This window comes from Pelecanus crispus, chromosome 6 (assembly GCF_030463565.1).
Source record: "Pelecanus crispus isolate bPelCri1 chromosome 6, bPelCri1.pri, whole genome shotgun sequence".
Lineage (NCBI taxonomy): Eukaryota > Metazoa > Chordata > Aves > Pelecaniformes > Pelecanidae > Pelecanus > Pelecanus crispus.
In genome coordinates this window covers 65,599,320-65,721,215 of record NC_134648.1, presented here as the reverse complement: position 1 = coordinate 65,721,215, position 121,896 = coordinate 65,599,320, and the positions used below count along the sequence as shown (strand labels likewise).

The following is a 121,896-nucleotide window of genomic DNA, read 5'->3' as shown; positions in this document are numbered from 1 at the left end:
AATGGAGAACTCTCCTTTCCACATGCATATATTGCAGGACCCTGAGCAATGCCAGGGAGAGAGCTCACAGGAGAGATGTCTGCAGGATTTGCTGCAGGAGAGGGGATGGGGACGGGGATGGTGCTGGCTCACAGCCTCCCTCATGCACCCATCAGCCTTCGTGTCAGCTTGGCCTCTCCCATCCTCCCCAGAAGCACAGCATGTTCACTCCACAGCACAGGCTGGTGGACAAATATCCAGCTGCTTTTATGGGGTTTTACTGTTACGCTGGTCTCTGCATTGAGGGATGAGCCTGTTCCTGGGGTGCTCCAGCCCTGCACAAAGGCTGCAGATCTGGTGATCAGGCTCTGCAAGATTGTGATGTTGGCAAAGTGCAATTTTACCCCAGGACATCTGCTTGAGCTGTGACAGGCACTGGTACTGGGGACAGAGCCAGGTCCAGCCGCAACACAAGTGAGAGCAGGACTGGCAATGTCCCCTGCTTTGCTTACCCTTTCCTGAGGGTCTCCAGGAGGGACGTCAAAGCCTGACGGATCCATTGATCCCATTGTACCCCCTCTTGGGAGTAAATAAATATTTTTGGACATGAAGCCCCACAAGCTCCTGCCGACCTGGCACCCTGCAACCCCTGGCCATTGGGCACCAAAGCAGCAGTGCTGCCAGTGGGGCTGGGAGCCTGGTGTCTCATGTTGAGCCGTGTCTGCCCTACTTGCTGAGCTGAGTTTTGCGTGCAATGCTGTGTCTGCACCAGGTCATCGCCCCAAGCTCTTGACTCATCTTTTCCAAGCCGGGGCACGATGCCAAGGATAACAGGTTGAGTGCGGGAGATAACACCTGATGCTCCTCGCGCCGACGGGACTCCCAGTCGCCCCAGCCTTCAGCAATGGGGAAAGCTGCCTGGCTGGAGCAGAGGGACCACAGCAAAAGCCGGCTCAGGTTTGGTGCCACCAACCTGGGTGGCCCCATGGGGCAACTGCTCTGGGACCCCCATGCCTGGCAGCTCCCCTGGCACTGGCAGGTCTGGGCAGGTTTGGCCCATCCAGCACACCCTCCTCATGGCTTTAACTGGAGGGAGGTGCCAGGATTTGGGGCACAGAAGCCATTTTTTCCAGTGAAAACCCAGACAGCCAAAATGGGTAGATGTGGCACTTCGGGACATGGTTTAGTCCAGTCTACCCTTGACTGGTTTAGTGTGGACTTGGTAGTGTAGGTTAATGGTTGGACTGGATGATCTTAAAGGTCTTTTCCAACCTAAACAATTCTATGATTCTATGATTCTATGAGCTCCTGGTGACATGGGCTCACACAGTACAGCCATGCCAGTCCAGCATAGTGCCCACCCCAATCCCCTTTCCTCTGGGGTGTCAAACGTTCATGTTCTCAAGCCATAGATGCTGCTATTTCAGCCCCGAGGAAGGGTTTGCAGGCTGGGAAGCTTGCACATTACTAGGCTTTTCTTCCCCTCAAATATCTTGGTTGAATAAAAAGCTATGCCCTGTCCTTGCTCACATCTCCCACTGCCACCCCATCCCCGTCCTGGGGACTGTTCTGTGTCACACACTGGTGTGGCCCAGGAAACCTGCAATCTGCCGTCAACCAGAATTTCAGGTCCTTGTCAGGCTGTAGGGTTTGGCTGGGTTGTTCACATCAATTTATGGATGCACCCCACAGCACCCCTGTGCTGGGGACACAGGGATTTATGAAAGGAAGAGCAGCTGAAGCCATTCCCCTTTTGCTTGGGTCCTTTCACTACACAGCCCGGTGCTGCTTTCGCATGGCATCACCAGCCCACCTGACCGCCAGGTGCTGCGATGGTAGCCATGCTCTTCACCACCACCCCACACTCCCCGCCAGCCCAAATCTGACCAATGCTGGGTCAGAAATACACTCTGTGATAGGAAACACTGGCCATGGGATATAAATAGGAGAGAGCTACTGTGTCTGCCAGCCCCAACTGTCACGGAGGTATGCTAAGACTAATGCAACTGAAGGACAAACTCAAACAACTTTGGACACTTTGGGACATGGTTTAGTAGGCATGGTGGTGTTGGGTTGATGGTTGGACTGATGATCTTAGAGGTCTTTTCCAACCTTAATGATTCCTAGTTTTACTTTCATTAAAAACTGATCCAGGCACCACACCAGGAAACATGAAATTAATTATTACTGTACCCTTAATTGGTTTAGTGGTGGACTTGGTAGTGTTAGGTTCATGGTTGGACTTGATGATCTTAAAGGTCTTTTCCAACCTAAATGATTCAATGATTCTAACTTCATTCCTCAAAACAGCCAAAACCACACAAGAGAAACCAATGAGAAACAGGGGCAAACCAAAAATCAATCAACACCCTGATAACATTTAACACGTAACAGGTTAGAGATGTCACTTGGGGTATTGTTACTACACATCAACACACACAGGAATGATGATCTGAAGTGCGTGCACACGCTCATTCACAAGGGGAAACTCTCTCTTGTAGGTACCCTGAAGATGTAATCGCTCACCTCGGGGGAAGGGGCAAGGGCTCACTCAAAGATATGTCCAGAAGGAACCCCCCACCAAAAGGAGGTGGAGGGCACTCAATTCTGGGAAGTTTCCTCAGGTGGTGTCCCAACCCAAGGGGGAGAGGTTTTGAAGAGACCACTCAAAGGGGGTCCCTGGCAGCGCCCCATTTATACCCTGGGTCGGATATGAGCTGTGGTCATAATTGGTCATGATCTAGAAGCTTCTCTGAGGCAAGGCGCCTCATTGGCTGTGGGCCCTGTCTGTTGACCAAGGGGCCCCAACTCTCCTGCTGCCCCTGCTGAGGGGTGTGTGTGCCTGAGGGCACGGTGGAGCACAAAAGGTGTGAAAAGCTGGTGATCGCCATGTTAAAAGCCCCGATCTTCATGAGGAAGGGGGGGCCGAGTGTACCTGTCATACCGACGCTGGGTGGGATCGCACCAAAGGAAGCCCCAACAAGCCCAGGGATGTGTTAGATGCCCCATCTGTGCTGGCTCGGTGCTGGCTTACTGGTTATACTGGAGAAAGCCCTGGTGGAAGGGGGAAGCGTACAGGTCTGAACATGATGCATGTGCTCCCGTTGCTACAGACAGCAGGGTCTGGGGACGCTGGGTGCTGCAAAGGTCACTCAATGCAAAGAACATCGGAAAAAGAAGAAAAATAACAGCCCAGATTGAAAGGTGTGCGGGAAAGGCAGCGGTGAGCGTGAATAGGCCCAGAGGGGTTTGGGCTAGAAAACATCTCCGGTGTGTCTAGATAGGCTTGCTAGAGGCACACGGGCCAGCCCAGCCAGCACCCGCTTGGCTCCGTCAGCAGGAGAAAGGGAGACGATCGGATCCTGTGACGCAAACCGTCGGCTGCCTCAATGCAGGCTCCCAGAAAAGCCGGTCACCAAGGTGGGAACAGGCATTAGCAACAAGGCAGGGGGCACAAATGAATGGGGTCACTAAGTGGGAGGTGTTTCAGAGCCCTCGAGTGGGCAACCATGAGGATGCTGTGAAGCAGCAGGGTGGAAAAAACCCTGACTGCCTAAAATCCAGCACGCAGCAAAGCTGTGAGGTGGGGTTACCAGCCAACCCCAGCAGTGACTGCAAATACACAGAAAAACAGCAACCCATGGAGGGCCTTTTCAACACCTATCTCAATCTCCAAATATCCCACTTTTTTCCCCCGCAAAAAATAACTCGTGGCTCTGCCATGTACACTCACCGAAATCATTTTTCTTTATTGCATATTGCCGTCTTAGAAAATGTACAGTCTCATAACATTACACAGCATTTCCCGCTAGCTAAGACTACTAACATCCTTGCACCTAGCAGACTACCTTGGTCACTATGAAGCTAATAAGGTCCAAGACATATACTTCAGTTTACAAATTATTATGGATTTTTTTTTCCTTTTTGGCATTATTAAAAAAAAAAAAATTCATCTTTAAAATACACACCCAAGAGAAAAGAGTGGCTACTTACACCAGCACCAATCTAAAAGTAGTTTTCAACAATGGCACATGGAATTACCTGCACACAGCCTTTGTATTTATTTATAGAGATATAATTTTTTTTCTTTTTTTTTTTTTTTTTTGAAAGAAAACAAAGAAATGGCAAACTCAGCCTGATAACAAGGCTGTTGTAAAACAATAATAATAAAAAAAAACCAACCGGGTTTGGAAGGGCAAGAGGAAATCTGTCAGGAAAGGTCCTGATGTGGCACTGGGGTCCCGGAGGCAGGAGCTGGGGGTAGGTGCTGGCGGCTGAGCCGTGCACCCAGGGACCCCAGGAGGCGATCGCCCTTTCTGACTCCCACCGCCTTTCGAATTAAACGTGTGTGACCAACCATTCCTTAAACCATCAGAGGCCAGACTTTTTTTTTTAACTTTTTTTCTTCTTTTTTTTTATATTTTAAATTCCCCCCAAAGTCCATTCCCTCAATTTTATCAGCCCCATTTTTTCAGCCATAAATAAAAAATATAAATAGAGGCACTTTAGTTAAGGAATAGTATTATCATTACCTTTTGTCTTTATTTCCCCCTCCTTCTTAGAGCAAAGTGCTTAACTCCACCTTTGAACATAATCTGCAGGTTTTGCAGCTGCTTGGATATGAGGTGCTGGACTTTTTTTTGCACTTACCTGCTTTATTTATTACTGCTTCAAATGCTACTCAGAAAGTTTCTTTTTTTCTTTTCTTTTTCTTTTTTTTTTTTTTAATCTACAGTGCGTCAAAAGTTGCAATGAAGAAAAGAACAAAATGGTAAAACCACAGTTCTTGACAACTCTGGTTAGAGAGAGATTTCACAGCTTTCACTCAGCACGCAGACCCTGCGGCCTTCAGGTGCTTAGAACCATATTTTTTTATACAAATTAGTTTAAACAGCACTTTTGCTATACAGTACATATAGTTAACTGTCATCCCATACCCCACCAGTAATACCGATTATCTGACAAAAAAAACCCCAACCCTATTTCAAATAGTGTTAATATCTAGTGCAACAGGGACAAACTCATCTCTCCACAGGAAAAAGAACAAACAAACAAAAAAAAAAGATCACAAAAGTATTGGTGGTATAAAAAGGTTTTGTTTTGTTTTCTTAAAAAACACACCACAAATAAATAAAAGTAAAAAGTAACAGTCCTCTATATACTCAGCATAATTTAAGAATAGAAATGTTAATATGTTAATGGTCGTTACTTTTTATTCTCCAATTCTTAATTTTCTAAACCTTTAAATTATTACTCCCTGAGAGCTTTGAATTATTTTTATTTTTTTTGTTTTTTTTTTTTTGGACTGACATTTGACAGGTAGTTCTGCTTACAAATTTGCAATGACAACGAACAGCAAACCAGTCGAAAAAGGACCTGGCTAAGAGATGAGCGTTTCTTGGCATCGCTGCTTCTGTGTGTCCGATAAAGAAAAGAGAAAAGGTGGGTGAAAGCCGGCGGGCTTTGCACCAGCCCCTTTGTGTATCAGAGACCTTCGGTTCTGACCCACCGTTACAGAGGATACAGTTTGTCCCATTGAACAGAAAGCAAGAACAAAAATTACAACGCAAAAGTTTATGCTCTTCGTCTCCTCCGAGAACCGACCTTTCCCACTGTCTTGGGCCAGAAAATGTTATGAAAGTATAAATACATCTGTGTGGCGTTAGAGCGATAAGCACTTTGGGGTAAACTTTTTCCTTTAGCAAGGTGGCAGTAAGAGGAAAAAGAGCGTTTCCCAAGGACGACGGGAAGAGCATTGCCAGGAGCACCCGCGGCGCCGAGCTCGGGAACCAGTGCGAAAGCACGGATCTGCGAGTTTTTTTGAATAATCACAATGAGAAAAAAACCAACGGATTAAAGTTCAGTCAACTTTGTTTTTTTCTTTTCTTCTTTAAACCGCTCAGCTTGTGCGCAAGGCGTCCCCCACAAACGGCCTGGGGGGTCCAAGCAGGAGAGTGGCAGGCAGAGGCTTCCCATTGCCTTTGGGGACCACGGGGACCGCCGGCGTCTCTGGGTTGGGTCCTCTCTTGCTCCGCGGACATGGCATTGTGCTTGTGCATGGGGAGAACTACTTTTCGGAGTTGGTTGGAGGGGAGGAGGCTGCACTGGCACCCATCAAGGTGGGCTGCCCATGCACCTCCATCCACACCCCCGACCTGACTATATACACAGTATATACACACACACACACTCGCCCGCAGGGAGAAAGAGCGTGCCACTTTTTTCGCTTTGAATTGCAAGGCAGTATAATGGGAATACACCCCCCCCCCCAGCCACTTCAAAAAGACTAACCCACGTTTTTTTGTTGGGTTTTGTTGTTGTTTGTTTTTCAGAAGTTGAGCTTGGTGACGGGCCTCTCGCGGCTGCTGTCGGCCAGCTGATTTGCGATGCGCTTGCGGTTGCGCTTGAGTTTGGAGAGGTCCTTGTCGAAGACTTCGCCTGAGCGCAGGGCCGAGACAAGGTCATCAAACTCGCCGCCTTCCTCCCCACTCTCCTTTGCCTTCCTCGCCTTGCGCTCCCGCTCCCGCTGCTCCTTCAGCTACGTGCCATAGCGGAGGGGGAAAGAAGACATCTCACCCTCATGCAGGTGGTTGTGGGGGTGCCCAACACATGTGGTGACCCCCAAACCCATAAAACAAGAGCGGTTTCCCCACCCCAGTGCTTAGCATGTGAGAGCTGGTCAGGGTTATTGATACAACCCATGGGCTGAGGTCCACAGCCCCATGGCTGCTGCTGGTGGGTCACAGCAGCTCACAGGCAGCACCAGCTCTGCTGCATGTTTTAGCTCCAAGATCTCACTAACCCAAGGTCATTAGTTAATTAAGCAATCAACAGTGAAAAGCAGGTGGGTCTAAGAGTGCAGAAGCTCCTTGCCCAGCCTTCAGCGCTCCTTGTGCTACCATGTCCAAGGGCAGCTGCTGGGGACAATACGGCATGGTTGCCATCCCTAGGTGTCCCGGGGTTGCTGCTAGACTCGCTGGTGCCCACTCACCTGTGCCTCCATGCGTGCCCGGCGCTCTTCCTCCTCCTTCCTCCTCCTCATGTTCTCATTCTCCTGCTTGGCTTCGGTCACGGCTTGAAGGAACTGGTCAAAGATGCCAAAGAACTCATCGGGCTGCATTTTGTCCGTGTCTTCTCCAAAATGCTTCACAGCCTTAGAAAACTGGGAGAGAGAAGACAGGGGTCTGTCAGTCTCAGAGATACCCACTACACTGGTGAAACCCTCCATGGGAAGCCTTTGACCTGATGGAGCGGAGAAACGCTTCCAGCAGCCATGGCTGAGAGCAGGGCTTTGCTTCACCAAGCCTTGACTTAAACATGAAATAAATCATCTGATGCTTTACCTGCTGTCCTGTAAGAACTGAACTGGATTGCTCCTGAGCCCCCTCTCCTAAAACAACCCCCACACAACCCTTCTTGCCTCTGGCTCTGCCAATCCTCCTCCCACCCCAGCTCGACTTTATTAACTAAGCAGCAGTAAAAACAAGGAAGCAAAATATTGTGGGACTGAAGACCGAAGACATAAAACTAATAGTAAACACGGCAGGGGAAGGGAAACTCGCACTTTTAAGTTTTTCTTTGAAGTATTTTTGGGGCATTATTTATCATTGCCACATGCTCTGCTATTGAAACCAAATGTGTTGGTGAAACTTCTAAAAGATGTTTCTGCCCAGGCTCAGGCACAGCCCTGGGTAGGGAAATAGGGAGTTTTCCGGCCTTTTGTGCTGTTTGCACACCATTAATGTAAGGGAGTCGAATGAGGCCATAGCAAGGGTCAGGACAGGACATCCACGATCTGCCAATGCATCCTGGTCCCCAAGGAGCCCACAAGTCATCCTTGGGGCTGACATCCTTTGTTGTCACTTTCAGCTTGAAGGAGACTCTTTGTGCACAGAAAGTTTGTTAAAATTGTGATGGCGCATTCTGGAGATAAGCACGCTTAAAAGAAAAGGAAAACAAAATCAAAGCACAGATTTATTAGTTGCTTTGATTTTGCAGGGTAGACCAAGAGGAACGTTTTTAAAGCCTGCCTATATGATTTAGTTTTATTTGCAGGGTGCCCCAGGCTCTTCAAAAGACATGTAGGGCATTTTTATTTCTTTGTTTACTTAAGAGACTTAGCACTTCAAGATGCAGGGAGGAATCTGAGAGGTGCCACTATATAAGTCAAAATAATTGAGGTTATTCTTGTTGATTTTCATCAAGATACTGGATTCTCTGCCATGTTACGGGAGATTCTGGTGGGGGGAAAGGCTGAAAATGTTATCCTTGCAGGATATAAAGTTTATAAAAGAATGATGTTTCTGCTTTCCTAAGAGAAAGCAGTTAACACAGTTTGAATCTGCCTGTCCTATCCAATATCCTTGGGAACAGCTGCGCATTGCTTCAGAGTGGACTTTGAAAGGCTCTAGGGACCACAACCAGACCTTCTCCTCCATATCCAGCCAAATCAGCAGAAGATGATACAGTTTGCAGTGTTTGTCACCGTCTCCACAGTCCTAACTCGCTGCAGGCAAGATCTGCTAGGTTACTGTCAACAGTTTAAAAGGGTGGCCTGCGTTAGCTATGGCCTCAGGAAGGTAATGTTCAGTCATAATGCCCAAACATGGGTGGATGGTCTGAAGAACAGTGCCAACTGGACACTGGTACAACCAGGGAGAAGGAGGTGGTGACACATGGTAACTTCTGTCTTTGGAGGTAGCTCATGCAGTGGGACAAAGATGGGACCTCTAAAAAGGCCGATGCTGGACCATCTCCCTGCCACTTCAACCAAGATGAAGGCCAGGCCAGGGAGGAGACACTGGAGGACTGTTCTTGGAGGAAATGGAAACCAGCTGTGTGCTCCTTTGCTGAAAGAGGGGGAAGGAAAAGGTGCTTGGGAATCACAGATGTCAGCCAATGGCCACCTCTTTGCTGTGATTTAAACCAGCCTGGAAGGGAGAAAAGGACAACATGGCAAGAGGTCATTGCACGTGGCTGCAAAGCACTCACCAAAGCATTACTCTGGGGAAGGTGAAGCTTTTTTATTGTTTAGCTTCTCTAACCAGGTCTGAAGTTGGCCTCAATTCATGTCACTGAGCTCCTCTCCCTCTTCTTTGGAGAGAAGAGCTGGGCAGGTCCAGAATGAAGTTACGCATTGGGTGTTATTTTGCCCTATAGAAGTGGGGTCACTCGGGCAGCCTGGGTTGTCTCTGATATCAATCTCTGGGTGACCTCATGTCCAGCCTGAAGACCTGGTTGCATTTTTTCCTCTTCTTCCATCAGCACCAGACAGAACAGTCTGCTTTCTTGCCACCTTCAGCCTTCATTGGCCAAGATGCCCCAGCTGCCACACTCCTAACTCTAAGGCCACCAAAACTGAGATATTTCCATTTTAAGACACGGAAGGCAAAGCAAACCCTCTAGGCTTGAGTGAAAGCTCTTCACCAAGACTCAGAACCTCACAAACGACCTATCATCTCCTCCCCTGATGGACACAACTCTCCCATGGCTAGCCCCTGCCTTGCACTTCCAAAAGATAGACAGGTATCTCATGGCTTTCTACAGCATATCTTGCATCCCAGAAGCAGGCTGTTGGCCTGACTGCAATCCCCTGGCATGTTGGGTTGTGGAGCAGGAAAAAGGCCCTGGGGACAGTCAGGGATGTACCACTCACCCACTCCAAACAAAGCATGAAGAGCAGCCCAGCACCTTTCTCATGTCAGGGTCTCAGCAGGACACCCGCATGATCTCACAGGGGAGGTATCTGAGATGTTAACACACAGCATGTGCTCTAGGAAGGTAAGGACCATCCATCCCTTGTTGGCTGGAGGAAAGACTGAAATGCTACCCAGATCTCAAGGACATTGGTGGCCTTACCAGCTCTTTCGCTTCCATCAGAAGGTCTTCCACATCCGAGAAGCTGAAGCTGGCTAATGTGATGAACTGGCTGACGACAGACACAAACTTATCACCTGTTTGCTGAACCTGAGACTTCTGGAAGTCCAGCTCCTTTGGGGAAAAAAAAAAAATCAAATCTGGTCAGGCCCTGGCTGATGAGGGACACAAATACCATTGGCCTCCAGTAGTGCTGTTGGGTGTGTGCCTGCATCAGTGCCACGGGTACTGACTGCACCGCCACCCGCTGCTCCCTCCTGCCATGTGTGAGACCATGGATTACCCCGTTTTACACTATCATGCCTGCAGTATGCTTTTAAGGCCAAATCCTGCAGGAGAGATCGTGGAAACAGCATAATTTAGCAAGACAGCGAGTCCTTTGGGGTACCTCCACCATTTCATCATCACTCCAGCCGGGCTCAGAAGCGCTCCTCAGCCCGAGCCCCAGCCCTCTGCAGTTTTACAGCCAAAGAGAGACCCCTCAGCACATCACAGGTCCTCCACAGGCATCATCACTAAACTCACTCAGCCTCCCTTGGTGTATTAGATATAAACCATGCACGTGCCTAATCACATACAGTAACTTTGGTGCCAAAACAGCCCTAAGAGGACAGGCGCATGTGCAGGGCAGGAAGGAAAGACAAACAGATCTCCAGGATGTGAGATAAAAGCAGCTTTGCTGGGAGCTCCCTTGCCTGCCTCCCTAAGGAGGGATGCCATGGTGCTCAGAGCAAGGCTGGACTATATTTGATTTAAATAATACTTACAGTCTCCACCGCTCTCAGGCCGCTCCTCAGAGTGTTTATTTCTTTCTCCAGCTCGGTCATGCTGTTGGAAATGGCAGGATGTTAATTTTCAGCCTTCCCCAGCAAATCCTACAGCTCTCTGACCAACTTGACCATGTTTTTCCACTGAAGAGACCCCAGCACTGCACACATTGCCTCCTGTTTGCAGACCAGCATGTTTCAAGCAGCAAATTGGGCTGACAGCCTCTAAGCCAGGACAGCCACCCATCTCAAAGTGGCTGCAGTTGCTTGTTTTAAAGCAAAGCACTTTTCTGTATTTTTAATCAAGGGGACCGTGCAGGCTTAGCAAGCTCAGCAGCCTCCAGACCTCTCCAAGCTAAAGGAGAGGTCAGGAGAGGGTTTTGTTGGGCACAGATTTCTCTTCCCTTCTTGAGGGCCAGCAGAAGATAGGCTTGACCCATTGCACAACAGACAATTTTTCAGGAAACCATGGTTAGGTGAACGCCATGCAAAGCATCCTCCCGAGCAGCAAGGCCTTCATAAAGGGAGACAACCCAAATATAGAGAAATAAAAATAAATCATCATGTCTGGCACTGACTGTGTTTACATAAGGCTCAAGCCCCTGATGAGCGTCAAGTTCAAGTGCTTATGGGTTTTTACCACTACATCTGAGTGGAAGCTTTCTCACAAAGACTTGATGACCACAGGCTTGACATCTTTCCAGGGGTGTCTGTCCTAGGGCTGGGGTCCCTGGAAACGCTGACGTCGGGTCATGGGGCAAGCGTTCCTGGCAGGTTTAGTCTGGGAAAATGCAGTTTTGGGAGCCCTGTGCTCCAGCAGTTCATTACTAGTGGTGGGATTGACAGAGGCGGCAATTTTGCTTCACAGCTGCAGGGCTGGGGGGGATTTAGGGCTTTCCACAGCTTTAGAAACTTTTTGGTTTCACTCTAGATTGGACCAAACCCAAATATTACATATGGTGGCCAGTTTAGAGCAAAATGATAAAGTTTAGGGGGGAAAATCCCCCCTCTCTGCAGACGTTTTCTTTCCCATACGTGTATCTGTACAACAGCTGCAGATACATAAGCATGAGAAAGCCGGAGCCTCCACCGGTGAGGAGCATGCCCTGCTCAACCATGTTCTCAGCCAATGTCTACGAGTGCAGCTGCCACAGACTCCTCTTCGCCTGCCAAGATTTGTCCTGTCACTTTGTTTAATCCCTATGGCTGACAATTATTTTACATTTTAAATGCGAGGATGCTTGCTTTGCACATTACAGATCTTCCACGGGGAAGCCACTATTGCTACAAGAGCACTTTGAAACTTGAAAGACCCTTGAGCCGCCATAAACTCCATGTATATTTGCCATCCCCCCTCTAAAAAGGTGTAGTTTCAAGCCCTTTCATGTCCACAGCTAACAGAAACACGTGCTGACTGCAGGAACACATGATCTTCACTGCTCAGGTCCCTGAAGCAGCAAAGCCTGTAAGCTCCCATTGAACTTTAAAACTGAAACAGCCTCATTGATTTCAGCGGGACTTCAGCACATACTTGAGGGCTTTGCAGCGCTACAGATTCCTCCTGCACTTAAAAGTTCAGCGTGTGTTTAAGGGCTTTGCTCAGTGGGGGCCTCTGCCAGCAAAGAGACAGCGGCAGCCTGCTCTGAACAGGTCACCAGGAGGCAGGCAGGGTTTAAAGGCTTGTTGCAAACACCAGAAGCTCCACGTTGGTGGCGAAATGAGGACCAACCAGGACCTGGAGGCAGGTGAGCCCCTTGCACTGCTGCCTGGTCCTGCCAGTGCTGCAGGCAAAGCCTCCCCGCCACACGCAGATAAACAGCTGCCCTTTATCTGCAGCCACACCGCAACCGCTTCCTCCCGGATTACTTAACGTACCATTAGAAATTAATTAAATGCTTCTGCGGTGAGATAACAACAGGAAACGGCTGCTCCAAGCAGCTCCCCTCCCTCGCGGTCGGAGGCTCGCAGCCCTTTGCTGCAAGGGCTGAGATTTAAAGCCACCAGGTGATGTTTGTTCCTGCCTTCCGGGCTGCTCTTGGGCCAGCGTGGCCACAGCGCAGGGCCCAGCCCAGCAGCCAGGATCTGGCCCGGAGCATGAGCAGGGAAGGGTATGTGGAAAGGCAGCCTGAAGTGAGGGGAGAGGAGCTCCCAGCGCTCCCTAAGCGCCACCTAAATCCCTGCTTACTTGACTTTGGCTGCCTGCGGGATGTCTCGCAGCTCCTCATGCAGGCGGAGGACTTTGGGATATTTCTTTTCAACGATAGTGATGAGATAGTGCAGAAGGGTGATGTTCCTAGGAGAGAGGAGAGGTGAGGTCAGCGTGGCGGCACCATGGGGAGCCGAGAGCTCAGTCGAAAACCTTGGTTAAATCCCAACCCTGGTAATGAATTATTTTTGGATCTCTGCAAGGGTGCTGCTCACTGCCTGTCTGGGGACATGGGATGAGTCTGTCCCATGCACAGCCACAGCACAGAGCAGCCTGGTCCCTGCAAGCAAGGGCCCTCCACAGGAGGGACCTAGGGGTGGTGACTTGAGCATCACCGCTCCCATCCTCCATTGTCTTTACTGATGGATGAGACCAGGCAGGTTTGAGACCTGACCGAGCTCCTCTCTCTGTGCACAGAGCTCAGTGGGGTAGAGTGAACCAGGTGATGGCTGCGGCAGCTTGGGGGAGCTGCAGAGGGGTTCCCATGGAGAGGAACCCCTGGGACCCCTCCTCCGGCCACTGTGCCACAGCACGATGACTCTTGGCTTCTCAAAGGGGGAAAAAAGCATTTGGAGGATGATGCTCCCAATCAGCCTTGGCTGCCGTTCAGCCAGCCCAGGAAGGAAAGCCTCCATCGATCCCCATGCTGATCTGCAGCTCAGCTTCCCTTGAAATCTGTCCTGCTCCAAAAATGGATGCTTGCATCATTGGATGTGCCAGATGGGGCGGCAGGAGGGAGGGGACCGCTCCCACCTACCCACGTCCCAGAGGCAACACTAACGATCCCTCCATTCCCCCAGCATCCTGGGGGCCATGGATGCTATCAAGGATGAGAGCAGGGGCTGCTCACTTGTCAATGCTGGACTTGGTGTCTGCGATCTTGTTGAGGCTGGAGATCTTAAATCCAAAGGCGTTGCCCCTCTGGCCTTTGTTCATGTAGTTCCCGAAGGCCAGGACCACCTCCAGCAGCTGCTGGAGGCTGCTGCTCTGCAGCACTGCCTTGGAGCCGGCGCGGATGGCTGAAAGCAGAGAGGGGTGGGACGTTACCCCCTGCCACAGCAGCTCACCAGACCCCTTTCCTTGCAGCAACCCCTTTGGTGCCCCCATGGCCAAAGAGTGACCACCAGCTCCTCCCTTCCCCTGCATCACTGCAACCTCCATGCGGACCAAGCTCGCCCTGGCATGGAGGGATGCTCTTCCTACGAACACTCCCCGTGCCAGCACAGAGCCCCTTAGCGACCTTAGCAGGTCTGGTCACTTGCCTTCCACCTTGGGTTTGACTTCTGCAACTCTCTCTGCAAACTTCTTCTTGAAGTAGAGGGACTGCAGCCTTTGCTGATAATGGTTTATCCTGGAAAAAAACCAGAGGTGCAGGTTGAGCTTCGCTTGCTCCAGGCAGAGCTTAGTTGCTCTGTTGCTTGCAGCTGTGCTTACAAAGCACGCTTAAGGCACGGTGATTAAAAAATAATGACCGCATTTCTCCCTGAAACTATGCTGGGATGGGAAAAAATGACAACTGAAGCTACAGCTGTCCTGGAGTGGATCCAGGTGGGGTCTTAAGCACATGCTTAAGCCTATCCTTAACTCAGCAGGTTCAACAAGTGCATTTTTACACCCTATTGCTATGAACAGTTCATTTATGACGACTCCTTAGCAAAGATGCTGATAAAGTCTGGGCTCCTGATGGCTTTGTGATGAGCTGTGGCTGGACGCAGGCACACCACCTACTAACACTAACAAAACTGGACCTTCAGATCCTCAAAATGATGGCCTGGGCTGGAAAGCCACCAACACAGCCCAATCCAGCCCTTTCCTGGGCAAGTTAGGGACGGCTCTGCTCATGTCAGTTGTATTTAGGCTAAACAAGATCTCACTTGTACGCAAATGGCAGCCTGATTTAAGTCATTTGGACCAAGGACCCACGGGAGATGTGCTCACAGACAAGGCCATGGGCTACGCTGTCGTTGTACTAATCAGAGGTGACAAAGACATCACACTTAGTTACAGACCACAGGGCAAATTAAAAAGCCACGCCAGAGATCAAGGGAAATATTTGCATTAGCACATTGTGCTTTCTAAAAGATGAAGGCACAGGAGCAACACTTGGGCAAGAGACTGAAGAAGAAAGGTGACCTGCAATAAGAAAGCTAATTCTGAGCATCTTCCAGCCCTGAGGGCTCAGGTCTGAACTTCACAGCTCCGTCCTGCCTGCCTTTGACACTCAGCAACTACACGGTGCATTGCCCCGGTGTTCATCGGTGCATTTCTCAGGGAGGACAGGAGTGTTTCTATTTTTGATCTCCCAGTATGATCCCAGATTGTAAAACTCACTAACTTTGCAAACAAGTGACTTGCTTGAAGTTCAGCTAAGAAATTCAAAGAGCTCAATGCTCAGTTGGATTTAAATAAGGAGCTTCAAGATTTTAAACCAGCACCTCTAGAGGATGTGCATGCAAAAGATAAGGTTATTCATCCTTGAAGACTTCTAAGCCTCAAATGATTGCTACCAGGAGCAGGAAGAAATGACATTTCCTTTCAGTCTCATATATTCTCAGGAGCCCCAGGGATGAGTCATTCCTGAGGTGAGGAGTGGGACTCATCTACACAGCAGGGCAAAATTTACATACATCAGTCTTGAGTATTCATTAGGATATGTTTGTGTGAAGGGGAAAGGAGCATCGTGTTATCATTCAAACAGCACTTCCCACCTGGGCCACAGTGGAGATGATGCAGTGGATGCAGTGTTTTGCAGAGTTGTGCCAGACTGAGCTTCTCTCCCCCGAACGAGAGGGGAAATGTGTCAGGACATGACCTGGGAAGCCAACACCTCTCTCCAGAGGATCCATCTTCCCATCCCACCCCCCTGCTCTGTCCAGCTGCTGCTTGTCTGGGATGCACAACCCTGATTTTAGGAGCACAGCATGACGAGCAATCTTTATGAGTGGGAGCACCTTGCTTGCCCTCCCGTCCATTTGGTCCACTCATTTCTTGATGTGAAAACCAGTAAGCAGGGCTTATTTCCCAACCAGGCTCCACGAAACAGCCACCTCGTGACCAACCTGTGCAGCCACTGGCCAAAACACATGTCCCCTGTGCCACCGACCTGCTCATTTCGAAGAGGAACCGGTCAGCCTTGGCCATGCGGTCCAGCTCGTGCTTATGCTCTTCCAGCAGGTCAATATCACCCTTTTCAGGAACAAACTTCAGGAGCTAAACAAAGGAAAGCACACTGGTGGACATGAGGTTCATGTACACTTTTTCAGGAGCAAAATGGTGATTTAGTCGCTTGAATCTACTGCCTTGCAGTATGTACAGAAAGTGACCCGAAGGCACCTATGAAGTGTTACCGCTGTCCCTGCCACCTCCCTCCTCTTACCCTATCACATTAGTATCCCTTGCTTCTGCCCTGCCATCACTATGCTTTTACAACAGATATACTTCATCTGCTCCAAGGAGGTTTCGACATCAACTCTGCCAGAGATCTGAGAGACTCTCATTTGCTGCAACTCTACCTATCTGCAGATGGAAATTTTGTGCAATGAATCCTCCCATGTCTCTGCTGAAAGTGCAATTACCAGCTCAGCTTTAAGGATAGGTGAATAAAATGCTTCCCAAGGGATTCAGAGGGGTGAAAAATGGGATTCCCTTTTTGAGGACTGCACAAACGCTGAACAGGCTTGCAAAAATAACCCCCCACTGAGCATGAACTTCAAGCCACAGCCACAAAGTGGGCAACTGGCCCAGCCTCGGGGTCCCAGTGCAGACCTGGGTACAGGCATGACACGTGGAGGCCATGCTGCTCCCAGTGCTGATGCTACAGCCGAGCTGCTTTCCTGTTGCTCTAGCCCACTTGGGTGGTTTTTCAACATGCGGTTGGTAAATAATTTTGGGCCCCAATACACTTCTTAAAGCTGCAGTTTGGTCCTGAGCTCCTTACACAGTGTGGTCTCAGCATGAGGCAACCATGGAAGAGCACAAGACATGATGCCCACCTGCTCCAGCATGTCTTTTGGGAGGTCCTCCTGCTCGTCCATTGTCAAAATCGCTCGTTTGATCTCCTCGTTCGAGAGTTTCAGTCTGGGAGGTGGAGGGGAAGGAGAGTTATTCCCAGCCCAGCAATCGGGCAAGGTTCAGGAGCATTTCCTTACACACCCATGCACCATGAACACTTAACTCCTGTCCAGCAGCAGCATCACAAATAACACTGTACAGTGTATTATGAAGAAGGATGTGCGAGAAACCTGGTAGGACCGTGCCCTGCCAAGGCACAGCACAGAGCAGCCCTGGCCCTGCTGCGAACGGGGGTCAAACCCCACCAGCCAATTCCCTCTCCCCGCACCGCAGCTGCCAGCCCCTATTTTATAGTATTTTGTATAAGTATTGTTAAGTAGTACATTATATGTGTATTAAAAATACATAACTTTTATATGTAACTCTTGCCCATAGCAATGCTACTCCTGCAGTGCCAGCATCTCTGAGGGCCATGGAGCCAGCGGGGGTCATGCTCCCCATTGGCAGCACAGCCCAGCCCAGGCTCAGGAGTGCAGCTTCTGTGCTGCTTCTGAACCCATTGACACAACCCCTAAGGAAAATTCGGCCAATTTCTGCAGCTTTTCTTGGATTTGAACGTTGCCTCCCCCACCTCTCCCAGCTGCTTTTGGTTGGAGTCTCTCTCTAGGAAGAAAGAGAAAGGAATCCAAAATTTGGGGAAACGGATGCTCAGCATCCCAGGAAACCCATCAGGTATTTTTTTGGAGGGGTGGGGATTCAATGTGCTTCGAAGTGTAATGGGTTGGAAACCAGCCCCGCCTCTACCTTTTTCTTCCTCCACGTAACAGGAATTGAAGATGTAGCCTCAAACTGGAGATTTCTAAAAACACAGACCATTGTATCACAGCAAGCAACAACGGGCTGGTCTTCACCCAGCAGCCTGCATGGAGCTGAGGCAACAGATAGATAGAAAGATGCCCTCAGCTCTTCCTGGGCTAGAGCAGCTGTTAATTACAGTTTAATACATCTGTAGCACTCCCCGTGACCGGTCCCTGCAATGACTTTGACTGCAAAACCACACATATTTTTATTAAAGGTTTTTGCATTGTAGTTGATAGAATAATCTAAATGCAAAAGAGGGAAAGCCCAGAAACTCCTGCAACTCTGTCTGTCAATACTGTATCCCGTGCCCAGCTTGCAGTGATGGTTAAAGCCATTGCAGTAGATACAGTTTAAAAAAAAAAAATCCCCTGTTCTTGCATGTAGGGAAAAGTCACACAGTTGAGAAGACCCATTCATGGGCTTTAAGGAAACCCATCACCCCAGTCTCAGTGATCAGCGCTGCCAAAGGATGCTGAAACACTGGATGTGGCTCAAAGGAATGAGCTGAAACCAGAAACACATCCTACGGCAGGATGTGAGACCTTGTGCCAACCCGATCAGCAGATCAAAAAGAAGATCAAGAGCTGACATGATCACTCCAAGTAATCAAACGAGGAGGGTATTTTTCATCCTGGCATCTCTTCAGAGAGCAGACTGAGACCATGGAGCTGGCTTTTGGAAGATGAAGCTGAAGCTGGAAGGGTGCTGATCTCTAAGACCAGGGTAGCAAGGGCTTGGTTTAGCTTGAAATCTTTTGCTCAAACTTGAAGTGAAGGATTAGCTTCATCAAGGCTGCTGGATCTTACAGACCTGGCAAGTAAATATTTGTTCCTTATGAGCCCATGTTTCTCATCCTGTACCTGGTCCTCTCCCACCTTCTTCTTGAGGGACCCCTCCAAGAGAGGGTCTGTTAAATGAGGAGTGAGTTAAAATCTCACCTCAGTCAGGGGAAGAAGCACAAAGGTTGCACTGAGCAGCGGCCAGGACAATTGCTAGGGCTGCCATACAAGGAGCAAACCCAAGATCCATAGAAAATGTCCTCTCTGCTACTTGCAGTGACGAGCAGCCATGTCCTGGGGACACCCTACCTATGCCATACGAGGGCAGTGGCTGGGATGGACATGACCTGAGGTGGGATATGAAGCTGCAGAAAGAACTCCTTTTACACCCAAGTAATCACATGAGAGCTCAGACCGCCAACAAATGTCACATAGGTCCTCACCCCGGTGAAAAGCAGACACTGGCTGGGTTTGGACATTTGGGGGATCCCTGGAAGGCAAAACTACTGGAAGAAGGGGGCGGCTAGGCAGCTACCCTTCATCCGAAGCCAAAGCAAACACCTAAAGCACACACTTTCCACTGTGACCGTCTCCAGGAGGGTGGTGAAAGATGAGGGTGACTTTTGTAAGCCCTGCTCATTAAAAGCAAAGTCAATAGCAGAATATATTTAAAAAACAAAAAAAAGAGGCTGAAAAAACTTTTCTCAGGAATCATCAAAACCCAGTGCCAAGAACAAGAGCCTGCCGCGGCATCGGCAGAGAGCAAGCACGAGGCGCCAGAAGAAAACAGCTTCTCAGACAATTTGATGGGAAAGGGGCCAGTGAAAGCTAGAAGCTTATCTATAACCACAATAATTATCATTGTTGGCAGCAGCTGTCGAACGCGAGCTGTCTGAGAGGAATGGGGTCACAGGACTTGCTGTCACAGGGATTTAAAGCCAGCAGCCTGCCGATGCAAAGTGACAGCTCGCCAGCCTGACAAGCGCGGGGCTATTTTGTGTGGCTTTTGTAGAATCCCGCAGAGGACGTAATAAGTGTGAAGGGGAAAAACGAATTCCACCGGGAAAGGGACGCGCCCTCTTGAAAAGCCACATTGATTTGAGAAAAATGCTCCACGCCGCCTTGCCGGAGAGAGGAATCAAACAAGCCATTCACCGCCAGCACAGGCAGAAAGCGATGGAGCAAGGGCTTGATTTGCATCTTGCAGAACGCAGCACTAAAAATACACACACGTACACAGGGAGCAAAAGCAAGGACTTGGTGGGTTCATGGAGGAAGACCTGATAATGCACTGACATCGCCAAAGCATTCTCAAAAAAAAAAGAAGAAAAAAGCAAGCGTTAAAAATATTCTGTGCTGCATTACAAGCTGGAGGAAAATCCAGTGATCTCACTGTGCAGTAATTTCTCCCAAAGCAAGGGAAACAGGCAAAAAAATAAATCTACAGAGAGAGATAAAGTATCTCGCTGGCTGTAATCTTTCCACGCTGCAAGCCAGACAATGCCTGGTGAGCTTACAAATGTCTGGGCTAAATCAGGGGCCATGCTTGCAGGTCCTTTCACATGTGAAAGTGCTCATCCCTGTGGTGGCCGCGCGAGTGAGGCAGGAGAGCAGCAGCCTGGCTGCAGTGAGCTACCATGTGAGACCAGTCCCTTTGCAACACCGGGACCAGGGACCTGCTGCTCTGCCCAGCTCAGGGAGGGGCAGCTGGGGCGGGCAGAGGCGAAAGGGTTTGCCCAAGGTCACACCAAGTCTGCTGGAGATGCAGGGGCTGGATCTGAACCCACCAGCAGGATGCTTGGGCTTCATCCTGACACTGCCCTTCCTTTTAAGCCGCTTGGCATCAAGAGTAAATCGCCCAAAAGGACTTTGGGAGAGAAACTTGACTGTGGTCCCTTGCAGAAATGGGGGAAGGAGCAGATTTGGCTGCTGCTGCAGTGCTAAGAGAAATGCCTTGCTTGGCTGGCCCCTCTGCCCGCGTGTCCCTGGGAGTACCATGGGACAAACCCCAAAGCACCTCCAAGGCAGCGGCTGGTACAAGCCACTGTTTCTGCAGAGCCACTCGTCCCCGCAGGGCCCCAGTGCTGTGGGACATGCCTGGGAAAAGACGTGTGAGTCCTGGGGACCACCCTGCAGGGCAGGTCTGATCCTGCTTCTCCCCTAGGAAATGACCCAAAGGGGAGGGCAGACAGACAGTGGCCTCTGTCGTGCCCCATTTGTGGGATTAATTACTGGCGACTTGTTTCCAGCCATCGCTTTCTTGGAAGAGAAAGATTTGCTGTGAGATGAAATTAAGACCTTTACTCAATAAGACATGCAAGACGCCTTTGAAGTTAAGTGCTGGGTAGCTCCCCTTCCCACCAAAGGGGCTATTTGCGTGCTTAACTTTCAATTATACACTTAAACCTCTAGCTGAATTACACCTAAACCCACGCTGACTACGCTCAGCCTAAGTATGCCGGGGAGCAGCCCAGCCAGTGCCCCAAATCCAATCGCTTTACTTGCTAATAGCTGGCTACCATAGATGTACTCATTTGCCTGCTGCTTTAAACTCCGCTTTCATCATCATCCTTTTTATTTGGACTGCTAGAAGTATGAAAATCCCCAGAAGCAACCCAGAGCAGAGACAGCCATAAACACAGCAATTTTACCACAGAATGCTGCAGCACATGGCTTGCTGCACTCATTGCTCCCGCTGCCCGTGGACCACCTCTGGGAGAGCTTGAAGATGCACCAGGGACTGAGTTACCCACCCAGAGGGTTTTTTTTTTTTGCAGACATCAGCCTCTGCATGCTTTTAGGGAAGGAAACCAGCCAGGCTGGCTAGGCAGGGCACCGGCTCTGCTGACCCACGGTCCAGGAAAGCACAGAATTTGGGCACTGCGGCTGCAAGCCCAACCTGCCAGCGATGCTGCTCCATCCCAGCTGGACCTGAGTGGCACAAAAGCTTCTCTGCTTCCAGGCAGCAGAGCGAATATTTCTGAATGGAGCTATATTTTACTGCTGTTGTGTGGGTTTGTTTTTTTTTTTTTTCTGGGTGAGTCAGAAACAAGTGGCATTTTCTGCTGCTGTTTGGGATTTTTTTTTCAAGTAGCTACACTGATGGTTGATCCTTTCAGACCACCACAGCCTGGCTTCTCCTTTCTCAGAAGTCAGTCTTGTTGGTGTAGTTTATCTTGCCAAAAAGGCCTTTTTGTCCTCTTGGCAGCAATCTGAGGATTGGATTAAATTGCTGGTAGCAGTGCTGAGCCTGCCTGACGAGGGGCGTGCGGGAGGCTGTCATCCCAGTGGGGCTGGAAGAGGGGGACATCCCTTTCCCGAAATCCAGGGCACCTGTGTAGGCAGCCAGGCCCCGGCTGAATTACGCTGCTGCTCCCTGCACCCTGCCAATACCCAGCACTTTCCCCAGCCTCACAGAGACCCCCTTCAGCTGCCACCAATGAGCAAACAAAACCCAGGCTGAGGAAGATAAGAGGTGAAATCAACCCTCCTCCCACCCCCTATAAGGGCTCACCGCGTACCCCAGCCCCTCTGGGACTTTCCAGGGACACCCAATTGCCATGTACCCGGTTAATCGCATCTCCCCCCCGCGCCATGCTGCCAAGGACAGTGTAAGGCTACAGCTGGGTCAGGTGTTGCCGCTGGCTCTCCTCCCATGCTGGCTCCTGTCATTAAACCCCCCTGGGGATACAGAGCACCCCCCCAGCCCAGGGCAGGTTATCAAGCAACCCCCCACTCCCCGGAGGGCGAGAAGGCGTTAACTGTACCTGGAGAGGAGGATATTGCAATTCTGAGCTCTCCGGCCATCTATGACCGAAAGCTCCTTGACTTTATGCCGGGAACTCAAGGTATCATCGATAGCATCTTCTTTCTACAAAAAAACAGGGAGACAAAAAAAAAGCCTGGAGAAAAGCCATGGAGAAGCAAAGACATTTAGTACTCTCAGCACATAGCAGCACGATACACAGCGGACCCCCATTAATCAGGAGTGTCACCACGGGTTACGGGTAAAACCCATCGCCTGTAACTGAAACACAGTAAGTCGTTTCATAAACCACAGCTGGCTTTGAAGCCACTGGTTAGAAATGTAAATATTTTCTCAGACAGGGAAGATTTAAGAATCTGCAAACACACAGGCGCTGCTGAATAAATAAAGCCGGGCTTTCTTAGCATACATATTTGTGATACTTCATTAAATCCTCGCATGAAATATTTCATTACGGGCTGCTGCACACACTCAGCATCACTCTTGTTCTTCACCCCTGCTCTGAACATCTGCAGTCACCCTTCACGCATCAGTCCTCCTGAGCAAGCTAACCAATACAAGCTACCACACTTGCAAATGTAACCTGCAGCATTTGCTGCTCTTTCAGGAAAATTCTCCCCAAACAAGGGATTTGGAAAGCAGGAATCAGTGTGGTATAAGCACCAACATCTCCTAAGCAGCTTAAATACATTACCTTCAAATGAGGAACAACATACCAAATTGCAGTTGCGGGCGAATGGGCAGAGCTACATAACGGCAGTCTTGCAGGGTTGCCCAAGGGGTTCATGTTGCCCCCCGGTTTTAATTCACCGTATCGCATGTTTTAGTAAGGTTAATCAATTAAAAGCTGGCTATTCAATCCTTCTGGAAGGGACACAACCTGGAGCTGCAAGGTCCCATGTGCTACAGATCTGCCCTAAACATTTATAAGCGTGGGAGACCTGGCACACAGCCACTGCATGGGTTGAGAGTGAACACAGAAGTTCCCATTTTTTACTCTTTTTCTTCTTTGAAGGAAAACCAGCTATGAGAAGCGGGAAGCTGCCGGGACAGGTGGCATAGAGCGAAGGCAGTGGCAGGTGAAAGAACATGAGCCCCAAGTCACCTACCACCAGCTGCCCCTCTCGTCTACCTTGCCTGCTCTGACCTCGATGAAACAAGAGAGCTTCAACCCATAGGTATGAGTTTATTTATTTCCATCTTTTGAAAAGTGAAAATGTTCAGGGGTAGGAGCTTCTCTGTGCTAAGGTGCATCTGAAAATTCAACCCCTGGACTCAGAGGCTGGCTTTGAGGTCTGGCCAGACAGCAGAGAGGGCAGCTTTGTACTTACCAGCCTTCCTGGCATCAACTTTCAAGTTGCTCCTCCTGGTGATTTTTGTACCTCTCTGATTGAACCCCCACTTTGCTGCACGTTAACCCCTGCAGCACTGCACATGTCCCTCGCGTCCCCAGCCACATGCTCGCCCTGCCCTCACCGCTCGCAGGCAATGGGCTCCTGCCAATGCTCGCTTACCTGTCTGGAGTTACCGTTCACAAAGAAGTCCTACGGCCATAGCAGAAGCATGGAAAAAGGCAGTAAAAACACATGCAGTTCAGTGATCTCAGCGAAACCAAAAGGAATCGAAGCACAGTCAAGGGGAGGTGCTTGGCAGCACAGGGAGGAACTTGGGGTCTGCCAGCGCCGAAATTGGGGGGATGCACATGAAAATGTGGTGAGGATTAAAGGATGCGCAGAAGGGGAGGGATGATGGGAGAGGGAGGGGCAGCTTCATGAATGGATCAGGCCACGGTGCTGGTGTGCAAGGAGGTGAGGAAGGGACATGGGATGAGGTGGGAGGATGCTGGCCAAGCCCTGCCACCGCTCTGCGTGAGAGTCAGCAAGTGCTGGCCCAAAGGCACAGCACATCTCAGCCCACCGTGCCGGGGAAGAAAATTGCTAGTTTTTGTGAATCCGAGAGACTGAAATGCCAATGTGACTGCCAGGAAAAACAGGGCTTTCAAGTGGAAATAACGAGAGGCTCATCCCAGAGCAAATCTGGCCACAGCAAAACTTTACCATTTGCCCTGGCAACACGTTTCCCCTTGATTTCTCCTCCGACAGGGACAACCCCCCTGCTCCAGGGCTTGGCAGCCTGGTCAAATGCCACCCCAACACCTCACTGGTGCCACGCTCCTCTGAAGACCTGGTTGTCCCGCTGGGCTCCCCCCACCAGACTGGAAGCACATGTGGCAAAGCCAGCACCACACACGTGCGTGCACACACATACACACACGAGGGCTTTCCCTCCTCATTCCCTGGGCTACTTTTTTTTTTTTTTTTGTGCTTGGCTCAAGAGACCATCCAGCAGCTCTGTGATGGGGTGGGAGGTTTCAAAAGTGCATAAATGGTTTGTTTTCATTTTTTTTTTAGTAAAAAGAGAAGGCAGGCAGTGAGTGGAGGAGGTAGGTGGGTCCAAATGCAGCTGGTTTACAAGGACGCTTCCCTCCAGCCCCTCTGTGCCAAGGTGGCCAATGGCCCATGTGCCTCATTTGAGCTGGTCATCTCCAAACACAGCCCATCACTGCTGCCTTTTTAAAGGCAACCTTTTACGCAGGTTTTCCCCTGACCGGCTGCTGAGGCTGGGTCAGCCCAGGACCCACACATGGCTCTGGGCAGGAGGATGGGAAAGGGCTCCGTTAGATGCCACCAAACACCTGGCCTGGGGAACCAGCACCTGCCTGGGGCTGAGCTGTGTTGATCACAAGTCCCATGGCTAAAAACCAATGCGTCGGGCTTTCCTCAAGCTCACAGAAAATGTTGTGTCCATGAAGCAGAACAAGACATGCCAGGAGGCAATGGAACTTCAGCCAAGCAAAGGAGCAACTGACCCTTTCTTTGGCAGAAGGATGGGCACCCATGGGGTGCAGTGTGGGCACCCTGGAGCGGTGCTGCACTAAGCGGTTCCCTGAAGCAGCGTCGCACTCATCTGTGTAGAAACATGCGTCCAAGAGCTGCCATGACCCTCCCTAGAAGCAGAGCTCTGGCAATGCCACCACAATGGGGGCTTTGCAAGGCAAGGGGGGACCTACAGACCCTGAATAAGGACACCCAAGCTGCCACTGCTCTACTTCAGGGACATTAGATGAAAAACCATACAATTCAGCTGGACGTGAGGCTGTTGCAAAGGCAGAATTAACACCGTGGATCAGTCAAAGTTGTAAAGGATCGGTGTTTCATAAAGTAACCTTCCCAGCAGGCTCCTCCGTGCCCGACCCCTGTTGCCCCTGGCCCCTGTGCAGGTCACTCTCGCTTGCATGGAGGAGTTGGATGCTTTTCTTCTTTCATCCTTTTTTGGGAGATGAATTCTTTCCCAGCTCACTGCTAAGCCTGTGGTTCAACAATACATATTTTTTCCACTTGGGCCTGGCTCTTTTACATCACTCACCACTGCAGGACTTGCCAGGACTGCCCTGGCTGTGTCACTGCCGCTTGTCAGCATCTCTCCCAGCCTCGTCCCCTTGAAGGCTCTCAAAACATCTCTGATGAAGGTGCAGATCCCTGTATAGCAAGCACATCTAAGCCCTGATGGCCCTAGACTTGCTTTTCTCCATCATTGCATGCACGTCCTTAAGCAGCTACCCCCAGTCCTGCTGGGTCCTCATACCACAGCCCGAAATGCAGAGCTCCTGCAGGTTTTTCTGTTTTATCTATCAAGATTGGTAAACACTGGTATCACACACAGCTGCGGGGCTGAGCCCTCTGCCAGGGACAGGGACATCTGCAGAGCTTCGGCAGGGAGGATGGGGATGATATGGACTCTCCTGACAGCAAGGGACAGGGATGCTCCCAGGCTGAGCCCCAGGAAGCCCAGAGGGCTCCTGTCCTCCCTGCACGGAAAGGGCCTTTCCCGAGGGCTGCAGAGCTCACTTTATAGCCTGCATTTACATCCCAGCCTGTGACGTGGGAAAACCATTTAAAGAGATGCTTAAAATTAAGTACATCATTAAGTCTCGGGTCTGTGCACTACTTAGGGATTCTGAGGCACTATGGCAGTAAAAATAGCCAAGTCCTATCAACAGCAGCCCCGCCACAGCTATTCGTGGGGGGTATGAGAGCTCCCTGCACCATGCGCACCTCTGCATGCTGCCCCCAAACCCTCCTGGGACATTTCGGCCACAGCGATGTACTGCCTGGCCACGTGATTTCGGAACCCCGGTTTGCTCAGGGCATAGGCAGGCAGCCCCCCATGTCCCACGTTGTGTCTGAGAACAAGTGAGAGGTGCAATCACCAAGGAAGTGATTATTGGCCAGGGGCTCAAGACGGGGAGCAGGGAAGAAAAATCCCTGCTCCTCCGCTGCTTGTTCAGAACGGAAACCAACTTTTGCTACAGCTCAAAACTGCTGCAAATTATTAAGGCATTAGTTCATCCTCCTTCCCTGCAGGGACAGGCCATTCGCATGGAGCTCCCCCAGCCCCACACCGTATGTGAAGTGCCCCGTGGTGTGTGTGTTATCTCAAGAAGTGTGTCTAACTCTGCGTGCTGGTGTGTGCACAGCAGCTGTCTGCAGAGCCGTGCTGCCAGCAACGCTGGGGCATGCAGCCAGGCACCCCCTCTCCATGCTGGGACTGCAAGTGGGGACACCCTAGGGACTCGGAGGTGAGCAATCATGTGCCCTCAGGTCCAGGGGGATGTATCCCATCACTCGACTCGCACAAAACGGTGCTACCATGAAGCCTGGGTGAGCCACAAGGAACTTGTGCATCATGCTCCCAGGGTGGCTCCAGCCCCAGCAGCATCTCACGGATGGGATTTCACCTCCTCTTTCCCAATCTCCCTTCCAGACACTCTCACAGCATCTTCTGCCAGTCCCATCCCAGTCCCTGGCTCACACGTTCAGCTCCCTTTTGGTCCTCATTCCATCTGGGGTGAAAGCCCATGTCACAGCTCTCCTTGCAGCATCTCCCCCTTCTTGCTGGCCCTGAACCTAACCAGATGCTTCACCCAGCAGGACCTCGGCCAAGCCAAATTATTTTTAACTCCTGCCTGGCAATAATCTGCAGCACACCGGGTGACTCACGGACTCAGGCAGGCAAGCCAGAGGGCAAACCATCCCACTGACACACCAGGTTTCTATTCTTGCTTCCCTTCCATTTCCATCTCATCTTCAGATGTGCCCTTCAGTAGGCACAAGTCAAGCTCCAAAGACACTGGGCAAAAGAGCCAGCACCATGGTCACCTATTCCTGAAACACATTGGGGCAGCACATACCTCTCTGGTGCATTACTCTTGATATTTGCCCTGCTCTAATCTGCCCTGATCTTTCCCTCAATTAGCTTCTGGAAGAGATTAAACTCTCACGTTGCCTAAGGAGCTTATGCGTCAGGTCCACTCCTTCCCAGCACCGTCCCTCTGCCTGAGACTGGCAAGAGTGGGACAAGCTGTTCTCTCCTCCCAGCAATGCATCCAGACGTTCAGCAAGTGAACACGACTTTTTCGGCCTCTCTCCTTGCTTTTTCTCCTGCCTTCTTGAAAAACTCATTGCTTTTGCCCATCGTGGTCCTGCCTGAGGTAAAATAAGTGTCTAATTTTCTTCGTGTGCTTTGATGCCTTCCAAACTGGGGCCATATTGCTTGAGCAGGAGATTAAAAAGCAGAGACTTTTGCCTGCAGTGTCATTACTTTGGTTTGGGATTTGCTTTTTTGTTCAAAGCTCACATTTTGCTCTGGGCTCACTACAAAAATAAAAGAAGAGATCCACCCATGGTAGATGTGGGCAAAACTTAGTCCTTCTTGGCCAGAGAGGGATAGAAATTTTCCACCCAATACAGACACACAAAGCAGTTGCTGTTAAGAGTGATCCAAAAATATTACCCAACCGTGGCCACATCTGGGGGCTATTTTCATACATTCCCTGTCTCTTATTTTTTTGTTTTTTGGTGATCCCTCTTCATGACACACGTGGTCAGGTGCATGGGCAGGGGCGAAATCAGGCATACCGAGCCATGAACGGCCACTTCAATGCAAAGGCACCGGCATGCAGATGAGAGGATAAAGCAGATCGAATCCATCTGGCAAACACAGCATTGGTATGAAATAATGACGGGAGACATGTTTTGAGACCACAAGTGAAACCGCGTGATCTTGTAACAGCGGCGCCTTGCCCAGATGTCCACATGCGCCCCAGGCCAGCCGTTACCTGCTGTCTTTGGTAGGCGGAGAACGTCCTTTCCAGGTCTTCGAGGTCCAGGATTTTGAACACTTTTGCGTCATCTATGTCGGTCCACACAGTGCCTGCCAGTTTGTTCTGCAAGACAGCGGGAGCATTGCAGGTTGGAAGTCCCCTGCCCACCTGCCCTTACATCACTGGGCAGCTGTCTGGCACCTCCAGTTTCACTGCCTGAATTATTGCCCGGCTTACCTCTGGCAGCTTGGACCAGTTGAAGGACTTGAGGGCATTCGTCGGCTGTGGGATGCTTTTCTTCTTGAAGGCCAAGCCCAGTGGTGCTCCGGGGGGAGGCATCACCCCATCCAGGGGTGGGGGGCCGGGAGGGGGTGGGGGACCGCCTGGAGGGGGTGGTGGTGGGGGAGGCGGTGGGGGACATCCCCCTGGGGGTGGCGGTGGTGGTGGAGGGGGAAGAAGGGATCCGGGAGCTGGAGAAGGTAAAGGGCCACCAGGAGCTCCTGGTGGCAAGGGAGGTCCTCCGGGGCCGGCAGCACAGATCGCCCTCTGGGAGAGAAAGAGGAGGGGGGACCGGTCATACAGAGCCGGGGGATACCACTCAAGAAACACCCCCATCCCGATTTTTAATTTTTTGGCCAAAATTTAACCAGCACAGGAAGCACTCAAAGGCTTCAGCACTCCTGACTGAGGTCTGATGCAGCTGGGGAGGCAAAATCACCCCATCACCAGGGACGGACATGTTGGTGGTCCCCGCAACAAGCACCTTTCTCAGCCCCCTGGGCAGCTCAGTCTCCAGAAATCACCCCACGGTGTTTGCGGGGGGTTTGGGACTGGGCCACAATGGGGAGGAGGTTTGGGGCCTCACCCTGCTCATCTCGTGGAGCTGTGCTGTGAGATCCGCCACCTGCTGCTTGACCTGCTTGTGCTCGCTGGACTCCTTCTCCAGCTTCTCCTTCATCTTGTTCAGTGTCTGCATCATTTCTTCCTTCTCCTGGGCCTTGGCATCGCACTCCCGCTCCTTCTTCTCCAGCTTCTGCTGAAGCTCGCTGTGCTCTGAAACAGCCCCACGAGACCACTTTTGGGTGACAAACACTCCCTTTTGGCAAATGGCAGCGCGTGGGGGACTAAGCCTCATGCTGCCCTGTGGAGAAGCTGCGCAGTTAAGAAAAGGGAGCATGTGCTGTGCCTTAATACCCTGGCCAGGGCTTCCCCATGAAAAAATGAATCTCTCTTTTGCCTGTTTCCCTTGTGAGCCCCATGGCATGATATTGTCTCAGCCAATCAATAAAGCCTGCAGAGTCATCCAGCTAAATACATGTGTACATTATCTGTTTAGTTTACTGTGCATGCCAAGGTTGAAGTTAACGCTGTATCTCTCTCCATTACTCACCTTTTCGCATTTTTTCTGCTTGCTCTTTCCACTGTTTCACTTCATTTTCATTGACTAACCTAAAAAGAAAAGACAAGTGGTACAATGAGACAATCCTACCACAGTAAACAAGTGGCCATCACCAGCAAGAAACACAACTGAACAAGCCTGGGCAGTGGGATTTAAGGCTCCCAAACTGGTATTTCCAACACCTCCACTCTGCCTCCCCCCGGCAGGGTTTTGCAGGCTGGGATGCAGTGCTGTCTCAACAGCCCCGGGGATGCTGGCTTGTCCAACCAAGGAGCAGAAACATCACTGGGTGACAGCAGGTTGTGAATAAGGAACAGTGACAGCAGCAGTCAGGGGAAATAGCTCACCAAGGACACAGAGCTTGAGCTTAATACACCTGCACATAGTGCTCAAGAGGTCAAAGTGATGCCAGCCTGGCAGGGATAACCCCTAGCCCTGGCCCTCTCGTCTGCTGGAGCAGGAGGCAGCAAAGCTGTGGTGGCTCGTGCCAGTGCTGCTCAGCACCCAGCCCCGGAAAGGCAGGTGAGCACTTACATTCGGACGACGTTTTTAATATTGAAGTTTTCCAAGGGAGTGGCATCGGGGTCCTGCCCTTTGTCACTCTGGATGACGATTTGCTGCACGATCCTGTCGAGCAGCAGCCAGTACTGGACAGTGTTGCCACTTCTTTTATCTGAAGGGGAAGAAGGGGAGAGACTGAGGGGAGCAGCAGGGAGGTCGCTGCTGTCCCTGGGGAGGAGATGTGGGCTGCCAAGCCCCCAGCAGCTGTGGGTTTCCTCGCCTCCCCCAGGACTCACAAGGCATTTGGAGACAGTGGTGCAGGATAGACATAAAGTGCGGGTACGCCTCAGTGTGTGTTAGCCTTTTCCTCGTCAGCTCAAACATCTGAGTCGCACTTTTGGTGTCGATGTGGACCTGTGGACAGGAGCGAAGCGAGGTCAGGCCATTGGACTGGCAATGGCACCACCTGTTTCCCGAGTCTCAGCTCCAAACCCCAGGAGCCATGCTCACCCCACGCCTGATGGACAGACAAGCCCCACTGCCCTGCAAGGGGCAAAGAGTTCTGGTTGGCAGCCAGGAATGAAGCAGGCTGTTGGATGGAGGCTGCAACAGAACAGGGCAAGAGGAGACAGATTTCCAACCTCCAAATTTTATCCAAAAGACCGCACTTCATCCCAGGCCATGTAGGTGCTTTTAAAAGGAACCGTGACATCGAGTGCCAGTGTCTGCATCAGCAACGTTCGTACTCACCAGCTCAAATCTTTTGGCAAACTCCAGTTCATCTTCATTTCTAAGCATTTCGAAAAAATCTAAGTGCCTGAAGAAAGAAAGGGGGGAAAAAAAGACTGTTAAAAGTAGAAATGAAGGTGACAATTAATAAATCGCAGGCAGCCAGTCTGGCAGACCTTCCAGAGCAGCCCACTAGCCGGCAGCAGCCCAGAGACAAGCAAGACTTGAAACATCAACTGGATATTCAGTCTTGAGCTCCCAGTCATTACAGCCTTTCCAAGGAGTCTTTTGGGACAAGAAGAGGAGGAGGAGGGCTGGCAGCATCCCCCAGGCCCACAATGGCACACCCTTCCTGGCTCAACCCTATACTGGAGTACAGCAAAACAGCGCCGGGCTTTTTCCTCTCCCTCTCTGGTGACAGCAAAGAATTTCCTCAAGAGAGGCCAGATTGATAGTCTAGACCCACATGTCTTCCCCAAAGGCCAAGCCTGGAAACCAGAAAGCAAGGGCACAAGGCAAGGGCAAAAATAACTGCCAGGCTGTGAGTTATTACTCACCGGTCAAGGGTTGAATTTTCATGCTCTCGTAGTTTATCAATGACTGGCTGGATCCCAAGCATGAGAAATTCATATCTCAGGTGGAGTCTGAAATCCAGGCTTTCCTGCAGGGGACAGTTGTGGGGTCAACACAGCAAGGTGCATGTCCTTGGAAACTGAAATCAAACTACTGAAATCAAAACACCCGAACCCACCAAAACACCTCCCTCTCCAAGAGCCCCAGCGCTCACCACGCCTGCCCCTTGGCTCAGGACTGCGTTGATGAAGGACATGATGGCTGTCTTGAGACTCACTTCATCCCGATACCGCCCTGTGCTCTTGTCCAAGTCATTGATCAGCGTCTGCCAAACATGCAACATCAGTTAAATGTCCAGTGACAGCCCCAATGCTGCACAAATGGCCAGGGGATGCATGCAGGAACAAGTCCTTGTGGTGCTCCTACAGCCCCCATAGCAGCCCTCTGGTGATGGATCATCAGCTGCTGCCTGCTGTAATGCAAGCCCACCCCAGCACCCGTTTTGGCTAACATCAGCCTATCCAGATGTGCTAGAGCCTTACAGAGCTGCAATCCCAGTGACCCTGCACAAGCAGGCATTTTTTGGGGGGGGGGAGCCTGCTGCCTTAAATAACTGGTTCCTCACTCTTTGCTCAGCTGCACACCTCATCAGACATGGTTCTGGAGTAATTCCCAGAGTATCTAAGTTGCACATGGCCATAATAAATCATTTGCAAGTGGCATTTACATATCCAGGAGGAGGAAGGGGCAAGAATACTGAATTTCGGGAGCCGAGGGGCGAGTCAAGACCCACCTACCTGAAAACGAGTCCGTTCGCTGGCATATTTCTGGTAGTGCAGCATTGCCTCCAGTACCTTTTTGTGGCCGCCAGGAACCAGGCACACAGCGCCCATGATTTCCAGCACTGCCACCTTCGTCTTAATATTCTCCGTGCTCAGACTCTGAGCGATTACATTAATACTCTCCGAATGGGCCAGGACATGAGCCCGACCCAGGGAGTTGTTCATTAGTGCTTTTATACATCCAATGAGCGAGGTATGTATTCGAGACTCTGCTGTCTCATAGTCCATGCTTTTGAGAAAGTTCAGAATACACGACAAGCCATCCAGGTCGATGAACCGGGTTACAAACCTGCCAGAAAGAGGCTTTTTAGCTTTAAAACCAAATGCTGAAGGACCCTTTTAACCTCACACAGGTTGTTTGTCTGTTGTTGTAAACCCAGAACCTTCTTATCTATTTTTTCCTGGACTTTGGATAGCAGAAAGCCTGCAGACTTAGAGCACAGGGACAAGGTTGTGAAAATCTTAGCAATTTAATCTGTGCCTGGTAGCACAGGCAACCAGGCATCATCTGCACAAGGTTTCCCAGAGCTAGGAAATTTGGAAGAGGACCAGCTAACCCAGTCATAAGCACAAGCCCCAAGGTGGAGGTTAGGAGTTTGCAGCCATGCTGCAGCAAAACCTTCCCAATCCCCAACCTGAGTCTTAAATCCCACTCACTTGGGACAGTTTTGCACAGGTCTGGAAGAAGCTCCCAAGCCCTGGAGTCACCTCCTTGTCAGCTGCAGGCACCCCAACACTAGCTGAGCCCATGATGCCTGTCAGACTTTCTGCCTCCTGCTACCTCTCCTGCCTCACCACCCACATCCTTCTCCTCCCTTAGGCACATCTCACACATTTTAAGGGTTTTCTGATTTTTATGATGACTTATAATGCCGCTAAATAGAAAGCAGACAGCAAACGCACAGCAGTCCCCCAGGCAGATTCACTAGAGCAGCCAGACATAACACTGCACGCTGCTCACACATTTTAAGACCTCCCTGCCCGATGCCATCCAGGCTGGGTGTATTCTGGTTTGGCAAAAGGCACGGGCTCGGAAAGCAAATGAGCCAAGAACATCCCAGCACTGGGATGATTTTAATTTGAAACAAGCCATGCTGATGCGCAGCAACAAAAGGCTTGGGGAAAACTGATTTCTCTGCTTCAAAGCCTGCTCTTCTTTCAGCCGAAGTCAATAGGAAATTTGACGTTCACTTCCCTGGGAGCAAAAGCAGGTCCAACAGGTAAAATTTTCTATAGACCCTGCTGGAACCTTCTGACTTGCAGTGAGACAGACTTGTAAACCACCTTTAAGGACTTTGCAAAGTTTCCTGGCTGGGTACCAGCCCTGCTCCCAGGGCACTGCAGGGAGCCAGCACCCAATAGGTCCAGGTTTCACAGAAATTGGGTGCTCACCCTCAACCCGGGGAATTTCTTACCAAGTACCATCACCAGAACCATTGCAAAAGAGAAATGGAAGAGGGGAATGTATTTGCAAGTAATAGCAAATTTTTTTTCTTCCATAACCAGACCAGGTCATGCATTTCTTAATGAAACATTTTCCTATCAGAAAATGTTGACCTGAGTCATCTTAAAGGTTTTGCAGATGTGTGCATGCAGACTCCAGAGAAACCGAGTTTAGGAAAAACTACAGACATTCAGAAAGAGTCCCACCCTTTCTTTATCCTCCCCATCAAAACCTCCTAGCAACATTTTTATTTTTTGCATTTCATTAGAGCCTGAAGATTCATGTGATTTTATTCCTTTAAAAAGTGCAAGAGAAATTGAAGTTGAAACAAAGGGCCTGGTTGACCAACAAAAATAGGATTTTTTTTTAAAAAATCAATCTGGAAGGAATTTTTACATTCTGTTCCAGTAAGAACAAAAGCAAATTTGAAAAAAAAAAAAAAAGAAGTCACCTGATTTGCCTGAACAGATGTGACGGTCCCGGTGGCTCTCGGCCACTAAAAGGACCGGGGAAAAGGAACAAAATGACAAGAGGTGAATCGAAAAAAGCAAGTAGCATTTCAGGGTCCTTGCCTCCCTCATCCTGCACAGCCCCCATTTATATTTCTATTTAACGCCCTGCTCCACCAGAGAACTCAAATCCAAAGCCATGACTGCAGTGATAAAGCCAGGAAACAGAAGGGAATTGCCTCATTGGTTTTGTCCGCAGTGCAGTCTTCAAACTCTCAATTGTTTTATTTCTCTCCTCCTCATCTTCTTTTTCCAAGGCTATCAGTGATTTTCTCTGTGAAAGGAGAAAGGCAGATGTGAGAGGGGAAGTTTCCCTGCGAAGCTTGTGCCCGAGGAGTGGGAGCGCCTGCCGCCTCACCATGCCAAGCCATGGGGACAGAGCTGGGACCCTAAACCGACTGGAAGTCTCAAAGTCCAGATCCTTATGGCAATTGCAGGACTCTGGAAAAGGGGCAGTTTGAAAAAACCCCCATGGTCTGCAAAGAGACGGCCTGGGCTGGGGCCAGCAGGATGAACGTGTCGCTTTAGGCTGACAACGCTGCCTGCAAGCACCTAGACAACTTGCTAGCACATGTAAAATTAGGCTGCGAGTGTTTGGGGCATCACAAGTCAGCAACACCCCAACCCACATCAGCTTTGGAGCGGTGTTGCTGACAGCCTTGCATCTCCCCAGCCACTTGGGTTTTGTTTCAAAGCAGCGGGAAACAAACATCGGCCGGTGCTGAGTGAGGCCACAGGAACCCAGTGCCCCCTTCCCCAAAACGGTCCTCACCGCCAGCAAGCTCTGGCAAGACGCCAGGCTTCATTGCCCTGAGATGACTGGGACAGCTGGATCGCCACCTTGAGAGGACACACTTAGTATTGTCCTGGGTGATCATTAAGTTCCAGAGTTAATGCCCTGCAGGTAGGAGTGGTGTCATCCCAAACTGCTGACCTGCAACTCATCCAGACAAGCCCATGTTGGAGAATGCTCACGACTGTCCCCCTGCAACCCTCGGACTCAGAGCAGTGAGAGGGAAAGGCTGCAATTCAGGAGAGGAGCATCCCAATTCATGGGCTCTGGATGTAAATCCTGGCATGTCCCCTACAGCCCACAACCCTCCAGGAAACACACCTTGTAAAAGAAAGAGGTAAATAAGTACATCACAGTATCCCACAAGAAAGTGTCCAGCTGAACCCTGCTCAGACATGCTGCAGGTGACATTCAGGTGACATGAATCTTGATGTGTTTCCAGAGGACAACCCCAGGGCTGGAGGGGGCTGTGAGGATGCAGGGGGCTAAGCCAACGCTAACTGGGGGTCCACAGAGGGAAGGTGCTAAACTGGGGCAGGGGAGAAAGAGGGGTCCTTTAGCCTCCAACATCCTGCATCTCAACAGGTACCCCTGTGCCCCTGCAGAGGAGGTGGGGGGCTCAGGGGACGCCCCGCAGCCTGGAGGGGAGAGGATGCTGCATCCACGCTTGGGGTCAGCCAGGTGGATCCTGCCAACCCTGTTGCTCCCAGGTTTCCCAGTGCAACCCACCAGTGTGCATGTGGGCTGGGGACAGTGGCTGTGTGCATGGGATGCCCTTGGCATCTCCCACACCGGATTTCGCTAGCGGGCTGGTGCTGGGGGCTGGGACCCTGCATCCTGCAGCTCTACCTGGGTAGCACAGCTGCCTGCAGCCCCAGGCAGGCACAGGGTACGGCTTGCTCACCCCAATTCATGCAACCAAGGCAACAGCTAAGGCAGCATCCCGGGTGCTTCGTGCACTACCCAATGGCACTGGGCTGTCAGAGGTGTCAAGGTGAGCCCTGCCAGCACTGGCTGAGGCTAAGCCAAAGGAGAGAGAAAGGGTCCCAGCAGATATAAAGAGCTGCGCTGACCCCTGCATTTAACCCAGCTCCTCTTCTGCAGCATGTCAGGGAGATCAAAGCCACCCCCCAGGCATCTGACAGGCTTTGATCACAAGCTCTGCTCAGGCTCAGGGCTTCGTCCAGCTGGCAGCCCGTGGCCAGTCCCGGGTGTCCCTGCTTTCCTGAAGCACGCTCCCTCCTGGCTCGCAGACCCTTGCTCGCCCCTCTGTCCGTATTCCCCCACCCAGCCCTACCTTCCCTGTCACCATGTCCCTGTGACAGCAGGGCAAAGGGGGAAAAAAAAAAAAAGAAAAACGATGCTTTTCTTTTTTGTTTTCCATGCTGCTCCCACCCCTAGTGCAGTGGCCATGAACCTTGGCACCTTCAGCCTCTGAAAGCAGGACTGAGGATGGAGGGGCTCTGAACTGTGCACCCTTGCAGTAAATACAACTGTGTTTCCTACAGAAAACAGCACTATTTCTGTCTTGCTTGGCACGATGTCAACAAGAAAGTATTTCATAAAATTGCATCTAAACACGCACGTCCCTTGTGGGACGGACAACCCGCAGCGTTGTGTTTCACCGTGGCTGCCCAGCACAGAAGGGTGTCTCGGGAGCAAGGTGGTAGCAGGCATCCCTGAAAAAGCACAGGAGCTATTGGCTTCAAAGGAACCACAGCAGCTTGATGCCCCAGCAGCATTGCACAATCGGACAGGGTCTTTAAAAACCAGCCTGGTGGCTTTATATGGAAAGCTCCTGTTCGCCATCCATCTCACAGCCTCCCAGCCCGGGGCAAGATGAAATGCCCTTCCTGCCATAGAAAATGCCTCTGTTTTCCAGCTGGACCTGTTAGTCTAAGGGAGGATATCCTTAAATCCTTACATCAAGGGTTTCTGAATGGCTGGGACAAATCACAAACTACTGCCAACTCCAAATTATCGAGAGGTCTGCAGACCCAAAAGGCTGAAAAACAGCCAGGTCACAACTTTGTGGCTACAACACTCATTGCCCTCTCGGGTGTGATGCTGGCCATGCTGCAGACTGTCACTGCTGTGCTGCTGCCCCATGTGGGGTTCACAAGCGCCAAAGCACTGGGGAAATACTTACAGCAGCCATTGAATTCAGCTGATCGATATAAAACTCCGGCCAGCTGGTGGCTCCTTTATTTTCTTCCTGGTCCTGGATGGGGAGTGGAAAAAGTGAAATAAAGACAGCAGATCAGTAGAAATAGCATAGACATCCCCTGCCTTTCATGACCAACCACCTCTGAGGTGCCCTTGAGCTCTTGCATTACTTCATATCAAAATAAGCTTGAACTTCTACATTCTGAGCTCACCATCAACAGCTCCAGCTATGGGAACATTACCTGATTTATTGAACTAGCATACTTTATATACAATCTATGTTACACCATCTGCCTGTGACCAAACTCTGCCCCAATGATACTGCATCAGTCTTGTGGTTATCAGCTTCAGAGAAACTGCACTGAAATTTTACATCCAGATTTCTCTTCTACCAACTCTACAGTGCCCCTGAAGTTTTGGCTGCACAGCCTTGATGAATGTGCTTTGCGGGGGGGGAAAGTCTCTTACTAGTAATGAAGAGTGAATAAATGTGACATGACCTGGGCTCCACTCTTGGAGCAGGACCATGACTTACCAACATCCTAAGAGAGACTCCAGGCACAACAGACAACTCCTCTGGGGACTTTATTAGCTGTTAGGAGGGAACATGCACTTGGCAATGTTCCCTGTTAAAACATGTCACCCCTGGGCCCATGATCTGTGACACTGAATCATGCAGAGCCTCATTTGGTCATCCTGGTCTACAATGCCCTGCATCTGGCGGGACTCACAAGGGGTTTTCAGGTTCTACCATGTTCTTGTAGGACATGACTGAAGGACCTCTGAGCCCAGCTTAGATAAATAACGCTGCATGTCCCCAGGGACTGCTTGGAGCAAGTAGGCAGCTTTTGAGGGAATACTTAAAAATCAATTTTTCCCCACTGTATTTTCCTAAAAACTTGTATCAAAAGAAGAAAAAGGATTCACAGCAGAAATGCCACACAGGTCTAGGCTGGAGTCAACTGATACTATGCAAATCCCAGACATCTTCCCTCAGTAACCATCTTCAGTTCACAGCCCGACTCGCTGCATGGCTTTGCCCCCTCCCTAACTTTAAGAGATGCTCGCAAAGGTCATCCTACACCACTGCCTGTGACGGTGGGAGCTGGACAACCTACTCTTCTGCCCCCACGTCCGTGCATGCAGACAACTACTGATCCCCCGGCTGATTTCTGCAAGCCCAAGGAGCAGAGTCCCAAATATTTACTGCAGTTCAAGAGGCATATGTGGGAAATGTTTGTGCATCCAAACTTCCCAAGCTGCAGCTTGCTAAGTTGAGAATACAAGGAGTCAGCAATATGTAATTTCAACGGGACTCAGTTCCCCCACAGGCAGTGCAGCCTGTCCCTGCAGAGCTGACCCTTCACTGTGCCTGGCTCTGGGATGGGGACAAAAGAAGTTTGAGAGCAACATGGGACCTGGTAACCCCTGCCCTCTGCTTTAATACTTTGGGTTGTTCTCCCCTCCTCCTCCTGCCAAGAACCGAGGTTTTGAACTAAACACTTGATTCACGTGCCCTTCACATTTCATTTTTTTTTAGGCAAGCAGGAATCAGCAGAGAGTGAGAATTTCTCTGAAATGTTAGAAAAACAACAAAAAAATCTGTCCTACCCATACTAGTGCCAAACCTAATAAACCTGAAGGAGGTCCCACTGCCTGCCTCTGCATGGACCATTCATAGTCATGCTCTGGCAATTATTTTTTGCCAGCAACAAATAAAACCATCTCCATCCTGTCCAAATAGTGCTTTAAAAAAGAGAAATGCTCATCTGCTAGCTGAGTGTGGAACACCCAGCCTGATGGGGAGAGACAGGGATGCCTTTGGTCTTTTCACAGCCAGGAAAAATAGGATGCACTGGCTTCTCTCTGCTTTCCCCTCTCCCGAAAACTCGCCTCCAGCAAAGGCAAGAGGATGGAGAGGCAGAGACCTCTCGCCGTCAGCTGGCAAACGGACTTGGTGAAACAATCCTCTCCAAACAACCAGGGACTGTCTGGCTGCCCATCCTGACACATTTCTGGCCATGTCTGGGACCACGTGCAGGGACTGTCACCTGCCACCATTGAGTCTGTCCACCCGAAGCCATGGCAAGGGGGAGGCTTCCACTGTGGTGGGGGAAACCCAATGCCTTCCCCAGGGGCTGGGAAGAGGACACCCATTTGCAGCTGTCTGGTTGATCAGAGGTTCCCACCGCTGGATTGTGCAGAAAAGCACCTGCTGTGCCTGCAGGAATCCCAACAGCTGGCATGTTCACTCACACGCAGACTGCTGAAAGACATCCAGGTTGTCAGAAAGATGCTCAAGAGCATGGAGAATGTGTCAGTGGGCTTGAGAAACAGAGGTGTAATTTATATTTATGAGTTGAATGGAAAGGCATAAATTATACCACCACCTTTTGCAGAGGAAGATCTTCTGCTTCTCCTGAGTGGGGTGGGAAAAGTAGACCATCATCTTTTGCAAAGTATTTGTCACCCCACGGAAACACACATTATTTCTGCAACCTGTGGGTTAGAGATGTCAGTTTAACCCAGGCGGAACCACCAGCCCCTGGGAGCAAGATGGGAGCAGGACACCGGGGAACTGCCCATGGCCAACCACCACAGGGATGCAGGGATGTGAGGTCAGGCTGCACCTGATGGCAGGTTCAATCTGCAGAGCATCACTTGCGTTATTTTCCTGCAACCAAAGGCAGTTTCTTGGTGCTAGCCTTATTCAGTGCCACCCACCCATCCTGCTGGATGACCCCATGGTCCCTCAGTGGTGCTGAGCAGCTGGGGTGAGGCTCAGGCCACCTTCCTGCTTGGTGACAAACCTGTCTGCCACAGGCAGCCAGTTCTTTCTGGTTTCTCAGCTCACATCCCACGCCTTCCTGAAGGACACTCCCATCTGCTCCTGTGTGCAAAAGCACACCCCTCCCTGGTACACACAGCCCTACACAGCATGCTGTCTATATGCACCAGAAACAAGAGAGAGCATGTACACGTGGCGGAGGCACTGAAGAAGAAGGGATGGATGCTGAGGAGCTGCAAACCCCGTGCACGTCTGCCAAGACACCCTTCCGAGCCATCCTACGCTCTGCTGCAGGAAGGCTCTGCACAAACCCTGCAAAGCATGCCGGCAAAGATTGTTATTTTCCCAGCCTTCCTGCCCTGCTTTAAGTACCCAGCACTGTTTTGCTGGCATGCAAACAGTGTCCTGGCGGATGGCAGAGCTGTGGCACCCACATGCGCCTTGAACATGGTCCAAAAAGGGACCAGCTTCTGTAACCTGGAGACATCACTGGAGGTCCTCCCCATCACCCTGGGGTACCATCAGCACATCTTATAAGGAGCATCCCTCTCCCACCAGTGCTCCCACCAGCAACACCAGCTGGGAAGGGTGGTGAGGTCCCCACCATTGCACAACACCAAGAGATGATGGGCTGTACCCAACCAGGAGATTTGGGCAGGAAGGAAGACCCATACCGAGGAATGGGGCGGGAAGGCAGCGGGGCCAGCTCATCCCGTATCTTAGGGCCTATCCATATGGTGCAAACACCTGCGAGGTGGGCAGGGATCTGGACCTGCTGCTCATTTAGGGCTGAAAGGAAGCAGTAGAGCAAAAAAAAGAAAGGTCTCCGGGGGGTGGAGGGGAGGCTGAACAACAAAATTGGCTAAACTGCTCATTTATAATTAACATGCTGCATTATAAATATTTCCCTTTGCTCCGCTCCCTCAGGCTCTTGCATTTCCTCCCTGAAACCCCCAATTTAGAGAGTGCTCTCAATTAAGTGCAGCAGAACCTCATTAATTCAGATGAGCAGCCGGGCAGGCTCATTGGAAAGCAGCTTCCCAGGCAAAGGGGGGCTGCACAATAAAGCAGGCAAAGATCAGGGCATGGGCTTCCCTCAGCTCACTGCAGGACATTGCTCAGTGGTAATTACTGTGGCTAATGGTCTACAACACACTGATAAGTGTCCTTTAGTGCATTCGGCAGTGGTAAAGAAATCTCCCAACAAAGCAATGAGCCCGGAGGGAAGTGACTCACAAGGCTTTGCTCAGAGCCAGAAAGAGGGAGGAACCTCTCCAGGCATCCCGGTTTAAAAGGGTGAATTTGTAAGATGGTTTCCCAGCACCCAGGGTGGGTGTTGGGGATGTGAGTTTTGCAGCCTGCCTTTGACTAGGGATGCCCAGACACAGAGCTGAGCACCACCAACATCAGCTCTCCAGGATGCTCCATTGTATCCTGCCCAGCTGGCACTAGGGAAACAAGCATCTCTTCTTCTCTGGGCTGTGTTTAGGTCTTTGCTCTCAAGAAGCATAGAAGCGAGGGCTGATCCAAACCCTGCTGACAGCCTGATGCTGTGCTGCTGCTTACTATGAGCTGCTCTTTTAGAGGCAGGCTGATGGCCATAATTGCATGGTGCAGGGATGGGTATCCCTTCTAATCTGTAACATTTGCATCAACATCCCCCACTGTCCTCCGGGAAGTGGCCCCGGCTGCCACCACACACATGCTCTGCTGCAAAAATTAGGAAATGTCAGTTGTGCAGCCCAGGGCAATCTTTGCCCCGTCCCCCTCTTTGTTCCCACCCGCTCCCCCCAACACCCACTTCTTTCTTCTAGGGACCTAGCAAAAATACAAATCACATCAGCTGTGGCCCTGGCGTCACTGTGCCCTCTCCTGGCCTCCACTGCCCCTTCGCCCCCAGGCTCTGTGCAGGGCTGATGGATGCTGCTACTCAGCTGGTTTGCACCACGGTGCCAGTGGCAGGGGGGGTCATGGTGTGAACCCGATGAACAAACTCCATCCCCTCCACTGGCGCCAGGTGCCGTGGGGAAAGCAGCACCCAGCCAAGATGCCTCATTAGCGGGAACTTTTGCAAGGTCCCCGATCTGCCAGCTCGAGCCATCCCTTTGCTCTTCCCGGGGAGATTTCACGCTCCCCAGCCCTGCCACATCTTGGTTACAAGCCTGACACTTCCACAGCCTGCGTGCCACCCCCTCGGGGTGGTGGCAGCTCCCACAGCCTCAAGTACCCTTGCTCTTCCCAGAGACCCTCCTCAGGACACCGGGCAGCAGCACAGAGGAGGTGGTGGCTCAGCCAGTGGTGGCACAAAAGCAGTTTGCAGGCTGGTCTTGGCTGCGCTTGGGCACTATTATTTACACTGGGAAGGTGCATCTCCATGAGCGCCTGCCCCTCTGACCTGCAGGAACTCAGCTGCTGGGAGCAACGCACCCTCCTGCTCGCAGTGTGTCACCATGGCAGCAGGGAGAAAGATGCCTGTGAAGCTCCTCTCTGCTTTGTTACAGCCGCTTTGCTTCCAGATCAAGCTTCTGGCAATGCCTTTCAGGTGCCCAGCCTGTGGATGATGTCTGTCTGATCCAGCAGCCTCCTTCCTGCACCCCGCAGCCTGTGGTGGTGGTGATGGACCTGGAGCTGCTCTGTGATAACTGGGCCCCAGAGGGCAGCTGGCCGGGTTCCCCAGCTGCCTGATGTCCAATACACCAGGTTAATCCTTCAAGGTGAAACCAAGTGAGAAGGAAAGGGCTGGCTTGCAGCAGCCAGCTCCAAGCAAACCCCAGAGAGCCCTTTAGTGACAATGCTCATGACTTTGATGGTTTGCCTCCCTCTTGGCACCACCTGCAAGGCTGGTCTGCCCCAGGGGAACTTCACACCAGGAAAGTCACAAAGGGGTTAAAAAAAAAAATCCTCTTCAGTTGGCACCTGCTGCAAAACCAGAAGCAACCCCCTTCATTTTTATGCATCCTCCTGATTGCGTTTTTATTTTGCACAGTGTTCCCCGCCCCTCCCTGCTGCTCTGTAATGGCAGAGCAAGGGAAAGCCGGCAGCAGCTGGCAGCCCACCACATTTCGGCAACCCTCCCTCCCCGCCTGCTGCGGATGATCCACCTGGATGCTGTTTGCAAGGTCAAAAAAGCAGACAGTGGTGTGGATGGGTTTTAAAGCTGATGGGTCTGCAGCCTGTATGGGAAGTTTAAATCGAGCTCAGCTCTGCTGATACAGCCGAGCCTTTGCCAGGTGTGTGGTGGCAGAGGTTTTGGCCCACCGTAGCCCTCCGAGTCTTCCTCATCCCTCCAGCCACTTGGCTCCCCCAGGTATCCCTGCAACAAAGACTAAATGATGCAACTACAGCCATTTCCCTGCGCCTCGCCAAAGGCTCATGGAGCGATGCCGTGAAGGGCTGTAATTTCATCCGATTCTCTCTGAGTTGGGATCTCGGGGTCCAAAGTATCCCATCCCAGACCACTCTGGTTTTCCATATGCTAACACTTCCTATACCCTCTCTTCTACAAATACACACATGCCCTCGTACACTTTTCCCAGGGTTTAAAAATTATGCTCCCCATAAGCAAATATAGCATGACCAGATGCCTTTCGTAGTCAGCTGGTTCATTGTTTGAAAAGCTTCGCTTCAAAATCCAAAAAGATTGCTAACAGATGCATTTTTTGGCTGAAGAGGGAGAAAAACCTCGCTTAAACAAAAGTGTGTTGTGATTGGAACTAAAAAGGGAATTACCTTTAAAGATAAAAACTATAAACATTTCCTATTGAAAAATACCCCCAGCCATGCAAACAGCCTGTTTCTCTTGGTCAGCCCAAGAAAATGACACCCGAGATGGTATTTCAACCTGCTGCTGCAATAACCACAGGTATATCTGGATGCTCAGGGGCCATGAAACATTTCTCATCAGTCCCAGGTGACGCAGGAGCACAACAAAACACCAAGCTATTTTTTCCTCCTTCCCTTGCATGCCATTTTTGCCAGCTTTTGCTCTTAGTTCTGCTACTGCAGCTTTTTATTTGACGTGTTTTTAAAATAATTGATGTTTTTTAAATGAAGGAAATAGATGGAAACACAAGCCCTGTGAATGAGCCGCAGGACTGATCTACAACTGGAAGAGCGAGCTGGAAAGCGAAGCTCTCTGGAGGGAGTGGGTGGAAGGAGTAGTTAGAGAGGAAAGAGGCCGTCTGGCTGGGAAAAACAGTATTATTGGAGAGCCACCACTCATTTCCCTATTTATCACATTTTTTCCCACTCTCCCTGCAAACACACCATTGCTGCCTTCTCCTAATGCAAAGGGATCCTGGTTTTATATCTGATGTCTGAGGAAATTTTAGATGTAAGCTTTGGTTGCCAGGGACAGCTCAACACTGCCGAGAGCTACACACCCAGCGCTAGCGATGCCAATGGGTTTTCAACACGAGCTTAAAGAGAGCAGCATCGCTCGGCACCCCTGCAGGTCATTTTTCCCCTACCCTGGCTTTACAGATGCTCAGAGAGCTCAGCCAAATCGAAAGGGAGGTGGGCAGACTCAGACCCTGCATTTGCTGAGCTGGTTTTCACTACCAGTCCTTTCCACCTGGTTATTTATGCTGAGCTTCTGCCTGAACACCCTTATCCACCCATATTTTGAGGCTCATAAAAACTCCCTGGTGAGTTGCTTTAATAGCTTGATGTTGCGTACATCGGCTGGCAGGAGCCAAACCTCCTGTAATTAAGAGGTGCTGCAGAATAAGTGCAAAGTGTTAATTATTAACTCCCTTTGGAGCATGGCCTCCTGAGAAAGGCCATCCTGAGTCACTCTCTTCCACTGAAGCAAACCTGCAGCCAAAGAAACGGTAAGGCTGGAAACCCTCCTGCTTCCTCCCTGCGCTTCCGAGCAATATCCTCTCCTGAAGCGCGGGGCCAGCAGGGAGTGAAATATTTCGGGATGAGGTATGAAACGAGTCATCGTCCAGAAATACCACTTCTAAAAGCAGATTTCATCCTGCTGTTAATGTATCTCCACCTTTGCATTTTCCTGCTTTATTATAGCTGTAGAGGGGGCTGACAACTTCAAAGAATGTCTCTCCAATAATCTTTAAATCTCTCTCCTGACCCAAGCGCTGCACGGCTGCTGGATTTAATGCAGACTTCAGTTCCTGCTCGGGTCACTCCTGACAGACTCACCAGCCCCCATCACAAAATGGTTTTTATCCCTCTGCCCCCACCCAGAGCATCACAGGGTGATGCAGGTGTGATGGAGCCATGGGGAGTTCATCTACTGCATCCCCCCTGCTCCGAGCAGGGTCAGGGCTGGGATCAGAGCCAGCGTCTCCATGGATGGAGAATCAGGGAGGACAAAACCTCCACCCTGCCAAGCCGGTACTGTGGGCTAGGATAAAAACAGCTGCTTGTGGGGCAAAGCAACCAGGATATGGAGCTGCAGGGCAGGGGGAAATATTCCAGGGAAGGAAATATGATGCTTTCCCTTATTTCCTCTTGACGAGCACTGCCGAGGCCAGGTGCTGCCAAGTCCCTTGCCAGGACAACCCAGCACAACAATGTCTCATTTTGGTCACCATTTACCAAATCTTACCTATCATGGGAATATATAAAATGTGCAACAACCGGGATTTGCTCTGCAGAGCTGAGTATGACTGGCGATGCTGACGGCAAAGCAGAAGTGCCAGAGATGGCACATGGTAGTGGGGAACGTGCTGAAAGGACAGATATTCAATGCTTTCTGTGCTGCACACACCTTTGCTGTCAATGGAGGCAGGGGAAAGCCCTGGTTGCCCAGGCTACGGCCACAGCGTGAGATATTTTGAAGCCTGGCAAAGCTGATTTTCAAGGAAACCCCGAGAGAAGGCTGGTCAACATTTCTGTCCTGCCTTGCGCTGGTCTTCTGAGGGGGACCTTGTTGCAACTGGTCTCAAACTGGACTTTCAGACTCAAAGTCTGACTGAAGTCGTCTGACTCTCAGCAGCTTGTTTCCAACTGGAGCCAAAATTGGCAGCAGAGGAAAGAGCAAAAACTGCTCAGGGGACAATTTTGGATCCTTGGTAAGTCAGGCAGCTGCCTGTGACTGATGCCGACCTGTGCCAGCCCCCTGGGACCGACCAGGTGAAACTGGGTGTTACCAGCATCTCAAGTCATGACTTGCTATTAAACACAGGCAGGTCAAAGGGTTTGGGCACATCCTGCACTTCCCAAATCGCCACTGCTCAGCCTGCAGCCGAGGCAGGAATATAGGACCCCTGCCCTGTCTCCAGTTCCACTGCTCTGCCCAAAACCCAGCCATTGCTCTCAACTGGAGAAGCCCAGCCCCTCTCCTCGATGGCAGGCTACACTGTAGGAGATTCGTCCTCATAAAAACATAGGTACACGAGTAAGATTTACCATGAGCCGCTCGGATAGCCACCGATGTTTCTGCTGCCTACTGGTCCTCATCACATAGGAGCAGGACTGCCTAGAGTGTGCTATGCATAGAGACATGTTCTCCAGCCCATGTGTTTCCTCGTTTCCTCCACTGCTGAACCCTCCGTTGATATGGTCTCACTCATTTTTAATTAAAAAGCAGGAGAAAAGCATTCATCTCCACCAGCACATCTCCTTCAGAGCAAGCAGTGGCACGTATGCTCTGCAGCTCACCGAGACGATGTCATGAGTAGGGAAGGAATGGCCGAGAGCAGCCAGAGGAACGAGGACTAGGGCAGACTGGCAGCCAGGATCTGGCCTTGGATGGGCACCTGCTCCAAGGACTTCTGAGGATGCCACGGGCCACTTCCGCGGCTCCTTCCTTCAACACCCCTCAGGAGCAGGGAGTTTCTCAGCATGGTTTTTAAAAAAGTGTGAGTGCAAGGAGGTGCTGGAATCGGAAACAGGCACCATCAGCCCCATCTAAACCCTTCCCCGGGAGATTAGATAGCACGTAATCTCCACTCACAATAATAATTACAGCTTTGCTTGATTTAAGTCTCTGTTGTCTCCCCTTATCCAGACACACCGGAGCATGGCTCTGCTTATCCGACAGGCAGTGACGAGCAAGCATCTCCTGCCCGTTTTCTTGTTGATTCAGACCAGTGCTTGTAATTTGTTAACATCTCTTCTCTGCTCTGATTTAAATCTCGGGCATGGCAGGCCTCTGTCTAACAATAATACAGGGATTTCAGGGGTATTTATGAGAGGCTTAAAACTTAATCCTACATGAGCAAGGTAAGCCTGCTCTTGGCCTAAAACACGGCTGGAAAATCTGGTGCCATTGCTACAGCAGGAGAAAAGAGGCATTAAAGGCAGCGAGTGCCCTTTGAGCGGGCCCAGGAGACCGCCAGCACTGCCAAGCCAACTCCTGCAGTCAGGCTAGGGGACGCAGTGGCAAATCTGGGAACAGAATCACAGAATCATAGAATAGTTTGTGTTGGAAGGGACCTTTTGAGCAGGGGCATCTTCAACTAGATCTGGTTGCTCAGAGCCCCATCCAACCTGACCTTGAAGGTTTCCAGGGATGGGGCATCCACCACCTCTCTGGTCAACCTGTGCCAGTGTTTCACCACCCTCATTGTAAAAAATGTCTTCCTTATATCCAGTCTGAATCTGCCCTCTTTTAGTTTAAAACCATTACCCCTTGTCCTATTGCAACAGGCCCTACTGAAAAGTATGTCCCCATGCTTGCCAATGTGACGCCCATCTACAAGAAGGGCCGGAAGGATGACCTGGGGAACTACAGGCCTGTCAGCCTGACCTTGGTGCCAGGACAGATTATGGAGAGGTTCATATTGAGTGAACTCAACAGGCAAGTGCAGATCAACCAGGGGATCAGGCCCAGCCAACATGGGTTCAGGAAAGGCAGGTCCTGCTTGACCAACCTGATCTCCTTTTATTACCTGGTGACCCGCCTGGTGGATGAAGGAAAGGCTGTGGATGTCATCTACCTGGACTTTAGCACTTTGACACAGTCTCCCATAGCATTCTCCTTGGGAAGCTAGCAGCCCATGGCTTGGACGGGCATACTCTTCGCTGGGTAAAAAAAATGGTTGGGTGGCCGAGCCCAGAGAGTAGTGGTGAATGGAGTTAAGCCCAGCTGGCGGCTGGTCGTGAGCGGTGTTCCCCAGGGCTCCGTTTTGGGGCCAGTCTTGTTCAATATCTTTATCAACAATCTGGATGAGGGGATTGAGTGCACCCTCAGTAACTTTGCAGATGACACCAAACTGGGTGGGAGTGTCAACCTGCTGGAGGGTACGATGGCCCTGCAGAGGGATGTGGACACACTGGACCGACAGGCCAAGGCCAACTGTATGAGATTCAACAAGGCCAAGTGCCGGGTTCTGCACTTCAGTCACAACAACCCCATGCAACGTTACAGGCTTGGGGAAGAGTGGCTGGAAAGCTGCCTGGAGGAAAAGGACCTGGGGGTGTTGGTCAACAGCCGGCTGAACATGAGCCAGCAGTGTGCCCAGGTGGCCAAGAAGGCCAACAGCATCCTGGCTTGTATCAGGAATAGTGTGGCCAGCAGGAGCAGGGAGGTGATTGTCCCCCTGTACTCGGCGCTGGTGAGGCCGCACCTGGAATCCTGTGTCCAGTTTTGGGCCCCTCAATACAAGAAGGACATTGAAGTGCTGCAGCGTGTTCAGAGAAGGGCAACAAAGCTGGTCAAGGGTCTGGAGCACAGGCCTTATGAGGAGCGGCTGAGGGAACTGGGACTGTTTAGCCTAGAGAAGAGGAGGCTGAGGGGAGACCTTATCGCTCTCTACAACTACCTGAAAGGAGGTTGTAGTGAGGTGGGTGTTTGTCTCTTCTCCCATGTAGTTAGCGATAGGACGAGAGGAAATGGGCTCAAGCTGTGCCAGGGGAGGTTTAGGTTGGATATTAGGAAAAATTTTTTCACAGAAAGGGTGGTCAAGCATTGGAACAGGCTGCCCAGAGAGGTGGTGGAGTCACCATCCCTGGAAGCGTTCAAAAAATGGGTAGACATGGCACTTTGGGACATGGTTTAGTCTAGTCTACCCTTGATTGGTTTAGTGTGGACTTGGTAGTGTAGGTTAATGGTTGGACTGGATGATCTTAATGGTCAAATACAAATGAACCTCAATTCTTGACCTCTATCTAAAGGGTGACACAACCAAGCTCAGATGTCAGCCTATCTTGGTATTCGGAAGATGCCTGTGCATGTTTTCAGCTTAAGAAACACGGCCATGAAGGCAGCAACACAAAGCAGACATGTCATGCTGGGAGCTTGGCAGGCAGATCAGCAACTCGCATCAACCCTCATTGCTTATCAGCAGTATCTCAGTTACACCCATGAGCCTAGAGCCCTTCATCACCCCAGGGGTGACAGGGGTGACAGAGCTTCACCCTAAAAGCAAGCTCTGCACCCCCAGGCCAAATCTCTCGCAGGCTGTGCTGCGGGGGCACGGCTTCCCCAGTGGCACTTTCCATTTGTACGGTCCTCTGGGAAGAGCCAGTGGGAGGACAAAAATGATGCCCAAGCCTATTTCATGGCAGCAAACTGGAAACCCAGGGGAAGAGGAGGCTTTCGGGCAGGCTGTAATCGGGCCCCCAGACATCAGCAGAGAAGAGTGGGGCCACGAGAGATGGTGACCAGAGCAGCCCCTTGCCGCCACAATGCCAACCTCAGTGGCCATGGGGCTCCATGTGGCCCTGCTTGTGCTGGCAGGGACAAGCATGGGGTAGGGAACACCCATACCAGTTGTGGGGACACCTCCTCCAGCCTGAATGGGCTCGGGAGGAAGGGCTCTGCATTTTGGAGACTGAAGACCTTGCCTCCCCAGGGCCACCCTGGGAAACAGATGCATTTCTGCGACACCCCAAATACCACCCGGCATCCCAAGAGAGCTGTGTCCCTCCCCACATCTCCTCCCCGCCCTGCACGGGAGGGAAGGGGCTGAGCCCTCAGCCGCAGCGCGGATGGGTCTCTTACTTTCTTCTTGCTGCAGTAGATCTGCCACTTCTTCTCCGCTGGTAGCGCGAACATGGCCTCTCTATGCTTGTCCGTGAGGTCAAGTTCATCCTGGAAAGGGGAAAAAAAACCCACAAAACATGCAACATGAGTACACAAATGGATGATGGCACAGACACAACCCCCCAGATAAGTGGTGTAAATCAATGTGGGCCACACCACAGCGCAGCGGTGGTCCTTCAGCATTGCTCCATGACTATCGATTTGTCAGGGCAATGATGCTAATTCTCATCCTGCTGTTGCTGACCTCCCCGTGACTCCTGGGCTACAGCTGGCTGCCGGGAGGACAGGGCTGCAAACCCCTCTGTCTCGTTCCTCCTGGACATTGCCTTCGTTGCTTTTAAAGGCAGCAAGCATTTTAGAAAGGACACCCATGAAGCCGGTACAGCTGCCTGCAAGATAGCCTCGCACAGAGGATTGAGAGCTCTGGATGATAGAACACATCTGAGATACGTACAGCAAAGAAAAATTCAAATAGGACACTTCTTTTTTACCACCCCTGATAACTGCTTCACCACTAAGCACCCCGAATGGTCCAGCCCATTTCCATCCCCAACACCCTCATATCATCAAAAATTGGGAGTGTTTTTTGGCTTTTGGTTTGTTTTCCTATAATTAAAAATAGAAAGCACTTTTTCTAATATCTACAGTTCATAAAGAGGTACATCCTCTCCATCAAAACTGGACTACATATTGCCTGGCAGAGATAAAGCTGTTTACTGACTGAAACCTTTATTGGTTTATCTGATTTTCTTTTAAAGGACACATCCATTTTTGACTTGGAGGCTTGGTTAGTAGCATGCCCTCTGCCAGGATGCCCAAGTATTATCAAAGCCTCGTTGCTTCCTGGTGCTAGATGTAGATCAAAGCTTTTATCAGAGAACTAACTAAATAAAACATTCAGGCAGGGCTGGGAGGCTCATCGCTAAAGCCAACATTGACCTTCCAACCATGGATGTCTGTTAAAATCACCACCACTGATGACAACCCTCGTGCTGGAGGGGTGTTGGTGCAGTGGCGGGAGCACTGTAGGTGCTGTAGAAGATCACAGGAGAGCCCTGCCATGGCCTCCAGCCAACTCATCCCACCCAGCCAGCAGATTTAATTAAGAGGATCCCCATTAAAAATTAAAAAAATAAGAAACCATATGGAGACCCATTAAAGTTTCCCTGCCTGAATAACAACACTTATCAACTAAAGCCCCTGGTACCCCAATCAAAGGTAAAAGCCCCATTTGGCGAAGGCTGAACAAGACGCCTATGGGGAAAGATGGGTCCCTGCATCAGCAAGCCCACAGGCCAAGAAATTCAGCTGACCTAAGTAAAACTCATATTGCACCCAGCAGCCAAGGAAGGGAGCCTTCCCTTATCTTGTAAGCCAAACCCAAGGGCCCTCCAGCACAACACACAGCGACGGAGGGCTGTGGGTGGTCCTGAACATCTCGGAGAAGCTTATACATCCACTTCAGGTATTAATTTCACTTCCCGATGAAATTACTCCTCGAAAGGAAAGGCATCATGCAGCTTCTTCTGTTAGGTATGCATGAAGGAGCTTTGCCTCTTCCTTGTTTTCCCCCCATATTGACTCACTCTTCAAACCACCGTGCTGCACAGAGCTGACATTGGTGGAGCTCTGGAAGCAGACTTGCAAGACACCCTTAAAACAGAAATAAATGTGCTGCCGCGACAGAGGCTTGGAAAAAGTGAGGACTGAGAAAGCCTGAGCCCTATCTGTGACACCTCTTGTCCCCCTGTGCCCAGGGAGGAGAACCTGGCTCAGAGACTCCTCCAATGAGCACTGCTTTCAAACTTCCCCATGTCCCTACAATTTGTGAGGTCAGGGATTCATATCCAGCAACCAATCTCCTTCCCAGCCTTGGGCAAGTCTTGGCAGCCTTCCCACGTCTCATGCATGTGAAAAACAGAAATTGCACTGGATGTCCTTCTTCCTTTGTGTCTCCTCAGGCTACAAGCCCATCAGACACCCAAGCTCTGCTTCAGCCCCAATTCTGCAGTTCTAAAGGTGGCCTGACAGAGGGACTCGGCTGAAATTCAGCTCCTTGGAAAAGTACATTTGGGAGTGTGGGAGAGGACGAGGGTCTCCTGATAGTTATTTACCTCTGCAAGGAGGGTTTGAGTCAGTACAGGAAAATGCTGCCACTGCGACCCTGCGTCCCTGCCACAGGAATCTAGGATTTAGGCATGAAAGCACCAGCCACCCACATCTGTACTTAGGTTCTTAGAAAAATATTTACTGAAACTTTCAAAATACTCATACCCTAAAAATACAACTTGTGCAAATGCGAAGATTTATTAACCAAGACAAAAAAATCTAAACTGAGCTGAAACCTAAGCAGGAGCAAGAAGGAATAAAGCAGAAGAACATATTAGGTGCTGGTACATGACAACGTGCAAACACATCCAAAAAAGGTGCAGAAACGCTTCTGAGCCCCACACAGCATGTTTCATTGTGCTCCGGCTCTAATATGTTTAGTCATCGCAGCCCTGCATCACTCAGCAACACCTACCTAATGATATCTTGCAGGATGCTTGGGAGAGGTGTTTAAATAAATACTACGTGGCACCCAGTAAATATGAAAATCCTCATAATCAAACAGCGACTAATGACTGTTTTTCTGAGCTGTAACAGCAACTTAACCGTGAAGAGTCAGGTCTTTGCTGGTTTTATGTACACGTGGATTCCTTCACTCACCTCCAGCCCCTTGTTTATGCTCACTGATGGGTATCTCAGTACTCCTTGGCCCCAAGCAGGCTGCTTATAAACTGCCCTTCAGACTCCAAGAGATCAAGAGGGGACAGGAACATCAGCCATTTTCCAATGGCTCACAGACCACTGTAAAAACACAGCTCAGAGCCTTTTGCAAGTGCACTGTGGAGTTGTAATGCAGCAGAGAAGCTGTGCACAACCTCAAACCCATATGCGCCTTCAATTAATCATCACAAGCTTGATAATTAGGTGATTCTAACTGGCAATTAATTTTATAGGCCATTTGCAAACCATGCACTACAGCGTGCGATGTTGGCGGCTGTTGAAGAGTGAGAAGATAACCAGCGAGTCAGTGTCCCTCACCCCTCACTTCAGCCTCACCTTTCACAGCTCTGTCCCTTCCACCTGGCTGCCTCCCATGGCTGGATCTGCCAACTTCACTATTTTAAATATTTTTTTGGAATCAGGTTAAAGGCACGTAAAATAACAGCCTCATTTTGCTACCAAAAGGAAGTCTCTGCCCAGAGTGTTTTTACTGGAAAGAGATATGCTCCTATTAAATATTTATCCCATACAGTTAAACTATTCACCTTTAGATCAGGAAACATGTTTCAACATTAAATCCTCATTTGAATATGATTTAAAAAAAACCTCATAGGGGAGATTTGATTCTTAGCATGTATTTGTTATTTCTAGGAGGTAAAATACTTCCGTGTGGCTTCCTTTGCTGATGGCTCTCTCCTGAAGCCAAGCAAACCTCCTCCTCTCCCCGAGCACAGCATGAGCTCCAGTGAAGGCGATCGCATGCCATTCTCCTAAAGCTACCTTTGAAACATATGGCTTGGCTCAGCTCAGCACGCTGTGAGTAGGATCCCATGGGCCAAACAAGTTTTCATCTCTCCCTACACCTTTGCTTGGAGGAGCTCAGGGGGACATGTTCCCATGGTCCCTACCTCCCCAAGCTGGCAGTCAGGTGGTATGAGGAGCCCAGGCCAGCGGAGGTCTTCTGGTCCAACCCCCTGATCAAGCAGGGCCACCTAGAGCCATTGCCCAGGACAACGTCCAGACAGCTTTTGAGTATCTCCAAAGAGGGAGACTCTACCACCTCTCTGGTTTGCAGTCAAGGCAGTCTCCAACCACATTCTGAAGGCAAAGCCAGATCAAGCAGAAAAGCGAGGCACTGCCACTGGATGAAATGTTTGACCCTCCCAGCAGCAAAGGCATAATAAAGTCCAGCCCCAGGCTGTTGCAGGGACGCTCACGCCACAACGGTGCAGTCCTTCAGTGCAAGCTCCTGTCCCTGCTGCTTCATCCATGCCATGGTGGATGTTTTAATGAGCATCTTCCATGGGCTGAGAGCCATGAGCTTTAATGGATACAATGGCAGGAAGGCAGCAGGATGCTGCAAATCTCTGACCTCAGAAACAAGCTCCAGGATGGGCTCTCGGAGCTGGATGAGCCCACGTGTTGCCCACCCATGGCTGCAACACCCCAGCATGACCATCACTGGTTCTTCCCCTAAAGCCCACAGGTCCCGCAGGCCACCAAAAAAATTCTGCAAGAAGTAGCTGGGGAGTAGAGATTAAGTAAGGCATGATTCCCTTTACAGGGGTCTGCACCTCCAGAATATCTTCAGAGGGAGTAGGAAAAAAGGTGAAAAACTTATCAGTCTAATGCACCTTTCTGGCTGACAAATTGTGTAACTGTAATACATGGAGATGACAGGGGAAAATAAGAAGGTTATCCAATGTCATAATTGAAATAAAAATTAATTAAAATTTGCTGGCTTGTTCTGGGTTTATATATACATACCTATGTGTGCATATATATATATGTATATACACACACACACACATATACAGAAAGACATCACTGGATCAATAAATGACCAACATAATAAAGAGCAAGTGAATTTACTCCTGATGGATGGATGCACAGAGTTTAGAAACTTCTGTAAGGACACCAGTGAGACTACAGCATGTAAAGGCAAGATCTCCTGCATCCTCAAACAAAGCATGAGAGATCCAAGATTGCTCGAAAAAGGGAAAGAAAAAAAAAACAGAAAGAAAGAAACAAGCAGGGACTTTTTGGCAATGTTTGGCATTAACTGGTACAGCATGGGAATTAAAAAATAAATAAATAATGGCCCGTTGAAGCCTGCACCAGTTTCCTTTCTCAGGGGTTATATCGCTTTTTCACTCTCTTCCAGGCATTCTTCTCCAAGTTCATCAATTTGATTTATCCCAGAACGCTGCAGTGTCAAGGGAAACAGCAATCAGCATTTTTCCCCCTGTACCTCATCTAATCTTCTTCCGCTGCGCGAAGGCGCTGCCCGCAGGGCCAGCTGAGCGGCTGCCTGCCCGCACTGCCAGCCCTGACTGCGATCTGCACCGGCGTGCGATAAACCTCCACCTCAGAATCGATCTAACTTAACTCCTTATTTTCTTTTTAAGCTGTTTGCCTAAAGAAACAGACTAATTAATCAATGACTGTTACAGTGCAAACAACAACTGCCTTCATATGCATCCTGCAATGCAGGAGGAGCTCCTCTTTCTGCAATATTTATTTAGGTGATTACAATTCTCAACGTACGCAGATTTATCTTAGGGTTTTTTTTTTTCAATAGGAAGGTAGTGAATGAAGCATTTTATTTTTAGTACTAGTAATAAAAACACCTCCTCCCTAGCACGTGTCTTTTCAGCCATAGGATCCTGAGAACTTAAAAACAATCTCCCAGACAAATTGGTCCCAGCCAATATTATCACTATATATTTGTAATTTACCCATGACAACCTGCAGCTGGAATCGCAGAACATGAAAAAATGCAACTATTTAAATTTATTAATGAATAAGCATAATGGATAGAAGATTTTTATTAATTTTGCCTTTATCATGTAGTGAATTTTTTTAATAAAGGAAATTGCCCACAGCAAGGGAATTAGCAGCAGCAACATGGAATAATGTGTAAGCACTTTGAAGCGCTTACACCTAACTGACTTCTTCCCCCACTGAATTTTCAGTCCCAGACCGGAAGAGGAAAGACCCCAATCCACCCTGCTCTGCAGTCTTCAGTTATTGACCTGAACGCATTGGACAGACGTAAATAAAATATATATTCCTTTCTTCTTCTGCAGGCAAGATTATGGCCATCAGTAGCTAATTTAGCTCCTCAGCAAACTCTAGCTGCAGCTGGTTCACATTCCCACCAGTTCAAACACCTGCAGCAGACAGCACGTACTGCTTTAATATTGTTTCATTTAATTTATTATTTTAATAGGCTAAAGGTTTTAAATACTACTCCAATACTAATGTCTTTTAAAAGAGGAGTATCTACTTAGGTTTCTCAATCTTTTTTGTTGTAACATATATCTATAACCACATATATACATTTTTTTTATTTATTGAGCTCGGCCTTCTGTGACTTTTTCACCGACATCGTCTGGAAAACCTTTCTCCCATTTTAATTAACACAGGGTAATTTTACAGCCTGAGTTATTGATCTACACAGTTCTACCCCAAAGAGCACTCTCAGATCTAGAAGCCCTGCAGGTGGATTACCAGCGTGCTTTTTCCATGCAATTGTACATAAACCCTGAAAACAAAAAAATAAGATTTATCGGTCTATTATTTACTACTGTGATTGCTAAAATGGATTAAATTCAAGTCAACCACAGCTAGGCATGACTGCCCTTTGGTGGGTGCACCTTGTACCATAATAAAGCACAGAGCTGCAAATAAGTAAGAAAGTGGTTTCGGATGTGGATTTCCCACCTATTTATGGACCCAAAGAAGCAGCTCCCTTTTCATTCAGTTTTCAGATGCCACCTTCGGTGCTGGTATCCCTGATTGCTACTGAAGTTGGAAGTCAAACCAATGGGTCAAGTGTGGCTTCAATTGTCCCCTGCCTGATGCAGATGCTCACTTAGGAAAGCTGTGCATGGTTGGTCCGGGGCTAAACTGCTCCAAGGTTTCCCCAGCTAAGGCCCTAGGAAGGGCACTGAAAAGGGGCTTGATGAGAATTAGTGGCTGCAAAGCCCCACACCAACTTGATCCTGAAAGCCTCCCAAGATTTACTGCTCTCTGCGTGGGACCCTAAGGATGTGGCTGAGGGGAGCAGAAGCCAGCTACAGTCTGATGCTGATGGTGACTTAAGATGGAAGCGGGCTCCTTGCACACCTGTGGCTTGCGTGGGGCAAGTTGTCCTCATTTCCCTACAACCATGGCTTTGGTCACAGCCAGCATCCTAAGGTCATTTTTAAGAACTCGGGCAAGTGCAAAGCAGAGAGTCGCCCTGCAAGGAGGCAATTTCTGACCAAGGTTTGACATCCAGCAAGATGCCTAGCACAAGCAGGCATCAGATGCGCTTATAGATGTTAGGTGTTTGTTGGGGAAGGGAAGCTGATCCCCATAAATAACAGTATTGATTTGAACACTGGAGTTGATGGGAATTAGGACCACTGGGTGCTCAGACGGGATCCTGCCTGTAGGGCTACAGAAAGCCTTGGCTGCCAAAAGCTAACCCTGGTGATGCTCACATGCCGAGGAAAGCCCCAACTCTGTCGGCAACAGATACTACAGCAGTACGAACAGCTTTCATTTGCATCTGCCAACAAATATGAGGCAGGCACGGGCTATTCCCAGCAGGAACGCTTCCTGCTGAGGTTGGTGATGAAGCACAACCCACGTGCTGCTCAATCCTGCCTGTAAGTCCAGCAACACCACCCAACCACCGAGCAATCAGGAAGAAGAAGACCACTGCTGGAGCAGATGCCCCATCCAATGAGGCCAGTACCTTCCATGGTGACCTGTGCCAGAAACACTTGGAGCCGGTGCAAGCCAAAAACCTAAATGACCCAATTAAGGTCACCGACGCGTTACTGAATGAGCTGCCCAGGCATCTCCAGGGATGTGGCCTCCTCTTTTACAAGTGCAAAGTGGAAAGCATTTAGCAGGTAGACCATATAATTTTTCCACTTCAGCTCTGTACTCCTGCTGGAAACAAAGGAGTTTCTTATGTGCTCTCTGCCTTCAGCTGGGGTTCACATTGTGCTATAACACGGGTCCTTTGTAAATACAGGTCGGGAACAGCATGGTTTTTGGGCAAGCCCCCCACTAGTTTGTAGCTGTAACAGATATTGCAATTACACGAATGCTTCAGCTGAAATATAGCATTCCTTGGTGGATTACTTCATTCAGGTCTGTGGAACGTATGTAGGGAGAAAATCCTTATTTTCTCGCCAAATAGGTGTGCGACTTCTGTATCAGATGCTTACCTATCAAAATATAAGTTTAAGATATTATCTGTGAGGGAGTAACGCCACGAGGTGATGAAAACAAGTGCTGTGAGCAGCGGGCTGGGACGAGACCATGGCAGGTCCAGGCTGTTTGCATCTAACGAGCAGAACCTGGGCAGCCTGGTAAAAGTATTCACACGGTTCCCTGCAGGGCGAATTTAAAAGCAGACCTTACTGAATCACTTGGTTTCCTTCCTTAAAAGTGATTCATAAGCTCAACAGAGCTTGATCTTGGGAAATGGTAGTGGGACAGGGTCAGGAGCCCTGTGCTGAGTGACTGGCCCTGGACAGACTCTGCAGAAAGGGGTGTTTTGCCCAGGACACAAGGGCTATTGCAATCGTATTTTTTCTGAGTACCAATTGCATGCTTTTCTTTGCAGACATAGGGGAAAATGGCTTCAGCCACCATTCAGTGGTTCCCAAAACCCTGAAGTCCTTAATGCTGCAAAGACCAGGCAGCAAAAAATTACAGTTGACCTGCAAGCATGAAATGCAAAGCTTGGCTTTGCAGCTGATCCCTCAGCTGTTACTTAAAAGCCGTGTTGTTTTGCAAGGCCCCAAACCTCATACTTTCTCCTTATCGGATTAGAAACCGGGGGAAAAGCACATTACTTAAGTTCCTAGGTAAAACTGGATATTGCTAGCAATGAGTTCCCAACCCGGTGCTGCTATTAACACATAACAGCATTCACACTGACCGCACCACCGCCTTCTCCTTCACCTTCTCCGGGTTGTCCTCCGCTCCCCATTCGAGCAGCATATAAAATAGCAATCATCCCGGCACGCTGAGAGGGGGGGGAAGGCATGGTGCTGCGGGACAGTTATGCATGGAGCATCTTACCCAAGCACCCCACATCGTGAGGCACAGACTGATTGCCCACCATGAAGCATTTCAAAGGCGACACAGAATTAATCTCTGTGACGGGGGATGCTATCTTCTAACAGATAGCATCCAAAGAGCGGCTCTGATGAAATGCATTAGTTGTCCCAAGTACAACGAAACCAAATGCTGTGATAAATCTTGTAAGCTGCCAGAGACCTTTTCTTTGTTCCCCAGGCTCCTGAGTTTCCACTACTTCATAAAGCAGCAGGGAGGGATGGAGCAGCCTTCCACATCACGGGAGGGGAAGGCATAAAGCCCAGCAATTTGGAGACCGTGTGTGAATACCTCCCCTCCAGCAGATCCCAGTGAAGGCAGTCACTAACACCGTTCAACGTCAGCGGGCAAGGGTCTGCACCCATCCTGAGCCCAGCAAGCTGGCGACACAGCACAGCCACCAGCCACCCACCTCCCGGCATCACCTCCGCAGGTCCCTAAGACCTGCTGGCTGCTGGAGTCTGGCTGGAAGGACCTGGGGAAGTTACCTGCTCTGGTTTCATAGGCTAAAAATGGGTGCTGCACATCACGGGTGGGAAGCAGGGCTAGACAGTGGCTGCTCTAATTCATTCCACATCACTAACAAGTTGGAGGTGAAAAGTCTGAGAAGCCCCACAGGTACTAGTAACTGGAATTTCCTCAAAGCCCAAGTATTTGGGAGGACAAGCCTTGAGGGTTGGCTGGGGCCCTTCCCTCCGCTGGCGGAGATGCAGGCTGGGAGCGAGGTGTGGGACCAGGGAGAGGCAGCACCTTGTGCTTCAGGGGCAAGCAAAGCCACGCCAGACCCGGCAGCTCCTCTGAGCATCCGGGCAGTCTGAAGAGTTGCTGGAGCATCGCTCTCGTACTGCCGGGACAGAGACACTGCTGCGACCTACCCCACCGGGAAGAGAGCCCAGTGAGGGGTCCCGGGTTGTGCCGGGGCTCCCGCTGCCCTCTCCGGACCAAGCCATTCAATCCCCCCGTGTCTCCACCCCTCTGCCTGGTGCACGTCCCATGGAGCCGATGCAAACCACCATACACGGAGCGTTTCATTACAAACCTCAGAGTGACAAGGAGTGTTAAGCAGATATAAAGGACATCAGTCATTTACCCATCTGGTGGAAAGTCTAGTTGCTGGCAGAAAATAGAGAGGATTGTTACGGCAAGATCTACCATATGGCACCATTATGTGGAGCTTTGCAAGTGCTTTCTCTGAGTGTGCAAGCAAGATTTCAGCCTTTGAAGAAACGCCGTATTGTTAGCCTGGATACGCAGGAGCCTTCTGAAAGAAGCTGTGGCAGATGGCACAGCTTTGTTCTCTTGGTTCGCAGGCAGCTCGCACAGCCCCAGATATTCCCCCTTGCCGGGGCTGAGCAGCCTCACGGCACAGCGATCCTCCTGATGTGTCCTACGGGAGGACTGATGGCTCCTGAAACTCCTTAAATCTGATGGATGTTGCCTGGCGGGTACCACACTGCTGCACGAGCCCCAGGAAGCAAGCACCGCTGACCAAGACCAGTGGGATGCACCGGTGTCGATGCAAGGAGAGCTGCACGAAATTGCAAAGCCTTGTCCCAGCCAAGGGAGCTGAAAATTAGTAAATCTTCCTGAAATACCCCGCTTTTGTTTGTGCCTCCCTGCCAGCACCTGCTCCTCCCTGGGTGGCTGAGCCTGGCCAGAGCCCCGGCAGGACAGCGGACAAAGGAAAGCCTTTCAGACGGGGCTGGTGCCCGCTTGAGCGACATCCCAACAATACCCCGATGAAAACCCATTCAGCCCAGGCAGGGGAAAAGGAAGGGAAAAGGAAAAGGTCCCTCCGGGAGGAAGAAGTGATCAGTCATTGACCACAGCAACAACATCTGCATCTGCCCTGAGCCAGGGAAAAGCCCCTGCCTGCTGCGCACCGCTGGCTGGGACAGAGAGAATTGTCCCTGCCGCCCGGGATGGACATGGGGTATTTCTTACAGGCTAGGTGCTCCTGTTTGTGCCCAGGCAAAAAAAAATCCCGTTTCCCTGTTGTTCCTCCAAACACTTGCATGGCCAGAGAATACAACTCTAACTGTTCAACTGCTCTATTTAATTATTCTAGTTAAAATCCAAAGCGTCCATCTAACACAAAGCAGGCCATAAAACAGACACTGGGAGAGCAGATCAAGGCTTTAGCTGACCTTGGAGTCACAGCTGCTCCACGTCCCTCTGCAGCTCAGGCCCTCGTCCTCTGCCGCTGGCATGGGACAATCACCGATTTCTCACGCTACGGATGTTTCCTGACTCAGATGAACAGGCACACTTAAAAACACCTGAAGCCCAGAAAATATCTTGCAGGATGGCTCCAAAAAGAACGAGTTTTTACCCTTTGATGTACGCAGCAGGCTGGGATCTGCAGAGCAGAGACCTGCTGGATTGTTGGTCTCTGTGGGAGGATTGTCCACCCTGGTGACCAAACCCACTGCTGCAATGTCCCCAAAGATACTGCCCATCCCAGGCCTGAAGTCTTCCACCCCTGCCACTCTGAGTCCCTAATGGGAACAAATGGGGCAGAAAAGTCACTACTAAGCTGCAAGAGAAGAGTTGGCCAATGACCAACCCGAGCTGGCAAAGCCTCCAGATCCCCTCCAGCCCCTTTGACTTCACTCAACCCAACTGACCGAGACAACTGACGACTTTGGAGGGAGTCCTGATCCCACAGAGTGGGCACAAGCCATCGTGCCCCAGACGGTGAAGCGTGATGGGCTGGGTGGCATCAGGCTCCTGTGGGTGTAAAAATCAGCCCAGTGCCTCCAAGTGTTTTCTCTGACTCTCTTCCAAATGTTACACAGTGGGTTTATACAGAAACAGTGGGACACTTTCCAAACGATTTAACTAATGCTGAAATTTAATACCCGACACCGACAGGTTACTGAGAGCAAGAAGGAGCTGTTGTAATGGAGGTGGGCAGGATCTGCAATTTCATTCCCCTCAAACGGGAATCTGCCCTCTTGCACACGTGGGGCAGAGCTCGGCTCCCCCCCTCCCTCCCACCTGGTGCTGGCTCGGGTCGAGATCTGCCTGATAGTTTTTTTGGGGAGCCAGGGGGTTGCAGCTGCTTGCACGGGAGCATGGTGGGCACCCACTGTCCCCGCTCCCTGTATGTCTTCAGTGCCTGGGGAGCCAGCACAGCTCCTGCTGCTGGCATGCCCTGGAGCAGCAGCTTCCTCCAAGCCTTATTCTCACCCTTGGCTGAGGGGAAAACCCAAAATCTCGGCAGCACAGAGCAAGGGATGGAGAGCAGAAGGGCCACACCAGGGCATGCCATGGGCCTGACTGGTCCCTGCGAGCGCCGCTGGGCTCCTGCCTTGATGCACACGCAGCAGTTCTTTGTGGCACAGCCACAAAGCATCTGGCTAAATTTGGGGGAGATGCTTTGAAAATCCCGGGCTGAGGAAAGCGCCACGGGCGGGCATGCAGGTTTGATGGAGCTCCAGTGCATGAGCCTCTGCAGATGCCTCCTTCAGCCTGGCTGGTGACACCGAGCTGCAGCACAACGAGCCCTCACACTGTCTTCAGCTGCAGCACGGCGGGAGTTTTCCATGGGAAAGAATTTCCCTAGGAAAATCTGATTTGGCCAAGTTATCAGTGGAGAAAAACGTGGAACAGAGGTGTTCATTTGCTCCACCTGAATGAACCAAATCTGACTGGCAGCGTTTGGCTTCTTTGCAAGAAGAAGTCCTGCTGCAGGGATGTGTCATCCCCACCATGCTGTGTCAGGCATCCCAGTCTGCCTTCTCATCCCACCTGTGGAGAAGGACGTCTGGGCAAAACCAGTTCTCATAATACAACCTGGAGCTCTCCTCTACCAAGTGGACTGGCTCACCAAACCTACACTGCCTGGCATCTAATGGGACATGCTATACCATGAGGTATGACCAACCAGCATCACACCTCCCAGCTCTCTCTACGCATCAAAGCACTGTAGAGAAACCACGTTTCACTGCTGAATCAGCTCATAGTGGAGCACTCTGGGTCCATCCAAGAAACCATACCAAAGTGTTTTCGCTTAGAGGAAATTAAAGCTTTTTTTTTGGCTGTCAATTTTTTTTTTTTAATCCATGTTTTTCAGAGTTTTGGTACCGAAGGATAGAGAAACAATATCCTGACTCTCCAAATCTCAATTTAGCCCACACCCAAGGATTTCTGTGAGGCAGAGTGCCCAGCAAGTAAAGTCGCTTTGCATCTATGGGGGTCAATCTGCTTTACTGGCTCGGACACCCCTGTGTCACCCTGGAGGTGCAAAAAGCCAGACCAGCCCCCAAGCGCTGCTCTAAGAAATCAAGGCTTTCTAACAAGAAAAAGAAACCATGCCAAACTGGCAGGACTTCAGGGATGAGCAGAGCTCAAGGTTCAGTGCAGAACTGCTCCCAACAGCAGCCCCTGATGCTCCCTTCACACCACAGCTCGCCTGAAAACTCAAAACCAAGCCTGGAGAGACACAAAAGAGGGAAAAAAAGGTGGGGGGGAGGGGAGAAGAAAAATAAAAAGCATCCTACTTACCACCAGCTCGGTGAACATGACGTCCAGCTCCTCCACCGGCGGCATGGGCAGCGCAGGCTCCATGGTCTGCAGGGCGAAGCTGCTGTCATTGCGCAGCCGGTATGTGATCTCGGGGTGGTCGCTGCTGCGAAAGCAGCAGAAGATGAAGGAGATCCCCCGACTGCTCCTCTTCCTTGGGGCCATGGCCAAAATCCTCTGTGTCCCTCCCTCCTGGGCACTAGATCCTGAGGGGAAGAGAAGAGAGGAGGCTTGAGCAGCTGCCCCACAGCGCTGTGCTCCCATCCCACTGAGGGGAGGAGGAATCAAAGCCACCCACGCGCTCGGCGTGGAGGGGAAGAGCGGAGACAGTTTACGTGCCAAATATTTCTGCTCAGATTTGACATTTACGGTCCTGGCAACCTCGACGACCGCACAAATTAAAAAGATGCATTTGCTTGCCTTGTGCCAAAGGTGGCAATGCCAGTGGGATGTGCCGTTGTTCCCGTGGGGAGAGGGGTCCTGGACCCCCACCACTGCTGCAAATCCCAGCAAATCCCTGTCAACCTCCCTGTGCTGTGGCAGCCAGGCCAGCCCCCGTTTCAGTCCGGTCAGGGGTATGGCAAATCTGGAAGGCTGCTACCAGGAACAGCTGGATGTGCTTGGGGCCACCAGGTACGTGGTCCCCAGCACGGGTGACTCAGTGCTTGAAGAGCTTATGTGGCTCAGGATACCCCAAGCCACAGACAGCAGCAGAGCTGAGAAAATATCCTATATTCTCCACCCAGCTCTTAAACGTGTTCCTAAACATCCACTGGCAACTACTGGTTGGGCAGCTTTTCTTCATGGAAAGTTTTACTTGGCTTTAATTAGATAAACCCTACTTGAAATTCCAGTAAATATTTAAAAGACGTGATTTCAGCTGATAAAAATCACACGGTGCCGGTAGCTCAGACCTTCCTATGCAGTGCTTATATTGGGCATTGCTTGCACAGACGGCCGCTTGGGTTTTGCTGATTTTTGAAACTCAGGTTAGGAGCAAAGCTCAGGGCAGGAGACATGTATCTTGCCTGACTGACAATGGCAAGGACCAGGCAAATATTGCTCCAAAATTGGGACTGTCAAGTCAACAATACAAGAGGAGGGCCACCTACGAGGAATGAGGACCGCAGAGAAAGACCCTAATGAGAAAAATCAACCAGCAAAGTAGAGAATTTTTAAAAAGCTTAAACATTTGTCTTATAAAGCCACACACCCACACATTTTATCTCTGTGAAACAAGACGCTGAGATGTTAACAGACAGGACAAACAGCCAAGGTTAATGCAGAAGTGAAATATGGATGACTCAGATTTATTAACAAAACTATGAAGAGACTTGGGAAAAAAGGTCAGCATTTGGAGAGGAGTGTCTGATCTCCCTGGAGCCAACCATTCCCCCCTGACTATGGATTTATACGTGCAAATAAACAGCTGCTGTGCACCACCAAGAGCCAGTCCTGGAGGCAGGCTGGGGACAGACCTGGGGTCGGACCCTGCACCACTGCTTGCATGGCAAATGCTGCCCTCCCAGAATAAGGACCTTGCAGAAAATTCAGGCTCTACCCACATTACTTTAACGGATAATCTGACCCTTGAAATTTTCTTCAATCGCATATTTTTAGCACATGGTGTAATCATCTGCTGAACCACGAACGATGGGAAATAGTTATTGGGTCTTCACGGGGGATAATCTCAGGCTGTGCAACTGCTCTGTGCCCCCTTCCCAAAGAGCCCCAAATCTCATTTCACTTTTAGCATCTTCATGTAGAAAAATGCAGCCTCTGGAGGCATTTCAGCTGCCATGAAATCTCTCTCATCGCAGCTCCCCGGCAGCCAGCACCGCAGCAAATCCTTTAGCAGCTTGCTGGCATCCCTCTGGTGTTAGGAGGGTTTTGGGACCTGCTGGGGAGTTTCTTTCCTAAAGGAGGGAGGGAAACAGAAAAACAAAGGCATATAGACCTCTGTCCCCTCCAACGGGGAGGAAAACATTGTAGGTTTGGCTTTTAAAGAGCCATGAGGAGCACGGCACAGAGGGAGATACTGGTGGCTGCCCAGCGCTTCATGCCTCGTGCGGGACCTTGGTCCTGACCCACATGTCCTCAGCTGTGCACTCCCAGTCCGTGGGTACGGCCATGCGTGTCCAGAGCAGAGCCTGCTCCTGCTCCTGCAGCTGGTCTGGAGCAAACAGACCCGTTCTTCTCTTCCACAGGGCATTTTCCATCCCCTTTTCAACACCACATCAACCTCATCCTTGAAACCCGCTGCTATGTACAGGCTCTGACTTGGTCTTGCAAAAATGCGTGGAAAGCTTTTATCAGAACAACACCTGCTCTTCAGAGATACACACTCCTGACGATGTTCTACAAGGGGTTTGAATGACAGACCGAAAGGCAAGATTTTATTTTGGGTTTTAAAGCAGACAGTCATGTAGCAACCAAGACAAGGTATTTCTGAGTTGCTTCCAGCTTTGGAGCTACTGAGGTTCCTCATTTTCATCTATAAACAATTTAAAAAACCAAACCACCCTACAGTGCAGTGAGTGGGCTGTAGGTTATTAGCAACCAAGGCTAAAAAGGGTTAGGGAGAGAATACGTTAGCTACCAGGCAAATGGCATTAAACCTTCAGAAGGCTGATGAATATTCATTGATGTGATGTATCAAAATCAAAACACAGCTCCCTGGCAGGTCGTGGGGAGCTGCAGATTGCACTGTCAGAACGAAGTCCAGCTATGCAGCCTTCTCCTTCCCTGCAAATCCTACAGAAATCAGTTATTCATGGAGAAAAACTGACAGCCCCTGGCAACCTGGAGGCTTGCATTAAGGAGAGCAGAAAGGACCAGTTCCACAGAGCATCACAAGTTAAGTGTCTTGCTCCCACCTCCCATTTATACCTTTGAGCACTAATTAGATCAATAAATTTAAGTCAGATTGTGATCTAATAGTGCCTTCTGGCCTTTACTATTGAGCAGGCCATAATAAATTAAGTTTAATTGTCCCTCTACATACAGAGCCAGGAAAGATAGGATGGGAAGGGTCATTGAGGGAACTTCCAGCCAAACCCCAAATCCCAAGGAAGGACTGATGGGGCTGAATCATTCCCAAATAACTTTGCTTTCACAGAAGCAAGGGTGGAAATGTGTGTGCCATGGGCTCAGCCTGAAAGGTCAAAGAGAGGAGGAGGAGGAGGAGAAGGAGCTTAGCCCACATGTGCCACCAGGACCAACTGGGGTCCCCACGCAGGACAGAGGCCATGGGCTGCAGCTCAGCGATGCACAGACAAATGAGTTTTGTTGTTTTTCTCAGCCTTAAAAAAAAGCACCAAGCCTACATCGCCCTGAGCAGTGCTTAAATAAAATCAGTCATTAGGAGAAAATTGGACCCTAGTGTCGCTTCCGCCTTTGCTTTAAGGAAACGAGAGCAGCAATTACCGCTTGCATATTCAACAGCCTCCTCGGCAAGCTAAATTAGTCTGTGTGGAGCAACGTGCTGCCAAAGCCTGCCTGTGACCGACGCACCAACAAGCTGGTTTAAAGCCAACACCGGTATTGCAGTGTTGCGGTCTGCAGCCTAAAAATACCCAGCAAGGGTAAAAATGCATGCAAAGGAGCGTGCACGCTCCCCTTCACACCCGCCTCCAAACCCGCCCAGAAGCTTGGAGCTAAATCCTCAAATATGAATATTAGTATGTTGTTTTTCTGGCTCCTCTCCCATCCCCTCCTAAAAGAAGGATGCGAGATCCTGAGCGTGCTCTTTCTCAACAGCGAGCTTTATTTCAGTGCGTTGCACAAGGGGAGAGTATTTTTCTGCAAATGCAGTAACACTCTCTGACCGTCTCTGCCGAGCCCTGACCAATTTCAGCATCTTGGGCCACACCAAGCTTTGCCCCGCAGAGTTTCGGCACAGCCTGGGACACTCCTGACTAATAGGAATTTTCTGACTCTCTTCCACCGCTGCGAAGTGACCTCCTTGGCTGGCAGTGGCTGGGAGGCACTTGGCCTCGGTGGGCAGTTTTGCAAGACACTGTCACCCCCACTGAGTGCTAGAGCTGGGTGTCCTGGACTACTTTTTACAGCATGTAAAGGGCAGAAATTTGGTATCCCACACATTGCACCCTATGCTTGTCCCATCCCACCACTGAGCAATGGTGCACCCTCCCTCGGTGCTTCTCCCCATGCATGTAACACCCCACGCACGGCACAGTGCTGGGGTGCACATCAAATCCACTAATTACTTTGCATCATTTTTTTAAACAAACAATTCTAGATGATTTTACTCCCATGTTAAGTCACGTCCAGACCTCCACAGCAATAAAAGCTAGATGCTCCCATGGCATTTTTCAGATCAGCTGTATGTTTGAGGCATCCCCTGAGAAACAGCAAAGCCTTCCCTGGACATGTTTTGATTTTTCACCTTACAGATCCAAGACAGCTGGCACTCTCCTTGGCCTATGCCTGCTAACCCAACCTCTTCTCAGGTTTGGTCCTGACTGCAAGCCCTCTGAAACATGTGTGCAGTGCTCTGCCCATCTGATCAGGTGGCAGCATTTGGGCTCATCCCTCTCAAGAGCAAGAAGTGCTGCTCTGTTTCACGTTGGGAAGAAACTCTTTTTAATAAGAGGGATCCAAGCATTATGTCATTTTTAAAATAAAACCTTTGAAATCGAGCCCTTGTGTGGATGAAAAGCTCAGAAACAGGATTGCCTTCCCCTAAGCAGGAGCCACCTTCCCTCCAATGCAGATGCCTGGAGGACCTGAGCCCATCACCAGCACCTCCAGCACGGACCCTGTGCTGAGCACAGTGCCAGCACCTCTGGCACAGCCATTCCTGTTAAAAGCAAACAGGATGATTTTTTGGTCGCAAGCTCCCATGCCAATTTCCAAAAACCCCTTTGTCCAGTGTAAAGCTGTTTTCAGGCACAGGCTGCACAGGAGGGGAATGTCTGTGTTTGGTGGAAATCCATGTGACAGCAGGAGGGGGAAAAAACCCAAAACGCTTGGCCTTAAAAAGGCTTTAAACTGTTTGACAATTGCCTTTTCCCCCTCCATCCAGCTTGAAACAGCAGCCACAAAAGGGGATGGGGACAGGACCCTTCCTGTGATGCTGCAGGAACATCAGCTGCCAGGAGGAGCCTGACTCATCACTAAATCACAAGAGCTGTAATTCTCAGTGTAAGCAAATCTCAAAGACTTGGGTTTCATGGATTTATAAATACATCTGCCAAATCCTGCATTACCCCAGATCCTTCTTCCCTTTACCAGAAATCCTGTTACACTCCACGAACCCAACAAAGAGCATTTTGCATCTCCAAACCTTGCTCAGGCTGCCCGGTACCCAAAGGGCACCAGTATAGTGCCCCTGACGCGGGCAGGAGCCCACTGCAGACACAGGCTCTCAGCTCGCTCCCGGAAAGCCCCATCTGCCAGCATCATCAAAATCCCAGTGCTTGCCTAAAATGTGTTGCCTCCTTTTTGTATTCTTTCCTTTTATTGTGGCATTCGTCACAACCTGAACCATACATCTGGGCCTGCTGTCTCCCAAGAAAACATTTTGCTCTGCTCAAGGGCAGATGAGCTTCGGGGACTCGATAGTGAAATTCAGGGTGGAACAAGAAAAATCAAACCAGTTTACTCACAGAGCCAGTAAACGCTTGTATGTTCACCAGTGAGGAAAAAACATAGCTTCACAACTTGTAACACATGAGAAAAAGCCTTCCTTTTTCCATCTAAACAAAATTTACACTTACTACATGCAGCAAAAGTGCAGGGAGAGACTTTTTTGTACATGTCTGCATGGGGCTCCCATCTGGAGGTGTTGATGATACTACTCAGGGGCAAGAGCAACAAACTCCATCGCACTGCGAGAATATCACAGTCTGGCTTGCAAGTTGCCTCTCCAGTGCGTGAGCGAGCTCCCCGCCAAGGGAAGCACACGTGCTGTTGACTCTGCAATCCGTTTTTCAGGAGGAAGAGCGTGGCGCACAGCAGGGTGAGATGGGATCTGTCTTAGTGGTCTCCAGCTGAAATCAATCCTCAGGGCAGCACCGCTTGGTTTGGCAAGCCAGCAAAAGTCCAGAGCAGGGGATGGTTGCCGGTGCGTTGCAGGACCATGTCTGTCCCAGGGCGCGGAGATAAGCTTGGGTCCAAGGAGAAGATGCTGCAGCATCCATCAGCTGCCCCAGGGATCCCTGCACAGCCCTTTAGCCCCTGTGGTCACAGAGACTGGCACAGCTCAGTGCACAGATGAATCCAACCAGGGAAGATGCTGCTGGAGTAAACGTTTGTTTAATTTTTCAGGATTAAAAACCAAATCTTGCTGGAAGTTTCCCAGTCAGATAGACAGCAAGCGGCGCAGTAACACTGGAGGTAGTCATGGGTTCTCCGTTAAAAAGATGAACTTAACTGGTGATGAGCTGAGTGCCAGCGCCAGATCCTCTAAACCGCTACAGACTGCTTCTTATGGGAACTCCAGCAGATCAGCTCAGGCAAATGCCATTTATTTCAGGAACAAGGACAACAATCGTGGAACCACAGACAAGACCCAGTTTGGGAACCTATATAAATATATATATATTTCTTAATACTCACTCGGGTGCTAAATGACCCAATTCTACAAACGCGCACATGCCTTTTTTCCAGCAGCTGGGCAGATTTGTGGTCCTTCTTTAGCAAACCAAAAAGTGGGGTGGGTTGGTGGTGGGAGGAAGAGTTTTCAGCTCGCATATTCCTCCCTTAAATGCCCTGAATGATTTGCATCCCAAAACCAAGGCACAACACTTTTTGGAGGTGGGTTAAGCCCAAGAGACTTCCCAGGAAGGCAGAGGGAGGCGGAGGTGGCGGGGGGCTCTCTGGGAAGGATGCTGGAGCATCCCCCTGCCCTCCTCATGCCCTGGCCTGGCTTCAAAAGGCAGCACAGAAAAACCTGGCAGAAAGGCAAGGTGATGTGCGGGGCCGTCCCTCCTGGTGCTCCCCTCACACCACTCTTGTTTCAGGGCGGCAGCTGCCGGTGCTGCATTGTGGTGGGGCTCAAAGGGGCAGAGATGGCCCTTTCAGAGCCAAGGTCACGTGTGGGGAGGGATTAACAACAACCCAGGGCTCTCCTGAAAGCCCGCAGCCTTGCAGAGAAGACCCTCACAAAAGTTGTCCTTTGCTTTTTGCACCTGGTCTCTCAGGGATCCTTTGCGGGTGTCCAGGCTGGGTGATGCCAAGCCTTGGCCAGGCAGTCAAATCAAGGCCAAATACAGTCAAGAGGGATACAAGACCCCCTGGGCAGCTCAGGGGGTGGCTACAGCCTCGCCAAGCACCCCGAGGAGAGCATCCTCCTCCATTCCAGCTCCATCCTCATCACCCAGCACAAGCACAAGCCAACATCCAGCCCCACTCCATTTCCATCGCTGGTTTTGGCCCCGGCTGGGAGAAAATGCTCACGCAAAGCAAACGCCTCTAGGAGGGTGACAATACCGAGCTGTGAAGCCTACTCCAGTGTATCACAAGTTACATATAATTAGCCAGGAAAAGCAGCTTCAGTGAGCAGAAACCTCCTGACAAGACGGGCACCAGGAGCACCTCCCAGGCCAGCTGCTGGAAGGAGACCTCCCCTCTCAATATTTCCCTCTCCATCCGAAAGGACATGGATTTAAGTAATTTCATTTCCACGATCACCCCCTGCTCTGACTACTCCCTTTGATGATGTAAAGCTTTTGTCAATAAAAACTCAACAGCCTGGCAAGCGAGGAGAGAGGAGCTGTATTTCCCACTGGAAGAGGATATTTGTTTGCCAATTAGCCTTTTCCTGGAGAACAATAGTTCAATAAAAATCTTCCCTTATTTTAATTCCCGTTTTTTTCCTCCCCGCATCAGCCTCAAGCCCTGCTCCTCCAATGAATATTTGGGCTGTGACTTTGATTTATTGTATGCAAAGCCTCACTGCTGAGCTTTCCATTTCACTGCTCCCCATTTCAGCAGTAATCCCCAGGGTGAGACAGGCTCTCTGAGTGTAAAACCGAGGGGGAAGGCAGGCAGGTTTTTCCTCTCTTAAAGCCTCTTAATTAATTTGGCTTCGCAAACTGGAGTTTCCAAGTTGCTCAGCAGCAGACGCTTCCAGTCCATCAGCACAGCAACGTCTGCCATGGGGCCACCACCACGGCAAGGCAACAAGGAGCTACTGGCCGAGTCCCAACAGGCTAGTTTTGGTTTGTGTCTGGAGATTTTCAGGATTATCCATGCTTAAGGTGAGGTTACCAGAACCACTGGTGTTCATACAGCTTGTGGTGCATAACAAGCTGGGTTTTTTTCCTCTTTCAAAATGGAAACTGGGTGGAGGCTGCTGTAAATGAGTCCTTCCTAACAGGGACCCTGACGGGTAGATATCATTAAACTTCCAGATATCATTAAACTTGTAGTCCAGAAAGTGCCCAAAGCAAACAAAACACATTTGTCAGATCTCTCAAGCTGGCCTACCCATCTGCAATGCTGATTTCCCTTCTAAGATTTTTAAATCCTGATGTTAATCCAGAGTGATTTTTCCCCCTAAAGTACGAGTCTGGGGTTGAGAATTCCTTGATAAACACGTCTGATGGCAGAAATGGCCTGCTGGCTGCTTTCCTTCCAGTACGACACTAATACCTCCCCATGCTTCAGCAGATGAACACTGTAAAATAATATACGTGAGTTCGCATCTGGCACAATGCGATTCCAACAGTTCCAGCGTGATGCCTGCTCCCACCCAGCCTGGGAAAAAGCAGCAATTTTTATCACATTAAACTAAAAGACTTTGCATTTAAACATAATAAAGAAAAGGAGGCGAGCACAGCGGGCAAGACTAATTGGAATGCTTGATTATATTTTTTTTTATGTAGATGCAACACGATGCAGCTTATGGCAAAAGCCCCGCTTTGACCAGGATGGAACTGCACCACCCATGCCACAGGACAGCAGGCATTGGGTTTCCCAGGAGAGCTGCTCAAACCCACCACTTGCAATTTGGAGGACTCAGCTTAATGGAGGCACACCATTTTAATTGCCTAACTATCCTGCTACCCACCAATGGCAGGGAGCAATGAAGGGCTCGCTCCGAAGTTGGTCGACCCATTGCTGCTGGGGATGGACTGCAGGAAGGTCCCTCTTCCCTGGCAAGAGCATCCAGAGGGGAAAATCCATCCAGTGGAGATCCCAAGGGAATACATTTAAAAATCAATGGAGGCTATTTTAATGCTTAATCCAGGAAAGTATCAGTATCAGCAGCATCAATACAAACCAAATTTAAACACACCGAATACATGCACAAGATTTTTATTTTTTCTTTTGTACATTGATTTAACCAAATCTGTTTTCCCCAGACACTTTGAAGTCCAAACAGGGCATCCGTAGCATCCCTAATGCTTCAGGCATCCTGCCTGCTTCCATTTCTATATGCTGCTTAAAAAATGAGCCTCTCCACCCCACTGGAGCAAATGTTCCAGTGAGGAACCCCCCCTCGAAGGTGCAATATCACAGCAACCGTGGCCCTGTACGTAGGGCTATGTACAGAAGCAGGTTTCTCTTCTTTGCAGGTTTTCACACTGCACCTGCCACAAATTGCAATACAAGCTTCCCATCCCTGCAGATATTTATATGATAATCTCCCTTTTCATTAAAAAACAAAAAAAATAGCCTTGCAATTGCAAGAAGTGCTTGAAAAAGTGACTCAGGGGGATCCTGAGAGGCTCAGACATGCCGAGAGAAGATAACTGTTGGAAGTTTTTAATTTAATCTCATCTGCTGCAGGAGGGCAGTCTGGCTGTTCATGTATTTGGGACTAGCCACACTCCAGATGCACCCACAAGAACAGACGTACCTTCCCAGTGGCCACTGCAGGCACAACATGGGCTCAGAAAGCCACAATGTCACCCATTTCTGTTGGGGTACAGCACCACGCTCCGCCCTCTTCCATCCACCAGCTCTCTCCTGCGTGCCCACTGCCATCTCTGCAGAGATGCTCCATGGTTCAACACCATCACTCCGCTCGCCTTCCTGAGTCTTCAAAGCAGTCCTCAATGCTCCTGGCCCTTTCCAAGCTCACCTTTCCTTGCAGGTGACTTCTTGCTTGGGGCTGGAGTCCACCCCTCTGGCCAGCAAAGTGAAAGTACTTCTCATCGACACCAGTCCAGTTTACTCACAATCTGAAGCAGTGGAGAACTTCACCTCTTTGAGGGTTCCCGAGTCCTGGTGGTAGCAGGGTCTTCCAGAGGTGTTCACATCTGCCACCTGGGCAAGGCTTCATGGTACTGCTGGTGATCAGCACCTTCGTGACACTCCTTCAAAGCTCACCTCCTTTCCTGGCTTCAGGGCAATGTATTTGACGAACAGCAGGTCTGCCCAGCTCTCCTGCCCAGCTCCAACACCCCATAACACCCCCCCACTCCTTTAGCAGCTTTGAAGCTGAAACACCTCTAGCTGTGGAGGTTACGACCGAGCTTCTTGCCGAGAGGAGCCACTCAGGGCTGCAGCTTTCCATTAATCAGCTCACCAGGTCTTTCAACACAGTCCAGGCAACAGCGTTGATATTGAAGCAGGGCCCAGCAGGTCTAACCAAGCTTGAAACCCAGTGAGATGATTATTCCTCGATGCATGCTTCATTCCCACACTACGAGGGTCACAAGCTGGCCAAGCAAAGGGTTTCAAGCAGTGCAAGCCATGTTCACTGGGCTCCTGAAGTGGCTAAGCAGAGCTCTCACAACAAAAAAGCAAAGCCAAGCCAGCGGGGATGGTGCTTTCCAGCTCAGGGGCTGCAACAACGTCAGAGCATCTCTGCTCAGGCACCCATAGCCGTACGCTTCGCCACAAGACAGAGGTCTCCATGAGAAGGGGCTGGATAAGGCTGTTTTCTGCTTAGCTCTTAGCACAAGCAAACCCATCTCAAACCCTCCCTTCAACGGGACAAGAACATCCAGAACCTCCAACATCCAGAACCTCAGTCTCAAACCCCTCCCTACAATGGAGAGCCTGAAGGTTTGCAGCCTAGCCACTGCACTAAACCTTGAAAAACATTTTCCTCCATGTCTAACCTCGGTAGCCCATTGCTCCAGATTAACCCTGCAGTTTGGATGCCCTAAACGCACACTAATGAAATAACTCAAAGAGAAAGCAACATTGAGATCATCCACAGTCTCATGACTGCCCACACAGGAAGGAAATTAAATGGCTTTTGGATAACAAATCTTAGCAGCATTTTCCAGCACAAGACCTATAGAATTGCAGTGAGAGCTTGAAGAAGCCGCACATTGGATTTATGTACCTGAAAACTCCAGATTCACTTTACTACTGCAGGAGATTGCCACAGAAAGAGAAAACAGCCTGAAATAACTGCTTCTACAGAAAAAAACCGCAAACATTAATACAGGTTTTTAGAACTGGCAAGAGCTACCCGTCCCCACTGACTGCAACACAAGCTGTGAGAGCAGCAGGAGAGGAGAAAAAGCATCTTCCAGGCAATCACAGGCATTTTTTGCCCAGCTGAATGTCTCATGGGGGGAGCAACCCATGCATCAACAAGAGCACTTGAAGCACGCTGGTGCTTTATAAATTCACTTTCAGTAGATTTACCAACACGTCATATGAAAAAGGAATGCGTGCTATGCAAATCCAGCCTCAGACTGCTCCCTGCCTAATCTAGCTTTAGATTCAAATGCTTATTACCATGGCGTCTAATCAGGTAATGCATAATAGACAGGTTTAGTTCAGGCTTCCAGTACTTCAGCTGTGTTCTTAATAAGGCACCAAATGGAAAAAAAAAAAAAAAAAAGAAACAAAGAGGAAAAAACCCAACACTGCAAAGAATTCAAGCTCTGGTGGAAGCAGAGAACAAAAACCAGGCGTGGAAAAAAGTATTGACACCTACCAGTAAAAGCCAGGCAGATATGCAAACATTTGGCAGCTCACCAAGAACACAATGAATGCTGAGTCCTGTTTGCACCCCATTGTATCCCTGCAGGGAAGTAGGTGGCTGGTTCAGGGTCTCTCCCTTCCCCCACTGTGAGACAAGGTGATGCAAGGATCCCACACACCCACGTAAGACCCATCTACCAGCAGCTAGCTCCCAGCAGCACTGCGCACAGCTGGCCACACCATAACCTCCAGACTACCTTACGGATGCTCTGGGCACCCACACCAACACCTCCAGAGCCTGGGTAACATGCCAAGCAGGAGCTGTTTGTTGTTTTGGGGAGGAAGGTGTTCCTTTACTGCATCAGGGTCTGCAGCAGGACACAGGGACCATGGGAACGTCATTCTGGGAGGCCACCACCTCCCTGTTTGCTGGCACCAGCCACACAGCAGGGCTCACACCACAGCCAAGGTAATCTCTGCCCTTACTTGCACCAGGCAAGGTGATTCATTTCACTTCTAAGTTTGTCAAATACAGTTGGTCTGTCCAAGCCATACGTCACCCCTGGTACCTTCAGGATACAACTCAGATGCCAACCTCTTACCTCCACCATGCAGCTACAACTCAGCCACTGTACACCAGAAATAACCCAGGGGCAGGGACATAGGACCCACCTCTCAGGCTCAACAGGTTATCCTCTCCATCTGCTGCTCATCTGCCACACTAAGCTTTCCTGTGATGGAAGACAGCGAGGTTTTCAACACCATCGTCCAGGCCACCTTCAGGATGCCGAATCCCAGCAGCTTGTCTGCCCCTGCCTCCGCAATGCCAAATGGCATGCAGACCCGCAACCAGCTCCAGCAAAGGGTCGAGATATGCAAATGTTGCCACTAGCCTCTGAAGACCCTACAAAAACTGTTGACCCTGCTACGCTACAGAAACTACACACGGTAGGGTAAGCAGTACCAAAACTAACAAAGAGTAGATTTCCCTCTGTGAACATAAGCAATATAAGCCACATTTACATTAAGGCTGCAGGATGAACTTACATTTATTAGACATCAGAGAATTCACATAGGCAAACACCCCCCTGCAACACCTACATGTCTGTGCAGAGTCCTGCAGCATGGGCCCTCTGGTGTCTTGTAACGTGGTAAATCCAACTAAAGCACTCTTTATGGCTTGGATGTTCATAACATTTATGTGTACTCCCTGGTGTCTAGTGCAGTCTGAGTTTTCATTCCATCCCTTCTCTTAATAAAAAAACTCCACAACATCCTTCTAACCTGATGCCTGTTTTGACAGAACTTGCAGCAACTCCACATATTTGAGATGAAAATCAACCTGGAAGAGAGGACAAAACCAGTCAATGGACTTGATGAATTGTCAGCGACGGGGGAGGAGAAGCAGATGGACAGACCAACTTTAAAGCTTCCTTTCATTAGGAATTAAGCTAAAATCATAGGTTAGCTTTCAACGATGCACGTTATTACTGAGGAAAGTGAGGCGGCTGATATTCTGCCTCTCAGGCATGTGTGCTTTATGCTTCATTATTTACTGAATGAATATTCAAATGCTTTGAAAGGAGAAGGAAAACAAACCCAAAGAAACCAGAGGCTGCAGCTCACAGTGTTTTCATAAGCCTGTTCAAAGACCAAGCCAGATTTCCCAGCGCCTGCATTGCTGCCCGGCTGCGTGGGCGGCTGGCCAGGCTCTCCCACCAGCTCTGCACCTCCCCAGCTCACAGCAGTGCCTGGAGCTGGTCTGGGGGACTTTCTTCCTCACTCCTGTAGCTGAAACAACATCAGCGACAGTTAAACGAGGTGGAAAGACGCCCTTTCCCATGCAGCCCCAGCCCACTGTGCAGAAGGAAGAAACCCTTTGTGAGACTCCCTGCCTGAGGACACGGATGGAGATGCTAGTGGGGGAGTCCTTCCCAGCACTGAGAAAGCCACGCAAATAGTATTTACCTGGCCATGGGGACTAAATACCCTGAAGTCATACTCATTTGTGAGCCAAAAAAGAAAGAGTTCACATTCCCATATTTACAGTCACTACTGCTTCTGAAGCTCTGTCTCCAGGACAGGGTCATTCCCAGTAATGACTGTGAAGAGGTCCCAGCGAAAAGGTCCTTCATCCCACCATGGCACAGAGGCTCACAGATAGTTCACACACATGTATTTCCAAGCGAAAAAATATTGCAAAGCCTCAGAAGCTGCATTTCTGGAGCTGCGGATAATACACATGCAAAGAGCATGGTTCGCTTATGACAACCCAGGATGGCAACCCACTTGAGATGTAAAAATAATTTAATGAATAAGGATATTTAGATTTATAACCCCACAGCAGCTTTATTTATAGGGATGCCAATCACTTTTACACAGACATAAAATTGGCTGGCAGAATGCCTTAGACTATATCTAGAAACCCATCTGTAACAAATCTAAGCCGTGATATCTTTGCATACGTTTGGCCAAACAATTACGTTAATGCCAGCCATCTTGACTTTAAATGTACAGATGGGCCGGGGGGGCTTGCCAAGCCTGCCACATGGCCAAAGATGGATGAATTTTGCTATCACCTACTATAAACTGGTTGGGGAAAGGACCAGATTAAGGAAAACCAGTCACTGTCTGGGCTGTGTGGATGCTAATACCAACGCAAGACTGGCTGGAGAGCAAGCCAGCATCCAGCTGGCTACAGGTGAACCACTTTCAAAACCTTTCATCACTGAAACGGGGAGCTATAAGCAAGGAAAAAAGACCCACTGGAGCTCTGCAGCACCTTTAAAAGGCGAGGGGATTAAGCCAGGCCTCTTGTGTATCATTTTTTCAATCCATCACTCAAGACACAAAGCTGGGACAGTGGAAGATGCAGGACAAATTAATTGAAAGTCATCACTTTGCTCTTGATCTCAAAGCAGACGAGGATTTCTGGTGAGACTTCTCCTCTCCCACCATTGCCCAGGATCTCGCAGCTTTATCTAAACCTGCAGATGTCAAGGGGAGAGGTTGCCCTTGATTTCCACGGGGCTGGTGCTGCAGCATCCCAAACTACCCCATGTTGTTGGGGTGGGTCTGGGAGCTTTCTGTTGCTGCCCCTCCAGCTCAAGTGGGGACCACCTGGAGAACTGAAAAGCCACGTCTAATTCACAAGAAACAAAGAAAAAACTGCTCTTCGCCCCAGCGGGGCTTCTGGGGTCTGGCTGTCTCAGAAATGGGGCAAAACAGGGATGGCTCCACGTCAAATACAGACTATGGGTAAATACATCTCATGCATGAAAGTTGCAGTATTTTGGCAAATGCCAAGGTGGAAAAGGTTACTCTGGAATATTACTTTGAATAGCTCTGGGAACAAACCCAGCATTAATTTTCAACACTTATTCAGCAAACAATTTGAATAAACTGAGGGAGGCTTGCACACACATACTGACAGCATTATTTGGTAGATTTTTGCCTCTGCTCTTTAGATAATTTATGAGAAAACAACTCCCAGCAAACACGATCGCCTTCCACTTTGACGCATGGATTCAACTGACCCTGCCCTGGGAACAAGGTAACCTCTCAAGATCCCTTCCAGCCCAATTTTAATACCATTTTACACTGCAAACTGTTTACACGTTGGCATTTGCTCGGATTCATCCCTGGAAAGAAGTATGTCTGAAAGAGTAACTGATGGAAAGAAAAAACCAGAAACCCAACAGCATTTCCCTCTCTCAAGGACAAAGCAAAGGAAAACAACCAGACGCAGAGCTATGACATCGTTGATCCAAATGTTTTCCAAAACATTTCCAAGTGTTTTCCAAAGCTTCCAGCTGAAGCTTTCACAGCTAGGCTGCGACTCCACCAAAGCCTTGGGCTATGGTTGCAGCCCATGCTGTTATTTGAGTGCAGCATTGTGGTGTGTTGCAGAGCGCACTGAGGAGATGGTTTTGATGACTTTTCCAACGACACACCTGCCAAAACACACCCAAGACCCTTGTGCAGAAAACACAGCATTTTGAAGAAAAACTGTCTCTGCTTTCTCAGCAGGACATCTTCCAATGTGACAGAGCTCGATTGCTACATGGGCTTTCAGGAAGAGAGAGTCAGTGAATACTCATGGCCAGATGTCCTCACCTTCATGGCAGGCTTTTGAGTTTATTCCAAGCACCTTAGGAAATCACTCCTCTGCCTCTAATCCTTTGGAATTATGGAAAATAATAAAATAAAAAGTACATTTTCTACACTTAAGCAAGAAATGCTAAGGTTCTGTCCAAACACCAACAAACATGGACATTTATGGTTATTACACAGCCAAAACTGAGATGGGTGTGGGAGATGCTGGTCTGAGCAGCTGACCCCAACTGCAGCAGCCAAATGGCAAGCAGCGAGGTCTCAGCAATGGTCAGCTGCAAGAACCGACCGCTCTGGGGACCAGGGGGCTGACACATGGCAGGTCCCCATGCCCAGCTTCCTCGCCCCGCTACTGACACAACAGCTTCCACCCATGCCAATGGCCTCATCAGAAACGGCAGCACCTGTAAAGTGGAGTCTCAGAGGTCCTTCAAAGTCCAAAGCTGATCTCTATCTCTTTCAGCTTGCTTCTGGACACAATCAAAACCCAGAACAGGCTCCTTTCCAAAGGCGCCTTCCTATCAACTGTACGTGGGCTTTTGATTAGACCTTTCGTAGAGTTGGGGGGAAAAAAAAAAAAAAAAGCCTTGCTGGAGGATGATAAAGTCTAGACACTACAATATATTTTCCAGCTGATCCAGCAAACCTAAAAAGCCCTCCCTTGATCTCGGACTGCCACGATCAAAGCCATTATCCCATTCGGAGCCCTTCTGAAACTTTAGCTTCCAAATGTGCAAGTTATTTTTAAAATCTAAACCAGGCCAAGCCTCTTGTTTAGAGTTTTATGAGGAAAACGGGGTGTGCTCCTCCCAAACCGTCCTCCGCCACATCTGGTAGTGGCTGGTGGGCACATGGCAGAGGGCGAGAGCAGGGAAGCGGCCCCGTGCCTAGGGGCACCTCAGTGGCACCTGGTGGCCACAGTCTGCTTGTGTGTGGGGACACAGCCTGGCCCCCTAGGGCGGCCATGGTGTGGGGGAATATTCCCCATCCATGACTGAGATGAAGTTTTTTGGAGAGCAAACATACTTTGCATCCCCACACTTAGGATTTGTGCCTGCCTTTGGCATCCTCCGTCACAGGGGTGCATTATTCTGGGGCCTAAGAAGAGGAAACAGCTTGAAATATTTCCATTTTCTACAGGAATTAAATAAAACTAAGTGCTACGATTTTCCTTTAGCAGGTAGCAGGATGCCCAAGCACACAAAGAACATCCAGTTTTGCACCAAGGGACAACTGGGGAAATAAGGAATTCCAGGAAAAAATCAAAAAACTTTCTCCAGTCTCTTGGAGCAGTATTTCAGGTGGCTGAAAGAAGAAACACACAGCCCTGCAAAAGCATAGGAAAGCCAAAGGGGCATCAGCTCCGCCCTAAGTGGGATGCTCAAAAGAGAGGTGATGGAAGACCAGCCAGCTCATCCCAGACCAGCCCGTGCTGCGTGGTAAGCACCAAACCTCCTAGTGTGCAGTGGCCTCTGTGGGAGAGGGGACCCATCATCAGTCCCAATCGCCGAATTGTGCAGCGGCCAGACTAGGAGAAGTCAAAAGATGGGTGATCTGGAGTGACAAGGAGCTTGGGGATAACTGGAAGGGCTTTTTGAAAGCACATGGCCACCAAGCTGCACCTCCTGTGTCCCAAGGTGGAATTCTAACATGGGGACATTATTCAAAGATGGGGACAGGAGGTGACTCCTGCCACAGAAAGGAGAAGAGAGCAACACAGAGCATTCACACGCTCCAAAGCTGTTTAAAAGCCAAATGTAGCTCCCTAGTGAATGTTCTATTTAACTAAGCAGCTTCTAAAGCACTGGGCAAACAAGCCACATCATCTCCTTTTCCTCCCAGCATCTGCTTTCCACGATGCTGCCCACCTCCCTTCCCCTTCGTGCTTTCACCCTCTTCAACTCCCGGCAGCTCTGCTCCTCCTCCCCACATCTCCCTCTGCCCAAACCAAGCAGATCTGCAAAAGGCTGAGTGAAGCAGGCAGGCACACACCAGTAGGATGGGGATTAGAGACCCGCCACCCCCTCTGGCATCCCTCGCTGTGGCTGGAGGGGCCATGCCAGGAAGGAACAGTGGCCGTGCTGCACATCGCACATCCCGAGCGCTTCGGGAGGTGTTTTCTGAACCTCCATCAGCTTTCCAGCTGGGTAAACGTCAAGGAAAAAATCAGGTCGACAGCTTTCCTTAAGAATATTTCCATCAGATCAACTTTTCCCATCCCCATGCACACTGAAGCAGAAAGAGCGAGGGCCACTAGCAACCCAGTACTGGCTGTGACAGCCGCCAAGTCGGTCCCAGAGGGGACAGAGGATTTGCCAGCATCTCCCCAAAATGTTGCTCGGGAGGTGGGTGAGGTAGACAGGATGTGGGAAACCTGCCCAGCTTCAGCTCTGCCATGGCACAGAGTCCAACACAAGCCCCAATGCAGTGGTTTGTCTACTCTCCCCAACAAATGCAGAGAGGAGATGGACTTCAACATTCGCCTCCATGCAAGCACATTTCGCTGGGTCTACTAAAGCCACCAAAACCCCACAGATCCCGATGGTCGCACCTTGCTCTTGCCCTGGCCCCTTCCCTCTAACAAGCTTCTCCCGGGGAAAGAGAGCAAAGCCCCACTGCACATCCATAATCCCTGAGAAGGGCTACCACAAAGTTACTGACATCAAAAATTTATGGTCCCTATCACATGTGAGAGCAGACAAGCTGATGACAATGGCTGCTTCTGGATTTAAAAGGATCTACACCCATCACAAAAAGCAGCGTGCACCCCGAACCCTCATCCCCAGAGTTTGCATCCTGGACACGATAAATGAGGAGGCAAAGGCAGCTGACGAGCCAGCATCCTGGCGCCTAACCCCTACCACCCCAGCCCAGGAAGAAAGGGAAAAGTGTCCAGCCTCACACGGCCATCAGCACAGTGGCCACCCTCAGCTGCTCTCAGTGATAAATATTGAAGGAAAAATATCATGCGATTCATCTAGGTGCCGAGCATGAACCAGGGGCAGGTTCAGCACCACATCTGTCTCACTGCAAGGCTTTCCAGCCATCCCGTCCTCTTCTGCAGTGCTTTTCCCGTGTCCTTCTCATCTCCCACGTTAAAGAGATGGGAAATGCGTGCACCACCGGTCCCCTTTCTCAAACCAAATGTGCAAATTCAGGCTGAAAAACACCCAGTCTCCAACCCTGTCAATCTTACAGCAGTAACCTATTTCCAGGCAGAGCTGTGATTTTTATAAAGGATTCCACCAGGTTAAGGAATCAAAGGCGTAACTGTACAAGCGAAAGCAAAAGCCCTTTATTTTTGTAAAGTCTTTTTTCCCCCCCCCCCTCCTGAAATGACAGGGAGTAACACAGCTCTTGCCAGTTTAGTGGGGTATACATGAAGGCTTGGCTGAAAGCAACCTCATTAAACTGGCTGGGTTGTTAAGCGCCAATCCAAACACACAGTCCTCTGATCACCACATGACGGCTGGGAACCAAAGGCAGCTCGCAATTAAACCCATGACAATCAGGAAAAATCCTTACAAACCCCCCCAAGCAGAATCCACCAACACCATCCCCACCCTCCCTTTTTTTTTTATGTACTTACATAAGCAGCATGACAGATAAGTTGGAGGAAATCAGATGCTTAATGATTAAGTGACACTTAGGCAGCACTCTGGAAGTTAAATACGCCCTTTGGAAACCCTGCAACAAAAACACAAGGTATAAACAGACAGTAACTAATTATTCTGATTAAATCTTGGAAGACCTGAAATACCCGACTGCAGCAGAACAAAGCCAGTGTGCGCCAGGGCTGCTTGCAAAAATGAGTCACACCCTTTTTTAAAAGAATTCACCCAAATAAACCTAAGTGCTTCTGTGTTGTTTTTGTTTGCGTGCATGTTTCTTAAGGTCTAGGCTGATAGGAAACCTCCGCCATACCCCGGAGGGATCCCATCGCCTTCAGCTAAAATTAGACTTCAAGGAAAGCAGGCAAAGGCGGGTGTCTCCAACCTGCGCTGGCCTGGCGAGGCTCCCACTGCATGCTTGAGGAGTAGCGCGTCAGGGTTTTTCCTCCCCTTCCATTGAAACCAAAAAGAGAGGGTTTTTTGGATTAAAAGAAATTAAGGAAAAGAAATAAATAAGGTGTGCTCCAATGGAGAGGGAGAGGACAGCAGGTCCACCCAGCTGCCGGGCTCGGAGGGACCTGAGCAGAGACCGGGATGTAGGGAGGTGAGGATGCAAGGTGAGCCACTGGAATGGGATGGGATGGGATGGGATGGGATGGGATGGGATGGGATGTGATGGGATGCTCAACCCAGTGGTGAAAGGAACCAGCAAAGCCCACCAGCAGCTCACCCACCATCATGGATGCAGAGTAAGGCACCTGATTTATCATGGTCCAGGACACCAGAGCCAGGAGCCTCTGTTACAGCAGCCGGCATACCGAACAAGAGAAGGGGATGTGCTCAGTAGACATTCCCCTGCTCTCCTTGCCTTGGAGGAAAATAATCATTTTCCTCCTCCCCCTTTCCCTGCCCTCCCCCCACCACATTAAATGCCGGCAGAGCTCAGGGGAATATTTAATCTCAAACCTCAGTAATCAATCAGTTCACCCTCACGCATGAGAAAGAGTCACAGCAGTAAGCACCAAATCCCATTTCTACCCAGCAATACAATGTTTTAATTGCGTACATAAAATTTCCCTTTTAACATAAATCCTGAACAGATCCAGGCAGCCCCCGGGTTGTGGGTGGGGAAGGACACAGTGCTGGGGAAGAATGTGGGGACAGGGGTGGGGGGAAAGGGAGGAGAAACCATCCTGGCAATTATTTAAAATGACAACTTTATATGGCTGCTCCAGTTTGCTGTTGGCATGACGATGCTTTGACCTTGCGTTCGTCATCCCAGAGGATGGGCAGCAGTGTGGCAAGCAGGAGGCGCACATGCAGCCCTGCCACCAGAAGCTGCATCGGTTTTATCCCAACACGCTAGCAAGCGTGTAGGAAAATAGGGGCAGAAAATGCAAGACAGGCACATGTAAAAAGGATTGGGCCAGGCTGTGATACAAATAACAGCCTCTCTGCTGGTGCTGCAAGACTTACGCCAAAGCCTGTTCACATCAGGAGGAGCCTTTCTAGCTGAGTTTGAGCAGGTTTGGGATAGTTCCCCATAAGTACTTGCTTTTTTCCAAGTGCAAGCATGGCCAGACCAGCAGGACCATCAGACAGCTGCCAGTGCAACAGGTAGGCGGCTGCAAGCAACATCTCTCCTTCGCCTAACCAGACCGGTCCCGAGTGGCATAGCTCACAAACAGCTATATTAAAATACATCTTTTTTTAAAGAAAAAAAATATAAACAGATGCACAGACGTTTCTTATATATACGAACAAAAGAGGGGACACCCCGCTGACACCCCGTGTGTAGCTCAACTGCTCTCTGAAGCAATGAAGGAAATGAGAAGCAGAGACCAGGCACACACCCGCTTGCCGTGGCGTGGTTTGGCTCAGGAAACATTTCTAGATTTCCCAGTGTGAGCTCTGACTGCCAAGAGCTGCAAAAGTGTCTTGGAGCCACTCTGGAGGAGAAGCGGAGGGGTCCCTGGGTGCTCAGCTGGGCAGGCGGAGCGGGATGGGGAGGAGAGCCAGGCTATGGGTGCCCATGGGGACGGCTGACCCCAGTCCACATTCCATCAGCTCCGAAGTCCCCAAAACACCTGTCATGCCCCAAGAACAAGTCAGAAACCACCTCCCACATGCTACAACAGCCTTACACCCCTCAGCGCAAAAAACCCACCCCAACCAAGCCCATGGCGTGAGGCAGAAAGCAAGGTCCCCTCCCAGGGGATGAACCCACCCATGACCACTGCTCCAGCCCCAGCAGACCACAGTGCTCCGACAAAGCAAGGGAAGCAAGTTTGGGATTGGGGATCTTGGGGTTATCTTTGACTTCTCTATGCGTAGCAGGGCTGGGTTTTTGAACCCTCTTTTTTCAGGCAGATCCCATAGCAGGCTTCTTTAACACACATGCATTGCTTTCAAAAGATATGCACTCCTTGGCTCACAAAAGCAGTTTTTGGAAGGGGAGGTGGCACGGTGCAGCAGGAATTTTTCAATTCCTCTCAACAGGAAACATCACAGAGATCAGCAAGGGAAAGCTACCTGTAACTGAGATTTCCGCACCATGGTCTCCTTGCAAAGGCAAATGCTCCCTCCCATCCTTTAATTTTTGGCTTCAGTTTCACCAGGACCTGTAACATCAGGAACTGGGACAAATTCCTCAAGCTCCATATGCATGCCTAGAGAAACTGTTGCACTTACACCCCTCCTAACCTCTTCAGCCCACATTCGGAGATGCACAATAAAGAGGGACCAGGCACCATCAGCCGCCTGCAGCATGTTCCTGGAGGATCCAGCTGTATCTCCATCCTCTCCCAAAGAGCAGGACTTTGCAGTGCAATTCAGGACAGAGATACTCGGTGCACTATCTAGAGCAAATTAAACCTCCTAGGCACAGCAGCAAGCATGGATTTATTGATTCACGGAAAACATCCTTATAAATTACTCCATTCAGATCAACGGGACAAGACAAAACGAGGGCTACCCTCAGCAGTGAGAGGCTACAGTGCTATCATTTCAGTCCCATACTCCAGAAGAAACCACGCTTTTGGAGAATACACTTCTAACAGGGCTTCACAGGGCTGCCAGAGGAAGATACAGAGGCCAGCGTGGATCTGTGCCATGTCTCACCCGGTCCCCACCTCTCTGCCCCATGGCAGGCAGACCTGATGGATGATTTTTGCAAGCAGGTACATAAAAATGCTGCTCGACATCTGCTTCGCATCCACAGACCTCCATCCACACTTGCTTGTTGCCTTGTGCAGGGCAGCCACCAGGCAGGGTGGGATGCAGGGTCTGGATGCAGAGGCTGCTGCTGCCAGCGGCATCCCATGTGCCGCTCATCTGAACGGGGCTGCCTGCTGTGGGGCATGGAGGTGGGGACCTGGAGAGACGTGGCACAGATCCACACTGACCTCTTCTGCATTGTCCTCCTCCAGCCCTGTGAAGCCCCATTAAAAGTGTCTGCTCTGCACAAGCCAACAAGCAGGTATGGATAGAACTTCTGCGGATGCGAAGCAGATGTCGAGCAGCATTTTTACCTACCTGCTTGCAAAAATCATCCATCAGGTCTGCCTGCCATGGGGCAGAGAGGTGGGGACCGGGTGAGACATGGCACAGATCCACGCTGGCCTCTGTATTGTCCTCTGGCAGCCCTGTGAAGCCCTGTTAGAAGTGTATTCTCCAAAAGAGTGGTTTCTTCTGGAGTGTGGGACTCCCAAGCACTGCAGCCTGTTAACTGCTTCTCTTGATCCTGAGGGCTGAACGCACTTTTGTCAAGTTCAGCCTCCCTCCTGGAGCCACCAGCCGTCTGGACCCAGGATGCCAAGATGAAGCTGAGGCCATTTTCTGCCAGTGTTTGTTCTAGTGCTTAAATGCAGCTCAAAAATAAATAAATATATGGATGTACTTGTGCCTTGCTCTGGATAGCATGCACCTGGCTTTGACTTCCAGACGTGGGCTGTTTGCGAGACTGAAGAGCCGCTGGATGCCCACCACTGCACCTGACAAAGCAATATAACTTACATTTTTTAGCTTCTTGATGAAAACGTGAGAGAGGCGCTCACGTTCCCCCAGCATGAAACATTTTCCGAGCTTTTATGCATGTGTGGCACTTTCCTGCACCCTCATCAGCCAAACCAGCTTTGTCAAATGCTGAGGGCAGGGCCAGGCGCTGCCCTTCCACCACAGGCTCAGCAGCAGCCCCGCTCCCAAACTGCCTTTGGCAGGAATGACTGTAGCTGATCATGGCTTGAACTACTTTCCACGCCTCCAAATCACCTTCTGGGATCACTTCCCAGCATCCCCATCTTCAGATCACCTCCTCGTTTTTAAAATCTGCGCCAGTTTGAGAGCTACTTTTGAAAAACCATCAGCAAAGACACTGAGTCACATTAGACGCCTGCAGGATGGTATCTGCGGAGGTCTTCTAAGGAATGCCTCCGCCTCATGCAAACTCCCCCGCTGGTAACATTAAAACTACAATTATCTCTGCAGATTAATAAAGGGTATCACATCTCTGGCAGCAATCTGAGGCAGGGACTCCCAGCAGCGATGAGTTCAAGTTATCAGGGCGTGCAGGCACACACAGCTGTGTTTGTGGTCCCCATCGCTCGCAGTCACCCATGCCCTGCCACGCTGCCTCACCCATTCCCCAAAACACGCACCATCCCCCTGGCACCGATTAGTATTTTGCTAAACAAACGTGTCTCGTCACATCTATTCACTTAACTCACCATCGAGGGGTTGCCACTCCCACATGCATTGGCTTTGCAGAATAAAATGCTAATGGGTTTTGCATCCCAGGTGTGACACTGTCCCTCCTCCCAGCCCCAGGGCATGGCTCCTGGCTCCACAGCATCCTTGTGGCTGGGGGACTGGGAACTGCCACCCTGGATGGACTGCCTGCCCCCACCCTGCTATTTGGGGGTGGTGGGGAGAAAATGACTCCTTCACTTGGTGAGAATTAAATAGAAAAACCCCAAACCCAGTAGATTTGTATCACTGCAGCAGCCTGAGATACTTGCAATCATCCCTTTGCAGCAGATGGGCTATGCACAGCACCGGGGAGCATCCAACATGAGTGCACCGGAGGGCACCGGCAGACGCTCACAGCTCTCGGGGACGCAATAAATAACAGCACAGAGCCCAGAGCTGGGAAGGCTGCAAGCCCTGTTAGCCCTTCCCAGCCTGGGCAAGAGGGAGAGCGAGCTGGCACGTGTGCTTTGTGCAGGTCCTTACGCTCCTGGCTGCCAGGCCCAAATGCTTCCCAGTTGTGCCATCTCAGAAATCACCCTCATTGTGAGTACCTTTGAGACCAGGCATAGCAAAGTTCGGGTACTATTGGTCTCGGCTGCAGTCCTAAAATGAGCTCCGTGCTCTCGCCATGGCACGGCTGGTACCCAGACGGTGAGCCCATGAGCATCCCCGAGCAGCGTGCGCTTCCCTTCAGCTGCTGTCTACCCACACCTGAAGCAATACAGAAGAGGCGCAGAGATACCTTTAAAGTCAGTGCAATACAGGAATACGCAGCCAGCAAATACCCAATTCTTTGCTCACTGGAAATCATTTAAAATGGCAAAGAGGAAAGGCAGAGCGCGGGGCTGTAGCCAACGCCAGCAAACGCTGCAGGGATGAAGGGGCAGAGTGCTGAGGATGTGCCACCACCTGCTGCGGTTTTCAGCCTCGCCAGGGGACCGTCTTCTGACTGTACAAGTGCTGCTCTGCTCCTGAGACGCCGGGAAGGCACAAACCGCCCTGCCCTTGGAAAGCGGAGCTCTGCTTTTCTCACCTAACAAGCTCAGGCATCGCCACAGAAGCCAAGGAGTTGATCTTTCAAGGGTAAAGCTGATTCCCCCCACCTTTTATCTAAAATTTGCCTCCCCTCTCCATCTGTAAGCCAAATCAGGGATAAAGCAGGTCAGTGGGTCATTCTTTTACATACCACGATGATATATATACACACATATATATTTTTTTAAAATTAAAGGGAAACTCATTCACTTAAACACTTCAGTCAGCTTAATTATCCCTCTCCAGGCATTTTTTTTTTTTTTTTTTTTTTTTTAAAATAACAGAAGCACAATCATGCTATGAAGGACAAACACCCATTTCCCCTGGATGCCCCCACCTCCAGCCATGGCTGCAGCCATCCGGGCTCCTCCTGGCACACTGGGGCAGAGGAGCAGGAGAGCACAGTGGGCCAGCACAGCACACCATGCTGCCAACACACAGGCGGATAAGAGGGTTAAATCCAGCTGCTCAAGGATAAGCTGGTCACATACTGCAGATAAGCAAATGGTGAATAGCGGTTTGCCAGCCTACAGCAAATACTGGCACAAGTCACTTGCATGACTGTCACCAGGTATTTAACTCACAAGTTGCTGATATTGGAGACCCTGAAGCCACATTTAGTTAGAGGTCTCCTGATGAACTGCTTTCTTGGCTATTTGGAAGCCTGTAATACAGAAGGCTGAAAAGATAAAGCAACTCTTGGCTTTGAGCCTGCACCTGGAGAAGATGCAGCAGCGCTTTTTACCTGTTGTGACTCTTTTGGTCTTTCAAGGATTCTCATGGGGCCAAACACAGAAGAATCTGAGATGCTGTCACACAAGACAAACCTTGGGAGATAAAGCAGCCAGACACCCACCCAACAGCTCTGGAAGAGTACCAACACAGACAGACCGGGGTGCAAACAAGTGGCCCCCAACATGCACACGACCACAACCTGCTGATCTTAATCCCAGGCACATAAATTCCCAGGTGGCAACTACATTAAATTTCCCCACTAGCATTCAATTTCCTTTTTGCCTTCCAAAACTAAAACTTTTGATTGCTGCTCAAGCTGACCAACAGCTTTTTATTCCTTTGCCTCCAGAAATACTGAACTGCTGCGTCTGGGAATTCTGCAAAGATGGAGAGGGCCTTTTTCTCTGTCCTGAAGCCACCAGCCATGCCCAGGTAGCTGCAGCATGGCCACTAAACTTTAAAACCTGTCAGATGATGGAAAGCTTAATGCTACACTGAAAGACCTAGTGCTTCCAAAATCTGCATTGCCCAAAACCCCAGAGCTAGAGATCTCCACGCAGCTGCTTATTGAGCATCCTACACCTCGGCCACGGTCCAGATACAGGTTAGCAGGAGAGTGCAACAAGTGTCTTGGCCATGGGATGCCCCATCCCGCTCTCCTCCCGGCTCCATTTGGAGGCAGCCAGCTGCGTCCCACGTTAGCGCATTTTGCATAATCAAAATCGGAGTTAGCCTCCGTAACCACAACTTGAAGGGTATATTTAACTCAACTAGAAGACAAAGGAGATCGGGTCCACCGCAGATTAAATTAGCTGAGCCTGCTTATGCCAGGAGCTCCCGTCTGCCATCGACCACGCCTTGCATGGATTTATTCCTCCTAGCTCCACAATTTGGCTCATTTGCAGCAGCTACGTCCTTGCACAAGGGCAACATCCTGATCCCACCAGCAACGCCCCATAACCCACCACCAGCAGAACCCGTGGAGCTGGGGCGGCAGCAGTCGGATGGCAGCCAGGAGGGCTGGGATGGGGAAAATGGGATCCTTTCCAAGAAAGGGAGCACAGTTCACCCAGCGTTTTCTTTCCCTCCTTCCCTTGAGATCACTCTCCACCGTTTGGCCACGACAGAAAAGCCAGACATTCAGGGAAGAGGCTACTAGGCTGTACACTCCTTGTTTGTAGTTACTTTACAAATAAAGGTGAGCACAATGAATGTTTGCACCCTAAAAGAAATCCCAGTGCCCTTCCCCCACCTACACCTCCCAAAGCAGAGCACAAATCCAGCTGCTCTGCAATCTTATCTTGACGCAGAAACAGTCTGGGACAGAGATATAAGCGTTCCCCAAAGGCAAGGTTTATTAAAGGCATCTTTATTTAGTTGATTCTCTTAAAAAACACCGCACTGAAGCACCATTCCTGGACTGGTTTTCATCGCAGTGGCAGCAACCACCACCCAGGCAGGGTGCCCCCAGCCCAGTGATGAAACGTGTCCCCCCTGGAAAGCCATGGGGTTTTCCCAGGCTAAAACCTAACCCAGGTCCAAGGGGATAAGCCCAGGTCAAGGCACTTTGGGCGACCCGCAGCTGAGAGTCACCAGGAGCTCCTGAATGCACCCTGGTCTCACCTGAGGGATGTTACAGGGACCAGCACATTAATGAAGTCCACAGGATGCTCCCTATTTACCCAGAAGCTCTGCCTCTGACCCTGCGCTGGGCACGCTACCACGGAGTCTTGCACACTAGCAGCCAAATATATCTAATCCCAGATTTCAAGAACCAGAGCTACAAAACCACTGGACAAAGAGGCAGCAGTTTGCATGCATCCTGGGGAACCTCCCCGCAACCAATGCCTCTCTATTTATCCAACACACGATCTTTACACGTTCAGCTATTTTCATCCCACCCTGCTATTAATGGATGCAAAAGGCAGTTGGGTAAGGTGTTCGACAAAAATCTCATTTAGAGATCAAGACAAGCTTAATTGGTTTCTAGCCAGACCTGCAGAAAGATGGGTTACTCCACAAATACAGTTGCTAATCTGCCCATTATACTCCCTAAGCTCCCACCGACAAAGAAAAAGATAGATACACAAAGGAATGCAGTATTTTGAGCATGTTATTTCCAGTGAGTAACACATCAGAAGCGATGAATCCTGCAAGAATAAGGGCCTTGCTTTTCTTTGAAGGAAAAGGATAACCAAGTGGTAAACAAAATAACAACAAAAAGACCTAACGTGGGTCAAGCCTGCATTTTCCACAGGCAATCCCCATCCATTTTGGGTTCTTGAAGAGCATTTCCAGCAGCTATTGTTTCTGTAGGCAGGCAGAAGCAGGGGAAAAGCTTACGCAGCTGAGGAGATGTCATGTCACAAGTGACGGAGTAGAAAGGATGGAGGATCTTGAGATTAAAAAGCACAGAACTGAAACCCTGGAGAGCTGAATTCACTTCCTAACTCAGCTGTAAAAAAAAAAAAAAAAAAATCGCGAGTTTCCTGTGTGATCACATCCTAGATGATTTATTCAAAAACCTGGTGTTGAAAGCAAGGGAGGGGGAGGAAGCAGGAGGAGGAAGGGGAAGACTCAGTCCTGTGGGCTTTTAATAGGCTTGGGGTTAGACCAGCACTGGGAAGTGGTTAACATCCATCTGCGCTGGGCACTTCATGACCCGGAGCTGGCGCTGAGAAAGCACTGAGCATCCCACGAGCGCAGGTAAGAGACCACCCTGCTCCTCTGCCCAGATATGCGGCACGGGCTTGCCAACACCACATCCCCCACAGCAGCGTCCCGCACGCTTTCATAGTGTGGAACTCCGAACAGAAACAAAACCACGTGCAAAATGGAAAGGTTAGTGATAATTTCCTCTCTTGGAGCCACGCAAGAATTCAGAAACAAGAATATAAAGCTGTCCTCCAAACACAGCATATTATAAATTAGACGGCAATGCAATTACAGCTCTGCAGAGCCAGCTGCAGCAGCGGCACAGGTAGAGAGGCGATGAAAGGGCCGTTTGGTTACAAGCTTCTCCCATTGTGCAAGAGCCCGGGACTCCCAGCTTTGGCATAGGAGGTCTGTTTATTTTCCCAAATCCCAGCCAACTCTACTCAGTGGGAAGCGCTGCACCCAAGGGAGAGCAGAGCTGTGGATCATCCAGCAGGAGAGAGCTGAAAGCAAGGCCAGCACCGGAAAGGATCGCAGTCGTGTTTTGGACCTTTACAGCAACATCCCTCAAGCTCCAGAGCATCTTTGCGAAAGCCTTTTGCAGCAGGTGTGTTCACTATAGGGCAGAGAGCCACAGAGGTGTTTTTCCAAGTTGTTCTTCAACCATGACAGGTGCTCACAAATCCAAGGCTTAGCGCAACCAAAGGGCAGCCTGGTCCCTGGCCTCAGACAAGGGCTGCCAGGCATGGAGATATGGGGCTGGTGCCATCCCAAAAAGCTGCTGTGGGAACCCCAGAGTGAACAGATTCAAACTTTTACTTTCAGCAGCGAGAAAAGCTGTCATTAGCAGCACCAAGTACAGCCCAGAGGCTGGGTACGGGCATCCCTGTGATGTTCACTGACAAGGTGGCTGCTGGATGTGTTTTGCTAGGTTTTTTCCTGGAAAAATAAGCACCCATTTTTCATGTGTCTTTCTTCCCACTCTCTGTGTTGCCCAAAGCATTGATTTCTCCGAGCAAGAACATCCATCTCAGGATGCACTGTAACAGCCCATTGCCATAGCTGAAACTCAGCTCTTGGCGTCCCCAGGGATGAACCCTTAAGTTCCTCCTTAATTGTTCCAACACTCCATGGCATACTGGGCACACCAGACCCCAAAGACACAGTCTTGCCCCTGACTCCCACAAAAATGAAAGATGTAGTCCAAAACGTGAGGCAAAGGGAAGAAAACATCGACGTGAGGCAACAGAGGTACAGCTGTGAGACACATCATCACCACTGTCTCACACATCTCTTACCTAGTTCAGCCTCATCCCTGGTGCAAAGCCAATAGAGCTTCCTCTGATGCAACTACAAGCAATCCTTTGGAAATCTATCTGCTGAGTATTTTGCAGTTAAAGTCCCTCTTTACTCTCTTTTTCTCATGCTGAAAGCTGTCACGCTATAGGGTGGCTTGAAAAGCCAGAGAGATACTGGTTTTTTATGGATGCAGGTAAAGTCCTGGCATGCCAACCAAGGGAATGGCACAATTTCATGACTACATAACCCAAATCACAGCCCATCACACATCACTGCAGCCTGAACACAACTATGACCACCACTGCATCAATTTAGAAATGGCAAATTTTGCTGAACCCAGTGAATGGAAGAGCAGTGTTTAATACAAAAGTAAATATGAGAAAACAATGAGCATAAAAGCTCATTTAGAGCTCCATACCCACAAGCGAATTGACTGTAGGGATTAAAATTATTTAGCATGCTCCAAAAATTTTTCTCGACATCTTTTTGCTCTGTGTGATGGATAGAGATATCTGGTGGCTCTGGAGCCACAAGGTACTTCACATGCAACTTGCCAGGCAGCACTCTCCACCGAAGATAAAAGGAGCTGGAGTTTGGATAAATGGATCCAAGCTGTCCCCAGAAAGCCTTCAGCCTCTTTGCAGTATGCCTCTGAAATGCCAGGGCGAGGAGGTGGCACATGGGCTGAGGTCTCAAAACTAACCTCTCGTACCCAAAGAGCTTTGGTAAGCAAATGGCTTACGTAAAATATCTGTCAGGATACCCATTTGAAGCTCCAGCTCTTGTAAACAAGGTTGCTCCAGAGGCACCAGGGATTAGCACAGTTCAAACAGTCCTTGGCGTGACTTACCACAGCACCCAGGAACAGATTTGCAAGTTCAGCTTTTCTCCTGCCCCATGCTTGCCTGGCACTGCTGAGCAATACCCAGGCTCCCAACACCCTTAACCCTGCCAACTCCTGCACATGGAAGCTGAGAAACAGGGATGGGAGAAGCCCCATGCTTGACCACAGGACCTGATAGCAGAAGAAAACCCAAGGCGGCATCGCCACGGGGCTGCTCTTCTCCCTTGCAGCTGGAGGACCTCCAACAGCAGGGTGTCCACGAGCAAGCTGGGTGAGCGTCCCTTGGCAGAGGCCCGGCAGCCGAAAGTTGGGACATGCAAGGAGAGCAGTGCCAAGCAAAACAGGGCAGCTGAAAATCACCATGCATCCGAAAGGCTTAACCTGATATTAAGGCAGAGAGCAGTCTCTCTTCCCTGCACTGGGCACACAGCCACAGCCAAGACACTCCTAGTGCCTTGGGGGCAGAGGGGAGAAAACCTCAGCACATTAAGCATCCTTTGCATGCGATTTCTGTGAAAGCTGGGCACAGCGAGGGTATCCACCTTCCCAGCTGCATCTCCCCCATTCTCAGCTCTGGCGAGAAGGCGCTGTGGTTTCCAGGAGGGGCAGTGTGAAGGAATGGGAGCGCGAAGGGTGCCTGGCAGCCACAGGAGAAAAAGCTTTACACAAACAGATTTACAGTCTCTTACATCCACACAAGCATCCTTGAAGGAAACAGCTGCACCGGACCTCAGCTACCACAGACCCTCCAGAGTGGCACGCAAGAGTTCACAGCTCCTCTAAGCACTGTTCGCTTAGAAGATGCTGAGGCCAAGCAAGGAACAGGCACACAGGGGTAAAAAAAACAAACAAAAACACCCACCCCCCCCCTGAAAAAAAAAACCCAAACCCAAAAAAGCTCATGGCTAGGTGAAAGTCAGATGAATGTGCGGCTCCAGAGAGCTGCCTTGGAAAGGTCTGCACAAAAGAACACTCAGGAGCAGCAGTGGGGCAGACCCACCACAGCCTAAGCTAAATGTCACACAACACATCTGAGCCAGAAAACATGCCGGCTGTGCTGCCTCCATGTTTGTGCCATACCAAGCAATTCATCTTGCTTGTTTGGGGTTAGAGCAATGGTCTCCAGACTGTTCCTCCATCCTTCTCCCTGCTGGAGCTGGGAACAAGATCTGCTGCTAGCAGAGGTTGTCCAGAACAGGCACCAAGCTGCTAGGACATCACCTGAGCAGCATACAGCACCATGGGTCTTTCCACCACCCTGACCCGCTGCACTCTCCCTCTTACACCCCAGACCTCAGCAACTGCAGGTCCCACCCCCAAAATGATGCCCCTCTGCATCCTCCATACTCACACTCCAGTTTTCTTTGATTTTTAGGACAAGTACCTCCCTCTCCTCCCAGCCCAAGCGGTGCAAAGCTGGCTCCTGGGTGCGGAGCACAGCCCCAGCTCCTCTGCCCTGCAGCCTCGGGGTATGGGCAGTTTTGTTCCTGTCCAAAAACAGTGTGTGCACTTTCCTGCTTGTTGATAGTCTACCCTCAGACGCTCAACCCTAAAATCTCTAAGGACGCCCCACTTGCTAGAAGGGCCTCCATTAAGAAGGTAAGCTGATCCTCACTCCTGCAAAGTATCGAAGGAACCAGTGCCCTGCAGAGCCTTTCCCAAAAGCTGCCAAGCTCCGTAGCTGTTTTTCATATTGGTACAGAGCCCAGCTGTTGGTGTTTTCATACGAAATCCCCCCAAGTCAGCCTCTGAATGGCACAGTTTTGAATTGCCTTCCTCCTGCCATAGTGCCCCGGGGCAGGATCTGCCAGCAGCCCAGCCCATCACCACAGGGAGACTGGCATGAAAGCCCTGTGTGAAAGACAAGCAACAGGCAGCAGCGAACACCTGGAGATCCTACTGCATTTTCCTCTGCTCTCCTGACAATGGGCACATGTCAGATGCATTAATTGGGTCCTTCCCCTCTCTTTATCTCACCCGTATCTAGCTGCTGCTGGGTTGCTTTGAGCTTTGGTGCAACTGCTTTCCACCTTGGGTCCGTGCAAGAAGGGATGAGGAGCCTCAGTGCAAAACTCCTGGCAACAGCCCAAATCCAGAGGTTGGGAACTGGGTCACCGTGTTCAGTTTCTGATAACCATCCTTTCAGGAGGGGTGGTAAAAGCAGCAACAGTTGCCTTTGCCACTGAAGCCAGAGCTGAACACTTCTGCTCCTCCACCACACCCTCCACATCTTATTTCATTTACCCTCTTGTAAAAACATTAGCACATTGACAGAGCAGCCTGGAGACGGCCAGCCCTGACTTCCAGGCAGCGAAGCTGTGTGCACAGGGAAGACATGATTCAGGTAAGCAGCTCGTAGCTGAAAGCACATCACTATGCAATGCTCACCCAGAGGAATGCAGAAGGCGAAACATGAAGCCACTTGTCTGGCAAGGCGAACAACCCTTCAATCATCCACCAGGCCCTGCAAGTGCTGGGGAGCTCAGCGCTCTAGGTTGAGAAAGATGAGGATGCCTCCAACCAGCAACGTACCACCTCTTACTAAACCGCACTGCTGTATTTCCTCAGTGCTGGGTCCAGAAGAGTTCAGCAAGAGAACTCCAAAACAGCATAAAAGAAAAATCCAATCAGCAGCAAAGCAACTGGTGTGTCCTCCGGGAACAGACGAGGCACGAAACCCAACCCAGCTCCGGTGGTTTGACATGTTAGTGCCAGTCAGCGCCAGTGCAATGACGGGCTGGCGCGTGTGGCGGTGGGCGGGAACATGCCCGTCCACCAACACTGTGCCTCTGGTGGGCCAAGGCAATGTTTTGAGTACAAAGATGCTCAAGGCAACTCAATCCACAAGGAATAATTTATTGACTCATAATAATAACGACTCATCAATGACTGTCATTAGGTTAGGCCACCCCATCCATTTGGCTGATTAAGGAGGAGGCCAGGAGTGACCTCCTCACCCAGGTGCTCCAAGCAACACAAACCTCTTCCATTTAGCAAATTCACAGCAAACTCCCCTAAAGGGCTGGGGGTGAACGCAGGAGGGAACACAAACAGGATGGGGTGATTGGAGATTCACATGGAGCCCACAGAGGTTGCTCCCGACCTGAGTGCAGTGTGGGATGGGACGCCCCTGGGAACAATCCTACCCAAGTCCACGACAAAGAAAACATGGGCCAGATGTTCAGACAACTTCACATGTTAATTACAGCAAATTAACCAAATTCAGGTGGCTGGTGCTCAGGCCGCACCAATCATGAAACAAAGCACTGCCAGCTCAGATCATGAAACTCTCCAGTCAACTAACCACATCTTCCTAGTGTGCCAGGCTGCTTCTCTCATCTCCACCTCATTTGGTTTTCTTCTCAGAAACCACAAAGATTTGAAAGCTCTATGACTCACTGAGCTGAGATTTTCTACGCTACCCCAGAACTCCTGGTTCTTCAATGTACTCTAAAATGTTACAACATACCATGAGGACAGGAGATACCAAGTGCAAATGATCTCCTGAGAGGGCAGGAGGGTAAGGAGGCACCAGCGCAGCTTTCCTCCCAACCCCACTCAGGTTGACTAAGCGGTAAGGGGAAAGACGAATCAAAGGCAAACAGCAAATCACAACCAGAGCCTTGCAAGGGGCTGAGGACCCGCTATTTTTCGCATGAAACAGAAAGTTGGGAATCTGTCATTAAGCATGAGGGAGCTAACGCAACATGCAGAAAAGCTTCTGCTGGCATATTCAACTTCTTTCCAACCCTTTACTAATTGTTTCTCTCATCCTCTAGCATGGTAAGCACATAGAATAAGTAAATCTATATGGCTTAGCATCTAGATTAAGCAACACAGAAGTCAGGATCAGACATTCGGTATTTCTTCCCCAATTTACGGCCCTTTGTTCAGATCGCCTCTTTTTTCATCACAGCACTGACGTCTGTTGTGGTGCAGGAGTGAAAAGTACACATATGATTAACTTAAAGGGGGGGGGGGGGGCAGGAATCAATATGGATATGATTTGAATTTTACAGCATTCGGCTGCCATGACTTGCAAATAAACAGCTGTCCCAGCAGGTCCATGCAAGCTTAACAGCACAGCAGTAAAACACAAGATTTTTTTCTTCCCCTTTTAAAAGAGTTTTGCTTATAGAAAAAAAGTGTGGGTTTTTAAAAAAAAAAAAAAAAATGCAGGCTGAAGAACCGTAGTTAGGTCATTCTCAATTCCAGCAGAACAAACGCATGCTGCTTCACATGGCCTCACCAGTCACTCCATGGCAGTGGCAGCTTTCCGCAAGTTAAGATATTTAATTACCAGCATCAAGTCAGAAACCAAAGCTTCCAAGAAAATCCTCATTTGGGAGCGAAGCCTGCAGAAATCTCGTTGAGCAGGCTTTGGCAATCTCCAAAGCTGACAGCTGGATGCCCTGGCTTATCGACTGCTAGAGCACGCACAAAAAAAAGCTCTGAATACTTGCAGTGCCGAACAAGCTTTCAAGGCAGCCCTGCCGGCCTCTTAAAAAGGCTCATATAAATAGGCAAGCTTCATTTATTAATACTTCTGAGATAAAAGTGTCTGTGTAGGAGCGGCTCAGTGCGCATCTGCACAGCAGGAGGATGGGCGGAAGAAGACCACCCACTTTGGGTGGTGCATCTATCAGCATCCCCAGCCAGTTTTTAACCAGTTCAGGTTATAAACGCAGCAGGTAACGTTGCTACCTGTGCGCATGGTGGGCTGCCATAAGTGTATCAGCCGAAGACCTTCAGGCAGCAAGCCAGTGCCGATGGTCGATGCACGCCAACTGCAAAGCAGTACGGAGCGAGAGGGGATGCGCTCCTGGCTGGCTGGTAAATAGCGTTTGCAAGGAGCCCGGCTGCCCAACAGCTCCGTGCCTCCCCTGTGCTGGGTTCCTCAGCTGTGGCAGTGACAGCCCAGGAGAAGAGGGGGAAGAAACCAAAACAAAGCACAGAAGCAAAGGGAGATAAACATGACCCAGTTAGACTGGCTGTCCCCAGCTCCTGCCCATCCTCTTTGGGAAGGCTCGTCTGGGACCAGAGGAGCCAGCCCTCCACAGCCATGCCTTTCCTGCTCCCTCCCGCACCCCTGCTGCAAACAAAGGGTCAGATAAGGAGCCAGCTCAGGTCAAGACCGGTTTGACTCCGTTTTGAGCCCAGGGCAGCGGATTCGGCGCCGATTTTACACCTCACCCACCCTGTTTGCCTCCTCCGGGCGGAGGCCGGGACTCAGAGCGACGTGCACGCCTGGTTGGCTGGACCCAAAAACCCCGGGGCTGTGGCAGAGACACCACCGACACAGCCACACTCCAGCTGAGAGCCGGCGGGAGCCAGGAAGCGTCAGTGCTTCCTGCTGTCCCGGTGTCACATGTCGGGCAGTCGGAGATCACGGACTTTGGCTTTTGCTTCCTGCTCCTGACAGAGCAGGGGCAGGTCCCGGCATACGGCCATGGGGAGAGCAAGGCGAGTCACTCATTAATCGAGGAACAGCAAGGTGGATGCCCAGCCCGCAGGGCTCGGGGGGCAATGCATGCTGAAATGAACCCCAGCACCCATGGCAAAAGGTCCGGATGGTGCAGGACCCATTTACTCCTGGTGGGACTGAAAGAGAAGCAGGCAGGGAACACCGATAGCTTTGGCACACATTGTTTTCAGTGAGGGAGGATAATGAGGTTGCATCGCGGTTCACCATGGTGGCCTTAATACACACCACCACTTGATTTTGTATGCAGTATCAGAATCAACCTCTAGAGAGGGGAAGGGAAAAAAAAAAAAAAGAAAAAAAAGAAAGAAAAAAAAAAAAGCCTTGTTCTGCCATCCCTCTTAGTGCAGCCAGGAGAAGCCAGCTGGTTGTACAATGCTAAGTGTCTGCAGTGCTCAGGACTGACCAAAACCACCAGGCAGCCCATGCCCATGGGCTCCCCTAGCCCCAGCACCTGGCAAAGGGGGCTCAGCCACACCCCATGATCTCCCACCTGCCTCCAATTTCCATGGGGAGCTCCTCAGCCACGGTTTGGCAATGCACAGCCCCATCAGTTCAATGGCTTTCGTCAGGAGGCGAATTATCATCTGGTTTTGCCTTAAATTAACCTTGATCACTTAAAGATGCAGAAAGCCTGCTCCACACAGGTGCTGACGCATGGGGCAGCACGGCCGCCCGCAAGCAGTGCGGACCCCAAGGATGAAACCCCACCGTTAATACTGACGACTTTGTGCCAAGCCAGTCAAGATCAGGCAGGATCCGACCGCAGCCATCGCATGCCAGTGGCAGCGGGTGCCAAGCCCTGAGGCTCGCATGCAGCAAGGGCATCGTTCTTCCTCCACGCAGGCCCCCTGACCTGAATCTCCCCAAATTTCCAGCCCGGTGCAGCCAGTGACAGACCCGACCTCCCTGCGTGGCAGCTCTCCGGCTGGTGCCCAAGCTACCAACCCGCTCGTCCTCTGCTGCTGACGCAGCCTGACACAGAGACATGCCAAAATCCTACTCCCACCTCAGCTCCAACATCAGAGCATCGGGCTGGACCTCAGCACGCCCACAGCAAGGTGTAAATGTAAAACACGACACCGGTGCTGGTGGCTCAGCACACACAGACTATTAGGCAGCCCCAAATTGCTGTGCCTGGCGCAGAGGCATGGAGCAGGGCAGAGACCCCCCCAAAACCCACTTTGCTCAGCCAGGGGAAGCCCATCCCTGGGGCTCTGCGGGTAAGCAGGGGGTCACATCCCGCCCCTGCGGGGCCCAAGCCCAGTTCGGGAGCTGCCGCAGGGGTGGGAGCCGCCGTGCCAGCAGGAGCCGGGGACGAAGCAGCCCTCGGAGGCGTTGCCATGGAGAAGGCAGCGCAGCAGCATCCCGCATCCCACGCCCGCGGGTGGGCGCCCCCTGCCCGGCGTCCACAGGGGCGGGCACCGCCCGGGCACGGCGCCGGGGCCCCGCTCCCCTCCCCGAGCCCCCCCCCCCCGCCCTCCACCCGGCCCAGGCTCCTCCGGGCCCCGCCGGCCTGCAGACCCGGGATACCGGGGGGCGCCGGGGGGCCCCGGCGCTCCCCGCCCGAGGGGACAAGCCCACGCAGCGCCCCGGGGTGGGGCGTGGGCTCGGCTCCCGCCCTCCCCACTTCCCCCACGGCGGGGGAAAGGCAGCCCCCGAGCGGAGACAAGCCCCGGCCGCCCGCCCCGCTGCCGGCGCCCCCGACCCCCCCCCCCCCGCCGCGCCCGGCCAGCGCCCCCCGCGGCACGGCAGAAAGGCAACCCCCCTCCTCCCCGCCCCCCCCCCGCCAAAAGCCACCCAGCCCGAAAGGCGAAGGGAGGCGAGCGGCGGCGGAGCCGCTGCCCGGGCGCGGCGGACTCACCCCGCGGCGCGGAACCGCCGTACCTGCCGGCGCGGCGCAGCGCTGCGCGGCGCGGAGCCCGCCCGGCCCCTGCCCACAATGGGCCGCGGCCGCCCCGCCCCGCCCGCGCGGCCCGGCCCCGCCCCGCGCGCTGACGTCACCCCCCGCCGTCGCCACGCCCCCGCCCGCCGCCGGGAGTTGTAGTGAAGCCGGGGCCGCGGCGTGGGGGCCGCGGCGGAGCAGGAGGCCGGGCGCGGGTCTCCCGCCGTTGCTTGTGCTGCGGAGGAACCCCAGGCCCACTCCGGGGGGCGGGGTGGGAGCAGGGCTGGGAGGGTCCCGCTCCCACCCAGGCGAGCAAGGAAGATAAAGTTTCGTCCGACTGGCGACATGGGTGATCGCGGACACGCAGGATCAGCGTCCCGGCTGCCTGACAAAGGTCTCCCAAGCTACGACATACTCCACTTGTCAGCTCGGACTCGAGAACTCAATTTCCCATTTGACGTAAATCAGAGCAGCGACCTGATACATGGCTGGATTTCCACATGCATTGGAATAACCTTGTTGCATGAGACAAGGCTGTGGCCTTCATGCAGAAGTAGTTACTGCTTTTGGTGCAAATCAAAACTCCAAATTAATAGCGTGTAACATTTTAGCTTAAGTAAACATTTTTTTTTTTTGGATGAGAGGTAAGCTATTTATATCTTGTATGATTTTTTTCATTCTCAGCAACAACCATATAGGAAGGTCTGAAAGGCTGGAAGGGATTTACAGGGATTGTTTTTCATATGGAGCTCCCACAAATTGATGCAGCAGGAAGAGCCAATGATGGGAAAGTGAAGAAAGTGCATCCTTAGGGGAGTTGATAACAAAGCATGGAACAAAATGTAACGTGAGAACTGGGATAGGTTATATACAGCCATCCAGACTCCTAGGTGGCCTTCTGTACAAGGGAGAGAGACAGAAATGTGTGTACGTATAGAGTCCATGCAAGTGCTAGGCAGGTGAAGCACCTACAGGCCTGATGCTGGCTTTCTCTACCCATCTAAGCTCCATCACAGGACTTGATCTGCAAAATAAAACCAGGGTTGGGCCCGCAGAGTTTCAACCCATCCTGTATGGTTTCAGTCCCAAACCCCACACTTCATACCAAAATTCATGTTCCAAACAAGTGGTCTATACCATCCCTGGAGGAAAATGCAATAGAGTCTCAGGAATGGTTATGCCCATTAGAGACATTCGTTAAGACGGCAGCTGGACTTTTTTGTTTTAAAGCAAGAAGGTATATTTATCTCAACACAACCACACTTCCATAAAACAGATTTCTCCTTCTCACCATGCCCAGTCCTTTCCCTAACCTCTTCTGGTCTCCTGTAGCAATGAGCTCCGCAGGATAAGTGTGACTTGCCAAGGAAAACACTATTTCACTTTATTGGTTGTCAATTTCAAAGTCATCCCAATTCCTTGTTACTGGGCTGACTTCATCTCTAAGCTTTTTTAAATTGCTCTTCACAGTCTCGCCTTTGGTGAACAAGCACCAGCCCTTGAGCTGCCATCCTGAGAATGAATCTTTCAGCAGGGAATCCATCCTGCACCTTCCTGGAAACTAGTCAATACTCTGAAAACTGAAATAACCCCTTCTGAAACCATCGACCCCTTTCTACAGACGTGCTTGTCTTGCCAAGGACTTACCATTCCCCAGAAGTACGAGAAGGTGCAAACTGACGGAGATTCCCCAGAACCTGTCTCTGTGTTCGTGCCAGCCCACAGCAAGAGATGCATTATTGTAATTCCTGTTCTAATGCGATGTGATACATGAGGTGTCCCACCTGGGTCATAGCGGGGCTTGGGAGATTGCCAGTGCTGGGACCCTTCTTTGCAGAGGGAGGCTTCATCTCAAGCTGAAGTACCAGAAAAAGGGCTCACAGATCATACTGGCAAAAGGAATAATTACAAATTGCCACAACCAGCTGGTTTTTGCACAGGGGTACCGCAGGGACCCAAGGTGCAAGTGGCAACGTACTTGTTATAGTGTGCAGGTGCTCTCTTAACGTTACCTTGGTGTTGGATCAATGGGAGGTGGCAATCACAGAAAGTTTTGGGATAGAAGGTGTCAAGGGCAGGTTACTGGGAGCAGTAAGCCCAATGATGGTGCTGTGAAACTGGTGAGACACGAGGATAAGCATATCTGTACTGGGGAAGAGCCAGCACAGCTTTTGGCGAGAGAAGTTATAACTCACGAAGTCTACCACAGTCCTTGGATGGAGCCAAAGGTTTGGCAGACAACAGAGATCTAATGGATATAACAGATATGGATTTCCTAAAGGCTCTGACAAAATCCTTCATCAAAGGCTCTTGAGGAGAGTAAGGAGCCATGAAAAATTAAGTGGTTTAAAGACAGAAACCACAAAGGCCAGACAGGGATGGTCAGTCTCCACAGTGGAGGGATGCCCAGGGGAGTTTGGTGGAGATCTGTGCAGGGGTCTGTGCTGCTCAGCATCTTCACCAATGATTTGGAGGTGGGGGTGGGTGGTGGGGTGGTGATGGTTGCTAGTGACACCAAGCTGCTCGGAAAGGCTGATAGCAGCAAACTGCAGAAGGACCTCAGGACGCTCAGTGATAAAATGACACATGAAATTCAGTGGAGGTAAATGTAAGTGAAGAGCCTCAGAGGAAGGACTCCTAACGTCATGCACACAGCAATGGGCTCTGAACTGACCATCACCCTACAGGAACAGGATCCTGGGGTTATCACAGGAAATTTGATGAAAGCATCAACTCATTGCTGAGCAGCAGTCAAGAAAGCAAATAGATGGGTAGGAGTTAATGAGGAAAGAGGAAAAACTACTGTACAAATTCCTGGTTTTCTCTCCTCTTAAATACGGTGAGCAGTTCTGGTCTCTGTTCTCACCAAAGAACTAACGGTCAAAGCATTTTTCACCTAGGTAACTGGCTAGGCTAGGACTATTCAATACAGTATTTCTATACAAGCCTCAGGCTCAGGAAGTCCTAGAGCTGCAGCCTGCTGCAGACTTGGAGGGTTTATGGGAAAATATCCCTGTACGCTTCTCATATCCTTGGCTTATCAGGCACCATTGGCTATGAGAGAGGGAGGATGCTGGGCAGGATGGTCCCCGCATCTGACCTAGCACAGCTTTTCTTATGTTCTTGCATTCATCTTTTTTCCTCCAAAAAATGTCCTCCCAGGGCTCCCCTCCCCACTTCCCTCCTCAAGGACATTCATTAACCATGTAGTGATGGTTCGATCTGGAAGTTCCCAGCCTGGGCAAGCAGCTGTGTAACGGTTGGCATCTGGAAGTGCATCTTCTTCATCGAAACGGCTCAGCCATTTTCTTGTAATTGCCTCCTCAGAGCTTGTTTGGAGGCTGCTTATCAAGTCCCATTGTGTTGCTTTCCTACTTGTTTTTCCAACAGCCGTCTATTAAATTAAGCTCCTATATTCAGACAGGAAAGCCCAATAACCAGCTGCCTGGAGTTTCTCCAGCTAAGTGGGACACATGCAGTAGTCATCCTGTAAGACAGATGAGCACCCAGCCCTAAGAAGGGGAGAAGGTGGGTACCAAGCCTGCCTGGAGAATAATCCCTATTAGCCTTGTAACAGGAGGTTTTTGATAGGGTTTGTTCATTGGATGCAAAACTAAACCAGGACTTTCTCTGAGCTGAGGGAAAGAATTGGGTTTCTTGTTCTAAATCTGTAAGAATATACTTGGTATTGTTCATCGTTAGCTCCTCACTAGATCCTATAAATGTTCTCTGAGCTCAATTCGTGTGAGATCAATACTGTCTTATCCCTGGGGAAGAGTTTTTATGTGTCTGCTCCAGTGAAACTTAAAAGGACGATCTTGATTCAGCTGAGAGTAATGGAATATGGAACCCAACCCCCTACAAAAATTAAATAAAATTGATTTTGGAAGAAAAAAGCCCTCTCTTGAGGTTATAGTCTTTCATGTTGTGCAGATTATCTGCTCCACAGAAAAATGGGCCATAGCTTTTATTTAATTGTTGTTTTGGTCTAAGCTGAAGACTTGCGCCAAACGAACAAAACCACACTCCAAGCTTCTACCACCATCTTGCTCCGCTGGAGCTTATGGGAAGATTTCCATCAACTGCAATCAGGGCTGGTTTTACCTCAAAGGTAGGAGACAGTGTTATGCTTTTTGCTCTTTCTTTGATATGAGGCTTTTAGAGTATGTAGAGGACCTTTTGCAGCTCTCCCTCTGAGCTGGGAGGTTCTGCTTGAAAACAAACCGCACCCTAAGCCAGCATTATCTCTAACAGCGCTGAGCCCAATCTCGGCCCAGGATTCACATCAGCTCCCAGCAGCTGGCAGGGGGAGGCGAAGCTTCAGTGTAATGTTTCATAGCCTCAAAAGGGAAAATAAATGCATTCCCAAGGCAGGATTCAGCCATGCCTGTGTTGGCTGGGAGCGTTAGCAGAGACTCAGTGGATTTAGGCCCCAATTCTGCAAAGTCCTTAAGCTTGTAAGGAATTTGTAATTTGCTTGTAAGCAAATTCCCGTTCGCTTCAATGGAATTTAATCACATGCACATAAATGCTTTATGGTGTATAAGGGTGTTGTACCTTGGTGGATGTGGGGTTATTTAGCCCAAGCAACCAACTTCTTTTCCAACATGTTCAGAGAAGGGTAAAATGTAAGAAATAATCAGAGAGCAGATTGTGAGACTTCTTGCAAACAGCTACTGCCTCTAGTTGAGGTCTTCCTCCAGACCTGCCCTATCCAAGCCCACTCTCTGCTGGGAGATGCTGGGAGAGTGCAGCCTCTGCCGGCCGCTTCCCCTGCACAAACTGCTGTGCCCTGCAGGGAACAAATGACTTGGACGAGTGGCAGCAAGATATAAAGCACTTGCAGGCGTGCTGGGGGTGTAGGAAGCCATTAATAGTCTCAGTGCCTTGGCCAGGGTCTTTCATGCCGTGTCTCTCTGTGGCTCCTGCGGTTGCCTTCCTCCCCTCTCGTCTGCTTTCTGCAGCTGCCAGAAGGACCTCGTGCTTCCCTCACCATCCATCCTCCTGGCTGTCTCCTGCGAGATGCTGCGCGTGTGGCTGTGCCATGGTTTGGATCATTTTGCTTGTGCCTGGCCTGTCTTCGGCAGGGTCCTGCCATACAGCTCCTCACTGCTCGTGAGGCCAAGGGTGAATCCTCCTCCCTGGATCCTTCTGCTGATGCCAGGCTTCACTCACAGCCTTGTGCCAGCATCAAATGCTGGGACTGGGGGCAAATGTGCTGCTCAGGGTGGGTGGAGGGCACTATCTCTTCCCCCCTAGACTCCTCAACCCTGCTAGAAAACAAGCCATTCCTGATTAGGGATCTGTAATTTTGCCCACGTATTTTTTCTCCCCCCTGTTCCTGGACATGACTTTTCTTGCACTGAATTGCTATCAAAGGTACCAGACAACCCACCCCACCCCTCCCATTTCAAGGTAGATGGAGCAAATTTGCAACAGATGAAAGTTCAGTGCCCCGTTATCTTCGTCACATCCAGGGTTATTTACCTCCTGAAAGCAGGGAAAGAGGTAAGGTGAGGGGTAGTGGCCAGGGAGGATGTGAAGCAGGAGGAAGAGGAGAGAAGGGGTGGGAGAGGGGTGTAAATCAGTGCTTCTCTCTCAAGCCCAGAGGCTGCTGCAGATTTACACCAGCTGTTGCTCAGGCTGTCAGAGAAGGGTTTAACAGGGATGCGTGCATACACAGCCTACAGGGAGAGCTGCTTTTATTTGTTCACATCTAGCAGGGGTTGAATTTATTGCCTTTGCACAGGGGCCAGCAAAAAGCCAGGGCGTCACTTAAATCCTATTTAAAACCTCAGATTAAGGCTTTGCAGGAAGTGCAAATGGGGAGGTGGAAGTGGCTTGGACAGATGCTGGCTCCATTGCTTGGGGGAGCAGCTACAAACCCACCTCGCCATAATGGCCAGGGAGCCAAGTGAGGCTCCTGTCTTATCAGTAGAGCATCCTTTGCTCCAGAGCTGTAGCAGAGACAGAGCGAGGAAATGCCAAGACACCTTAGGCTCATGCTGAGCCTCCATCCTCTTAATGGAGCATAAAACAGTTGATGCCCAGGTCACCAGGTGGGTCTCAGCCCAACTCCACCATCCGTTAGGGAGAGAAGCTTATCCGATGGGAATTAGGAGCCCTTATCAAGGGCCTAGCTGCATTCAAAATAACTTAATCCGCCTGATTTTAAATACAATTCAGTCTTCTAAGCACCTATCTTACTTTTGCAAGATGCCTAAGCCAATTCTTGGCAGCGTTTGTCCCTAGTGACTCAGCCAAGGTGACACGTGGAGCCTGTGGTCAACCTGGGAACTGCTCCCAGATACCCTGTGTCCTGGCCGAGCGCATTAAATCACAAGACCATCTCTGTCTTGCTCGCTATTTTGGTCACCCTGATTTGTCCTGCATCATTAAATTTTTACAGCGCCTGACTCCAGATGACTTGAAGTTTGTGCCTCCTGTCTCCAGTAAGTGCAGAGCTAAGAGGTTTTGTTTCTCCCAGCACAGGGGTTGGAATGTGAAGACTCAGCGACCAGAACAGGCAGGAAAATTTCTCCCATCCCTGACAGCTGTGTTACTGGACTTACATGCTCCCAGTATCTTTCAAAGCATCACTGTGGATTTTTCAGGTCCTCATACTGGGTTTCTTTCTAATAAGCAGGATTTGGGACAGATCTGATACAAGACTTGAATAACGATGTTACAGTCAGCAGAGCAGCGGGTCCTGTTGCATCTCTGTTGAGAGATTGCAGGGCAGGCATCCCGTGTGGATGGAGCCAGCACAGGACTGCTCCAGCCTCCCTGCTCCATCCCTGGGCACTCCTGGGGTGACATCAGCGCCCTGAGATCATCTCTCTTGGCTGGGTTATATCTGCTTATGGGTTTTCCCTGGAGGGCTTCTGGTTGCTTTCTAGTTGCAGTTTCTCTGCTTGGAGGACTTCTGCAGGCTCGTGCACCCTTTTCCATGGTACCCAGATGCTGCTCCAGCCCAGGGTCTCTGTGCTGCTGTGGGTTCATCAGCTTGTCAGAGCCACTGCACTGGGAGCAGTGTTTGCAATGGGGAAGGAGAGATATTGCAGCCTTCTCTGGCTGCTCTGGGCTGCACCTGCAGGAATAGGCCTACTGGCTATTTTTCCTGGCTGGGCATGGGGTTGGACACCACAGGAAAGCTTTTATCTTTCCTCTGCTCAGCCCAAGCACACAAACCTCTCCTCTGTCTACCTTGCAATAATTTTAGGTCCATGCACAATGCTCTCTATCTGGCAGGACTGATGTCGTCAGTATCTAAAAGCTGTCCATGGCTGGTGCTGCTTGGAGGTCTCAAACTCAGACTGCGGCCTTGGGAGAGCACCACCTCCCTGGCACAGAAGGAGCCCCTGGGAGAGCAGGGGTGAGTGGCTCTGCTGTGTGGTGGAGGACTGGGGGTGGTAGGAGACGTGGCAGTGACAGCAGCCTCCTTGCACCACCTGCACTGGTGAGCTGGATGGACCCCTGCCTTGCCCTCCTTGCCCTGAATCACTGATGAGACAAGGGTGTTGCCAAGCTGGCAGAGAGGGAAATCACAGCCATGCCAACACCAAGGGGGACCTCCCCAGTGCAACCTCCTTAGTCACAGCTGGATTACTAACCCCATTCTTATATTTTCCATGGGGGCGGCATGAGTAATAGCTGACTCCTAGGGCTGGTTGTTGCCTCCAGAAATCCTTAAGGAGAGAAATGCTGACGAGACTATCAGGCTGTTTAAGTTTCGGGCCAAATCAGGGGAGCCGAATGGTTGCGCTAGGAGCGGAATGCTGACTCAGGCACAGGATGGAGCCAGCCCAGGGAGGCCAGGATGGAGAGAGCTGCCCCAAGCGTCTTCCAAGGCAGTGTCACTAGGAGGGGATAGGCATACATAGCTCAGCCTTTTCCACCATCTCTGAAACACCTCAGTCCCTCCAGAGATTATATTCAGGACATCGACTTGTCTTGGAGAAGAGCCCCCAGGTGCTGCAGCAAGCCTGGTCAGTTCATGGCTCTCCCCATTTTGACCCATGGTGAGTTGGGGGTGAGATCAGGTCTTGGGAGTGTTTTTACACCTCCCAGATGCCTGGCTTATGTATAAGGGACAATGCAAATGATGAGCATAAGTTACAGGTTTCAGGGCTCAAATACATGCCGAGTCTAGCACGTCTCCCGCATCTCCCAGCCGTGGGTATCGCAGCAGCCTCGGACTCCTGGCTCCAGCCTCCCCGCAGCTGGCTGGCCATTTGCAGTGCAGGAGGTGGGAGATGGCAGCCCCCCAGCTCCCTTTGGGGCTGCAGTCAGGGTCTGCCCCCAGACCCCGGGGCAATTCTCCTCCTTGTGCAGATCTGGGAAGGGGAGGAAGGGGGAAGAAGAACTTTCCCACTTGGGCTGAGACATGGGAACAAAACCTCGCTCCCGCAGCACCGACTGCCGAGGCGGTGGGAACGCTAGCTCAGCCCCTAGGCAACTTAATGGGCTTTTAAAAAAACCCTTTGTATCAGATCCATTCTTCTCCCCAAAGCTTGCTGGCTCCACTCCAAGGGGAAACCTTTGATTCTGCAAATACACCACAATTATCATCCAGAGGAGTCTTAGCTATCCGGCTTCCCCCGCTCCAAAAGATCAGCAGGACGCCGGAGAGGTGCTTAAATCATTTCATCCTAAGAAAGCCTTGGGCTGTAACAGCTTCCCTGTTGCTCGGAAAAAGCCACCCCTCTCCCAACAGCCTGGCTCCATTTTTCTTCCAATGATACTGTCGCTAGTGGAGGCAGGGCAGGCAGCGCTGCGGAAACCAGGCCACCGGGGTTCCCGGTGATTTCATCAGTCCCAAGACCCAGGCTTGCAGTGATTTATGAGCTCGCAAGAATCTTGCCGTGGAGTTATCTCCCCCTCCCAGCTTTTTATCACTGTGCAGATAGGGGTTCAGCGATAGAGCTCTTCTGGGTACCGTAGCAAGCTCGGTCTGTTTGACAGTTGCAAATATTTTTCTCCAACATTGCACAGATCCATGTGCACAGGCTGCTTTTACCAGCATCACCACCACCCAGCACCAAGAAGCTCAGCTTGGCCTGGGAGAGCCCAAAACCAAAAGCTTGCCAAGCACAGCACCAACTCCCTGACTCCTATCCCTTGCTCATGACTCCTCTAAGCTATCCCCATCTCCTCAAGGTAGGTTTTTATTACTTTTAAATTGCTGGCATTTTTTTTTTCCAGAAGTATTTTTATTTTTCTTCAGGTTATACAAATCCTGCCCTTCTGCAGTGCTCTCCAGTCTAAGGCTGGGATTTTTGAAGGGGATTTAGGGGAGTTAGGTGCTCTGCTTCCAGCAGGAGCCCAGCGCTTCTCTCCTTGTTGAAATCCCCCTTTAAAACAGGTCATCAGTATTTTTTCTGCAGCTGTTTTTCTTAGCAGTCTAAATAAAGCTTTCAAGTTACGACTCATTGATGTGAGGCCAGATTCAGAGGCTGTCAGTTCCTTTGTGTTACCTCAACTTGTCTGGGGGTGTTTTGTTTTATTTTGGGATGGTTGCTTGCTTCTGGGGCTTGCTGCAAAGCTGTACATTTAGCAGCCCCCTCCTGCCATGTTCTCCTGCTTGCCAGTGATGGTGTAAGCTCGCAGTGCTGATGAATCTGGCCCCTGAAACTCCCTTGCACTGTGCCTGCCTTTCTGCAAGGGCAGTTTTGCAAGCAGGAATTTGCTCTGGCCACAGGATCACCCTCCCTTTGCCATCGCAGGAGCCCCAGGGAAAGGTGTGCTTCACTCTGGCTAAGCAGCCAAGGCCAGTGTCCTTCCCAAGCTGCATTCACAGCCCTTGCAGCCCTGGGACACAGATGGTGTTTCTTCCTCATGGAAATTAATTATATGGGGAAGGCCGATCCCCTTTGGTGAACACAGAGCTATTGCCATGTGGGTCCAGCAGAGGCTGAAAAGGGGGCTGAAATGACACGGTGTCCCCTTCTCCTCTCCGTCCCTGTCCTGTCTCCATGTGCTCGCCCTAGCCATGTGCCACTCAGTTGGTCATGCTGGTGTGGCCAAGCCAGCCAGCTCCCCAGGCCAGCCCAAGATGAAGGTGATGGGAGCTCACGATGCTGAGCCAGCTCTGTCACCAGCAGAAACATGGACCCACAGGTTAGGGACCAACAGAGCTCACCCCAGAAATCTATAGATGAGCAACAGGCTGAAACCAAAAATCCACTCCTATCCTTTATCAAAACGACTGCTGCTTACTTAGGATGCTCCAGGCATGATTCAACACTCAGTATCTTCATTGTGCTGGAGATTAGGTGGCAATCTTTCCAGATGATAGCTTTATTAGCTCTGTATTATTCTTTCTACATTATTTATTTACACTATGTACAGAACACCTAAAGCTTGCACTGGGACAGTAAGATCAGTTCAGTGGATGACATTTTATGCTGTGTATTTTACACTAGCAAAGATCCTGTGTAGAAGGAGCTATCCCAGGCCAAACATGCTTTTGCCAATGAGGTCTCTTTGGCTCAAGGAAGCTGTACATGTTATGGACGCCCCACCAGGTGCTCATAGTGAGGGAAGGTAATTTCCTAGGGCTTCAGCACAGGCAATGGGCTGTTGTGTCCCTTTACCTGCTGCACTGGGCAGATGGCTCTGCCAGGGCTGCTCCTTGCCAAGGGACAAGCAACACCCATCGTGCAGCTCACCAGGGGCTCTTTCTTGGGCTCCCATGACCCATCTGCCTCCAGCCATACATCCTGCTCTGGCACAGGCTGGCACCAACCCACTTTTGGCTGGGACAAGCTTGCATTCTCCCCCTACTCTCCTGAAGCAAGGCCTGGAAATGAAATTAGACTCCACTAATTACTGATTTAATGATAATTGCATGGGCTCCTGGCTTTGGCCTTGCTCATCAGAAAAGACAACACATGGGCCACTGGAAACCTGAGGCCGCCCAGTGTACCAAGCCTGGGTACAAGGGCTGGTTTGAGTCGGCCTTGGGAAGGGCTGCCTGTGAGGTCCTGCTGTATACGCTGGAGAAACTACCCAGCCCCGATTTTCCTCTGACCTAGAGTCACTGCAGAGGATGACTGCAGGGGATGACAGCAGATGAATCTCCCTCCATTCACCTTTGCCCTGTCCTTGACAACCTCGGCATGAATACCAGGAACTGACAACCTGACCCTCCACACAACTAGCTCCTCTCTGGAGGCAAGGGTCTTTTTCTGGCACAGGGTACTCAACTTCCTCCATTCATTTCTAAGTGACTCTCTTTGCAATCAGAGGTGCCAACCATGCTATTAGCACACCTCCAAGTCTGTATTAAAGGGACCAACATGAGTTTTTTTGGCTCACACTCTCCCTATTAGCTCTTGGTACCCATTGCTTCTGGCACTGAGCACTACCCCACATGACACCCAACACACTCCCTAGGGAGGATGCTCCAGGAATGTCCTACCACCCACCTGAGTTCAGTAACTGCAAAAGAAGACCTGGAGACAGGCACTTCATGCATGTTCTTGATAGCCCCAAATGGCACCATTCTTCCCTGTTCACTCCTGGAAGAGGGATTCCCACTCGGGGAGTGAATGCTTGTGACGTACCCACAACACAGGCGCTGTGGCTCCCCCAGCAAACCTGGCAGATGCTGTGGGCTATCTTTGATGTGGATTTCTTTGCTATTTGAAACAGTGTCTCCTAGAAGGCTTGGACTGGAGGCTGTATATAAAAGCTGCCATTGTTTTTATTGGGCTACCATCCATCTGTCCAAAGCATGGATGCCCTGAGTGATACTGCTGGCGGGAAGCGGAGGTGAAGAGGCTCTTTTGGATGTGCTCAGAAGTCATCTCTGCATGCAGGACTCCTTTTAGAAATGTTTAACATAATCCATCTTTCAAGCGTCTCAATGCACTGCCACGTCTCTGGGGTTTAGCATAAACACTCAGCTTCAGAGGTGGTGAGAGGGAGTGGGGCAGGCAGCAGAGTTACAAGATGTCCTGCGTCAGAAGTGGTGCAATTTGGAGCTGCGTGGAGACACCCCGGCAGAGAAACAGGGGATCTGGGAGATGCACCTCTCTGTTCCTGGCCCAGCCCAGAGGCAGCCTACCAGCCCCAGACCTGGTGCAGGAATGCTGCCCACTGCTCTGGGAGTACAGGGACGAAGCTGTCATGGAGCTACAATAGAGACGATGCTCGTCTTTGCTTGCTGTCTGTACTCCGTATCAACCAGAGCTGTCTGGAAGCAAGCTCTGGATAATATTTCCTGGACTGTTCCTCTTCAAAAGCCCAGCTCCAGCTTTCTGGAGCTGCCAGCAACATACTGCCCCGGCACTGCCTCTAACTGAAGCTCTAGTCAGCCAAGAAGGGATGAGTAGGCTGGTACCTCCTTTTGAACCACAGGAGGGGAGTCTTCATCCTTCTCCCCACCTGCAGTCCACCTGCCTGTATACCACCTTGGACTCTGCTACCCAACAGCTGGCTGCCACCACCCAGCCCAGCTCCATCTGCTCCTCTCTCCCATACCCGTCCCTTTGCCATTGGGACGTACCTTCCTCGGGCGCAGATGCCCAGGGAGGCTGCACAGCAGTACAATGAGAGTCCTGGTCCCCCTTATGCCTCCTGCAGCTACGGCTCCTGGGACTCAGACTGCAACTAGGTGACTTGCCCAAGACCAAAGAGTGGATCAGTGTCAGAGGAGGGACGTGGACATCCCTCCCTGCACTGTGCTTCCAACCTGGCCTCATTCTATGTGAAAAGCGCACAAACTGGATATTCAACTTACCACGTCTTTCCACAGGGCTGTCCACAGCTGGGGCTGCCAGGGAATTATCAGATGCTCTTGTGGCTCTGCAGAGAAGCCAGGTGTCTAAGGGAAGGATTACTGATTGCATTTTGGCCCTGGAGAGCTGTGTTGAACAAACTGCTGTAAAATCACTGCACAATCCAGCCTGCAGAATGGCATTGTAATATTTTTCTCTTTATCATCGTGCAGCTTTGGAGGCTCTGTTTGATCTCCTTTATCCATGTGAATGTGTCCAAGAATGCAGCAGCCTCTGCCTGCAGAATGGCTCCTATTGTCCCCTTTGTTCATGTGTCTGGGCTGTTCCTCAGCCTCCTCTCTCCCTTCCTGCAAAGAGACAAACTGTGTGGTCAAAAAGTATCTTTACAGCTTGATCTTAAATATGAGCTCAGCCATCTAAAAGGCGGAGGGCATATTTTCCTGAATATTACAGATAGGCTTTCAGTGATCCAGAGGGGAGTGTGGTGGAAGGTACCCTGAGCCCACAGGGTGCTTAGCTGCATTTAACTTCAACCAGGATCTGCTCACCCATGCCCACTGCAAGCTGCTCTGAACTAATGCTGGAAATAGACGGCATTGGATTGGGCTTTTTGGCTGATCTACCTCTTCCTCCTGAAATACTGACCCTTTTTGTTTGAATAAATCCATGATAACACAGTAAATCAGCTTGGAAGAGAAACAAAGAATCTGAGGGACGTGAGAAATATAGCTCCGCGTTTCAATTTTTTTTTCCTGCTTTTTCTGATACAAAAGCCTTTACTTGCCTTCATGCTGCAAACAGGCTGGAATCAACTTAGTTTTTAAAAGTACTTAACTTAGAGATGTTTTTTTGTGAGCATGGAAATAAATTCAGTGCTTTTCAAAACCAGGCCTCCAGCTTTGCAAAAAAGTGTCTCCAATTTCTGGATCAGCCCTTTCCACTTCTCATTTTGGACAGGTGTGCAGCAGTTTATCCTAATGTGATCTGCACAATCTTTACACCCTGTTGAATGCGCAGTTTCAAAACAAACCTCAGCTCCCTCTGAAAACCCATCTTCTCTTAATCCTCCTCACAGAGAACCTGTAGGAAGATGTCAAATTATACAAATGAGAACTTTGGCACAGCTGGGTTAGAGTAGGCTGAATTAGTCATGAAAGTTACAGCTGGAGGTTGTTAATCTGTTGGTGACTTCCAAGCAAATTATTTTTATTTTCTGTTTACAAAATAAGAGAATGAGATTATTGGTCAGGCCTTGAGGTGCGATGCATCACTGGCAGTGGTAAAACAAAGATGATGTGGAGCTTGCTTGCACACAGATGAAGGTGTGGTCCTTCATTAAGCCTGAGTCATCACTTCGATTAGGAGCAGGATTGAAGGATGGTGCAGAAAGGCTGCGCATGCACCAGAGCTGCTCGCTGCCATGGGACTGCCAGCAGTGCCTGCTGAAAGCCCTGATTCTGCACTTTGCAACATTCTGGCTGTGGCATGCACAACTGGTGAGACAGGTTGGAAATTGCTGGCTCAAGGCCGGATGCGTGCTTTGGCTTTCCCATCTGCCTTGCTGGGAATTGCTCTTTAGATTGAGCTTGTGTGGGCTGGAGGCCGAGGACTATTGGTTGGGTTTTTTTTTAGGTCTTGTTACTTTTTTGTACTGAATTAAGCAGGGGAAATCACTGCTGTTCAAGTCTCATGGATGTGCGGTGCTGTTAATCTCAGACTTCACAAACTGTAAATTAAGCTTCCCCAAATCATTAGATTTTTTTTTGTTTGTTTGTTTAAATAACAGAAGTTGACTCTCTTCATTGTGGTTTTGTGCTTTCAGGACACGTCTTGGCTTTTTTCCCTGGACATGTAACAGCAGAAGCAACCTCTTCTGCAAAAGTTAAAACCTATAACACTCCAGAAACAGGGATTTAGAAAAACACCCACTTCTTAAAGACCCAAATTAAACATTTGGACATGGGCAGTATAGGTAGGAGCAGTCACTTCAGTGCCCAGGGGCCAAGCTCTTTCTGACCTGATCTTGTTGCTCTTAGCAGAGGACTCTTTGAGACTGCTACTGATGAGCACCCGTTATTTGATCTGCAGACTGAGGAGGAAAAAAAGCCTCAAAGAGCAGCTGATTTTCAATGTGGTCTCTCCTCTGCCTTGCAGCAAAGCCCCTTCCTGCAGTGCAGAAAGCAGCAAAACCCTCCTGACCTGGCACTTCTATTCTCAAGCAATATCAAGGTGAACTGTCCCGTAAGGTAATGTGGTTTGCGTGTTGGCCACCCAGTTTTTCATGCGCCTGCCTGCCGGCTAGGAAGAGCCCATGCTGCATTCCCCAAACTGGTTGCTGGAATGGGAGCACTGAGGTGAGCGAAACTCCTCAGCAGAGGGATAAAGGAGCAAATAACCACCAGCCAGCTGAGCCCCAAGTGTCTCTTTGCTCAGCTCACAAAGCAAGAGCAAAGAACAAACCTCCTTTCCTGTCCCTCCTACCTCCCCGAATCCCTTCTCATTAAGGAAAGAAAAGGTCAATATTGATGGTGTTGAAATGAAGCACAAGGACCAAGGCGCATCCTGTGCCTGGTGCAAGGTGCTGAAAGAGCCAAGCGTGAACCAACATTTTCCAGAGCCTCTATCAGCTTGGAGCGACTGTTTTGGCTTGCCAGTGTGCAAGGAAGGAGCCTGATTTCAGGAAGCAATTTGCAACCAGGCCCTTAGGAGGCTAGGGAAAAAAAAAGGACCTGTGAGTGGGTCATAACTTGGCCTCCCCAGACAGACGTTTGAAAAGTATCTGGCAATGTGGGAAATGCAAGAGGTGATGGACAACCCCCACCAGGAGGATGTTGAGGAAATCTGAGGCTCACCACACCAGAGAGTCCTTGGTGAGACTTCCCCAGCTCAGCCCAAGGCACCCACTTCCCTCCTTGCAGCATCTGTTTGCCAATCCATCCGTGCAGCAAAGCCCCCACCCAGGCCCGTATCATCCTCAGCACGAGCGCACCTTCTCAAATGCTGCATGAGGAGATGGTGTGTCCTACTGCACTGCTTTACTCACCCACCTCATCTTTCTGCAGCTGTCTGCCAGCTCAGCTCTCTCACATCATAGTTTCTTACTTCATCTCCATGGCCCAGCAGATGCTCTCCTGGCCAAGCAGGGATTTGGTCAATGGTAACTGTCTTACTCCACTTCCATTCCACCACCTTCCTGTTTTCTCCTGTGCTTCCCCTCATGCTTCCCATAAACATCTCATCACCCTCTTTGAGACTTGCCCACAGATCATCTGCAGTGATGGCTGCAGAGATCACAGCTGGTAGCGGCACCCAAGGCATTGAGGTTGTACCCTCACAGATAGCAGACTCTTCCTTGTGCTTTCCTGTCTGTCCATCTCCATCCACCACTCATCTCTGCTCTTAAATTCCTAAGCACCTTGGGTGGAAGGAGATGCTCCTTTAGTCTGTATGTATCCATCATCGCTTATGATGCTGTCCGGGGTCCCAAGCGGAGCCTGTTGGGTTCTGTGCAATGTAGACCTCAAGGATGACTTGAAACGGTGGAGGGCCAGGCTCGCACATTTGTTCTAGGCATTAGCTGGAGCTTGCTTTCTCCTACAGCTGGTCAAGGACTTCCTGCTGAAAGGCATCTGTGAAGGAAACACCTGTTGCTGCAAACAGATACAGCCTATAGGATGGTGCCAGTTTTGCTGACATTTTCCCATTCCTTATCTTAACTTGAAAAGAAAACATTTTTTCCTCCATTTGGTCATTCCAGGCTTCACCATTTCAGCTTGACCAGTTGCTTTTAGCTGCTGTGAGTTTGATATTAATCTGTGTCCATCTGAATCGCTTTTTACTTGGGTGCATTGCGAGAGATATTGCCTAAGCCTGGGTGAAAAACAGGGGGAAAAAGCCCCTTGTGACCAGCATTGCAGTGAACAGCCTATATGCTGCCAACTGAGCAGGGAAGGGAGGTTTAAACATGTCCAGAACTTTGTGACAAATACTGTTCTGTGAAAAATAGGAATACTTTCCCTGTTCTTGCCCTGATTTGGTATCAAACCAAGTGTTTAAAGAACCTGACTTTTCCCTAGGAATGGAAAATTTTATTTTTGACCAACCTCCTACTTGCAACCTTCAATCTGTTTTAGAAGGAACCTTTTTTTTTTATTATTATTCAGTGAAAACAGACATAATTGGTATACCCCCCCAAATACTCCTTTCTTGTGTACCAACAATGCAAGACATTTACCTTGGCCTACCAGGTACAACGGTGCCCCGAAGGAAGCTGAATTAAGCCCTGGTGATGAGTTACAGTGCATAACACTTCCCAAATACAATCACTGTGATTTATGACCACTGACGTGACAAAGATTTTGTTCGGTAGTGAGGAGTGATGGCTGATGTCCCTCTAAATGCTTATCATTTCTGGCAGCTTAATTGAATCCCGTTAATAGATGCAACAAAACTGAGAAACATTTCTCCTAGCAGTCCTCCTTGGACCAGCAAAGCCTGGTGTTGGCCTTATTTCCCTGTTTTCAGGTATTTCCCTTTGAAGTCAGAGGGTGCAGAAATTATCTTCCCTAAAAGAAATATGCTACAAAAGGAGCATATTATTCACATATTTGACGTTAGGACACCCTGGCAGGAGAGCAACCTCTGGCGATGAGTCTTCAGAGGGGACCCTCGGCAAGCTGCTGCAGTTTTCTGCTGTGGATTGATGTGTCCCTTCTTCAGCATGCGGAGGACTGGAGCTTAAGTCCGACTTGGAGCCTTGCCCTCCTCTTGGGGATTTTAAAGCTCTTCAGACCAGTTAAGCAAAGACCCAGATAACTGTGACAGCAAGGGCAGCCAGCCCTGGCCTGCAAGGCATTTTGGGAGTAGCTCTGCAACACAAGACCTCTGGTGAATGGGGTGGAGGAAGCCAGGCATTTCTGGCAGGCTTCCAGGCAGCTGGGAGCTGTGCAGGAGATCCCACCCCCTTTGGGTGGCCTGAGCACTGCAGGAGGCAGCTTTTGCTCAGCACCCAAGAGAGCAGCAAACCCAAGACCACCGGAGGCAGGTGGAGGGAGAAAGTTCATTACTTCAAAGCTGCGGTGTGCAGGAAGAGGCTGGAGCGTGGGAGATGGTTTTTAACAGGGTTCATCTATAGCAGCAATGGATGCCTGTGGCCCGGAGTGACTTTTAGGAAAGATTAAGTTATGCATACAGAGGGTCCTCTTGTAGCAGCTGAGCTGGGCTATTCTCTCATCCCATTTCATGCACCAGGGTGTTATCTTTTTCTCGGGAAAGCCATGGAACTGGCTAGAATTTAAATTATACCCCAGAGAAGTTGGCTTGCTTCTCTGACGGAGGTCGTAATGAGGGAGTCGGGATTCCAGTTATAGCTCAGCACAGCAGATGTAGCTGGTTTTGCAGATGATAAAAATACAGCCTTGTCTCAGGAATGCTGCAGAAGTGAGGCACGCGTGTGGGGTTTTTTTTTTTTCAGAGCAGTTCTTTAACTCTGGCTGTACTGTACAACAGTTGTTCCCATTGGGAAATCAATATTTACAGAGTAAACAGTGATGAGACGTCAGTTGGGTGCCATCCAAGCACGTAGCAGGACCTGCTCTGTCAAATGCCTGCACCTCAAACTGTGGAAAATGTTACTCTTCTCTCTTTTGGGATAGCAGTAGTTTTTCATTACCAGTGATGAATACTATTTTATTTTTACTCTGCTCTGTATGCTTTTCAAGGCCTGCTTGCAAGGAAGGAGTCAGCCACCGAAATATAGGAAGCTACACTATATACTCTCCTATATCACGCACAACTCACCTCTTCTGATCAGATTTCAAGGCCTGGTGCACAGAATTAGCGATCCCCTCAAATAAAAACAATTTATTGCAGAAAGCAATCAGAACTGACACTTCAAATATACTAAACTTCCAGCACAACCTGAGCTCCTGCTTGATCTCATCTATACATCAGGGACCTCCTCAGGGCTTCTGCAACTCCACTGCCTACAGAGACCTTCACCTAGGGGACAAGCACTGCCCTGCAAGGAGCACGTCACTGCTGGGGTGAGGCTCAGCTAGGACTAACACAAACCCAGCTATGTGGGCTTGGTGGCTTGCTGGTCCACAAGGCATTGCCAATGGAGTAATGCACTGCAGGCAAAGCAGCACTGCAGTTCTCGCTTTACCTGGACGTTATGATGAGTCCATGTCCTCCCATTTTGCAACAACATTCTTGAAGCTGGCTATGTAATACTGCCTAGCACTGTATTCCCTCCTGTTTGCAGAAGCGGCTTGCAGCTGTCAGAAAAACTTACTGTTCTGTCTTTAATCTCTATTTACACAGGGTGGTGATAAAGAAATTCCTCAACAATCACTTAATCTCTCTTTGGGCTGACACCACCATCTTTGCTCAGCCCAGCTCCAAAGCAGCAACACACACAAACACACCACAGTGCTTTGTGGACTAGGGAAGGACCATCACATGAAAACAAGCTCTGCACCAAAGTCTTTTGCTGACCATGATGAGTGAGCCAACAATGTACACTTGCAGCCCAGAAAGCCAACCGAATCCTGGGCTGCATCAAAAGAAGCGTGGCCAGCAGGTCGAGGGAGGCGATTCTGCCGCTCTGCCCTGCTCTGGTGAGACCTCAGCTGGAGCACTGTGTCCAGCTCTGGGGCCCTCAGCACAAGAAGGACATGGACCTGTTGGAGCGGGTCCAGAGGAGGGCCACAAAAATGATCCGAGGGCTGGAGGACCTCTCCTACGAGGCCAGGCTGAGAGAGCTGGGGGTGTTCAGCCTGGAGAGGAGAAGGCTGCGAGGAGACCTTAGTGCGGCCTTTCAGTACTGAAAGGGGGCCTATAGGAAAGATGGGGACAATCTTTTCAGCAAGGCCTGTTGTGACAGGGCAAGGAGTAATGGTTTGAAACTAAAGGAGGATAGATTCAGACTGGATATAAGGAAGACATTCTTTACAGTGAGGGTGGTGAGGCAGTAGAACGGGTTGCCCAGACAGGTAGTGGAGGCCCCATCCCTGGAAACCTTCAAGGTCAGGTTGGATGCGGCTCTCAGCAACCTGATCTATAGTTAAAGATGTCCCTGCTCACTGCAGGGTGGTTGGGCTAGGTGACCTCTAAAGGTCCTTTCCAAGCCAAAGCATTCTATGATTCTGTGATTCTATGAGCAGCCCTGTGCACTGCAAATGTCTCCCAAAGCAGGCAGGATGATGCTGAGAGGAAGGGCAGCCCCATCTTCTGGCAGCTGACGTGTTTGAAGCTCTTGCCCATTTTTGGCACATGATTTGAAGCAAGAAGCCTGCTTTTGGGTGGGTTTCTGCTGGTCATCTGCAACAGCGAGGCACTGCTAGCAGACGTGCTGTCC

At 50.3% G+C, this 121,896-nt stretch overlaps 1 protein-coding gene across 4 annotated transcripts; it reads right to left on the bottom strand.

The window, feature by feature from the left end:
• Positions 1–6,307: 6,307 nt before the first annotated feature.
• Positions 6,308–63,694, bottom strand: DAAM1 (dishevelled associated activator of morphogenesis 1). Of its 4 annotated transcripts, XM_075712130.1 has the most exons (25): positions 63,512–63,694; positions 50,066–50,155; positions 37,348–37,419; positions 34,585–34,679; positions 32,408–32,741; positions 31,825–31,935; positions 31,595–31,698; positions 31,059–31,125; positions 30,605–30,722; positions 30,342–30,480; positions 29,799–29,857; positions 29,274–29,461; positions 28,646–28,954; positions 28,424–28,531; positions 23,760–23,789; positions 22,247–22,350; positions 16,821–16,905; positions 15,932–16,038; positions 14,091–14,179; positions 13,679–13,847; positions 12,808–12,915; positions 10,623–10,683; positions 9,838–9,969; positions 6,971–7,141; positions 6,308–6,517 (listed from the first exon to the last, which is right to left on the bottom strand). In XM_075712130.1, the coding sequence occupies exons 1-25, from the start codon at positions 63,692–63,694 to the stop codon at positions 6,308–6,310; spliced, it is 3,243 nt and encodes a 1,080-aa protein (XP_075568245.1). The 4 variants fall into 4 exon arrangements, with proteins under 4 accessions (XP_075568245.1, XP_075568246.1, XP_075568247.1 ...); XM_075712131.1 differs by lacking the exon at positions 23,760–23,789; XM_075712132.1 differs by lacking the exon at positions 23,760–23,789 and having other exon boundaries at positions 28,646–28,938; positions 29,276–29,461.
• Between the last annotated feature and the right edge of the window lie 58,202 nt (positions 63,695–121,896).

Excerpts from the sequence above, each read along its gene's own strand:
- DAAM1 (XM_075712130.1), bottom strand. The coding sequence starts at position 63,694 with ATGGCCCCAAGGAAGAGGAGCAGTCGGGGGATCTCCTTCATCTTCTGC. Across the intron at positions 30,481-30,604 it reads CCACTGTCTCCAAATGCCTT|ATAAAAGAAGTGGCAACACT; the intron begins GTGAGTCCTGGG and ends CTTCCCCTTCAG. Across the intron at positions 7,142-9,837 it reads TGATGGAAGCGAAAGAGCTG|TTTTCTAAGGCTGTGAAGCA; the intron begins GTAAGGCCACCA and ends TCTCTCTCCCAG.